Raw genomic sequence first — 141,428 nt, 5'->3', positions numbered from 1 at the left:
GGAATAAAACCGTTATTTATGCAAATGTTTGACTCACTGGCTTTTAGCCGGTAAAGTCCGAGACAACGCCCACTTTATGAAACTTTATATAAGGTTCTCGGTGAGCGTTGTTGTTGTCGGGAGACAGCAGGTTAACCTTTGACTCTTTTACAGTTTGTATTGAACCTTAAACATCGTGAAACAGTAAAAGTTAGATCCGTTTTTATATGCGTGTTTTGGGTGTGCGCGCATGATCGTGAGGCTGGAGAGAAATCTCATTTGGGGAAGTTTGGTGTATGACTCATGTGGGCTCTGCTCCATTCGGGTGGGTCTCCTCTGCGTTTTTCCACCTCTCCCCCTCTTTCTGTGTGTAATGCACACACTTCCACATCTGGTCTGGAGTTTAAAGCCAGCCTCCCCCTCTTAAAGGGGAATTTCTTACTTTTCAGCAGTTGAGTTACTAAAAAAGTGTTGTTGTTTTTTTTAATGTCATCAGCTGTGCTGTTGTTCGTTTCCTGACAGTTTATTCTGAGAGCGTGTTTACTATGAAGGGCTAACAAAACATTTGAATAGGTCTTTCTTAGACAAGCATTTCTACTACGTGTGCATTCAGATCTGATATATGTAATATTATCCCTGTAAACAACAGACCTCTACTATTCTCCCAACACACCTGTTTGCTTTCCTGACGAGCGTGGACTTTATATTGACTCACACACTTGCACACAGTGCTGCTTCTGTAAATACTTAACTACAGCACATAATGTGGATCCCACAACAGATCAACTGTATAATCCTGTTTGCACAAAGAAAATAAAAGGATGTTTCATTTAGTGAGCTTTTTAATTAAAGATGGAATAATAATGATACGTTGCATCTTTATGCAGGATCGGGTATCAGGCTAGAGCTGTAGTCGTGATCACTGGAGCTTAACTCTGTTGACAGCATTTGCACAGGTAACAATAAAATGGTACATAATGGGGGACATCCTTTTGCAAAAGCATTGCTAGGTGGATTGTGTACAGTCTCCATGGCAACAGCAGCCAGTGAAGAAGGATGGTAAGTAATAAGAAGTGCTTTTAAGGAGAGACGCCAGCTGTGATGGCCTGTGGTGTTTACATACATTCCCCCCCACCCTCAGGTCATGCCTGGACCCGCTTAGGGGAATCAGTGCATCACTCGCTACAGACTCCAACCCCTAGCATTCCAGTGTGAGGGACGTGCATTGTGTTACGTTGTTGTTGTCTAAATACCTCCTTGTTCAGCTGTTTGTCCAAGGAGCCACGTTTGGTCACTTTTTGCTTGATTGGATGATTGGATGCGTGTCATTTTGACATTCCTTCGTGCAGAAACAGACAAAATCCTGGTTGTTAACAGCGACTCTTGTGTTCTAGACCTTTGACTTTTTAAAATTTTGAGGGTCAGAATTCCAGAAGAATTCCAGTAGTTTTCCTCTCTACACGTTCCGCTGATTTTTATGAGCGCGGGAGTGTCTGGAATCAGTGCATTGTTGTTACAGAAAGGGTCTGTTTTACTAAAAATCAATGTTAAAGTCAAGCTGTAAATCACTGGGTCATTAATCTGAGTACAAATCAGGAGTAGGTGTACAAAACTATGTGCCTAACAAGGTATACACATCTGACATTGTTCTGTTGTATCGCACAGAGAAATGAATATTTGTGGGATTAAATCCAGTGATTTGAATTTTTTGCAAAGACCCAACGTCCTTGATGATACTGTACACGTTAAGAATGTGCCCATATAATATCAGCAGTACTTGGTGTTAAATACACCGCACTACATTGAGAATGATAACCTTGGATATAAACAGAATACTGTATATACAACTGACAATAACAATATGTGTAATGTAATTATCATAGCTACCACTCTACTGACAAATACTCTGCATGTGTTATTGCAGTTTTCATGGAGGATTTCGTACTTTATCATCTATACATTCACCAACCAGTTTATTAGCTACAGCTGCTTGTTAAAGCAAATATCAGCCAATCATATCAGTGCATGTACGATCCCATAGGTCAAGATGACCTGCTGAAGTTCAAATTGAGCATCAGAATGTGGAAGAAAGGTGATTTTAAAGTGAATTTGAATGTGACGTTGGCTTAGACAACATGAAAGCATGGTCCATCCTGGCTTGTCTCAACAGTTCAGATTGGAGGTGGTGGTGTGAGGATATGGGGAACATATTCAGCAGGATAGCACACCATTAAGCTAATGCACTCTTAGTGAAGAGTTCCTGTTCCTTCAAGACTGTGCGCTACTGCCAAACATGCCAATAAAGTTTAAACTGTGACACTTCAAAAAAAAAAAAAAAAGATGGCACACCATGTCACAGAGCTCAAATCTTCTGAAACCAGTTCCCTTAACATGAGTTCACTGTATTCAAATGGCCTCTGTAGTCACGAGATGTCAAACCAGTAGAGCAAGATAGATGGGAAACCGACAAATGTGCAGCAGCCGTGTGATGCTGTCTGTGAATATAGATCCTCTAAAGAGTGTTTCCACCACCTTGTTGAAACTAAACTAAACTCAATGAAGGCAGTACTAGCAAGGTGTACCAAAGTTGTGTGCATTTACACATATAAAGGTGCAGAAGTTGAGTGTCTCTGTGGAGAGGTAATCGGGTGCAACAGAAAGAAGAATTTTAGTCAAAAAGGCTTTGGCTTTGGAAAAAAAGTGCAAAGAACAACTTTCTCTGTGCACATCTTCCATGTTACAGGCCAACAGAGGAACCGTAAAACCCAGCGCAAATTTCAGCGCGAGTGCGGACGCAGAGGTTCTGCACAAGGCCATGAAAGGCCTGGGTAAGTTGATCATGTTTATTCATACATGCAGTTGGGAGAGCTTGTTTCGGGGAATTTCTTTTCAGTGTAGAAATCCCTGCTGTCTGGGTGGAGCATCGCACAGACAGCAGTGACTCACAACCACGTGAGCAGAGTAACTTGAGATGAGTCACTGTGAGCAAACACATCTGCTGACCTAGACTGCAGGCTGTAATTATGTGGGTTGAATAGATGTAAATATGAATCCACCTAGACAGCGAAGGACCATTGTTATGCAATTTGTGCTGCATGCAGCGTATCCTGTGACATAAAGAGCTTTGCTCATGAACCGTGTTGGTTGTCACTGTAGGGACCGACGAGGATGCCATCTTGCAGCTGGTCACGGCTCGCAGCAACGCCCAGAGGCAGGAGATCAAGGCCAGCTTCAAAACTCTGTATGGCAAGGTCTGAACACCTCTTGGACAGCTGTTACCTCGCTCGAGCACATCTGTCACACCTTCAGTTTAACTGTCCCACTGTTACAGCCGAGCAAATCTGTGGGCCAAAGGCACACTGCCTCGCATTAAGCCACTCCAATCTCACTCAGACTCATCCTGCAGTCTTGGCACTTTATCTATAATTCCAAATCTCTGTAATTCTCTATTACAGAGGTTTGGAATGCTCTAAAATGCAGATGATACTAAACAGAACTGTGCACCAGTAGTAAAAAAAAAAAAAAAAAAAAGTTACAAACTACAAAAAAGCCCCAACTTTCCTATATTTTTATTGTTGAAATATGATTATCTTAAATCGCTAATACCTTCATGTTAATAAATCACAGCTCTGTGTATGTAAATATTTATTTATCCCTCTAATGTTGCTCTGGGTATTTAGTCAGCGGTCTTACTACAATACACAACATCTGTGCCTGCCTGCGATTTCCTCCTACAGGATCAGGAGCAACAAAACCTGGTGCATCTGCGCCCAAGGCTGTTATCTATATCAGATGTTATGATGTAATAGTGTTGCTTAGCAACAATCTACCAACAGGATAAAAATGACCCATTTGTAAAAGTGCAATTTTATCTTCGTGACAAAGACAAAATTTTCAAAATGCATGTGTGACGTCATCGTTTTGCCTAGCAATAGACCAGAAATACTAAACTTGGGGCATGAACTAGTTTAACAAATCTGCCATATTAACTGTAAAGGTGATGATGATGTATCTGACGTGTTTACAACTGGACCCACGCTGCCAAAAACATTGAACAAACAGTCAATGAATTAGTGAAGATTAGTTCCAAAAAAAGAGGTTCACATCTACACCTCTGTTCACCATACAGGTTATACAGTTAGCTGACAGTGCATTAAGACTGCAAAACAATACTTTAATGTGCAATAAACGAAGCTGCTGCTAGCTACTGTCATGTTGGCACAGCTTGACGTAAAAGCTGAAACAACAAGCGTCATTTGGTTTAACATTAGCTTGACGTTAACACAAAGGTTTACTGAACCTTTGAGCAGAGCCAGGCTAGCTGTTCGAGCCCTAATCTGAATCTAAGTGTATTTTGCAATTTTTATTTTTTTATTTTTTTTGGTTAAGTACAATGAGGCTTCAAAGTATTTGACAATACTAGAAAGTTACCCTAGTAAAGTTTTTAAGCCACACAACTGCTTCACACTCTGGGTTTGTGGTGATCCACACCTCGTTAAAGTGCATATTGTGTATCTCCACATCTGTCAGGACCTGATAGATGACCTGAAAGGAGAGCTGGGCGGGAAATTTGAGACGCTGATTGTGGCTCTGATGACTCCACCCATTACTTATGATGTGACATCACTTCGCAATGCAATCAAGGTACGTGTGCCAGTGACAGATATAAACCGATCAGAAGTCTCACGCCATGATCTTCATGTACAGACAGAAATTTTAGCACCGATAGCAGCTGGAAACTCAGGCGGCATCTGTGACATTTCCCACTTTGGCCTGTAGGGGGCAGGGACAGATGAGAAAGTGCTGGTGGAGATCCTTGCCTCCAGAACATCTCAGCAGGTGAAGCAAATCGTCGCTGCCTACAAACAGGGTAACACTTGCACAGACACACACACACAAGTTAGACAATGTTTTTTCACACTGATAATGGTTTCAATATAATTTTAGTGTACTTAAAATGAAGCACATTCAACGTGCTAAGAAGTAAAAGACACCTGTTTTGATTCTTGGAGAAGACACAAATCTTTTTGGGGTCATGTGAGGGCATTGAGTATTGCAGTTTGTTTCCTTCAGAGTATGATGACGACCTGGAGAAAGATATAACGGGTGACACTTCAGGTCACTTCCAGAGACTTCTGGTTATTCTTCTTCAGGTAAATGTAATCCTCTCCTCTCCTCTTTTCTTCTCTCCTCGCCTCTCTTTAATTAAAATGTTCTGTCCCTTCTCAGGCAAACAGGCAGACGGGGATCCAGGCGGAAAGCATCGAGAGTGACACTCAGGTAGGCTTTTTAAATTATTTGATTCCTCATCATCAGTGGCTTTTGTTTTTAGTCTCACGGCATGACCATCACATGCGTTTGGTCAGGTGTTCAGTTAGTCTGTAAAGATGGTTTGACGACCTCTGCTGGACAACATGAGCAAAACTTCCCTTAAAATGTTGTCATGTTTTTGCTTAGAGAAAAGGTCCTGTGAATCTTTACTAGGCTCAGCTCTTTTCCTCTCTGGAGTTTTTACTGCCAAATCTGATCATAGATAGCTTAGTCAAATGTATCTAGGTGTGATTTCTGTTGCAAATCAATTTTGTCACGTGGAAATCACTTCAAAGTGAAGCACAGTGATTTGGATCGGACAACAACATGCTGGGTCTAGTACAAAGACTCAGTATCAGTGCAGCAGGATCTGAGGTATTCAGGCTTGGTAGTCCACAAAAATGGGCATTCTGGACCTGTAAGACTACAAAAGCAGGATAATCTCCTGCAGCGTTTACAGTAAAAATGTGTAGTTTTTTCAAGTTTTCTCCTGTACTCTGCCAGTTCTCCCTGTGATTTAAAAAAAAAAAAAAAAAAAAAAACATGCCTTAAATAATAACATGCTTTTGTGTCATTTTCTGGTTTTAGGCCCTCTTCAAGGCTGGAGAGCAGAAGTTTGGCACTGATGAACAATCTTTTGTTACCATCCTGGGTAACCGGAGTGCAGAACACCTCAGGAAAGGTTTGTGAGTGTGGGGTAAAAACAGTTTGTATGAGTGGGTGAAGACAGAGTGGTCCAGGGTGTGGACAGTGTTTGCACTCTGAAACAAATTACATCTGCAGCCAGTGATGTCAATTATATGTTGGCTAAATGAATATATGACAAGATTCAACAGCTTTGATTTGAAGTTTACTCACCTCCACTTACTGCCACAAGTTCTTATTTGGTCCTACACACTTTCCCTACACACTGTGGGTTGAGCTTTACTGAAACGGGAGATAAGCCGTATAGCTGCACTAATGTCAGGCTCATTCCAAACTTTATTTGCATTCCAGTATTCGACGCTTACATGAAGCTGTCTGGATATGAGATTGAGGAGAGTATCAAGAGAGAAACATCTGGAAACCTGAAGGACCTCCTCCTTGCCGTTGGTATGTGCTCTAGACGACTCCCTGAAGTTATTCTTTTGTCGCTTGCCCCCCAAAAAGGAAGGCTTTATTTCAATCCTGGTAAAAGAACACAACAATAAACTAAAAAAGAAAGCATCAGCAAATGAAAAAATAATATATAGATAGAGAGAGAGAGATCATCAAAGCTTTTTTCCTATTTGGTTCTTGCAAAAACCACATTTCTGTAGCACATTTTAAACTGGGTCATGGCGTCATACTTGGACATTGGTTCAGTTCATCACTCAGTCTTACTACCCATAAGTACACAGTGATGAATTTCCTTTCTGTTGTGTGTTTTTTGTACAGTGAAGTGTGCCAGGAGTGTTCCTGCCTACTTTGCTGAAACCCTGTACTACGCCATGAAGGTAACAGCACAGACAGGTTTGGCAGCTTGAAGTGAGGCTATCTGAGTCGGTGCATGTTTGCCAGTAATGGTTTAACCTGTCAAAATGGGTTTATGACATAATAGAGGCAAAAGGGCTTAATGCTTATCACTATGGAGTTATTCATGTATGTTTTACAGTTGTGCATTGATGTTTGTGAGGTGTTTGGTCACTGCATTTTGTGTTCTCGACTCAGGGTGCAGGCACTGACGATAGCACCCTGATCAGAGTGATGGTGACTCGCAGTGAGGTGGACCTGTTGGACATCAGAGCTCAGTTCAGGAGGCTGTTCGCCTGCTCTCTGCATTCGATGATCAAGGTACACACATAATATTTTTGCCTCCATAGACACCTTGATACTTTTTGCCTTTTCTCCTAAATTGTGCCCGTCTTTGTTTGTTGCAGGGAGACGCCGGCGGTGACTATCGTAAGGCATTACTTGCGCTCTGTGGCGGTGATGATGCATAATCATGGCAATAATCACTAACGGCAACCACACCTGAAGTGCCTTCTCGGCTGTCAGCTCAGTGAAACAACAAGCTAACCACAAGAAACTCAAAGTCTTGGTTCCTCTCAGCAAAGCTGTCTTGTGTTGGAGAGAGAACACATGAGATCTTTTAAAACTATGATTCCAAACAGTGTCTTTGAAAGGTAGCTAACATTTTGTCAACATGAATGGAGCTTTTATCCACTAATATCTTCACTATACAACGAAATATTATGCTGAAGTATCAGACTTCAATTGTCTAGTTTGCACTTTGTATGGGAGAACATATATATATCCAATAATAAATGCTTAATTTGATGAAGTTCAGTGGTGTCTCGTTAATATTGCAGCCAGTATGCTGTTTTTTTTTGTTTTTGTTTTTTACATATGTATTGACCTCTCATGACCACAAGAGGGAGTCAAAGGAGTTTTGTTAGAGATGAGGTGAGCTGCTGAGCTCTGACCCTCTGTAGGCATCTTCTTCAGCTGATAGATGGGGAAGTCACTCACTACTCAGTGTTCATCTTCAACGTCACAGAAGAGCTGCATATTTTTATTCCCCAGGCTGTACTGAAACAGAATTGTAAGTCATGCAAAGCTAAGTAATTAAAATATTAAAATACTTATTTATTTTAAATTGGGCCTTTGTACAGCCGGTTCGTCCTCTCTCATTTACAAAAAAAGACTATTACATATAAGAGGCAAATGTGCATTATAAAGGAGGGATTATTTCAGGTCTTGTTATGATACTCTGTCGTTGTTTTCATGGAAGAGGTTGGCATTTATTGTTGCCACAGAACCCGGCAGCCAATAATGAGGTCCAAACAGCTGGGTGTGGGGTCAGACCACCTCGAGTCACTGGAAGAACAATACCATGGACTCCTCCTACCTGGTTGCCTTGTGTGTCTTTGGGTGTGGGAGACTATGAGCGGGCATGTGAACAGTCAGCTTTTCAGATTTTGTCATGGGCATTTGGTTGAGCGTTGAGCTGTGCTTTGATATTTTTCCCGTCTGACATGCAGCCCCTCCCCCTGCTCCACACACTGACCAAGGCTCTGTGAACTACAAAAGAATCTGATGGGAAGTTTGTTTAAGAAAGAGGATTAGACGCTGGTTAATGTGTCCAGAGAAAGAAGCAAATCAATGAAAGAAAAATGGCTTTGTGACAAACGTTGTGCAGCCTAATTGTGTCTGTGACTGTCTACGCTTCAAGAGGTGAAAGATGGCTCATTTATAATGTAAAATGCTAACAATGTCATACGGTACTGTCTGGTGTAGTTACACTAATGAAAAGCTCATCAACTGGGATAAAGCTGGAATAGGCAGCAAAGGTAACTGGAGAAATGCAATTGTTTCCTCCCTTCAGATGCTTTACTGAAACCTCCCTCAGTTGCTGTTTATTTGTGCATTAGTATTCAGTGTTGTATTTAATAACTGAAAAGCACTGAAGAATATCTCCTTTCTTTGCCTCAAGAAACTCTTGAACTGAGCAGAAGGTATGGACCTGTACATCTCACAAATCATCCCGATACCTTTTTCAGCTGTCACACTATCAAAAAACACTTTGAATGTGTGACCTTTGTGCATACATGTACTGTAATGCACATATATGTATGTATATATATATGTAATATGTATATGTAACAAGACACTTGTACAAAAGGGTTTTGTGTCTTTAGACTCAGATCTGACTGAAGAGGAGATGGGAACACATCAAAGGGGTTTTCTAAAGAAGGTGATGTAATACTTTGAACCAAGGACTCAAAGGCTGCTGCTTTCACAGCTATAGCTTCCTCTATAAGAGGAATAAACAAGACGAGACGTGCCAAGTGTAACCTATACAGGAAGGATAAGGAGATGCACATACCTGAATATGACTCAGATGAGCTGATGATTATTGATAATAATGAGTCTCCCCCCAGGGGCTTCTTCGCCTCATAATTGCTTATAACAATTGCTTATTGTTTGAGATAATCCGTCTTGACAGGGCTCTTCGTGCTGTGAAGAGGCTTTACACAAATACTGTACAACATGAACATGTCAAAGTCAATTCAGGACTACCAGGGGCACCAAATACACAAACAAATCTGTCAAAACTGTCTGACCAGAATTTCATGAATTTTAAAGAAACAAAGAGACTACCATTAATTTTTGTTTGATTTCCTTTCTTTAACAGTGTCTGCAAGTCTCTTTGGCAGAAGCCCAAACTTTCTGTTTAAGGTCGAGAGGGCTCACAAAGTGACACTGGGTTCACAAGAGAAGGACATATTATATTTGAATGCTTTTTTTTTTTTTTTTTTTACGTAATATTAACTGACTAAAGGAAAAATAATTAAATAGATTCAACATCTTTCTTCAACAGAGTTGCAGACTGCACTGATTATATCTTCCCAAAAGTACTATAGCTTACTAGGGTGTACTAGTAAGCTATAGTACTTACTAGTAACCCCCCCCCCCCCCACCCCGATAGACCCTTGCTAGACCCGTCCCTGCACAGTTAGCAGCCGTCAGCTACGTAGAAAAGGATCCCGGTGTAGAAAGTAATATTAAATAAATTCTAACAGCAGCTTATCAAGCTTAAACGTGCTGCTTTAGTTTCCTCTTTCTGGTGCAAAGTGGGCGATAAATAAACAAGAGAGACGGACTAGCAACAGAAAAGCCGATCAGCTGATCATTAATCAGTTTCATGATTTAAGTAGCAGCAGGAGAGGGAGGGAGAGAGAAGAGGCAGTCGCTCCATATATCGGTTGTTAAACGTAACGCTGGAATGCTTTACAAACATTCTGAGATGAACTTACACACTTGCTTTACTTCTCTCTGGGATACCTTTCTCGGAGATGAAATGCCGGGTTGGTAGCAAGGCTCCAAATGCTGAACCAGACCGCCAACAGGTCTTGCACGCCACAGCCGCTCTATCATGTGATGCATACTGCTCCGACGTGCTATGGTTATGAGCCGAGTTACGCCATGTCGCAAGTTTTCTGAGGTGCTTTTGTGATATTTAATGGATTGGATTACATTTTTTATTTCTCTCCGATATCCGACCTAGTAATTTAGGTCAGTATCGGACCGATACGTAATATCGGATCGGTCCATCTCTATCTATTAGGCGTCCATTAATATTCCTGTGTGTGATATTTTTGTAATTCGCAGTAATTTTACAAACACGGCAAAGAAGTCAGTCCTTGAATTTGAGTGGAAGAATCCACTTACAAATGGCTTATAAAGTGAATTGGCTCTGGATACTGGATCAGCTTAAGCAAACATTTAAGGATCTGATCCCTGTATCCTGCTTGTGGATTTTCCTTCTTATCTGCACTCACCCCTGGGTAAAACAAATTAACCCACAAAATGACTAAAAATAGAGGTGGGGAGACATTTTGGTGGTACTATTTCCTACTTCACCCTTAACCTCTGACTGTGTGGTGACACTTGATTGCACTCTTGAGCTGTGATGAAGGATTTGTTCGAACAGTTTGTCTTTGAGCATCTCTTTTATGGCGTCTGAGAGAGAGGACTGATGTGGAAAAGGTGGAAGTCACACTCCAGATAGCTTTTATGTGTCTGTCTGAGGGAGCAAAGAGGTCAGAGGCAACACTCCCTTGTCCAGGGACCACACATATATGCACATGAGTGCACGCATCACACGTCTTTCTCACAGAAATATATATATTTCTGTGAGAACAAGAGTTCGTGACACCGGTTGCTGTCACTGAGAAGATAATTAGAGGCTTCTGCAGGAAACTTCAAGAACAAGCCTCCTGTTTGGATGCCGTGTACAACTGGACCGGTTATGCATTTGAGTCTTTCATGATTTTGTGGAGTGTTAACCTCAGGGCAAGTCATCTGGGTCTCAACTCTGTGTGGTGTAGTTCACAAATCATTTCAACGGCCATACAGAAGTGTGCTCTGATTGTGAGGTGGAAGATGTTTTGTTCAGCACAAATGTCAGATACAAAGTTTAAAATTGTTGGAGGGCTTTAAAACACAAGCTTAAAACACATGTAAGGAGTTTCCATGTTCCCCCTGTCCCTAAGTCTAGTTGGCTGTAGGTGTGAATGTGAGTGTGAAGGGTTATCTGTCTTCTGTGTTAGCCCTGTTGTTAGCCCTGTGAGAGACTAGCAAACTTTACCTACCTCTTGCCCTGCTAGGATAAGGCCCACACCCCAACCTTGGATTGGATAAGCAGAAGAGGATGGATGGATACAATGGATGGATATGTGCGCTGCACAGAGACTGTTTGTGTACATTATCAAATCCACATTGTTTTTATTGCTGTGTGCCCTATGATCATATTAGAAATATCCACTCTCACTGACATCATATGGAGCCAAGAGCAGTAAGAACATTTTTAAAATGTTAAAGCAGTCTGAGCAGTTATTTGTACATGATGAGCAGGGGCGGTCCTAGCCTGTTTGGCGCCCTGGGCGAACACTGCCTCTGACCCCCCGGACACACACACACACACACACACACACACACACACACACACACACATTAAGGATTGTATATTAACATATTTTATTGTGACAATTGTTGTCAAAACCATACTAAATTTGACCTGATAAATCTTTTATAATAGATCATAACATACTTTGTACAGGATCAGTGTGGTATTAAATATTACAAATGGTAGACATATTAAAATACTTCAAAGATTAATTATTTAAAACATATTAAAATACTTGTCTGTATGTAATAAACTAAGTAAATGTACCTTTTCTGCTTACTTTTTTCTTTTCTCTACATTTCAGGGAGAATTAAACTAAAGATTGGTCATTTGTTCTTTAGCTGGTAACAAACCTTTTCACAGCTTGGATCCAGACTCAGATTTGGTGCCTTTCAACATCTGAAGATGTGTTTGAGTCTGAATTATTTAATGAATGGATTTTGACACTCTTGGCATGCCATAGATGTGTAAACTTCAAATATCTGGTCAATTAACAAGACATCACATATTTGCAAAAGTGCTCTAACGTTCTCAGAGATGCCTGTTACCCACCAGCTGACCGCATAGCTGGACTGGCCATTGGGCATACCGGGCATTTGCCCAGTGGGCTGACGGTGATTTTTCATTTTTATGTTTGTTTTTGTAACGGTATAAACAATGAAAGGTGGTGAATTAGCCAATTGGTCATGATCAACTCTGGGCTGGACCAATTACAATATGTATTGAGGTGAAAAGGAACGCGATTAGTCCCGTACTTCAGCTAGAATGAAAAAGACACAAAGCTGGAGTTATTCTGTGTTTTTGCCGCACAACTGCCTGTTCTTCTCTCATTCTCTCCCCCTCCCTCTCCTGTTGCTACTTCAATTGTGAGTCCGATCAATGATCAGCTGATCGGCTTTTCTGCCGCAAGTCCCGTCTCTCTTGTTTGTTTATCGCCCACTTTGCGCCAGAAACAGGAAACCAGCGGATGTTGCGCTAAATAATAGCAGCACGTTTAAGCTTGATCAGCTGTTGTAAGAATTTTTTTAATATGACTTTCTACTATCAGCTGTTTGCTGGAGCCACAGCCGTAAAAGCTGCTGCTCATGATATCAGTTTGGAAACATGAAGTTGATACAAATCATACATATACACCAACAAGACAGTGTACATCACTGTGACAACAGCGTTTGTTTTAGTTCAAAGGCTTTATGGTTTTTCCTATAATACCTGGTGGTGGTTTTGTCAGTTCAGCCTTTTATATTATGTTTAACCCGAGTGACCACCTGGTCAGCTGGTGGGTAACAGGCATCTCCGAAAACGTTAAAGCACTTTTGCAAATATGTGATGTCTTGATAAATCAAGCAGATATTTGAAGTTTACACAGCACCATTCTCGCATGAAAATATCTTAAAAGTTTATTTTGTGACCCAGAAAGAGTAATATTTCAAACTCCGCCACTCTGCGTTCCTCCGCCACTGCCTCATTTGAGTTTTGGACGAAATGGATTCTGGGATATTGCATTTCGTAATTTCGAGCTTATTGGAGACCAGAACAGCCAATCAGATTTTTTTTTCATCCAAGTCTGTGATTGGCTGGTTTTGCGGCACAAATATAACGGTGTACAGAAAGAATTGAGCGCGTGCGGGCAGAAATGTTGAGAGCGCAAGCAACACATTGCGAGCAAGCGCAAATGAAAAAACTGAGCGACAGGGGCTGCTATTGTGTGTGTGTATGGATAATAGCAAACACTGAAATACATTTTCTGCACGCAGGAATGAATTTTGTTCACTCAAATTTAGCTTTTCTTCGCTCAAAATAAATTTCTCCTGAAAATGCAACACTTGCACCTGCAAATCTTTTTTACGTGCGCTCAAATTTTTTTTACGTGTGCTCAGAATAGTGGCACAAAAATAACGGCATAAGAGTCAAAGAACTGGCTACTACAGGTATGATTAAAAAATTTGAAAGCACCGACTTCAACGCGCTGATGCTAAAACAGTGTTGATGTGTCAATGATTTATTAGTGAGGGGCTTCTCATCAAACTGATTCTGATTTGATGCCGTTGCAGCTTTCAAAGCGTTTTCACACAGGCCAGTGCTCTACTGTTTTGATCTTGCAGTATGTGACTTTGATCCGAGGGCATAAATAGAAGTTAAACAAGTAATTGTGAAAGTTCAGAGAAAATGGTTTTTCAAAGTAATCGTAGTGAAACTAAATCATTTGCAATGTCAGTATCCAATGTTAGAACCCATATCCCCATTACTTCAGAGAATATTTTACCTTCTATCAGCAGGTAAAATATCGATTGTCTCTCTGGATTACAGTGGAGCATGATAGAAAATGGGTCCTGTGACTCCAATGTCCAAGCAGCACTTGCTGATATGATTACTGATGTTATACAGTCAGTTAGTGCAAGCATCATAAAAACTTCACTTCTAGCAGTTCAGGACCAATTGACAGATGTATCATCCTAGACACACATTAGCATCGCCGTGGGAAAAATAAGCCCCATATTGGGAGACTCTCTCTCAACCAGCATTGCTGCCGCTCTTAATGTCACCCACGAGGAATGTGAGGAATCTGTGAAACTGACACAAAGGGTTGAGCAGGAGATCTCAAATAAAGTCAACTCGGGTCAGGTTCTAGTCTCAGAAAACCCTGATTCTGTTGATGTCAGCGGAAAAATAACAAACTTTACTCAGCTCCTTTAGTTCAAGTGATGAGAGCCTTGAATCCAAACTCTCTGAGATGGGAACAATTAAAGAAGTAAGTATGGCTCTCATGAGATGGAGTACAGACACAAAACTAAGTAAAGATGACAAGGTCTGTCACATAGAACTGCAACCCATTGTCATGTTCCTGGGTGTGTTGACCCAGCGTTTTAAGTTTTAGTTTATTTGGATGTTGTTTATGTTTAAGTTCATTAGATTAGCGAAGTTCATTTGGTTATTAGACTCCTTGTGTTTTCTTCCCCTGTATTTAAATTTCCCTCACCCTTTGTTTCATGCTGCGTGTCTTATGTTATCGAGTTTGTATTATCATGTCTGTCTCGTGTTTCCTGTTTTATTTTGAAAGAGTCGTGTGTTCTTTGTTCATTGTATTTAGTTTCACTTTCCTTGTCCTGTCATTAGGCTCATGTAAGTCAGCTGTTCCTCCATGTGTTCTCACTTCCCCTAATCACCTCCTGTGTATTTAAGTCCTCTGTTTTCAATGTGTCATTGTCAGGTTGTCTGTTGTCCTTTGTGTCATGTTTCCAGGTTCTGTGCTCTAGGTATTTTTGTGTCCATGTTAGGGTTCATGTTTTGGGTTTCTATGTTATCTTAGCTCTCCCAGTTTAGGGTATTGTTTAGCGTCTCCTCTGCCTTTTGTTTTGTAATGTTTTCACCAGCTTTAATAAACGGCTCGCTTTCTGTTAACATTTAAGTTTTTGTTTCATGGTGTCCGCATTTTGGGTCCTTTTCATAATACATACAGTCTGCCTCTGCCAGACTGCGACACCCATGAAGGGAAAAGAGAGTGATAAATCTGCAGAAGCTGAGGAGAAAGCTGTTAAAGTTAAAGATGATGCGGAAAAAGTGCCAGCTGACATTGTAAATATGATAATTGCTAACATTCAGTATCCTGATGCGGAAGATAATACATTAAGTGAGAAGTGTAGCTCACCCAAACCTGCTTTTAATGGGAACATAATTATCGAAATGGTGAAAGACTTTTTTACATCATGGGCCCTAATTACAAAACCAGATGAAGCAAAACAATACTTCTCCAGGCTTGCCAAAAAGGAATTTGAAAAAATCAGGTGAAGAAAAGCAAAAGGTTTTTCATCTTTCAAAGAGAACAGGCAAACTCCCCTGAGAGAGCTGACGCCAGCGAAAGGTTATACTTAAATCCCACAGGTTCAATCCCAGAAGTTCCCATAAAATCACCAACCTTAGAAACCACAGTTAAAAATGATTCTCCACTCAAATTTAGAACAGTCATGCCAGTTATGAATAAACTGTTTAGTAAATTAACCCACGCAGAACACCTTGATCTGACAAGTAAGGAAATCAAGATGTTTTCAAGGGAGCTGACAGATAAAGCGTACAACCTTGTCCAGTCAACATATCCAGCCCCCACAATGCAAATGGGTAAAGATCTCTCAGAATCTGAGATCTCTAAGACTTCACAGCGCGACTGTAAGGTACCCTCGTCTTCTGACATGCTTGATCTGCTCATAGAAGATTCAGTAGAAAGGTTCTTACAAAAAATGCTTTTCTGGTTGGAGAATGAAACTTTAGCGCAAACTATTACAAATGACAACATTTCTGGTGCCGTGGAAGATGTAGTAAGAGCGCTGACCCCATCGGAGGAAGAAGATATGACTGGATCAGATGCCAGTGAAACAAGCGACAGACTGTCTACATCACAGCCAAGTCCGGTTACTGATCTCACAAATCAAGCAGTCCTCTATGTGAGTGAAGTAGAACTGGAACAGAGTTTCAAAAACAGACAATAAGCAGGCATCTCTCACATTCAACCCACAGAGGGTCAAAGTCAGCTGCCAACCTCTGAAAACCTAGAGGAAGAACTGCCAGAAACGTTAGTGTCACCAGATGCTAAGGAAAACTGAGCTTAAATAAATGATTAGCGGTAATAAAAGCCGAGGGAGGTGAACAGTGATCACTGACTGTTTTAGGAGCTTTTTGAAATTAAATAGAAGAAAATACAAAACAACACAACACAACAAAAGCCATATTAAACGCAGACTACTTTAGGCCCGGAAGTAGGATTCGTCACGTCATCACTTAACGACCGGATAGTGATGTGTCGGTCGCATACAGGCCCATATGACAGAGAATGTGCATCTTCTTTTTGTTTTCATATTTTAATTTATATTTAATTGTGTTGTGGTTTGCAGTGTTTTGTGTTGTTTCACTTGAATTTGTTTAAAAAGAAAAGGCTGAAAATTTAAATAGTTAAAAGTTGAAATGTAAATAGTTGGTTTTCATATTATATGATTTATTTATTACATTTTATGTGGAGTGAATAAATAGAAGTATATTTACGGTGGCCCCTAGAGACAAAGCACGTACAAACTCCGAAGCACGTACAAACTCCAAAACACGTACAAAAGAAGTACGGAAGAACAGAAGTGCTCCAGGATGCTAGGGGCAGTGTTAAGCTTTTGTTACCTTGTGGCTACACAAGCCAGGAAGTACCAACGACCAGATTTGGTGTGTAGTTGTAACAGGTAAATGAACATTTCTTTTTTAATTATATTAATATATATGAATGCTTGTCTATAAATACACAAACAATACACATATGCTTTCAATTGTGTAATTTAAGTGATCTAAGTAGCTCTGTTAAGGAAGTTCAGTTAACGCTAGAAATGTGTTTTGGAGTTTGTACGTGCTTTGGACTTTGTGCATGCTTTGTCTCTAGGGGCCACCGCATATATTTATATATAAACATATATAAATAAAACCACTTTTTTTTTTTACATTAGTAATTCATTTTGTGCTTAATTTTATATTATTGTTAATAATAAATTAATTAAAGCAACAAAACTACCTGAAGAGCCGGTTGGGAGCCGAAAGAGCCGGCTCCAAAGCACTTAAAAACTCCAAAACACGAAAAACTCCAAAACACGTACAAACTCCAAAACATGTAAAAACTCCAAAACACGTACAAACCCCAAAGCACTTAAAAACTCCAAAACACGAAAAAATCCAAAACACGTAAAAACCCCAAAGCACGTACAAACCCCAAAGCACATACAAACTGCGAAGCACTTAAAAACTCCAAACCACGTAAAAACTCCAAAACACGTATATTTGAAAGCACAAGACAAATCACAAACTGTTTTTAATTTAGGTCTTCATTTTTATTTTGTTTATTTTTTAGTTGTTGATTTCATGGCGATATGATGCTATATTGCATATATATTACAGATTCATTTGAATTTCAAATTTTTTAATATAGCATCAAACAGTTTACAGCATCCTGCCATGCGATTGCATTTGTCTCTAACCATGAGCAACCTTCACGTTAACTTTTATAAGTGGAAAAGTGTTAGTCGTCCAGCTTCACTGTTTATGTTATGCTAACATAGCTGTGTCGCTAGCGATCAGTAGCACATCATTATATACCAGCTAGCCCAACTTCAGTAACCCTACAAACGTCACTGCTGTTTAGTTTCCTGTCTTCATTTATGTTGGAAGTGATAGCAGAGCTGTACGTTTGATTTTTTTCAGAAATCTCTCACTCAGAACATGCAATATCATGCTTAGGTAACTAGCGAAACTAGCGAGCTAACTTCCGCTAGCTTCCTGCTAACTTCTAACTCCGTTAAATGTAATACATTTTGTTTTCATGGATGCCTGGAAGTTAAACTTCATAGTTACACCTGTTAAAGCAGCAATGCTGATCGTTTTATTAAAGATGAAAGAATTTAGACAGTTTTTAACTCTCAGTGATGCTGCAGTGTTCGTTTGACCTGAAGAGGGGGGTTTAGGACCCAGATTACTCCCAGATTTAAGAGCATCTTAGTCCGACAAATACGACAATAATGACGGCCGCTTGCATGTTCTGCAAAAAAATGTGCTTTGTCGTGTATCTGACGGACAAACACCAAACCAGTTCCACATCACTGAAGTTGCACCATTTTTACAAACCAATTCTGGTTCATCTGTTTCACTCAACAATCGGCCATGTGCGTATGAAAACAAAGGCACTGCGCATGCGCGTTTTACTCATATTCTATTGCGATATTTCATTTTCTTATCGTTGCCTAACATTATACCGGTATTACCGTGAACGGTATAATATGGCCCAGCCCTAGTTACAATTACATTAGCATGACCAATTTAACTACTTCTAGCGACTTTTAGGACAGCCAATAGCGATTTTCTTTACTGAGGAGTTGGCAACACTGCCTACGATAGCCATAATGCTCCGACAATCCATCAAGCGGTGCGGCTTCGCAGCTTAGCAAAGTTGTACTGAAACATTTGACAGATTTTTGAGCGCCGTGTACCACATAAAATCGTTTCGAGGTCAGTAAACACAACCAGAATTCATACATAAGGCACACAGGATTATAAGGGGCACTGTCGATTTTCAGAAAAATCAAAGGATTTATTTTAAGTGTGGAGTATTTTCCAAAAAACACGGTAATAACGACGGCCCGCTAGCATGCTCTATCATACATAGTGCTTTGTTGTGTATCTAACGGACGAAAGTTAAACCAGTTCCACACCACTGAAGTTGCAGCATTTTTACAAACCAATTGACTGTGTGCACGTTAGCATATGCTACTTCCGGTGCGGAAACTCCTGTGGGGAGCTTTGCTTCCGGTGTCCTATTCGCGCCTGGTTTATGGTCCAAAACAAGTTAAGCAAATGAATGAATCAAGCGGCGATTTACATTTCTATAGATGTCTTGGGCATTTACCCAATATATCTGTAAATGATGTTCATCGACTTGTTGATATTTTTTCCCTGCACCTCAGGGCAAAAGAGGCATGATATATATATAAAACACCCAGCACGCCCCTGCGGGCGGTTTATCCTTCAAGCTCGGGTCCTCTACCAGAGGCCTGGGAGCTTGAGGGTCCTGCGCAGTATCTTAGCTGTTCCCAGGACTGCGCTCTTCTGGACAGAGATCTCCGATGTTATTCCCGGGATCTGCTGGAGCCACTCGCCTAGCTTGGGAGTCACCGCACCTAGTGCTCCGATTACCACGGGGACCACCGTTACCTTCACCCTCCACATCCTCTCGAGCTCTTCTCTGAGCCCTTGGTATTTCTCCAGCTTCTCGTGTTCCTTCTTCCTGATATTGCTGTCATTCGGAACCGCTACATCGATCACTACGGCCGTCTTCTTCTGTTTGTCTACCACCACTATGTCCGGTTGGTTAGCCACCACCATTTTGTCCGTCTGTATCTGGAAGTCCCACAGGATCTTAGCTCGGTCATTCTCCACCACCCTTGGGGGCATCTCCCATTTTGACCTCGGGACTTCCAGGTTATACTCGGCACAGATGTTCCTGTACACTATGCCGGCCACTTGGTTATGGCGTTCCATGTATGCCTTGCCTGCTAGCATCTTGCACCCTGCTGTTATGTGCTGGATTGTCTCTGGGGCATCTTTACACAGCCTGCACCTGGGGTCTTGCCTGGTGTGATAGACCCCAGCCTCTATGGATCTTGTGCTCAGAGCTTGTTCTTGTGCTGCCATGATTAGTGCCTCTGTGCTGTCTTTCAGTCCAGCTTTGTCCAGCCACTGGTAGGATTTCTGGATATCAGCCACCTCCTCTATCTGCCGGTGGTACATACCGTGCAGGGGCCTGTCCTTCCATGATGGTTCCTCGTCTCCCTCCTCTTTCTTGGGTTTCTGCTGCCTGAGGTATTCACTGAGCACTCGGTCAGTTGGGGCCATCTTCCCAATGTATTCTTGGATGTTCCTTGTCTCATCCTGGACTGTGGTGCTGACACTCACCAGTCCCCGGCCCCCTTCCTTCCGCTTAGCGTACAGCCTCAGGGTGCTGGACTTGGGGTGAAACCCTCCATGCATGGTAAGGAGCTTTCTTGTTTTTATGTCAGTGGCTTCTATCCCCTCCTTTGGCCAGCCTATTACCCCAGCAGGGTACCTGATCACGGGCAGGGCGTACGTGTTGATGGCCCGGATCTTGTTCTTACCATTCAGCTGACTCCTCAGGACTTACCTGACCCTCTGCAGGTACTTGGTGGTTGCAGCTTTTCTAGCGGCCTCTTCATGGTTCCCATTCGCCTGCGGGATCCCCAGGTACTTGTAACTGTCCTCTATGTCTGCAATGTTGCCTTCTGGTAGTTCGATCCCCTCAATTCTGACTACCTTCCCTCTCTTTGTTACCATCCGACTACACTTCTCCAGTCCGAATGACATTCCAATGTCATTGCTGTATAGCCTGGCAGTGTGGATCAGTGAATCAATGTCTCGTTCACTCTTGGCATACAGCTTGATGTCATCCATGTACAGGAGGTGGCTGACAACTGCTCCGTTCCGTAGTCGGTATCCGTAGCCAGTCTTGTTAATGATCTCACTGAGGGGGTTCAGGCCTATGTAGAACAGCAGTGGGGACAGAGCATCTCCTTGGTAGATCCCGCACTTGATGGTGACTTGTGCTATGGGCTTGGAGTTGGCCTCTAGTGTTGTACGCCACATCCCCATTGAGTTCCTGATGAAGGCTCTTAGGGTCCCATTCCAGGGAGCATTCCAGGATCGAGTTGTGGGGCATTGAGCCTTCTTGTAATCAATCCAGGCAGTGCACAGGTTGGTCAGTCTGGTCTTGCAGTCTCAGCTGACTGTTCTGTCTCTGCGCCTCTGGTATTCTTGTGTATTCTGTGTCCCGCTCATGTATTGACCCATGTGCCTGTTCATCTTAGCCGATATAATGCCTGACAGGAGCTTCCATGTAGTACTGAGGCAGGTTATTGGTCGGTAGTTGGAAGGGGACCCGTCCCTTCTTGGGGTCCTTGGGGATCAGGACCGTCCGACCTTCGGTTAGCCATTCCGGGTGTCTCTCGTTAACTATCAGCTGGTTCATTTGTGCTGCCAGACGCTCGTGGAGTGCAGTCAGCTTCTTTAGCCAGTAGGCGTGAACCATGTCGGGCCCTGGTGCTGTCCAACTCTTCATACTGGAGACCCTTTCTTGGATATCTGCCACTGTGATAGTTACTGGACCCTGTTCAGGGAGGTCGCTGTGGTCTGCCCTCAGATCCACTAGCCACTGAGCATTGCCGTTATGGGTTGCGTCCTTCTCCCATATGCTCTTCCAGTATTGCTCCATCTCCAGCCTTGGTGGTGCTGTTCTCTTGCCACTGAGAGTACACCTTTGCTGGTGCTGTGGAGAACAGCTGGTTTATTCTCCTGCCTTCTATCTCTCTGGTGTACCTCCTCAAGCGGCTGGCCAAGGCTGTGAGTCTTTGCTTGGCAGTTTCCAAGGCCTCAGGTATGGACAGCTTGCTGTATTTCTTATGCACCTTCTTTGTCGTACCTTTCTGCAACTCCGTTAGTTGGCTAACCTCCCTCCGTGCTACTTTGATCTTGCCCTCTAGCCTCCTTCTCCATGGAGGGTACTGTAGCCAAGCATCTCACTGATGCCGTATTGTAGATCAGCTTGTTAGTGTCGGTAATCGTGGTTGTAGGTATCGTCCGTAGTGCTGCATTAACATCATCTAGCAGACCTTCTGAGGGTACTTCACGTAATCTTGGTAACCGACTACGGGGGATACAGGTTTCAAGCTTGGCCATGATCCTATTTTTCAGGTCAGTTCCTCTCGCACTCAACGATCCTTCTCCTATCGCACTTATGTACCCAATCTCGGGTGGGGGTGATGATATCTCCCCCCTGACCTGGCGTCCTGACTCCTCCTTGCCATTGTATTTGTGTTGTACCTCGTCAATCTCTAGCTGTGAGAGCAGTCCCTTCTTTCGAATGTTGGAACACTGAGCTACTAGTTGTTTCGCCGTCATTGTGGATGTTGGATATCGAAGAATCCATAGGTCCCGCATCCTATTCATGTAGCCCCTTCCGCCGGGGTTACTTGCATAATAGCATTCCAACAACGCCCTGTTTTCGTCTCTTGCCCACCGATGCCTTCTTGTTCCAGTAGCCCACTTTTCGTCAGGGTGCCCTGGTTCCTCAACACCTGACGCGGACCTTGTTGATCCGGGCGACGTCCGAGTCGGCATGCCTTCATATTTATCTGTCTCGCTCACGTCTGCGGTAGGCTTGCTTAGCATAGGGGGTCTAGCCTTAGGACCCTTACTGGATACAGACACCCCAGGCAGGAATCGAACTTGCGATCCTCTGTTCCAAAGGCGTGTAGTCTAACCACTACGCTATCCAGCTGCTATAGGAACAAAAGGAACAAACGCTTTGATGATATATATATATATATATATATATATATCATCAAAGCTTTTGTTCCTATTTGGTTCTTGCAAAAACCACATTTTTGCAGCACATTTTAAACTGGGTCATGGTGTCATACTTGGACATTGGTTCAGTTCATCGCTCAGTCTTACTACTCATAAGTACACAGTGATGAATTTCCTTTCTGTGTGTGTTTTTTGTACTGTGAAGTGTGCCAGGCAGGAGTGTTCCTTCACTATACAACGAAATATTATGCTGAAGTGTCAGACTGCAATTGTCTACTTTGTAAGGGAGAACATATATATCCAATAATAAATGCTTAATTTGATGAAGTTCAGTGGTGTCTCGTTAATAATATTGCAGCCAGTATGCTGTTTTTTTGTTTTTGTTTTTTACATATGTATTGACCTCTCATGACCACAAGAGGGAGTCAAAGGAGTTTTGTTAGAGATGAGGTGAGCTGCTGAGCTCTGACCCTCTGTAGGCATCTTCTTCAGCTGATAGATGGGGAAGTCACTCACTACTCAGTGTTCATCTTCAACATCACAGAAGAGCTGCATGTTTTTATTCCTGGGCTGTACTGAAACAGCTTTGCATGATTTACAATTCTAAGTAATTTAAAATAAAATACTTATTTATTTTAAATTGGGCCTTGGTGCAGCCCTTCTGTTCATCCCTGGTTTGACTCCTCTTCCTTTAAGGCTGTCTTCCCTTTAAGCCAACGGTGTCAAACTCATTTTCCATTGTGTGCATATATATATATTAGGGGTGCAACGATATTCGTATTGATATTGAACCGTTCGATACAGTGCTTTCGGTTCGGTACGCATATGTATCGAACAATACAACATTTGTAATTTATTTTATCAACTTTCCTTCTGACGATGCTGTCTGTGTTGAGCGCTCAGTGAATCTGCGTTCGACTACTCCGCCTAGGCTGCACTGTCGAGCGCAGATCCACTGAGCGCTCAACACAGACAGCATAGTCAGAAGGAAGAGCGCAGGGCAAGCTAGCAAGACAGAAGTTAAGCTCTCTTTGCAACATGGACCTCCCCCACCCTCATTCAGATCTGGCGTTTGGAATTATTTTGGTTTTCATGTGACGTATGACCCTGAAGGTAAGCGCGTCATGGACTAAAGTAAAACAGTATGTTGGATGTGCCATGCAATGCTCAATTACATTGGTGTGAACTAGTGTGTTAGCGCAGTTAGCTCGTTAACGTGTTGGCTGTCTAGCCCCACGCACGGGGCGATCAGCGGTAGCTCGTTAATGGAGATTTGCCGTGTTGTGGCGTTAAGGTCATTTCAACGAGATTAACCTGAAAGCACTAGTGGGAACACAACGAATATGACTGCACATTTACGCCGACATCATCCTAGTGCAAAGACAAAAACAACAAGCATGCTACTAACTTTAGCCGAGTCATTTAGACAGCTGTTAGCACATGATTCTCCTTATGCTGCTGAGAATATGGCCCAGAAGAAGCGGATAGTATAGCTTTTATTTTGGAAAGAGACATTTCTCTGTAATAAACTCTCTTTTCCAAAGATGAGTGATTCCTCAATCAGACACAGGGCTTGCAATATCGCTAGCCCGACGTCCTGGGGCTGGCGATTTTTTTCAGTCGGGCTACCAAAATCTATCTCTTCCCTGCCTGTCGGGCTATTGTAGGAAGGAAAAATATATGTCAATGCTTTTGCATTCTTTCAGAAATGTAGCTGGGTAATTATGTCATTGGCATCGGTGAGCCACTGTCAATATGTGACATATTGAAATCGCGTTTGAATTTGCGCTTGTTTTTTTGCTTTCACTTTGCAATCATGCGAACTGTGTATAGAGAGCGACAGCACTGATCTGTGAGTGATGATAATTTGCGCACCAATTCCTCTGACATCGTCTTATTAATCGTTAGCTTACTATGCAAACATGACAAGTGAAATCTCCCGCAGCAAGCTTAAACATGTGAGAGGTTGATCGCGCAGAGAATTGCTGACCGTTATGTGTGTGTGTGTAAAAGCAGCAGGATATATATTTTAGTTCTGCTGAGCCAAATAAGAGAGGTCAGGGTGAAGAAGTGACAGCCAAAGAAAAGCTTACCACAAAACGGAAACGTTATGACAAATCAGACTATAAGGCAAAAAGAAAGTGCAGCTTTATGGTTTCATGGACAAAAGAATTTCTGTGGCTGCAATATGACAAGCTATATAACCGGGGCTGCACATAAGTGGTCCGCAGATGCGCATTCGCTGTCAAAAAACAAAAAACGCGCACAAGATATGAAGTTGCAACGCGTGTTCGCATACATAAGATTTTCTGGAGGAGGACAGACATTTGTTTAGAACTCTTAAAGATGTCGAAGAAGCAAGCTCCTTTAAGCAATTACTTTGGTGTTCCTACACCTCCAAACAAATGTCAGAAGGAGTCCGAACCACAAAAGAAGCACGTATTCTCGGAAAAGTGGTTGCAGGAGGTGAGCTGGCTTCAAACAAATGATGAACGCACAGAGATGTGGTGCGGAATGTGCCATGAAAATCCCACTCCAGCGGACAAAAACAGTGCTTTTTATATGGACGCAAACGCGCGTTGCAACTTCTTATCTGGTGCGCGTCTTTTATTTTGACAGCGAATGCGCACATGCGGACCACTTATGTGCACTCGTGTAAATAACATAATGTTCTGCCGGGTGTGTTGTTGGTTTTCTCTCGATTTCTGAGTCGACAAGCGCCTTTGTTACTGGGACCAGTCATTTTAAGAAAGGCCCCCATTAGAACCCATGAGAAATGCAAGAAATGCATTATTGCTCAGTCTGCAATATCTTTCCCAGAACAAACACCAATTGCAAATAACATACTAAAAATAAACCTGAAAAATCTGTTTAGAACAGCGTACTATGTTGCAAAGAGTGAACTACCACTGGCAAAATTTAGCAGTCTTTGCAAACTTCAAAAAGCAAATGGCCTAGATCTTGGTTCCACTTGCCTCTTACCCGTGACTTCAGTGGAAATTTCAAACTCAGGATCTGACACAGACTGATTCATGTCCTACACAGTTCTTACAAGTTCATAGAAATTTCTGTTCAATTAGAACCAAGTATTTGAGTTGATGATTGTAATTTTTATACAATGTTGTAATTTGTTTTTCAACAATTTTTTGATTAATGTTTTGTTTCCTTTACAATATTATAATTTAATGTATAATATTGTAAAGGAAACAAAACATCAATCAAAAAATTGCTCTCTTTTTTATTCGGGCTACTTACATTTATTTTGGGCTACCAAAAACTGAAGAGTCCCTGCCCGAAGGGCTACCAGGGATTTTGAAATTTTGAGAGCCCTGAGATATATTTATTTTTTTAATTACTTTTGTTTCAGCAACATTAAATTTCAAAACTGTACTTTTGAGTTAAAATATATATTTATAATTTTAATAAATGACAAATTAAAAAGGCATGAACATTTTTTTTGTATCGAAAAAATATCGAACCGTGACACCAAAGTATCGAACCGAACCGAACCGAACCGTGAATTTTGTGTATCGTTGCACCCCTAGTATATATGTATATATGTATGTATGTATGTGTATGTATATATATATATGTGTGTCATTTACAAAAAAGGCTATTACATATAAGAGCCAAATATGTTCTTTATCTACTCAATTTATCTTAAAATTGAAATTACTTACAGATTCAGATTTTACATATAAAAAAACACTTTAACTCTTACCTGCAATAGAGCGTTTTATGTTATTGCATCATTACTAAAGAAAAAGGTCAGATTAAACCACTACTGCATGTATATCATATATATCATCTACTGGTGATGAGGCATAATGAAAAGCTTTACTGCATTCGTTGTACCAAACGATCTGGATGGATGTTCACTGTAAACTTCACTATGCAGGTATTGACTTCAGCTAAGTCAATACCTGCATACTAACGATAAAAGTGAGAGGAATGTGCTTTTCACGCCTCAGTGTATGTGTTTGATAAAGGAGGGATTATCTCAGGTCTTGTTATGATACTCTGTCGTTGTTTTCATGGAAGAGGTTGGCATTTATTGTTGCCACAGAAACCGGCAGCCAATAATGAGGTCCAAACAGCTGGGTGTGGGGTCAGACCACCTCGAGTCACTGGAAGAACAATACCATGGACTCCTCCTACCTGGTTGCCTTGTGTGTCTTTGGGTGTGGGAGACTATGAGCGGGCATGTGAACAGTCAGCTTTTCAGATTTTGTCATGGGTATTTGGTTGAGCGTTGAGCTGTGCTTTGATATTTTTCCCGTCTGACATGCAGCCCCTCCCCCTGCTCCACACACTGGCCAAGGCTCTGTGAACTACAAAAGAATCTGATGGGAAGTTTGTTTAAGAAAGAGGATTAGACGCTGGTTAATGTGTCCAGAGAAAGAAGCAAATCAATGAAAGAAAAATGGCTTTGTGACAAACGTTGTGCAGCTACGCTTCAAGAGGTGAAAGATGGCTCATTTATAATGTAAAATGCTAACAATGTCATACGGTACTGTCTGGTGTAGTTACACTAATGAAAAGCTCATCAACTGGGATAAAGCTGGAATAGGCAGCAAAGGTAACTGGAGAAATATAAGAAATAAATTAAATGGTTTCCTCCCTTAAAATGCTCTGCCAGGGCTTTACTGAAACCTCCCTCAGTTGCTGTTTATTTGTGCATTAGTATTCAGTGTTGCATTTAATAACTGAAAAGCACTGAAGAATATCTCCTTTCTTTGCCTCAAGAAACTCTTGAACTGAGCAGAAGGTATGGACCTGTACATCTCACAAATCATCCCAATACCTTTTTCAGCTGTCACACTATCAAAAAACACTTTGAATGTGTGACCTTTGTGCATACATGTACTGTAATGTTGCTTGTGCCATGTTTGAAAGATGATGTGGTATTGTTTGTATGATGAGCTGTTCCTTCCCGCTTTTCTCTTCCCGTCACTGTGGTACAAGTTCATCTTGGTTCAATCTATCTATCTATCTATCTATCTATCTATCTATCTATCTATCTATCTATCCATCTCTCTCTCTCTCTCTCTCTCTCTCTCTCTCTCTCTCTCTCTCTCTATCTATCTATTTGCAATTTGATAAGACACAAAACAAAATAGAATTAAAATCTTTTTTTTTTAACTTTTACTTGGATTTAATAAGTCTGATAAAAGGTCACGTGGCTGCTATTCTCATCTGCTTTCATCAAGTCATGCTGAGGGTATGTGTCTGCATCTTTATGCAGAAGCATGGTAATAATGTCCAAAAATTAGGCTAATCTGTTTGTTTTTTTTAACAGTTTTACAAGTCTATGAAAAACCAGCTGTTTTGGCATTAAAGTCTTAAAGTCTAAATGTTTCTGAGCAGGGCTAAAGTGCTGAACTGAAGACTTAGAAACGTGTTTTCACATGTTTTTTTATTATTATTCATCAGGAATACACTTGTACAAAAGGGTTTTGTGTCTTTAGACTGACTGAAGAGGAGATGGGAACACATCAAAGGGGTTTTCTAAAGAAGGTGATGTAATAGTTTGAACCAAGGACTCAAAGGCTGCTGCTTTCACAGCTATAGCTTCCTCTATAAGAGGAATAAACAAGACGAGACGTGCCCAGTGTAACCTATACAGGAAGGATAAGGAGATGCACATACCTGAATATGACTCAGATGAGCTGATGATTATTGATAATAATGAGTCTCCCCCCAGGGGCTTCTTCGCCTCATCAGGGCTTAGAGTAACAGTTTCAGATAATCCGTCTTAACAGGGCTCCTCATGCTGTGAAGAGGCTTTACACAAATACTGTACAACATGTATTTACATTAGTATTTCATGAATTTTAAAGAAACAAAAAGACTACCATTAATTTTTGTTTGATTTCCTTTCTTTAACAGTGTCTGCAAGTCTCTTTGGCAGAAGCCCAAACTTTCTGTTTAAGGTCGAGAGGGCTCACAATGTGACACTGGATTCACAAGAGAAGGACATATTATAATATTTGAATGCTTATTTTTTACGTAATACTAACTGACTAAATGAAAAACTTTGTGTGTGTGCCCGTGTGCTCAAACACCTGTGAGGTGGGACTACAAGCAAATTCCTCTGAATACACCCACCTAATCACACCTCACACCTTACTACAAGCCAATACCTACAAATCTTACAGTCACATATAAATTCATATGTGTGTTTGATATACTTCATCAGTTTGCCGACCATCGAGAGTAACTTCAAGTCATCCGACAACGCCACCAAAGTGCCTGGGATTGAATTTCCTCTGGTATTTGCTCTCATTTGCTTTTCATTTTAACACACTGAAACTCTTGAAAACACAGAAGCAGTCTTTATGAGGTTTTCCATCCATCCCTCCTGCCATCCATCCATTTGTCCTCTTCTGTTTATCCCATCCAAAGCTGGGGTGGGCATTATCCCAGCTGTCAAAGGGTGAGAGTTGGGATACACTGTGGAAAGGTCACCAGACTCTCACAGCGCTAACGCACAGAGAAAGACAACCGTTCATGCCTATGCCAAGTGTAGAATAACTCATTAACCTAACAAACATGTCTTTGGACTGGGAGGAAGCTGGAGTACTGGGAGAGTCCATGCAGGCACAGGGAAAACATGGAAACTCCATACACAAAGGCCCCGGCATGATCACTTATATAAAAGCACAAGCAGAAGATTAAAAAATGACGTATTAAATATCAAGTCAAAATCATGGATTTAAAAAAAATTCTATGTGTAAGAAAGGTTAAAGTATAATAAAGTATAATAATCTATTAGGCGTCCATTAATATTCCTGTGTGTGATATTTTTGTAATTCGCAGTAATTTTACAAACACGGCAAAGAAGTCAGTCCTTGAATTTGAGTGGAAGAATCCACTTGCAAATGGCTTATAAAGTGAATTGGCTCTGGATACTGGATCAGCTTAAGCAAACATTTAAGGATCCGATCCCTGTATCCTTCTTGTGGATTTTCCTTCTTATCTGCACTCACCCCTGGGTAAAACAAATTAACCCACAAAATGACTAAAAATAGAGGTGGGGAGACATTTTGGTGGTACTATTTCCTATTTCACCCTTAACCTCTGACTGTGTGGTGACACTTGATTGCACTCTTGAGCTGTGATGAAGGATTTGTTCGAACAGTTTGTGTTTGAGCATCTCTTTTATGGCGTCTGAGAGAAAGGACTGATGTGGAAAAGGTGGAAGTCACACTCCAGATAGCTTTTGTGTGTCTGTCTGAGGGAGCAAAGAGGTCAGAGGCAACACTCCCTTGTCCAGGGACCACACATATATGCACATGAGTGCACGCATCACACGTCTTACTACTTATATTTCTGTGAGAACAAGCGTTCGTGACACCGGTTGCTGTCACTGAGAAGATAATTAGAGGCTTCTGCAGGAAACTTCAAGAACAAGCCTCCTGTTTGGATGCCGTGTACAACTGGACCGGTTATGCATTTGAGTCTTTCATGATTTTGTGGAGTGTTAACCTCAGGGCAAGTCATCTGGGTCTCAACTCTGTGTGGTGTAGTTCACAAATCATTTCAACGGCCATACTGAAGTGTGCTCTGATTGTGAGGTGGAAGATGTTTTGTTCAGCACAAATGTCAGATACAAAGTTTAAAATTGTTGGAGGGCTTTAAAACACAAGCTTAAAACACATGTAAGGAGTTTCCATGTTCCCCCTGTCCCTAAGTCTAGTCTAAGTTGGCTGTAGGTGTGAATGTGAGTGTGAATGGTTATCTGTCTTCTGTGTTAGCCCTGTGAGAGATTAGCAAACTTTCTGGGGTGTTCCCTACCCCTTGCCCTGCTAGGATAAGGCCCACACCCCAACCTTGGACTGGATAAGCAGAAGAGGATGGATGGATACAATGGATGGATATGTGCGCTGCACAGAGACTGTTTATCAAATCCACATTGTTATTCTTAGACTTGTAGAGCAGCTATGCATAATTTCACAGATCATTCTAGTCCTTATTTATCTCATTCGGGGCTTAGACCAGTCTCTCAGTTTATTTATATTTTTCCCTCTATCTTTATCCCAACTTTCTTCTGATTGGGTGCCCCTCAAAAACAGAAGGTTTAAACAGCAGATGTATTGCTGTGTGCCCTATGATCATATTAGAAATAGCCACGCTCACTGACATCATATGGAGCCAAGAGCAGAAAGAACATTTTTAAAACGTTAAAGCAGTCTGAGCAGTTATTTGTACATGATGAGCAGGGGCCTGTTTGGTGCCCTGGACGAACACTCGCTCCACTCGCAAATTAACATATTTTATTGTGACAACTGTTGTCGGAACCATACTAAATTTGACCTGATAAATATTTTATATAGTGTGTGTGTGTGAGAGAGAGAGAGAGAGAGAGAGAGAGTATGCAAATGGCTAACAAACAGTCATTATAATTCGTCTTACATTGAGAATAGCAGACAAATCAACAACACACCTCTTCCAGTTAATGGCTAATTAACACTATGCTGAACACAGATTAACTAAGCCACATCTGTGTCTACTCTCTGCCTACTGCTTACCATCATAGCCGAGTGGCTGACAAAAGTAAACGTTTTCCCAGTCCCTACTGATGAATGTTATCTTGTTTCAGGATACATAATACATGCCATTATCCAAAGACACATCTGCTTACCTGTATCTTTCGCTCTTTTCTCCTCTTCTTTTCTCTTTTTTTCTAAACTGAGGACCTGATAGCTTTGACCTTTTCTTGTCCATCTTCCATCAGTAATTTTGCACTCCACTATCAACACCCAACCCCACAACAATATCTAACAGACCTACACCTTAGTGGAATCAGTTTTGTATATGTTTTTTTCTTCTTCTGGGATTTCAAAACAACCCAGGAAAGAATAATTAATACATAATGGGCTTGGATTGATAACATTATGAATGAAATCTGCACTATTTGATAGCAGCACACCCCCTCCCCTTTCGACAGGTTGTGTGTGAGCAGCAGCAGCAGCAAGCAGGTGCACCGAGGGCCCTCACGCTCACTTATATGTGAGTGATAGAATTTGGAAAACACATCGGTGCAAATTATAAGTCTATATCATAACGTCTTCTGGTTTTGTGTTTGTTGTAGGTCTGTCAACGCGTTAACGCTGTCATTACGATTAATGCAATAAAATTTTTTAACGCAATCAATCTATCTGGTGAGCAAAATAGACAAACTTTGGACAAACTGCCCAAAATGCGTTGACAGAGACATTTCAGGGATTTTGAGTCATTCTCCAGATGGATTAATTGCATTAATCGTGATGTTAATGTTGGAAGCCCTGGTTTTGTTTGTTTTTATTTGTTTTAGAGAATCCCCCGCTGTCCCGCCCCTCTCCTCCCTGTGCAGCAAGCAGCAGGGGCACCTGGTAAATGGAGGGCGCCCTTACTCCTCGCAAATTGCCAATGCCATTATGCAGCATGGCCCATGTTGCCCATATCAAAAACCGCCACTGATGATGAGTTCCTTGACTATGATTAATGAGACTAGTAAATGGACTTAAATATATAAAACACATGGTTTTACTGCTCTGAGCACTCAGAGCTCATTTAGACTACGAGCCACAGTCACCCAGTGCTTGTTATTCAATGTGTAAGGACATCTCAGAATGTACACTGGTGAACCGGAGAAATAACCACCAATCTTCCAATCAGCAGACACAGTCACTCCAGCCAACAATAATATGCACAAAAAGTATTTGAGTAAAAAGTTTGAACTGTTGGAAACACTGTTTTAATGAAATAAGACTTAGTGAGGACAAGAAAAGACAAAATCTGACACGTTTGCTGTTTATATTGTTTATCAAATTGCTCAAGGACTAAAAAACACAAATGTGGAGGATAAACACAGATTCTTCCATTAGTGGTTGAATGATGACCAGAGGCAGAAGAAAACAGACAACTCATCATAATGAGCACTTCTGTGAGACAAACAGCAGTGGAAGAAGCATTCGGGTCAGTTACATTAAAGTAACAACAGCAGTGCAGTTAATCATACTTGCAAAAGCATTAAAATGTTTCCTGTCTGCAGGTCGGGGACTAGGTTTTAGATCCTAGGATCAGAACAGCGCTTCAATGACACAACATGAGGTGATTATACATAAACACACAGAGAAACTGACACTTTATACACAATCTATCGCTCTGACTATGTCTGATCATGCAATAAACGTGTCTTTTTTGATTATACATGTACAGATTATCACAATGTTATATTTTAATGTATTAACATGAAAGAAAATATTCAAAATTAAAGTCCATGGATGATGAATGTCTGAGCAGCGTTTAACAGTGAAGGTAATTAGAGCATGTCTACTTTATGGGATAAAACACAAGGATAAAAAATAATGCCAGAGTAACACAGAAAATCCTTACTTTTCACAATTGCCCATACATTATGGCATTTCCAAGAAACTAAAATCTTCAGCTCTGATCTGTTGAGTCAAACTCAACTCATAAATAAGATCACCTGAGTAAAATCTGTAGACTCAAGCTGGTGCGCATGCGCACAGAGAACAATCTGATTATTGCTGATTAGAAATAAAAGACACAAAAAAAGCCGCTCATGCGTCCTGGAGCTAGCAGTCCTCCTCGCTTTGCATCATGGACAGGAAGAAAGAGCACACGCTGGCCCAAGAGCTGCCGCAGTACTCTTCAGCCGTTTTGCCGTGGTCCGCGCGCCGCCTCGTGCACGCTGTCGTTGCAGTGGAGGTGGAGTGAGATGATGGGGGCGGTGGGGGAGGCTGAGTCCCCGGGTCTCCGGACTGAGCGGAGACACGGGAGCTCGAGATGTCCAGCTTGAAGTGCGCACTTCGTGGCGCGCGCTTACACATCCCGGCCCTCACCAGCGCGCGCTCGTCCTTGCACACTTTACCTTGGAGCCGTTTAAGCGCGCGTGCCACCTGCTTCCAAAAGTTTAGGGGCTCGGACAGGTAACCCGGGCAACCCCGGGGTTTGGCGTTGTATTCACAGCGCAGGTCGGCGATCCCGCCTGTGACGCGCGCCTCCGGGTTCTCGCATTTGACCAGTAGCTGGACCGCGTCCCTGACTTCGCTGGCGACCCACGTGCACCGCATCCTTTCCTTTGTGGAGAACTTTCCCCGGCCACCCGCTACACCCACCTTGGACACGGCTCTGTCCGATTTTCGGGCACCGCAGGACAGAGAGACCAGCTGTCCGAGGAAAGCCAGCAGCAGCCAGGGAGCTGAAGCCTTTAGTAGCAGCATGATGTGTTTCAGCAGAGTAACTTTCCACCTGAAAGCAAATATATGTCTATAAATGGTGACACTCAAAAAAAGTGCAGCTGAAATGTCTCAACACCGAGGTGCTGTTCCTAACTTACCGACAATGGCTAGTGTTGCTGTGCGTAAAACTTCTTCTTGTGCTGCTACTGGCGTGCCACATGGCTTTCATACATCACGCCCACTGCTTCCGTCCAACACACACACACACACACACACACACACACACACACACACACACACACACACACACACACACACACACACAGACAGAGAGAGAGAGAGAGCACTATAGAAATCTAAATGAGAAAATGTGGCAGCAGTTCCTTATCAGATTATGTTTTGCTATGACATGCCCAAAACGGATTTTTCCACCTCTTACAGTGAGTAGAAGTGAAGATGATCAGTGGGTGATGTGTCAGCATGCCAGTACACGTTCTTGGTTGATCCTAAAGAGCCACCATGAGCCTGATTACCATTACAACTTCCATCCACAGCACATCCTGATGGTCTTCCAACTCCAACCCTCTGCTGTCTTCAGGAGATACGTCCCCAGATTATGTTCGCAGGTTTTGTGTTTCTTCTTCTTTTTTCCCCTGTTTTTATAAAAAGATTCTTGATCATCTAATAATAACCAAGATTAAAAAGAGGACAATAAAAATTAAACATGAGGACAATCCATTCTTATGAAAAAAGACTGTATTCTTTGGATCATAACTTCAATTTTCCATGTTAAACTCAAAATACCATTAGGGATTATAAAGCTGCTGATCATAGTTCCCTATAAAGAACCAAATATCCATCTTCCCTGGAGTTGGTGGAGATCAAACACAGAACTAACGGAGTCTTACAGAGAGACCAGAGGCACAAAGTTGCTGTTCTGGATTTTAAATAAGCAAAAGTCTGGTATGAGTTCTCTTGTGATGCACACGTATGTGTCTAATCCAGACCAATGTTTTATGGTCTTTTTTATTTTATTTTACTGCATATATTCTGATTTCCCATCATAGGAAAAGATTGTTTTACCTACACAAGTGTAAAATTACATAACTCCATGTTACTTGTATCTAGTAACTGACCACTCCTCATAGCTCACACGTGAATTGTTCCTATTTCTTTAGTCGAATCTGTAAAAGAAATACCAGGTAACAGTTTGACAGGCAAAAAATAGTGTTTTTGCACCAACAAGGTGATTCCCAAAGAGCTATTAGCTGAAAATGTGGCACAAGGTGTGCAGTGAGTCCTTAAAAAATATGGGGAAACTGGATAAGAGGAAAAAAGAATCAACAGGCTCAAAAGCAACTGTCCACTGCAGATGAACAGTATCTGAAAGTCACATCCTTAAGAAATGTTGTGCAGTGTCCTCCAAGAGGTTGTACTTTTTTCCCTTTTTTTTAATAATGTAGAGAAGTAAAGGAGGACTCAAGAGTTTTGCACAATACTGTAAATTGTAAATCATTTAAGGTGAGTGGACTGAGATCTGAAGTTTAATAATCAAATCAAGGCAGTGGTAAAATCTAGCTTCTTTCAGCTCAGGCAGCTGCAAAAATAAAGCCAATTCTTTCACGACAGCACTTTGAGACAGTGATCCACGCCTTTGTTAGGACTCGGCTGGATTACTGTGATGCACTCTATATCGGGGTCAGCGCATCATATATTACTCATCTACAGAGGGTGCAAAATGCTGCAGCTCATCTTTTAACTTGCACTCAAAAGTTTGAGCACATTTCCCCTATTTTAGCTTCACTTCACTGGCTGCCCATTTCTATTAGGATTTATTTTAAAATTCTTTTATTTGCTTTTAAAGCTCTCCATGGCCTAGCCCCATCTTATCTCTCTGAGCTGCCACAGCCTTATACACCCACCCGTTCTCTCAGGTCAGCTGATCAGCTGCTCCTGATTGTACCCAGGACTGAGCGTAAACTTAGAGGAGATCGTGCTTTTGCTGTAGCAGCTTCAAAACTGTGGAACGAGCTCCCTTTAGAGATTAGACAGGCCAGTTCTTTACCTGTTTTTAAGTCACTCTTGAAAACCCACCTCTTTACCCTGGCCTTTGACACCACGTGAGATGTTGGTTTTTATTTTTATTTTATTTTTATTTTAGTCGTTTTTAGTTGATTCGATGCTGTTTTATCTTGTTTTTCTTTTTCTTTTAATATAGGGCTGTTTTAATTTTATGCATTATGTTATTTATTTATTTTTGCTCTTTTCTGTTATTCTATTGTTTTTAACTTATTTTCTGTACAGCACTTTGTTCCTGTGCTGGGTATTTGAAAGTGCCTTATAAATAAAATTGGATTCGATTGGTGAGGACTTGGTTTAGAGAGTTATCGTATGCTTTCAGGAAATGATTGAAAGTCAGTGTAAAGTCCTTTGAAGGGATGCAAACTATGACTTTGTGTTTGTCTCCATGTTTGTTTTGGACACATTTCGGGGAAAATCTCACAGCGAGGACACTTCTGCAGCTCTACAACTTTTTGGTTGCTCCTCTTCACACCTTCATGGCACTGCTAGAACAGGGCCCCAATCTGTTTTTGAGCTCCCAGCTCAGCAGCATCATCTTGTGTTCACCACAGGTTAAACAGCCTAAAAACAGATCACAAGTACAGTACTTTCTACTCCACGGTAGTTAAAGGCAAAGATTATACAGAAAGTAAAATGATGAACGATTGACTCCAGCAATAATAGTTGCAGGTTTTTATATTTATATTTGTGTTTCCAATTTCCTCTTTAAATCTGCACACATTCCAGTGTTGTAATTATATTAAATCAGGCCTATAATAAACTATAGTTTGTTTTAGTCTTATATTAATACCTGAAACAAATTCTATAGTTTTCTTATGGTCAGAGAGCACAACACGGAGAACACAGCTCTCACTTTGATTTGGCTCGTTGTCATTCTCACTTTTTTTTTGCTTAGCTTACTCTTTTCCCAAACATTTTTTCTGTTTTTTATTTTTACAACAACACATTTAAATTTCAAAGACTTTTTCCTATACTTATAGAACTTATAGTAAATGATAGAAATTTGCAATATCACACAGGACTTCTACTTCCTCTTTTTTGCTTATTCCGTCTTTGGGACTGAAAAAAAATCAAAGTGCTAAATGTGACGTAACTCTTCCGTCTTTATCAGATTGTGTGTGTGTTTCACGGCCACCACATCCATTTCCACTCGTCTTCGGCATGCGCACAGACCCCCTCTGTTCCTGCACACAGCAGCTCTCAGGACTCAATTTATCAGCTCATACAAAGAAGTTTTTAGCTCTGCTCAGACACCTCCTGCACCTCATGGATTCTTTCAGTCTTCGTGTCGCATGGTAGCAGCTTCCCCAGCTGGACAGCAGTCGCGGTGCTCCAGCCGAAGGGTGGAAAGAAACAAGATCTCCTTTTAATAAATGAGCGTGAAAGCTCTCTGCTTTGTTTCAGCTCAGTAGAAGAAGAAACAGAGGGACACAGAAAAGAGGAGGGCCACCACTCAGATTTTATTCTCTTCTGCAATTAAAGCTGGAGGGAATTTTCCATCATATACAAACAGAAACACATGCCTGCTATATTTTCTCCTTTGTCTTGCTGTCATTTTGACACATTAAAAAAAAATAGACACTACAGGAAAGAAATCATCTGCTAATTGCACACAGGTGTAGGTCAAGGGTTTTGGTCTCAGTCTGTAGGGTGCTGTAACGCGAGGAGTTCGATCAAATGACTCCAGGAGCTTCCACACAGAGGTCAAGGATGGAAGTGCGGATGGGGCACTCCAACTGAAATAAAAATAAAAAAGCACTCAGGAACATATTGTACTAGCATTTTCAAACTTAAATGACAAGAAAAAGTCACATTTTCACATTAAAAATGTAAGTTTATAAGCGTGTTCATTGCTAAGATCACTCCCTCTTTGCCCTTTCTTTTCCTTCATTCGTCACTTACCTGTGGCTGCGGTATCGTCTCAGTTTTGGAACCAGTTGATGACGTAGGTGCAGATGCCTTGGAAGCTCTTCCAGCAGTAATCGGATGCAAGACGGGAAGCTGTGGATTCAGGCAGCTCCGTCGGGTGATCACCGGTTTTCTCAGGCTTAGGAGTAGTCTTCCTGCTCTGACGCCCCTTGCCTGGCTGCTTATTGGGCTTCACAGGTTTAGGAGAAGTAACAGGCTTGGTCTGAGCTGGCAGTGCTGGTTTACGTGGTTCCTGAGCGGGCTTGGAGGGCTTCAAGTTGGCTGTTTTGGGCCAGGAGGCCAGCAAGGTCATCTGAGTCTCATCTGGGTATTTCTTGCACATGTGCGGGCGGTAGATTTTAGTTCCCTGGCAGGCGTGGCTCAGTTTCCTCAACTCCCACATCATCTGCGTGAAGTAGTGGCGAGGGTTCTGGTTGTAGGCCCGGCACAGGGTGGGTTTGCCCTGGAAGTCGCAGTAGTAAGAGCGTCCTGGGGTTTGGCCCTTGCAGGAGACACGAAGGCGGGTGTAGTTCTCTGGTGCAGACACCACCATGGTGCAGGAGTCTTTGGTCTTGGTGCTGAATCTGATGGGTTCATCCCAGATGCGCTGCTGCTGCTTGTCATTGTCGCTGCTGTTGTCGGTTTGAGCATTTGAAACACAAACAGCTGCTGCCGAAACCAGCAGCAACAGTCTCAACCCAGCTCTCATGGTGTTCAGCGTGGACTGATGGACGGGCGAGGGCTCAGGGGTGATGTGTCCGCAAAGAAAGTTAAGGTGTGGAAGGACGGAAAGCATGCGACTGGGAATTTATAAAGCTGAAGCTCACAAAGAAGGCATTATTCAGTTAAGCTGAAAAGTTTTAACCCCTCCCTTATGCTACAGACACACACAGAGCAACCACAAGGTTCGTGTGGTACGCTAAAAAAACACCAAGGAGTAACGTATGGAAGGAAAGGGTGAACATAAACTTAGAGATGAAGACAGGAAAAGGAGGGGGGTTGGCTTGTGGGAGCCGAGGGAGAATTAAGAGGTCTGAAGAACACGCATGAGGCCAAATAGCTGCAAGTCATTATGCAGTGTCACATAAGAGGTTCATTGACCATTGATCAGGAGGGGAGAGCAGTGAGGCTCCAGAGCCACACTGCAGGCTCAGGTTACTTGGTGGAGATTTAAGAGTTGATATGTGACTCAGTAAAACAACAAATCTTTAGATGTTTGATGACTTTTGTTGCAGAATTAATTGAAATGGACTTCTAGGACGTCTCTCAAAGTTTCCAAAGATGGTAAATTATGTTTTACTTGCAGTACATATCTTACACTACAGGAGTGTTTTTGGTTGCACCTGGAGAAAATGTTTTATCCTGATAGTTTGAGAGGGTCTGACTGCAAATCTCACATCCGGGGGCACCTCTAGAGTCTGCGGGCGGAGGTAGAGCAGGTCATCTGCTAAGTGGAAGGTCAGCGGTTTGATCCCTGTGGCTCTTCCAGTTAGAGCCGGGAATCTATCTAAAGATAGTGAACTCAAGAAACAGCAGTCCATTTATCATTTACCACATGCACACAGCGACTCTGTTGGCAGCTCTTGCATACATGAGCTGTTAATGTTGTGAGCTGTTTGGATTGAGCGGGCATGGCGTAGGTCTACTGCCTGGTAGTTTAAATTTAAATATCCCCCTTCCCCCCTACTGCATAAGCACTCCCATTCCTTGGGCACCACCAGTCTGGAGAGCCCGAGTTCAAAGTCAGACCAGACTGAAAATTTCCGCATTAGCTAGCGGGTTTGTTTGCTGAGTGAAAGAGTGTGTAAGTGCACGCACAGCCTCAGTGCATTCTGGGAGTTTTTATTTTTATGGCGGTTAGCCTGGTGAAGCGGGGAAAAGCTCAGCTGGAAGAAATGCTGAGGATGTGTGTGTTTGTGTGTGTGTGTGGGCTGTCTGCACCATGTTTTCCTATATTTAGTTCTCTTAGTTTAAATGTTAAACAAATTTCTTCCAGTCAGAGAATGTTGCATATAATTTAATTTTTGCTTGATGCATGAAGTTAAAAGATTAAAACTAATAAAACAAGTTTTATAAAGAGACTTTTCCATTTGATTACATTTTGTATGATGGATTATGCAGAAAAAATAGAATTGGGCTGAAAGATCTATCACTTTATCACCTCTTCAGGTTGTAAATCGTGTTTTTAAAAAGTAACTAAGTAACTAAGTAATTAATTACTTTTGAAAATAAGTAATCAGTAAAGTAACGGGATTACTTTTTTGGGGAAGTAATCGGTAATTAGTTACTGATTACTTTTTTCAAGTAACTTGACCAACACTGCCTCTAACACCACCAGCACCATCACCACTTCCTGTGAATGTGTCTACCTCCAGCTGCTGTGTGCGCATTGCAGTTATATTTTTGTATTTTCTAATTAGCTTTTATTTATTTATTTTTTTTACTTGTTTTAATTCAGTTTAGTTTTCAGGATGGATTTTCTAATTTTCAGTTTAGTTTCCATTTTTTTTAATTATTACGGAGCACATGTCAGAGGCCAATTTTCAGAAAATCAGGACAGATGTAATAAGAAAAAACACTTTTAAAAAAGTTCATAGTACCATTTCAGTTCATTTTATTTTAGCTAAAATATTTTGTCATCTAGTTAACTATAATTCATCTCTGCATGTGCCACATGAGCATCACGTGTGTTCCTGAGCACGTATCAAACTCCTTTTAAGTCATTTTTTAAAGGTTTTGCACACAATAAAACATTTCCTTTATATTTAGAAACGTGCGATTTATGAACCATGTTTATGCAATAAAAAACAGACGACACTGAATTTGAGTTTTTATTTAGAGATTTGCATCCTCACCACAAGCCCAGTTGTGTTTTTCAGACCTTTAATATTGCAGAGGCTTCTGGGAATTTTATTTGACAACACAAGCAACAGGCCCTCATTAACAGTCTGGTGAAACATGATATTTTGTGTGTCATCGCTCCTTAAATCCTGTTAAAACAGCGCTTACCAAACTTTTGAAGCTGATCAAACAAGTTGACAGCCTACATACAGTTTTTATGAACAAACAACAACATAAACAGGAACTTACTTAAATTTAGTTAAATAAAAGCTGATTCAATAGAATAAGCACATGTGTGTATTTAATAGATTGTAACACTTTGTAGTAAACTGCGCAGTCTTCATGTTTCAAGGATGTACTGAGCCGAGCAGAGCTGCCGCTTTGCTGCTTAAATGAATAATTCAATACCTTTGGTCTCTTTGGTCAAAAACACAGCTGCACAGCTGTTTGGTAGATTCCCATGAGAGATGTGATCTGTGTCAGTTCTGAAAGAAAGCGAGTAGCTACTTTTTTTTTTCTTCAAATTGTCAAACCATTCCTTAAATAAACACCTGCTAAGTGCAACCTGTTTGATGCAAATTATGTAAGCTATATTACAAATATTCACAGAGAAAAAGAAAGCTATTACTACAAACCTACTTACATGTTATAAAACAAAGTTTAACAAAAAATATATAAAACTTTCAAAAGACTTGAAAGTGTAAAAACTGTACACTTGTGTTGCCTTGTTTAAAACTGATCATGTAAGTACAAATTGATTCTCTATGCAGCTAAATATGCAGCTGTTGGTGTACATAATAAAATGGTAAAGGGGTCGAGAAAACACTTCATAGGATTTTGCTGGCATTAGTGGTTTTGTCAAATGGCCTGAAGGACTACTGAAAGACGCCTTCATCCCAGAGTTCACGATTGTTCTTCCCTTTTGTCCTTGGAAGTGTTAAAAGATCTGAATCGGAAGCCTAAACAGCCCAGTGATCCTGGAAACGAAGAAAGCTTTTAGAAAAATAAAGTGCACTAAGAGTCAGGTATGAAATATGTGAAGAGATACAGATGAGCGCTTACCACAAAAGGAAGATCAGTTCCAGTTCTCCTGTCCACTGTGGAGGGAAAAGAAAAGGTAATGTTTTATGTTAATGACTGGAACATCAGTCAAATCATCAGGAAGAGCATCTGGAGCTGTTGCGACACCTTGTGACTGTTACTGTCATTGCTATTATTATAAGTTGCAGGGTGAGGGTGATGGGTTTTTTTAAAACCACATAGTAGATGATTATAAAAAGCAAATGATTTCCTGTGGTCCACACAATGGGAATCACTTCCACAAATCTTTGAAGATTGGAGGGTAAACATGTACACAGGTATACAGGAATTATATTCATATTTCTATAGCTGAAATATGTAAAAGTTACACACAGAATAATATTTATTAATTTATTTTCCTGGGAGGTTTTCACCTGCACACATTCAAAGCCAGGACTTGTGTTTTGGGGCCTTTACTGTTATTTCACAACTGGTGGGGAAAACAGGAGTTTTCCAACATTTTTTTAGTGTTTGAAAATAGTTTTGGGTGCTCTGTTATTCAGAAGGAAACACAAATCAAGCATGCAGAGCTTTCGTTCGTGACTCCTTCCAGGATTAAACCAGGAACCTTTCAGGAATCTAAAAAATGATTTTCTTGTTTGTTTGTTTTTTCCAAATAATAGATTGATTCATTTTTGGTCTTAACACAAGAAAAATGTTTCAGAAAAATAGTGTAGCATTAGGTTTCTTCTGTTTTGTCCTGTTGAGGCTCATTTTCCTTTAACTGGAGAACACAACAGCACTTCAAACACAAAAGCAAAAATTTTTCTCTCTTCCTGTGCAGCTTTCACTGAACACTGCATATATCCAAGGATGAAAACTGATCTAATTGAGGCACAATCTGGATGCCTGACACGTGGCAGCATCATGTGGATATAAGCAGTTACCTCCATCACAGAAAACTTCATTTCAGTGGGCTCTGATGTTTGAATGCAGTGACGGATGAAGAAGATAAGAGGGAAGTCAGGAAAAAGAAGGATGTTTTTGTCAGAATGAAATCAGCGGGGTGATGGTGGGATGCTGGATGGTCTTACATGGCTGGTTGTTAGCGTAGCTGTAAGGGTTAGTGGAGTCATCAGTGATCGTCAATACCTCATCAGCAGGGAGAGAGTTCCAGTGGGTCACCAGACTGAGTAGCTCGGGGGGGCAGAGGCCCGAGGGAACCGAGTCAGAGTGTCAGAATAGGGAGAGCTGAATGCACACACACACACACACACACACACACACACACACACACACACACACAGGGAATTCTTTATATCTCTATATGTGGTAAATAAAAATTTACGCTGACAGGACTCCAAATATCCCTCCACCAATTAACACTCCAGCATGCAAGTCAGATTTAGCTCCACGCGGCTCGTACCTGATGGCAAGGTTTCCATGGATATCACACACCTGTTCACCGTGATTACCTGTATTAGCCATACTGCAAGAGAAGAACGAGGGGAGGGGCAGATGAAAAAGGGGAAGACTCCTGTGAAAGTGACAGGGATGGAGTGATCCACAGAGAGCGACGCTCGCATCGGAAAGAAAGAGAGCGCGAGCAGTGATGGGAAAGTCCATGTTAAGAGCTAAAATGCCGAGCTCGTGATTTCAGAAGAAAGAGTGAAAAAGCTCAAGAGATTCGAAGCTGAACAGTCCCGTTCCAAAAAGCGAGTAAGTGTGTGGGAGAAGATGAGAAAGTGCGTGAATTATCGATGTTAAAGTGCAACAAGCCATGGGTAAGAGGAGCTGGAGTGAGCGGATACAACACAAGGAGAAAATACGAGGAGAATCCATGTCCGTGAAAAGGAATAATGGACAGAGAAAAGGAAAGAAAATTATTAATGAATTTGGCTTTGATTTACATCAGAAAAAAACCCAGGAGGATAACGAGGAAGGTTTGGACTCACTCTTCAAAGACGTCCTCTGTGTCCATCCTTCTGTAATACTTGGCCAGTTTGACAGAGAAGATGATGCTGGGGATGAGCAGGATGCAGCAGCTGCCGAGACCAAACCAGAATGTGTTCTGGAAAATAAAAGTACCAGTAATCACATTTTATGCGATTTCATTCATTGCTGTTACTTTTCACTAAACACTGAACTCTCCGGAGTAGATTTTTAGTGCTAAAACACTGTCAAAAAGATTTCAAATCTTGATATTAATGTGGGTATAATAAGAACTCATATTTGGCACAATGGCTGTACCTGTTTCTCTGTACCTGACAAAAGTTGCAGAGACTGAACATTGTGTGGAGGTTATAATATATTTCTACATAACAACAAGACAACGAAACCACTATTTTATTGATTATTATCATTTATGGTCCACCTGCTTCATATTATTCTAACATTATTGTAACACAATACAGTCCTGTGAAAAACTAAGTACACCCTTTCAGTCCATAACTTGTAGAACCACCTTCAGCATCAATAACTTGATACTTTTCCTGTATGAATTTATTGGGAATTTTGGCCCGATAACACACACTCTGTGTGAGAAGTTTGAGTCCAGCTTTATCTGTCACACAGATGGAGTGGAAGTGGAAGATGCCCAGTTCCCGTGGCTCCAAAACAAACCCAATTCATCATCCATTATGAGGTGTTTGTGCTGCTGTGTTTGGTTTTCATCAAATGTGGTGCTGTGCATTAAATACTTCACTTTGGTCTCTGGTGTCCAGAGGACATTGTTCCAGAAGTCTTGTGGTTTGTTCAGATGTTACTTTGCAAACCTCATCGTGCTGCCATCATCATTTTAGAGGTAAGAGGTTTTGTCCTGCAACCCTTCCTAAAGAAGTCACACTTACTCAGTCTTTTTCTAATCTGAATGTTATGAACTGAGGCCTTTAGAGTCTGAGATGTAGCTCTTGGATTACTTTCAGTCCTTCTGAGCCTGACTTGAGTGTGAGTTTGCTGGGACATCCATTCCTGAGAGATTGTGGCATTGTGTTAACACACATCTGAATATCCAGATGTGTGTTAACACAACACTTGTAACATCCAGACCAACAAACTACCAAAATGTCCGCCTTTGTAATGATCTTCAGACTTGCTGATGATCAGCAAATCAAGTGATTAACAATGAGTAGCAGCATCTGGGTGCAACTGACGACCTTAATTCCTATTGAAGAAGTAAGGGTGTATTTAATTTTTTTAGGGCTGTAGAGAGTCCCATAAAAACATGTTTACCTCAGAAATGTACTGATGTACAAGTTTAAAGTAGACTAAAAGAGTAATTGTAAATGCTTGAGCTAAGGTACTTGTTAATATGCAACAACTCTTAAATCAGGGGACTTTTTATTTGTAATCATCACTGAATGAAATGTCAGGACTGTGACTTTTAAAGACATAATAACATCATGGACCAATGAATTAATAATAAATATACTTGTTGTAGTACTGCTAATGTCACACATTTATGCAGCTGAATTTCACAAACAGAAGCCTAAAAAATGTGTGCACCGTGCACACAGACACACACACATGCACACACAAAGCACATCTAAATGTACAGTAGCTGCAGGCAGTGCATAAATTAAAATCCTGTTTATATTGCTCACAATCTTTGGCCTGTTTGGGCTCATTAAACTCTCAGGAAGTCGCATGCTTGATATACAGCAAGTATAAAAACATAAACCTTTATAACTCCTCAGGGTCAGAAGTGAAAACACTGAAGAATCCATGTGTGTGTGTAAATCCCCGGCCCAGACACAAAACAGGCTTTATTTAATCTCAGTGTTTGGTACATGAAGGTACGTGCACTGTGCAAACAGCTGGGAAAATACTCAGCACACATCCACACATACAGGGAGTGCAGAATTATTAGGCAAGTTGTATTTTTGAGGAATAATTTTATTATTGAACAACAACCATGTTCTCAATGAACCCAAAAAACTCATTAATATCAAAGCTGAATGTTTTTGGAAGTAGTTTTTAGTTTGTTTTTAGTTTTAGCTATTTTAGGGGGATATCTGTGTGTGCAGGTGACTATTACTGTGCATAATTATTAGGCAACTTAACAAAAAACAAATATATACCCATGGTTCCAACACCATCATTAAGTTTGCAGATGACACCACGGTGATTGGCCTCATCAGTGACAACGATGAGGCCGCCTACAGGGAGGAGGTGGATCGTCTGGCTGAGTGGTGCGACAGAAACAACCTGCTGCTTAACACCGAGAAGACCAAGGAGCTCATCGTGGACTACAGGAGGAATGCTGACCCACATCCACCCATCCACATTAAGGGGACGGCTGTGGAGCGCGTGAGCAGCTTCAAGTTCCTGGGAGTCCACATCTCCGAGGATCTCACCTGGACGACCAACTGCTCCAAGCTGGTCAAGAAGGCTCACCAGCGCCTCTTCTTCTTGAGGACTCTGAGGAAGAACCACCTGTCCTCAGACATCCTGGTGAACTTCTATCGCTGCACCATCGAGAGCATCCTGACCAACTGTATAACAGTCTGGTACGGGAACTGCTCTGCCTCGGACCGGAAGGCGTTGCAGAGGGTCGTGAAAACTGCCCAGCGCATCGCCGGAGCACCACTTCCTGCCATAAAAGACATCTACAGGAAGCGGTGTCTGAAAAGGGCTGGGAAAATCATCAAAGACCCCAGTCACCCATCACATGGACTCTTCACCCTCCTGCCCTCTGGGAGGCGCCACAGGAGCCTCCGGACTAAGACCACCAGGTACCGGAACAGCTTCTTCCCCACAGCTGTCAGACTCCTGAACTCTGCCTCCTGACATCTGACCCACGTTAAACTCATGGACTGAACATACACACACCCACAATGGACAACTGTACCCTCAAACACACAATAATAACATGGACTGAACCACCACTCACAACCACTAGCACTTTATATAGCCTCTGTAGAAACTATCTACACCCTCACTTATCTTAACTGCACTACTGTATAGCTCTGTGTAAATAATCATTCTGTACATTCGATAATCTTTAATCCTACAACTGTTTACAACTTGCATAGTTCCCATTTCTGTATAGCTGTATATCTCAGATTCTGTAAAGTTATTTATTTCATATTCTGTATAGTTTTTCATATTTATATCCTGTTCATATCCTGTACATAGCTTGTACTCACTACAGCCTGTACATACTTATAGTTATAGAATATTCACAACATACTTCATACCGTGTACATTATAACATACCATAATAGACCCATTTCTGTAATATACTCACATATCTATATTATTGCTAATATATATTGTAATATATCTATATCACTAAAGCACTTCTGGATGGATGCAAACTGCATTTCGTTGCCCTGTACCTGTGCATGTGCAATGACAATAAAGTTGAATTCTATTCTATTCTATTCTATTCTATTCAATTATTTATTTTTACCAGTGAAACTAATATAACATCTCCACATTCACAAATATACATTTCTGACATTCAAAAACAAAACAAAAACAAATCAGTGACCAATATAGCCACCTTTCTTTGCAAGGACACTCAAAAGCCTGCCATCCATGGATTCTGTCAGTGTTTTGATCTGTCCACCATCAACATTGCGTGCAGCAGCAACCACAGCCTCCCAGACACTGTTCAGAGAGGTGTACTGTTTTCCCTCCTTGTAAATCTCACATTTGATGATGGACCACAGGTTCTCAATGGGGTTCAGATCAGGTGAACAAGGAGGCCATGTCATTAGTTTTTCTTCTTTTATACCCTTTCTTGCCAGCCACGCTGTGGAGTACTTGGACGTGTGTGATGGAGCATTGTCCTGCATGAAAATCATGTTTTTCTTGAAGGATGCAGACTTCTTCCTGTACCACTGCTTGAAGAAGGTGTCTTCCAGAAACTGGCAGTAGGACTGGGAGTTGAGCTTGACTCCATCCTCAACCCGAAAAGGCCCACAAGCTCATCTTTGATGATACCAGCCCAAACCAGTACTCCACCTCCACCTTGCTGGCGTCTGAGTCGGACTGGAGCTCTCTGCCCTTTACCAATCCAGCCACGGGCCCATCCATCTGGCCCATCAAGACTCACTCTCATTTCATCAGTCCATAAAACCTTAGAAAAATCAGTCTTGAGATATTTCTTGGCCCAGTCTTGACGTTTCAGCTTGTGTGTCTTGTTCAGTGGTGGTCGTCTTTCAGCCTTTCTTACCTTGGCCATGTCTCTGAGTATTGCACACCTTGTGCTTTTGGGCACTCCAGTGATGTTGCAGCTCTGAAATATGGCCAAACTGGTGGCAAGTGGCATCTTGGCAGCTGCACGCTTGACTTTTCTCAGTTCATGGGCAGTTATTTTGCGCCTTGGTTTTTCCACACGCTTCTTGCGACCCTGTTGACTATTTTGAATGAAACGCTTGATTGTTCGATGATCACGCTTCAGAAGCTTTGCAATTTTGAGACTGCTGCATCCCTCTGCAAGATATCTCACTATTTTTGACTTTTCTGAGCCTGTCAAGTCCTTCTTTTGACCCATTTTGCCAAAGGAAAGGACGTTGCCTAATAATTATGCACACCTGATATAGGGTGTTGATGTCATTAGACCACACCCCTTCTCATTACAGCGATGCACATCACCTAATATGCTTAATTGGTAGTAGGCTTTCGAGCCTATACAGCTTGGAGTAAGACAACATGCATGAAGAGGATGATGTGGACAAAATACTCATTTGCCTAATAATTCTGCACTCCCTGTACAGGTAACCACAATGACAACTTACCAGTGAGTCGATTATGAAGCTGCATCCTACTATTTCCATACTGTCCACAATGTTGCTGATGGGTTTACACTGGGCCACCTCTGTAGTTAGCTGTAGGATAAAAACACACATGCTGGCTGATCTCTCTTCAGAATCCACATTTATTCATTAACTTCAAGTTAAATCAGCAGGAAGGATTTACTATACTGCAAATTTTGTACAAAGATACTGAAGAAAACAACAGAGAAAAATGGCAGAGAACTCACTGAGTTTTTAACCCATTCTGTGTACTGTTTGAAGTATCCCACCAAGCCCTGCACATACGCCTTTGTTTCCTACAACCAAAAAAATGAAAAACACTCATGAGTACTCACTATGATCACGATTGAGATTTCAAGCTCTAGAGTTCATTTCCCTGTTGGATCAAGATTAGCTCTTTATAAATTTTTCTTTAAAATATAACTTGTTTTGAGCACTATGATAATGAAGTTCTTGGCCAGTGAATTAAGTTTGGATTGCAAACACAAAAAATATTTATAATAATGTAATCAGTCTGCTTACAATGGGACTCTAATAAGCCACAGAAAAACAAGTCGTCTTTATTCTGAGGCAACACTTTTGCTACCAGAGAACAAAATCACAACACCAGTCGCCTCAGAGCCCTTACGATTATAAAGCAAAGACCCTACAATAATAGAGGGAATATCGCAACCCACTGTTGCCAAGCATGCTTGGCAACAGTGGGAAGTAAAAACTCCCTTTTAACAGGAAGAAATCTCCAGCAGAATCAGAGAGGGGGATGAGGGGAAAGAAAAGAGAGAAAAAGGAGACCATAAGGACACAAAGACAAAACGCACACTTTGGGACAATTTAATGATGTGAGTGTTGGTGTAAAAACCCCTGAGAGAAGACAGGAGTGGAGCACAAATGCCCAGTGCATCATGGGAAGTTTGCAGCCTGTTGTGGCATGATTAAAGAGCTTTTTGCTGTGTGTTCAACATTTATCTTTTGATGCTCCATGTCACCATGTTATGTTGAAGCCTTGATCGATGTACCTGCTTCACCACGTGGGAGGCATTATGAGCGATGAGGTACTCTGCTGCATCAATGGCGCTCAGGACATTTGTGACTTTGACCTCAGAGAGAAATAAAAGAGATTTGTTCACGAAATGTGGATAGGTTGCTAAGGAAATAACTGTTTACACTGCTATCTGTGGTCTATAACAATAGTTTTCGTGTTTACTGGCAGGTCGTTGGATGTCTTCTGCAGCTGTTTGACACTCTGGTGCAGCGTACTCTGTGTGAGAAGGTTAAAGCACAAGCAGTCACACGGTGAAACAGACACACGCACAACTCCCTCCTTATTTACAGATACACATCCATCACATCACGCCACCGCTGTCACAACATGAAGGACGTTGCTAAGACAACACACACAAAAAAAGAAAATAAATCACTGTCACAGTGCTGCACATCGACAGCAGCTTACCCGTGCTCTGACATATTTCTGTCACCACATTATGAAAGAAAAGAACAAAAAGAAGGAACACTGAGGAACAGAGCAAAAAACAGACCATGTAGATGTGTTTTGTCCCTGAAGACATTCTCTGTTCATTAAGATTACGTAATTACCACTATTTCCCTATTAAATAATGGTAAAAAAAAAAAAAAAAAGCTTAGGTGTAATGCTACACGTTTGCCTCATTCAGTATGTGCAGATGTGCAAATCCTCCCTGGGCCACTTGCCACCAGCTTTCCTGTGCTAGGCCAACTCACAGGTTCCTCTTCTATGTGGGGTGAGACTCTGCTGAAATATGTGCTGTTGTTTTTTACATGAGAGTCACTGCTTCATACTAACTCAAGTACTATTATCCTCACCTCCTCAACCCTGTAGGTATCTGTTTTAGTAACAGAAACAGCATTTGGCTCAACCACTGACAGTTTGTTTCATTAATGGGGTCAAAATGATTTTCATTTTACCCAAAAATGGGTAAAAAATTAAAGGTTTTTGTTGTGATGCCTGAAATAAAAAAGCCTCAATTCAAAATCCTCTGTTCATCTAGGACACTGCTAAAGAAAAATAAACAGGTGATCTTCATCGTCTTGGTAGCTGAATATATAAAATAAGACCTCTACCTATCTGCTTATCCAAGCTATGAGAAATAAGTGTTGAACTGTTAATAGTGCTGTTTGTATTTGTGCTGTGGTTAGTTGATTACCATTGCTTGCTCCAGTGGCACCACCTGTTCTCGGTGAATGAATCTAATGCTGCTGGCATGGCCTCTCAGTGCGTTCTCCAGAGCACCACGTGGCTGTAAACAAACACAGTTTTAAGGATACAATATGTTATTACAGATGTATATTGTTTAGGTTCCCATGAAAATGTAGAATAGATTTTGAGTCTTTAACGTAACTGAGAACAAATATTTTGTCATTGTTTTATTATAAGTTTCACTACAAGGGCACATGCAAACATCTCCCTGTGTAACAAGCTCCAGAACCCAAACACGTGGCATAAATGTGTGCAACGTGAACATGAACCCTAAGTTTTTTCAACATGGGTGTCTGAATATATGTTTAGAATTGCCGGTCTAACACGTATATATGACATTCCTGCTGTCAAGTATTAAGTCAAGTACTGCCAGAGATGTGCCATCCTTCATGACGATGAAATTAAAAAATCCACTTTTAATCAGATCATTAAGACAGATGTGAAGATTCACTTTAGGTCTGTGGTGAGAACCTGACTAATTCAGCAGCTCAAGTGTTCATAATTTTAACCAACTGTGACATCGTGGCTAATAGTTTTTCACCATATAGGCCTGTTTTGTATCCATAAGAGAGCAATAGTGGGACCTCTGACTGCCACTGCTCTACAAAAGGCTGTAACCGTGCATGCATACAATATGTTGATGCTGATCTACAACACATGTGCAGACATTAATGACTCACCAGCTGGTCAGCCTGACCCTCCAGGTCGCTACAGAAGGACAGCAGATCTATTAGAGTGACTCCTTTATTTACCTAAAAACCAGGAATTTACACATGAAAGATGGTTAGTATAAAAGGTTTTAGTTAAGGTTTGTTTGGGGGTGGGGGGATTTTTATTAGGGATAGCTTTTAAAGTTGCATAATCACTGTTTCAAATTAAATGCATTTTATTTATGCATATTAACAAAACTGGAAGATGTTATGATTGCATTCAAAATATTTTACATTAAACAAGAAAAATAAAATTAGCAGAATAATGGAAATAATTTTTACTGAGTGTATGCGCATGTAAGCGGAGTGAAGGGCTTTTTGTGCACAGGATATAAAGGAAGTAAACAGTGTGCATCGTGCCATTCAACATAATCACAACCACAGATGCACACAGCTCACCTCAGTGAGATAAACCTGAAAGTCAATCTGTCCAATTCCAGAGTTGGCAAAGTTGATGAGGTTGTCTCTGCCAGCCTGCTCCAGCAGCGTGATGCCCTGCAGGTCCACCTGCACACTATCAAACACTTTGGCCAGGTCCCTGTTGTACTGTTGTGAAACACACGTGTAGAGTCAAACTACCATTCACCTTCTGCCATCAATGCACCTGTAATGGTGACATACAGTAACATAGCTCTTACCACTGTTCTGTTGAGGAAGGAGTTAATGTTGAACATGGTCTCCAACTGCAGAGCGTGATACAGACCGTTGTTGTCATAGCACTCCCTGTGAGACAAAACCATGATCATCACAAACACAGTGCTGTGATGTTTTCTGCTTAACTACAGGTAATGAGTTTCTTACAAAAACAACTAGAAAATGGATTCAGTACTTTTTCGTGATAACTTAAATGTTACCTGTACATGCCGCCTAGAGTTAAATCAATATTTGGATTCTGGAAAAGCATCCCAGGAAGGAAGTTCCTCTTTTCAGGATGGACCAGGAACGGCGTATCAATGATCTACACACACACACACACACACACACACACACACACACACACACACACACACACACACACACACACACACACAGTTTAAGAAAGCAGTGTTGTCCATTTTACGGCTCAGATAAAAGGTGAAAATAATAAAATCTCCAGCAGAATAAAAATAAAAGACAAAAGAGAGTTAACACCTTAAACAGCTGTCTGTTAGCCAGAGGTTCACATATCAGCTTTTCCACGTTGCCCCCGACAACAAACAGGGTGGTAACGATGACCATCAGCACCCAGGCAAAGATAAACGAGAAGCCAACACCACTGCAAGAGTAAAAAACAGACTCTGAGAGACAAAAATAATATTTTTGCTGTTATTTCCCACCATATATCACAAGAGATAGTCCCGTAAGAGTCCACTTTTGATAAAACCAGTATTAATGAGAGGAAACTCTCTGAACTTGAGACCTTTCTATAATTATTTCATGCATTTACTGTTAAATTTAATCTTATTTGAAGAACACTATTGTGAGTCTTCATTTTTTGTAAAGTAAACCTGTACTCAGTGCTTATAATGCTTCCTTTGTTATATGACTGTAAGCTAAATGGATCACAGCCACTTTTACAGTTTGAACTCCACCCTCAAAAAAAGATCCCTGAGTGATGCCTTCAGGTGAGTGAGTGTTGTGATGGAAACCTACGCCATCAGCAGGTTTCCCCCAGTGTTCGACAGGCAGCCGCGGGTGGTCGGGCTAGCTTGCTTGTCGTAGCCACAGTTACCACACAGCAGGCCGAGGATGTTAAAGGCCATCACCAAGACGACCATGCAGAGCACCGCCACGCAGGCGATCCACCTGAAGGTTAGACAGAGAGGTTTACCCACTTTAACCTAATTCATTGTAACCTAGAGTGAGATTATTTCTCACAAGCTGTTCAACTAGTTTGGTTCTTTTTATTTATTTATTTTTTAAAAGCAGTGAGAAGGACCATGTGTTATAACTAGAGCTGAACGTTAACAGTCTTGTTTCTATCTATGACGTTTTAACATCCTCACATTTTCTTAATAGATTTTTAAAGAGAAACACACAAACCTGTAAAAATCCATCTGATCGATTTGGGGGTAATAGGACTCAATAGCTTTGTGTCTTTCATTTAGGAAAATGGTGAAATTTGCCAGAGAAGCTTCCACAGGGAACATCTTGGAGAAGCCGGTGATCTCTGCACCGATCTTATCCAGCATCCCCTTTACTCCTACCAACACAATTGTAACAATAAATAATTCAGACAGAAATAAACTGGAAGGCTGGGGGTTTTAAGGTGAAGTGAAAAAGGGATAATGTGTCTGACACAGAAGAGAAAAACTTACGAGGCAGAGCTGCAGTTTCATCATCCACAAGTATGCAGACAGAGATGAAAGAAGAACATGAAACACTTTATACTCACTCTTATCTCATTTACAAAACAGAGCTCTAGCACACACACACACACACACACACACACACACACACACACACACACACACACACACACACACACACACACACAAACACACACACACACACACACACGTACCTGCAACAATATTTTTTGTTTGCTCTTTAACCAGTCTTGGCGTGTCGTTAAAGGATGCGTAACCCTGTAGATGAACAGAATAAGAGAAAAGAAAGATGGCAGGTGAGACAAAAAGTTTTAGCATGGACAAGATGATGATGCTGAGTGAGAGACGGCCACTAACCTTTTGTACAATGTTGCTGAGATCTGTTTTCAGGACAGTATTGACATTGGCCAAGGCATGATTAACATCTGGGATCTGACAGACAGGAAAAAGAAGCAGAGTAAACCTGGAGATATTTCTCACGGTTAAAATGTTCCAGTATTAGATGGCATATTGCTTCTTATCACCTTGGAGAAGTCAGCATTGATTCCCAGCTGGGACAGTGTGGAGCGGATCGTGTTACAGGTATGTGACACAGCTCCGTTCGTGCAGGCGGGGTCGGACAGGGTGTTGGACAGAGAGGCGCGCTCTCCTGACAGGCTGGCCTGAAGCTTCCCCACCCCGTCCTGCAGCACCTCCAAGGACGAGCTGACGTTCTCCAGGGCCTCTTTGGTCTCCCGCATGGCTACAAACAACAAGAAATATGACACACAGTGAAACTACTTTTTCTTGAGACAACAGCATGCTGGGCTTTTTTACACTGACCACAGAGGCACAACCCACAGAGGAAAACTATAACAAAAAACAGTTTCCAACTTAACACAAAGGTTCAGAATCACCATCTGCTTCTAACACTTTTGCAGACACAGCTACGAACACTGCACCACTGAGTCCCACTCAGCTCACTTTACCTTTGATGGCACTCTCAACTTTTGCTTTAGACAAAAGAAAATGTGAGAGAATCACAGAGGGGAAAAAAGAAAGAAAAAGAAATGAAAATTAAATGGTGAGTACTTTTCCATAAAGACTGTCTTTAGTATTAAACCCACAAGAGAAGTTGTGGCATTTAAATGGCAGTCATTAGCTGTAACCGTAGCAACTACTTAAAAAACTCCTGATTTTATTATAAACTTAAATTTGCTACAAAATTTAAAATTTTATGTGTATTACAGTACATCTTTTAAAAAGAACAACTGAGTTTTGTTTAAGAACTTGCACACTGGTTTGTGAGTCCGAGTTGTGTAATCTCAACGGGAGGTTTATACAGAGACGTTACCTCCTGCCATACGCAGGGCGGTGTCCAGCGAAGGAATCACTGATTTCTCCAGCTGAATGTGGATCCTACCCCCCAGCAAAGGGCCAATGTCTGTGAGGAAGCACAGAAAGGTCAGAAAGTTCAGCACAGTTATGTAAAGTGAGAGATATCAGACAAACACTGTGTGCAAACATGCAGGGTCGAGCTTACTGTCGAGGTCTGACAGGACTTTGTTCTTGGCTGTGGTGTACTGGGCTGTCAGGTAATCGACTTGCTGCAGCAGGAGACACACAGTATTAATAGATATTAGTTATATTATATTATATTATTGGCTTTTGTTTTTTCAAAAATAAACGGGTTATTGTGAGGACATACTGCAGGCGTGTTGTTAGCGAACGTCTTCAGGTCTCTCATGTTGGTGTTAATGAGCCGCCGAGTGCTTTTGACCTGTGAGCTGATGTTGTGGTTTGCGGCGAGAGCAATGAGAACACCCACACTGAAAAACACATGCAGGATCAATTAGGAGAAGAGCAGTGCAGTGACCACTCTTTAACAGCAGAGAGCAGCACAGCTACATAATGGGGACTCCTGCATTATGAGTTTTAATTCTTGCTCACTGAAGATTCAACTCTGCCCTCCACAGTTAGTGATGTAAGAAAAACTGTACGGCTGAGTGTACAAGCTAAACATGCAAAGTGAAGCTAAGCATTAGGATTATGTGGTTAAAATTCACTGTGATTCACTGCAAAAACACCTTATTAGTTTTACAGTAGTGATATTTTACACTTTCTGTAACAAACAAAAACAATGTAGAAACAGTAAAAAAAACAAATCAACAAAAGCAACCAACTGGTTATATTGTGCTTTGGATGTGAGCATGCACATTTGTGCTGTGAAAGGACTCATTCGGATAGCGAGGCCTCTCATGGTCAGCCAAGTAATATCGGTAACACATAACTGTCCTCCACATTTAAATCAAATTTCAGTGGGCTTGCCTCTTCCACACAGCAGGTACTCCGCATGCTCTCTGCATATGAGCAAATAAAGTTATTGGACATTTTTTTTTACCCCACATAAAGGCAAGCATTTTTACATATGTGAAAAATTATACGTGTAAATATGTGGCGCCAACATTGACCTGCTGAGATCTGTTCATTATTACAAGGGTTGTTAACTTTTTGGTCAGACTGCTTTCAGGAGCATTTTTGTTCATATTTTAAGTCGTAACTAATTTTAACGAATAGTCTGGCATGACACCTGATAGTCTTTTAGCTTGTAGGTTGTAATCTATTTGAGAAAACAGATAACTTGTGTAAAGTTTTGGGTTCATATGCAGTGAAGAAGGCTATCCAAACCTACCTGGCACCATGTAATTTGACCCCTAAGCCTAATAACTGGTTGTGGCACCTTTGGCAGCAAGAGCTGCAATCAAGTGTTTGTGATAAATGGCAATGGGTCTTTCACATCACTGTGGAGGAATTTGGCCCACCCTTCTTTATTTAATTGCTTTGATTTGGTCACATCTGAGGGTTTTCAAGCATGAATGGCTCCTTGCAAGCACCTGCACAGACAGCATGCTAATGCTAAGCTAGCCAAGAACCCAGAGTGACGCTATAAAGCTGACTGAATGCTGACCTCAGCCCAGCAACCAGACCCTGAACTTCAACAGATAACAAAAGCAGTAATGAGCAATCAGGCTTGTAGATGCAGTTTCCATCTGTTTATTGACTGACATATGTCAATGACTTTGTTTTTCAGCTGTTTTTGAGTTTCTCTAGATCAGGGGTGTCAAACTCAAATACACAGTGGGCCAAAATTCAAAACTGGAACAAAGTCGCGGGCTAACATTAATATTTATTGAAACATATTTATTCCTCCAGATATAAGAATGAATCTTTTCTTATGGACACGTTTTGCTGAAAAACTGAATATGGAACAAGCCAAGCTTAATACTAAACAATATATATATTAGCTGTATAATACCAGCAGGCCAGCTCTAATAGTAATTTGGTATGGCTTCGCCAAATTTGGCCCGCAGCCTAATTACATTTGGCCCGCGGGCCAGAGTTTGACACCTATGCTCTAGATCGTGGTATGATGTGTTGCTTTTTCAGATTTTTTAGTCTACTTCACTTTGTCAGACAGATTCTGTTTATTTCTATTTAACCTCTATTTATGCAGGTAGTCCCCTTGAGACTCAATGTCTCATTTACAAAAGAGACCAGTTTCAGACAAATATATCAAAATTACAACAATAAAATTTAAATTGTCTAATGTTTACACAGTCGTATCAAAAACAGGTGCTTTAAACAAGTGTTTAAATGATTTCATGATTCAGCAGGTCTGGCAATAATCATAGCTGGAAATGACTAATGAAATTATACTCCAATGTGATTCATTGGAGTTAATTCATGATTTAGAAAAGGGGGCAATGATTTATTTGCATAGGGCCAGGTAGGTTTGGATAGCTTTTCCCCTTAAAAATTGAAAGAATCATTTAAAATCTGCATTTTGTGTTTATTCTGGTTACTGTGATAATTTTTAATAATCAAAATGTCTTTGATGATCTGAAGTGTGGATGTGTGACAAATATGCAAAAATAACAAATCACCGCAGAAGGTGAAATCTTACAGGTACTTTGCGATACAGAAATCAAAGTAGAGGAGAACCAGTGTCATTAAAATCATCCTCATTTTGGAGTATAGCAGACTGATGATGATAAAAACTGTGAAGAAGAGGAATGACGACTCACATGATGAAGATGGTTGTAGCAACCAGCGAGGCGGTATAGAAACCTCTGTGACAGTCTGCATTTTTCCTCTGTCTCTGATGCATCTCCCCTCCACAGTTATCACAGCATCGACACATGCAGAAGCACATAGCTATGACGGGGATAAGGACCACAAACACGACGCCGAAGGTTGCACATATGAGAAATCCGGACTCGTACTGGATCCACTGCGGGAGGAGAGCATTCACCCAGTTATCAATCTGCTCTCTGCCCTTTACTTTTGACAGAGATATGCAGTGAAAGCTGTGTTGAGAGGAGTTTACCTGCAGCAACAAGACGACGTTTTCTGGCTGGAGCACCAAACCAGATGTGGAGGTGTGCAGAAATCACACAAGCATGAACAAAAAGAAGACATGCAAACCAGGTCAATGTGACAACAGAGGGATTAAAAAAGGAGAATCCTCATTTCTAAATGAATAAAGTTTTTCATGATGTGACACAGTCACTTTGTGGTTCCTGCTGTGAAGTGATATTTTAATTTCATTAAAATTATCCAAACACATAAAACTAATAAACTTTAAAGTGAGACACAAAACATGTTTTTTTCATACACTGGTCAATTGTTTTGTGTAAGTATAAAATTAGATAGTGCTTCTTTTAAAGATTTAAATTAAATAAATTAAATTTAAATTATACTTCACAGTGACGTGTCATCTACTAGTAATTTGTGAGCAGTGTGCCCCCAATACAATTGCAAAAACCTGCAAGTACACAATTTCGAAACTCAATGGTCTTAACATCCATTCAAAATATGTTACTGTATCAGGGTTCAGATACTGAACCGTGATCCATTCATCAGGGGAAAGTTATAAAGCACTTCAGTGTAAAAAACAAGTGCTTGTAAGAATGAGGCATGTTTTATAAAGTGCTCTCAGTATTCAAGTAGAACAGAAAAGCACTATAAAAGAACCAGTTCATTACCATTTGCCAGTAATTTTAACACTTAACATACCTTTCTCCATTCCTCTATTTTGATTCCACCCATGTTTTGCTGAATGACTTTGACAATGAGATCTGCAAAAAAAAAAAAAAAAAAAAAGAACACACACATACAGACGAGTGCTTGCATACAGAAAAACTGCCGCACAGTGTAGATGCTGTGTTTCAGTGATTTACAGGCAGGTACGTGATGACAAGCAAAGTTGGAGAGGGTAAAAAGAATCCATTTATGTGCTCACAAGCAGACAACGCGGATTACGTGGGATCATTTTTTAATTTCCGAGGAGAGGACGGCACTGAGACCGTGTTTCAGTGTTTTAACGGGAGCTGTTTGAATTGTGTAGTTTGTCACCAGTGACTTCAGTTCAGTCCAGCTGTCTGTGTTTACTGTATATAGGTCAGCCAGCGCTAAGCCTACCTGCACTGTGACTCACAGCAGTGTTACTCAGCATGTAAAAGATGATTACGATATGCTTCTATGGACACAAGCTCACACATACATATTACATGTATGCCTATTTGACAGCATTAAAAGCAGGATATCTGTGCCACGTATAGATACAATCACATCCAAGCGCTCCAACACACTCACATCAAAATACTGTATTTGAAAACTCAGCAGAGGTTATTTGAAGTTGTACAATTAAATGACTTTACAGCGTTTGTTTGCCAGATTTCTCACATTAAATCAGTAGTTCACAATTTATTTTTTCAGGTCTCACTTCAAAAAGATACAAATGTCGTTTACACACATTATTTAACTCAAACGCTCAAACGACTTTATTATAGTTTTGCATTTTTCTTATTAGTTTTTATTTCTGTTTAAAGTTTTTGTTTCCAGACAGTCTCCAGAGTGGGTTTAGTTTGTATTCTTTTCAGTGTAGGGTTTAGTCTTATTCTAATATGACAGGTGATTGTCATGGGCAACCTATTAGACATACAGAGTACAATAGAAAACAAAACAACACTTTATGAAAGCAGCTGACTCTCAGTCGTCTAGAGATCTCAAATCTCGGTAGACATTTGCATCTGGGCCTTGTTCGGCATGCTGTGCTGATACATTTCAATCACATAGTAGCTCATGATCCAGTACAACTCCCAGGCAACCCTAATGTGAAGTACAGAAGGAAAGTTATGTTTTTCAAGTATTGCACAAACTAATGAGAATTAAAATTTACTGAGAAGTGAAGGAGTCCTGTAAACAGTCATATCTTGTTTCACTAAAATCTGACCAGTACTCTAGGAGGAGGAGTGGTTCTTGTGAAAATGGTGAAAAGCTCCTAGGAAACAACAAAAATACGATCTTGAGCATAATTTGGCTGAAGACTCATTATGTGATTAAAAACAATCGGACTAAAAATCAGTCCTTGTGCTGGGTGGGCTGAAACTAAAAGGAGAGCATTTCCACTACTTTTACTTTGTTGTTAGTGCACAACACTGTTTGCTATTTTTACCAGAAAAATCAAGTTTTTATTTTAGTTAACAAAAAGCATTTTTTAAAGAAAACTATAATAAGGTCAACATAATGTTGGCAAAGTTGTTTATTTTCCCAAAAAGAAAAGTATCCAACTTAATTCCCATCATGTTATAGATGTACCTTTTCCCTTTTTTTCTGTCTTTTAACTTAATATTATCTCACAGCAGAGCTTCTCAGATTAGTACCGTGTCATGTGCCACTGCACACAACAAGCAGATGGAGACCAGTTTAGCAAATAGATGTCCCTCACTCACACACACACACACACACACACACACACACACACACACACACACACACACACACACACACACACACACACAGATTCTGGTTCAAGCTTCTGCTTGCACACCTGCTGATCATCAGGTGAGGTGATAAAGTGCACTTCACAGTGTCTACATGGTTTTTAATCTTCTGTTTGTACCGAGCTTACCAAACATTTAATTTCTTTCTTTCCCGTGGAAAGTGTGCAGTAATGTCTGTTTTCATAGCAGATTTAATTGATCATGACAGAAAATTACTTTTGTGAGTCTGAGGCGGTTTCTTTAAATTACATGGAGAATTACACACACACACAAAAAAGCAGCAAATCCATCCAAATCAGAGAATGTTTTACATTTCGTGCTAGAAATTTTTGACAGAGTTAATTATGAATCAACAAATCAATTAGCTACCTTATCCTAGATCTTGTATTGAGTACTATCAAAACAAAGGAACAATCTTCCAGATTACTGAACAGAACATTTTGTTTTTTGTGTTTAAATTAATTTTTTTATGCATTTATTTTCGTTGACTGGCAACAAACTGTCTTTTTCTTCTTGCATTTTCAGACTTCCTGAACATTTCTGCTCAGTCAAACAAAAGTAACAGTGATGTGTGCTTTTCTTTTGTAACCACACAGATAATCCTCTCAGTACCCAATACTGTGTTTCTGCTCGTGGTGGGAGGGGACTCGCATTTCTGTTTCTCTAATCTCTGTGAAAATGCTGCTAACACTGACCGGCCTGTCACAAAGTGTGAAGACATCTTTACTGGTTAACTCTGCAGATGCAGCATATGAGCACCTCACAGTAGAGTCAGTGCCACCTGCTGTTGCTCAGCTACTTAGTTAGCATTAGCCACTGAGGGCAGTTAAGCTTACACAGCTTAGTTCAGTGACCCAGTATAGGAGCTACCTACGGGAAATGAAAGGAAGAGAAGGGATAAACAAGCATCAGACTTATACCTAAAAGGATGAACAGACCACTGCCCAACATGATCTCATACAACCTCAGTAGTCCCCGAGGAAAACAACTTTTTTTTTTTTTTTAAATGAGCAAATATAAATAGAAAAATTACCATTTTCTTGCTTTTAGTGTCTTGTGAGAGAAGCTTTTGATTGGTTTTAGTGTAGTTAGTGAATATTTTGTTTTTAATTGAAATTTTAACATTTCAATAAATCCCAGCCTGGCCTGAGTGTTTTTCTTACACTATAAAGGCAGTTGTGCATCAGAACTGCAAGAAAGACACAGGTAAGATCAAAAATAAATTATAATAAAAATAAAAATCTAAAAATAAACCCTCTAGTTAGCTAATCTGATCTACAAATCAGAATTTACAACCATCTTACTGTAATCTGTAAATGTAGGTAAACACAATCCTCTACACTGACCTGCTCTGAGAGATTACTGGAAGATGTGGGCAAAACCTTATGCAACCCAACCACCACCTCTGATGCTTTTAGGAGACATTTGCATGCATGAATCATACACTTAATGACTATATTAGTCAGTTTCTATTCATAAGTGTTTGCCTTTGTGTTGCAGTTAACAAAATAATAGACTCACGTTCACCATTATGTATGAAAGTTTTTTATTTTTGATCAGAGGGTTTTTAAATTTAGCCATCTAAAGCAATCCAAGCTCGTCAAGCGCTTGTTAGTATTATATACTTTTGCTTTGGTGAATAAGACGACTATAGTGGAAATCTGCAATACGAAATGTAATCAGTCCCAACCATGTTTTCTTGTCTTTTCCCCCAAGATTTATTATCCAACTCCTTCATCCTGACCAACCCCCACTTTAGGAACAGCTGCTTCCAATATTAGCAGCTACCAAGAGCTAACATATAGACAGACGCTGACTTGATTCAATTTCTTTTCCTTTTGAGTCCCTGAAATTCAAAAGCGCTCATTTACTGCATATAAGTCCATCGGTGCCTGGGTTGCAATGGAAAAGGTGTTGCTATCGTGATATAAGATCTTCCAAAAACAGAGAACTTTTGTTACTTTCAATAAATGATGGGTTTTAATGAGTGTTACACAATCCATTAAGCGCTGTACTTCATGTCAGCATGAGACACTAAAGGAAGTCAGAGCCAACTGTTTGCTACAGCAAAACTACTAAGAGGATTATGTGCCATGTCTTTTTATGCTTTTGTACAACACACTCAGACCTGTTTCAGATTCACATTTGAAGAGATGAGAAATGAAGACAAAGAATTTGAATTTCAAATGTATTACTCAACATTTCCTTGATGAATTCAATTATCAAGTGAAATTATGAATAAAAGCTGGTTTCCTCCCACAGATCAAAGACTTGCATTGGTGATTATAAACTGGCCATAGGTGTGAATCAGAATCAGAATCAGAATCAGAAAGGGGTTTATTGCCAAATGTTGAGCAGGTTAACAACATTAGGAAATTGCTGCGGTGCTTCAGTGCAAACATAGTGTCATCACATTAATGGTTGTCAGTCTCTGTGTGTATGCCAGCCCTTCAAAAGGCTTGTTCTAAAGGTTGCTTCTTGTGTTACAGAATTAGATGAGAAGTCAAGAAAATGGATGGCCTTAAAAGAAAAGTTAAAAACAAAGCTAATTTATTTAAATAGCTGTCGATATCCAGCTGCCCAAACATTCAAAGATAAGAACATCAGCTAATATTCACAAACACGGTGCTTGGAAATAATTATTTTTGTTAATATACATAAGAGGCGTACAAAAACTGCAGAAAATGTGTCTACAGTCTCAGATGCTAAAATGCAGGATTTTATATAATTTCATTCTCCAAAATGTGCGAGTTCCTCTTCAGAGTGATCTAATTTAAGACGCTTGGTAAACATTCCCACAACCAATCACAGTAATTAAGGCAAGCAGACAAACACCAGGACTATGACCCACTTTCGGTATTTGTGTGTGCACACGCCTGTGCATGTATTTACCCAAAGTTGTGAGTGTGTGTGTGACAATGCCATCTGCAGCAGTGGTAGCAGGACAGTGTTAGCATTAGCCTGTGGATGCTAATCCTCTAATCCAGCCTGTGTGTATCAGAGGGATAAGACGCTGCCTCCATACTCAGTGAAAGAGCCCAAAATGCTTCTTCACTGTTAGTGGAAAAAGGGATGAGTGAGTCCCAGAGGAAACCCAGTGTCAGGAAATGCTGATATCCCCGCTGAACCTAAGCACACATGTTTTATTCTCTGCTAACACTCATATGCAAACAGTTCTGCTGGAATCGCCAAAAATAAATGAAATTTACAAAGTGAGGGGATTTATGGGGATTTGGACACAGTCTGATAACTGTGCCACATTACACTGATTAACTCTTTACTGATTAATTTTCAATGTTCTGACAGACCTGACAAATCTCATCTTTAACACTGCAGCCGAACACAAACCTGCCACCTCTGCAACAACTAACGATGACCGCATCTAAGCTGAGCACATAAGCATGCACTGCAGCACAACAGAAAACATGGACACATAGAGTTTAGTGCAGGACTCCATGGAACAATGTAAACTTACTCAAAAAGTTGTCAACTGCTCTGAACGGAGGCGAAGAACAAGCAGGCAGCAGGAGGAAGTGAATCAGTGAATCAGATTGCCAATAAATCAAATTAATTCAGCTGTCTCACTCAGTGAACAGACTGATTACCCCACACAGTTGAAAAATACTTTTGGCATTTTAAGAGTTTTTTTTTCTTTTTAGTTGTTATACAGTTAGTTATACAATGTTTACCACACCTCTTACTCTTTGAATTCAGATTTTTCAGTCCCATTGCTGTATCACGATGCATTCATACCCAGACTGATTCCCACCCCTTGCTTTCCTGGCAATTCTCACTTTGGAAAAATATAGGGAAATACTTGGCAGTATTTTATTTTAAAAAATTAAATGTATGAGCTTTACAGATACTACTACTAATAATTCATTTTTTCAAATAACTTTAAACTCAGATCACATGTGGTGTTTCTTTTGACCACACAGCAGATGTGCTACAGTCTTTAAATGTAGCTGTGCAAACATAAAAGGTGTTTGCATGTGGAAAGACCACAAAACACTACACAACAGTATTAATTCAACTGTAACGTCATGACACATCCAAGTATGTGAAAAACACGTTTCTCAGATGAACATAAATTTTTATGTTTATTAGGACTTCATTTTGTTTAAGACAAACTTTTTCAGCCTCTCGGCACATTATTTTTATTACTTCCTTCTATTAGTACATGAAAAAAATTATACAAAAGGCTAATGAAATTAGCCTGGTTCATAACTTATGTTAAAAGCAATTTATCTGAATGTAGGGATCGCTAATACCAAAAATTAGACTACCCTCAACTAACCCACATGGGAGTAAAGCTATCAGTATCTCTCAAGTCCATAGAAATGTAAAAAAAAAAGAAAAATCAATGTTTCAATAAAAATGTATCTTAAAGTTCTTTTATATTTTGTCTCTCTTTTGATTTGTAAAAACTAATATCATTCAAATTTCAGTGAAGGAAGATGGAAGGGATTCTGGAATTCAAGCAACACTACTGGATTATTTATTTATATTATTACAATTAATATAACCATATTAAAAAATTTTCACATTTTTAGGTTTAAATATCAAGGTTATCTGCATATCATGACATCAGTTAATATGTTTTTTTAAGGATAAAGGAAGATGCAATTATTCAATTATCGTTTCTTATGAGAAAATATTTCGTGGAGGTTTAAAAATATGTATTTTATTGAACCTTCTCTTGATTTAGGGATTATGGCAGCTTTGCAACCACCTGAAACAAACACATGCACTGGTCACTACCTCAGAGGATCAGGATGTGTAAAGCATTTACAGTGGGTAAAATTATTGAACACATCGGCAAATTTCTAAGTAAATATATTTCTAAAGGTGATATTGACATGAAATGATCACCTAATGTCGGTAACAACCCATCCAATCCACACATGCAAGGAAATCAAGCTATAGATGTCTATAAATTAAGTTACATGTAATAATGAGAAACGACACAGGAAAAAGTGTTTAATGAAATGTATTTAATACTTCGTACTAAACCCTTTGTTGGTGATCACAGCTTCACGATGTATGGAGAAACTAGCCACATGCATTGCTCGGGTGTGATTCTAGCCAGTTCTTCCTTACAGCCAGTCCTCAAATCCTGGAGGTTTCGTGGACCCATTCTATGAACTCTGAGTTTTACTTGTTTCTATAGATTGGCTGGGTCATTCTAGTAGCTTTGTTTTCTTCCTCTGAAACCAGATGAGAGTTTCATGGCTGTGTTTGTGATCATTGCTTCCTGAAATGTCTTTCAAATGTCCTGAAATGTCATTTCCTGGTAGACGGAAGCAGATTTTTATCAAGAATGTCTCATAACATTTTTCCATTCATCCTTCTTTCAATTAGATGAAGTGTGCTAGTGCCATAGGCTGGAAAACGGCCATACACTGTGATACTCCCACCTCCAAACGTCACTGTTGGTATGGTGTTTCTGGGGTGATATGCACTGCCTTTTGACCTCTGAACATTGTGTATTATGGCCTCCAGTGATATCAATCGTAGTCTAATCTGACCAGACTATACTCTCCCAGTATTTTACAGGCTTGTCTAAATGTTGTTCTGCATACATGCTTCAGCATGCCTTTTCTTTGCGAATGGATTATTGCAAGGTGAGTGTGCATACAGGCCATGGCAGTCAAGTGCATTACTTATTGCTTTCCTTGAAACAATTGTACCTGCTGATTCCAGGTCTTTTTGTAGCTCTCCACAAGTGGTCCTTGGCTCATAGACAACTCTTCTGATATTTGTTTTCACTCTTCTGTCCCAAATCTTGCAGGGAGTAGCTGGTCATGGCAATTTCATAGTGAAATTATGTTCTTTTCACTTCCTGATTACGGCCCCAACAGTGCTCACGGAGAGAGCTCATTAGTTTTACCCATAATGACATATTTCTTGTATGATACCTTAGTAATGAGACAGCTATTTATGGGCCTTCAGATAGGATTGAACCAGGTGGCCAATCAACATCATTTATGTAAGTACTGACAAATTTCAGCTGGTGTCATGACTTTCCATGTCTTCTTCTCTGTCATTTCTCATTATTACACATAATTTATGTACATCTATGGTTTGATTTCATTGCATGTGTGGGCTGGATGGGTTGTTACAGACATCTTGTGAGAATTTCCTTTAGAAATATATTTACGTGTTCAATCATTTTTCCCCTACTGTAAGCTTGAAATTGGAAGCTTTAGAAGCAAATGAACAAAACATATATATGGCACCTTCTTCTGATTTAATGTTCATAACAGTTTTGCTTGACAGTGTTGCATTCACCACAAATGAACACATGCACCTGCCACCGTCTACCAGGCTCAGGTCGTGTAAAGCATTTATACATATACGTACAGGGAGATGATGTGGCATCCAGGTGGGCTACCTGTGTGTGTGTGATAGTGAGTCATACTGGAATGGAATAGCAGCATATGGTGCAGCGGATTAAGGTATTATGCTGTGATGCAGGTGACTGGGAAAGCTTCCCTTAATCGCAGATCTGCTAATTGATTAGCCAGCCAGCGGCCCTAACCCTGGACACCGAAATGGCAGCAACTTAAAACCTTCAATCCAATTGCTGTGTGTCATCCACCAACGTGACCACCCATAGTTGCACATACAACACATAAACAAACTGTTTTTGATGGGATGTGATCACTGGATTACTGGCCTTCATCACAAGGACAACAGAGCAACATACATTGTTTTTATTGATCCTGTGATCACCTATGAATCACCTGGAGCATGGGCTTGCAGGAGATCATTCATGACTTATGACAGCTATGGATCCCTTTAAGCTGCTCAACAATCGCATATCATCACAGCATACCACCCCCTTTGTGCTCTTTGAGTTTGAGGGATTTTAATTTTCTTTTTTTTGGGGGGGGGGGGCAGCAGTGTTAAAATTAGATAATGATGACATGGCACAGGTTTACCTCTGGGTTTAGGGTTACAGACACAGCAGCACAGCACAAATAACTCGCGCCACAGCAGCCTTGTTGAGGTTATTACTGTTTATTTGGACTTTGCCATTTGGTTTATGACGTACAACAGTCCAGTCAGGTCCCCGACCTCTAAGCCAAGTCAGTGATTTGTGAGCTGCCTGACGTTCAATGCCTTAAAACAAATCATGGCATCAACATGGGCAGTGAGGAGAATCAAAGTCTAAATATAAATGTCTTTGTTTAATCAGGATATATATATTTTTAGATTCTCACATTAATTATAGCTTGTGTGGACCCAGACCTTTAAATGGAAAAACAATGGTCCACTTTTTTTCTTTTTTACTTACTTGCTTTAATATTGAATGCATATCAATATTTTTCTTTCCTGTAAAAATATGTTTAATATAGCTGTATCTATTTATAATTAGTGTTTTTTAAATGTGGTTGAATTTACCCAATCAGAAAACATTTTTTTTGATTTTCAAATGGATAAAAATACGAGAAAAATCCACAGACATCTATTAAGTAAGGTTATGCAAACTAATTAGCTTATTCATATGCAGACTAATAGAGTTTCATCCCTGAACGCCTGCTTTCAGCCAAGAGAAACCCTGCATACACACATTCTCAATTGTACACTTTTCCACCACAATTGCACACTTATTGCACACAATAAAGTATCTCTCTGTCTCATGTCCTGTGATTGTGACTGTGATTACACTGACAAGTAATGCACTTCTTACTTAAATGGACTGTGCACTTGTATTTCATATATAGACAGATATGCATAAACATATGTATACTGAGCATCTGTACAGCAGCATCTGGATGACAAGTAAGGTTGAGTCAAGTTTGTGGTCATAACGAGTTCTGCTGCTGTAAATAACAGATTATAAACCGGGTGCTAAAAATACTTGCTGAACTTTCTCCTCAGGTAGCCTAATTAAATGTGATTGGTCGCACCTGTTCGAGCCGCACTAACGTTGAAGTTGAACTAGGCCACGGTGGTGCACCGTAAAGACAACGTCCTGGGAATAGGAAACACGGGTGAGGAGGTGTCGGTAATCTCACCTTTGGGAAAGGGGTTCGGCTGAATGATGTAGAGAAACGCGTGGACCATATGGAAGAGGATCCCCATGCTCCCTGGCTCGTAATAAGCGTGGGTGTCGTAAACCGCCGCGGGTACAAACCCAAAATCCAGCGGCTCCACCGGCGGAGGTGAGCGCTCTCTGCGGGAGTCCGACCGGACCTCAGCCGGTACCGCGCCCCTCTCATCCGCCTGCTGCTCGCTGCCTGTGGCCCCCCAGCAGAGCAACAGCACGAGCCAGCGTGTCCACAGCATGGCACCCCAAGGTCTTACTCGGTTTCCAAAAAAAAAAAAAAGTATGAGGGGGAAAGGAAACACAAAACTGGAGGGAGAAGGGGGGTGACACCTGTCCCTCCGGGTGGTGTTTTTTTTTTTATCCCCACACCGCAAAAACAACCGTCCTAAGGAAAAGTTTTAAAAACAACATCCAATGGTCGCAGGAGTAGCAGCCGTTAGCTACGGGTTTCCCGGTACGGAGTCATCACCGACATCTTCCCGGGGCTCCGGCGGCCGAAGACGAGCGCTCACACACTCTCACCGGCTTCGTCCTGCGAGCAGCCTAATCTCGCGTGCACGTAAAAGGCTCGAGCACGCTCGCGCGCGTTTGAAAGCTGGTCGGGAGCATCTGTGGCGCGCGACACCGCTCTGACCAGCCACCTGTCACCCTCTCTCTCTCTCTCATCCCCAGGTGTACTGTTCAAGCAGAGGTTCACAGAGGGTCAGCTGAGCAGGCCCGCTGACTTCACAACAGGAAACCAAAAGGTGGATTTAAGCAGGCTGTTTGTTTGTCCAGGACAGAGTCAATACAGTAAAATATAACGAGGTGTGGAGATTTTTGTTAACTAAAAATAACAAAATGAGTGAATAAAAACCAAAAATGTTTTTTAAAAAAATCAAATCTTGCCTCTGCTATTCATACTAATGTCTTACTATTTGGCTTTGGTTTGTGTTCTTTTTCTCTCAGGAATTAAAATTAATTCTGCTTCCAACATCTGAGCCAATAACGCAACTGGTATAAATTTTGAGCTTTTACATAACCCTTTTTGACCCTGCAGTTGATCCAACAATCATCATTTTGAAGGGTTTGGTTCATGGGGAGATATTTTTGTTTATGAACGTGTTTCAAGCTTGATACATTTAGTCTGAGCCTGCTAAAGTAGCTTTGCATGATTCAGAAGTTCAGAATAATCTTGTTTTAAATACTGTTTGACTTGGCTACACCTTGGGCCTCTGTGAGTAAAAGTGAGTCTGGACACTTAGCAGTTGTCTGTTAGATAGTTCAGCAACGGGAACATCTGGCAAAAGATGCAAGGTTTGACTTGGCAAGAAAGTGTGGAAACAAAGCATTGAGTTTAACGGAAACAGTATAGTCTGGTTAAGCCTTTAAAAACCGCTTTGATGGCTTCATGAGTCAGTGCTCTCTTTCGTCCTCTCTCATCTCACATGCAGCTTTTATGTGGCACCGGATGGGTTAAATGTGAAAAACCTGAAATATGTCGACACAATCAGGGATGTCGTGTAGCCAGACCATTTATGTGAGCTGGACCTTTGGCAAAAAGCCCCCACCCTACCCCTGTGTGTGATGACATACACCCCCTCTAAATGTCCATTCAAGGGGAACAGTGGGCTGCAGTGTTTGCCTGGTTAACAGGGAGGGCATCGACTCCTTTCACTGAAACGCATGCGCGCACACACAAAATCACACCAGAAACTTACAAAACAAAGTCTTGTTTTATTCTCCTTCTACCACGTAAGGAGATACATTACACGAATGAGCTGTACATGGAAGAGAAAAAAAACAACTCATACACTGTCCATTTTTAGGTAGAGATCCATCCACATGCTGAAAAATACCTCTCACATATGACACACACACTAATGCTGCATTCACACTCCTCCTTCCAGTAGTATACAGCTATTTTTTTCACTGTACGGACCATGACCCTGTAGTGAGACTGGACTTGGCCCCTGGCTGTGCCCCTCATGGACCCTCACTGGTCTCAGTTAAGATAAAAAATCTTGTTCAACAGTTGGGTCTATAATTTGTATAAGTATTGCATAAAAATGTCTCTAATTCCCAAACAGTTAATGGATCATTTTTGTAAATCCCCTTGAACTGAGGTTTGAAGTCTGCACTTCAGTCACATCTTCACTGTTTGATTTAAATCCACTCTAAAACTACAAAAACTGTGTCACTGTCCAGCAAATTAAGGACCGAACTGTGCCTGATCAGTTTTTAGTCCTGCGTTCCTCCTGCTCAGACCTTTCGGAGTCAAAGATGTAGCAAGCCCAAGTTGCAATTCTCTTTCCACGCAGCCAGAACCCATCCTTGTAATAACTCTTTACTTTCTTCCCCAGAAAAATCTTAATCCATCGTTTTGCATAAAAAGATATAAACTAGCTTCAACACAGAAAACCTGCACTTTGTTCATTGACAAGCTAGTTTTGGCCTGGATTATGAAGAAATCAGCATACAATGAAGCATTTCATGTGATTTTCACATCCACTCTCACTCAGATAGCGAGGAATGAGAAAACATGTCAGATCAGTTTCCAACATCAAAAAGCAAACAGAAGAAAATGTTATATGCCTGTGATGTGTCGCCACTATTATCTGTAGGCCACATGCTTCAATGAAAAAGGTACAAATTAAGCACATAATAATTAAAATTAAGTCACACCTGTCAGGCCTGGTAGGCCATCTCAAAATAAATACAAATCTGCACCATCATCTCAGTGCTTTAAGGTAATACCAACACAAATGACATTAAGCCTTCCAACTTTTTATGTCTCTTAAGTTACCAAACCAGTGGTTCTTAACATTGTTGGAGGTACCAAACCCCACCAGTTTCATATGCGCATTCACTGAACCCCTCTTTAGTGAAAAATAAAATGTGATTTTTTTTTTTCAAATTCAAGACAGATGTGTTTTTTATTGGTGCACAAAATGAGCCATGCATGTCACGGTGGAGGCTCTGCTGAACCCCTGAGACCGACTCACCGAACCCCTAGGGTTCGATCGAACCCAGGTTAAGAACCACTGTACCAAACCAAACATTACAACTGAAGCTGATGCAGCCAAGCAAAGCCATTCTTAGTGTCACTGCTGCCATATTTAACCTGCTGGGACTGCAGCTCACCTCATCACCTCAGATCAACCTCTGTGTGTGTGTGTGTGTGTGTGTGTTAGAGCTTCTGTCTGCAGAATAACTTCATGATTTGAATCCTTCCATGTGATTGTGATTCAATTTAGAAAAAAGATTTGAAACCTGTCATAAAAACTTCATTTCAAATATCATCAGCCTTTTTTTTTTTTGGAATAATTAAAAAAAACTAGTAAAAACTTTTGTTCTTTCTAAAAACAGCTTACTGATTGTGCTTCTGAACACACGTGATTTGACATACGCAGATTTCTCTCTGTAGTCTGCTCCTCCCGTGTTTTACATGCTGTCTTCATCAGCGAGTGCGTCACCGCCAGGCCTCTGACCCAGTGCCAGAGCCCGCTTGGCTCATCAGACACACGCAGGACCAGCTGGAAACGTCTGATGCCGCCTCGGATGCTTGTAGTAACAGCTTTATGCCTTTGCTGGTTTTGTCAGTCAATAAATAAATAAATACTTGAGGGGTCAGGTGCACAAAAGTAAGTACGGTCTGAGCATGCTCCATGACCCATGTCTGATCCCTGAACCCTGTAGTGTTGCCAGGATTGCTACACTGGTCCTTCAGTCTATTCGGTTGCCACAGATGGTGAAGCGATCTATCTCCAGCAGGTCTTTCTTGGGTGGTCGGTGTGCAAGTCCGCCTCCTTCCAGTCCCGTGTCAGCGTTGATGATTTTGTCATCGTCCTCCTCGTCAGGAGTCGTCAGGAATGTGTCTGAGTCACTCTTCGGGAAGGAGGGGGCAGCGTTTTCTGCTGTGTTGGTGGGCTGACAGATGTCTGACGGCAGAGAAGTTTCTCCTTTGTCAGCTGTGGATTCTGTTATAAAGCAAGTTAAGAGTTTTTAGCAGCAGTTAAACTCAGGAAAACAGACAGTGAGACAGAGTGACTGAGCTACCTTGCTGCGGTGAAACGTGAACATGTTTTGTCCGGTGAGCTCTAGAGTTTGCACGGCTGGAGGCGACAGAAGGCGGAGGGTCAAAGAGCTTTTCCTCCATATTGGCCTCTTTGACAAACACACAGGAAGTTCCCAGGAGAACGATACTGTTGAGAACCTTCAGAGTGATCATCCTGCTCACAGAGACAGGCAAAAGTCACGTGGACATGAAAACAAGCAGTGTCAAGAAAATAATCAAAAATGATGAAGACATGTTGGCCAATTACCCCAAGTAAAACAGCAGCACACACATAAACGAGAGCGACCCCTGGATCTTCACTGAGCTGGTCACCACTCTGATCAGCTGAAAAAAACATCGTCACATTTATAAGCAAGCAAACGTGGGAGCAAACATCTCAATATCAAAAGCCATCCTGTGAAAGAACGACTGACCAGCAGCGCTAAAGGAAGCGGGATGAAGCCCATTCTCCTGGATACTGAGTCACTGTAGTCTGTGTACGCCTGGAGACACAGTTAACACATTGTTATGTAAAACATCAACAAGCAGCACAGTTTTACTCATGGATAGCTCAGTCCATTCTTTTAATGAAATCATAAGCTAAAAGTCAGGAAAAACTGCTGGATGTGCTTTCAACACGTTCCTCATTCACTGTTTAAACGTTACTCACCGACTGATAGATCAGAATCAATAATTATCAGATGTTATGATCAGAGGTGAATAACAATAACAGAAAAGGACATATGCACAACACAGTCATCAGTATATCATGCTGCAACTGAATCAAGGTGTATGAGGCAGGGCTACTGGCAATGGTGGATGCTGGCACGCGTGTCTGAGCTCTTCTGAGTGTGGTGGAAATGTGACCGGACAGAGGTACCAAGATGAGGCGCCCCAACCTGCACCGGTGCCATTCTTGCAGCAGCAACCCACCCTACAGCTGTTACCGGCGCACAGTGGCCAGTAGATCAGGAGCATGTCCTGACGCCAGTCAGGATTTAGTCCCAAAAGGTCTCCTACTGAGCATGCCGGGGACATGCTGTGTTGAAATTCATGAGAGGCAGCCGCAACAAGTAAGCAGTGCACAGCTGCAGCCTGCACTCAGGAATGGAGAGACATCCCTCAACTTACTCAGGCACTGAATATGCAGTCCAGGCCATACCTTGTATTATAGTGAGGGTTTATGAAATCTATTCAAAACACTAACCTGCCTTTTGTTTTTGGACTAGTATATATAATAAAAAAAGAGGAAATAAGATGATATATAGTGTCATACAGAAGAAAATGTTGTCTTTCATTAGAGAAAACACAAACAGCACCTTGTCCTTTTATTTGTATTTTCCTAAATTACTGTGATTTGAGCCGCTTCACTCACATTTTTCTGTCGACTGCTGACCAGGTCAAAGGCGAGGCTGGCTCTGTATTCCCCGTATACCTGAGACAGAGGCAACGTGTCAACCGATACAAGAGAAACATCAAAATATAAAACAAATAAGCTACTGAGTAGAGCGCCTGCCTTGTCGTGGTGACGTAACAAATGTTAACTTGTTTACTGCAAGTCTCATAATTGGTTTACCTGCTTGTTCTTTACTCTGGTGCATGAATGCAAGGTGAAAGCACAGTAAAGGTAAATTCATGAAGCCGAAAAGAAGCAAAAATGTGTGTGTGCGGATTAAACGTGGATTAGTATGGACTCACAGGTACTTGAACACTTACAATGTGAGTGAGGTTTGTGTGATTAGGTTTGACAGTTTGGGGATAAAGGGGTTAATCCCTTCCTGTGGGGCTGCTTTCTGTTACATAAGCATAGTTACAACTCGTTGGAGGAAAATCAAAGAGAAAGGCGACTCATGAGGGAAGGAAGTGAGAAATTGATAAGGAAAAAATGGGCCTGCTGACGGTTTCTCTTGCAGGTGGATGATTCTCTAACATTATAACAATAGTGCTAAAGAGACCAACAAAGTGAAAATACACAGATTTGTAAATCATGAAATACTACAATATAACATATTTTATATGGGTCAAGTGACCAGAACTCTAATCCTGTTATTGTTCTAGGTCATCTTAATTTGAGGTCCATATCATGGTAAATACTAAATATTTTACCTATTATGTTTTGAAACACAAAACTAGATTTAACATGTATATAACCCTAAACATGACAGAAAAATATACACCATCATTTCAGTTCCTTAAAGTAATTTCTATCACTGCTGTTAGTTTTGCTGTGAGATCACAACATTGTAAAATGGGTTACACTGTTTGAATGGTGAAGTTTGTTTCTTCAATTGAAAACAGTGGAAGCATTTTCACTTGGATCAGTGTGCATTAAACGGTTAAGCTCTTGCCATAGGACCATATATCAAATCTAAAATAGAGCAGATCAAACTTAGTTGCTGCTATGCATGTTAGCCTGTTAGTGTGGCATCATTACATTACTCACTGTAAGCATTTTTCCTGCATATACAACTGAAATTCTGCACATTACTCTCAAATTTGTTTTGTTGACTGCTTAGTTGACTTTCTTTTCTGATGCAACTATTGTCAAAGCACAGATTCTCTCTGATGTTAAGTAATATACAGGTTGTACTGACCATCGTGTCACAGGTCCAACCCCTTCATATCTCCAGTTACTGCCTGGAGAAACCTTGTGTCAGGTTAAACTGGCCATCTGCGAGGCTGTGTCTGTACTCCCCATATACTAAATCTAACCTCACAGGTATGACACGTTTTCCAAATGATCCCTGACGTCCTTTGAAGAGAAATGCCCATACAATAACTGAGAAAAAAGAAGCTCTAAAACTTAATTATCATAGTCCACTGGTTTTTCTCTGTACACTGCAGCAGATGTTTAATGATGCCAAGAATATATAAATAAAACTGCAGCCCATTTCTAAGTTCAGCTGATACATGGTGACACTATACCTACATTTAGATGTGCTTATATGCGCAAAAGCACATCCAAATGTAGAAAGTAATAGATCTATGACATAAATGAGAAAATATCCCATTAAAATGTTTTTTTATACCTAGAATAGTGACACTCCCCACTAATCTTTTCCACACAAATATCTGAACTGTGTTGAAGCTGATAGACAACTGTCAACAATTTTAATTGTATTAATAAGCTTTTAAGCTCATTTCCCATTTTATGGTGATTTATTCCAAGTTTTTCACATCAGAGCTTGCTAAGACTGTCAGATGTTCATTCTAACTAACAGATTTATTTTATCTGATTTAAACTGTGTTTCTCATTGTACTGAATTGCTGTTGGGTGAACATGATAGAATAGTTCAATAGTTCTAACTAATGTGTTTCTCCTCTAGTTGCCAAACACTCAACTGCACTTTAACCAAGTTAATAAACCGTCAGACGTACAGAGAAAGGACTTACATCAGCACTGATGTCATTGAATTTGGTGATAAAGGCGTGCTTGACAACATCCACGGCAACCTCTGAGGCTATCACCATGACTACATCAGGAAACAGCACCCACAAGTGGTCTGACAACAAACACATTGAAATCTAATCAGTATAATTATTTAATCTAGTATTAGTAGTAAAAGAAAACAGTGAGCTACTTAGCAAGAGTGAAAAGACCCGATTATGAACCTAATCAGGGTACTATGATAAAGCACATCTGTATGCAGCTGTATAGCTTTCAGTACTCTTTGCAAGGCTTTGTATTAGGTTACCGGCATTCCATGAAAACTGCTCCATGTTTCTCAGACAGACGATGAGCAGGAGGATGTAGTTGGTGAACCTCTCTTTTATGTCTATGGGAAACAAACAAATCAATCCAGGATTAACCTACTTTGTGCTCACTGCAGTTGAGCTCGATTCCACATATTTACCTTGTATTAAATAATCATACTGAGAGGAGGAGGCACAAAGTATTCAAAAATTTTGATTTTTGTGGAACGTAGCCAGCTGTTTTACCACCACTTACCACTGTTTGACATCTGGAAAAGGTTGTTCTTTTCAAACTTCTTAAATACACTCCCTTTGATCTCAACAAACTGCAGAAAAAAGAAAAACCCAACATAAAAACATCAGGACTGAACTGGAGATGCCGCATGTTTTAAACGGGGTAATATGTCTGTGCATAAAACTCACGTTGTTTGACATCATAATGGTGAGCAGGGACTTGTTGTGGGAGTTGAAAGCTACATTGAGAGTTGTGGCCTGAACCATGATGAGGATGGCATGAAGAACTGGATACATATTGAGGAAAAACACACATTTTCTGCACTGTAATAATACTGACGCAATGACTTTATGTTCCCTACTAGTCTGAAGTACAGCTGTTAGATTTGCTGCTGCTGATTACTTCAACTTTGATTGACTGTTTGGTTTATGAAGAAAGTTGAAGACTGGGAAGATTAAATAGCAGAGTGATGAATAACGCTTGTTTGGGATCACTGGGGGCATTTATTCTTCCAGGTCTTTCCTTTTGCCTCTAATGTGGCCTTTTTCTATCAGTTTCAAAATCTGAATTTAAGCTTTTAATTTCATTTGTTTTAAATACACTTCAGGAAAACATTTTGCTGAACGATAAAACTGATTAATGTTGCAAATCAACTTTAAACTGACTAACTTTTAACCGTTTTAATATCAGTGATGTTTTTGAGGATACAGACGTAGAGAACAGCCATGAGGAAGTGAGGAATCACGCCTATATGTGCTCTCTTCTTCTCCTTGGGTTCTGTGGCGGTCCAGTACAGAGCGTCCAGTATGTCTTGGCCAAATGATGAGAACAGGCGGTCCGCCACCTGACAACACAGGGAAGGGAAGGATGACGGGGGAGAGCTAGTCAATGAGTGGTGCAGTGTCATTAGATACTGAACTGGCCAATGAGGAAGATTACACAGTGTACCTCTAACATGTTGTAGATGATGTATAGTTTGATGACAGACTGTCCTCTGATGAGATGGTACATCATGGCGTAATCCACGTAGCTCATCATTGAGTAACACAGCACCATAATGAAGCCTTTGAGTACGTCGCACACCTGGGCTGGCTGAAGCAAGCGGGAGCCGCTAAATAACACACAAACGTCACAGACAAGGAAAATGTTCACAAGAAAATCACCAGAACAGAACAGCATAGTTGGCTGTTGCCTCAGAGCTCTGCTGCCCCCTGGAGGTCAATAATAACATTGCACTGCTTCAGACAAAGACCTTGCCCAGGGTGACAGAGCCCCCTTTAAAGTGGGACTGCAGAACATATTTATTCCTTGCACCTGTTTTTTTTAATTTATATATATATATATATATATATATATATATATATATATATATATATATATATATATATATATATATATATATATATATATTTATTTTTTTTTTTTTTTTTTTTTTTTTTTTTTTTTTTTTTAAATTTATTTATTCTCAATGAACCACAATTTGATTCTTTAAAGTTTCTAAAAATAATTCTGGATTTGAGGAAAGCAGGGAAGCTCTAAATATGGGTCATGTTGCCTACGCTGTACATATCACAAGATATGCAGATTTTGGAAAAGGTGCTCACATCGCAACACAAAAAATTAAGTGACTGTAATCAAACTGATTAACAGTGTAATATTAGTACTGATCAACAAAGGACTAATAAGGGATGCACCTGCCTAATACATGGAGTGTATATCAGCCCAATCCTGACTCAGAAAGCCAGACTGGGTGTTGGTGACAATGAGCAGATGAATGGGGCCAATCTGTTCAGCATTCTTCTGTTTACTTTGTCACACATCAGCATCAGTGAACCAGCTCCTAATGCAAAAGCAATCATAACTGAGGGAATATAGGGGCAAAGGTTTTGCATTTTATAGGTATGTCAACTTTACCATATCAACAGCTTTAATTTTTATGTTGATAGAAGTTTATTATTAAACTGAAAACTGTGGTCAAGTTAGGTGACATGATTGAAAATCCCAGACGAACACGATGGTTTCCATGTCGGCGTCTCCCTCCCATTTGCTCTCACTCCCATTATGTTCAGTTTACCGATGTAATGCTTGTTGGGACGCTTTTATTGCACAGCAGTAGGGATGGGTACCGGTATCTGGTGCCATGATGGCACCGGTTCTGACATAAACGGTAGTAACCAGACCGAAAAGCAGCGCACATTTCGGTGCTTTTTTTCGGTGCTTTTTTTTCCTGAGCTGTGATACACTTTAGATTCTAGCCAATCATTGTTTCCGAGGATAGTAGGCGGGGCCAGGTACGTACGTTCTTTTAGAGCAGAGCTACAGATTAAAAATGCCCAAGGCAAAGCGGTCAAAAGTCTGGCTGTACTTCACAGCAAAATATGCAAACTCAGCAGCCTGCAACAAGTGCTTTAAGCTGATACTGTGATACTGTCAAAGGAGGTAACACCTCAAATCCGATGAAACACCTGGCGACGCATAGCGTTTTTTTAAAAAGCCGAGAAATGCGCCGTATTTGATAGCTTGCTGCGAGACCTCACACCGAGCGCATCTACTGCGGGTGGGTTGCCTGTTATCGGACCCGGAGTTAGCAACATCCCCCAAAAACCCGAAGAGGAGAGTCCTGGCCCCTAGCCCTGCCAGTGTAGCAGAAATGATGACGGATGATGATGATGATGATGGCAGCAGCCGTTCTTCTCTGCGTGAGTAGCTTAATGTTGTTAGTGTGTAATTCATGTTGAGTAGGCTAACCACGTTATTACATTAATGCATGTAAGGTGAACTAGCAAACATCATCATAGCTACATGGGGCTGTCTTCTTGTTTGATGGCAGATACTCCCTTCACCCTGGCCAAAAAGGCTAAAATGACCAAAGAAAAAGTGGAAAACAGTTAAACATGAGAGGTTTTTGGACAAAGTTTGTGTTTTTTTCCTATTGATTAAGCACTGCTTCCAGCCAAGAGTGATGCCATAAATCCCCTATAGCTGCAGAAAAGGCTAACATTGTTATCTTTTTACAAAAAAAGAAAAACAGCTGAACATGAGAGGTTTTTGGACCAATTTTGTGTTCTCCATTCTTTAAGCACCGGTTTAAGCACCGTTTAAGCACCGGCACTGTTTCAAAAGTACCGGTTTGGCACCAGTATCGGATAAAACCTAAACGATACCCATCCCTACACAGCAGGATTCAGAGTCTATTATTACTCCAGATCTGTGAGAACAGGTGCAATCACAGTGACAACAGGTAAACGAGAAACTAGTGAGACTGTAAATAAAAGCATGCAGTAACCAATGAGTCTCCCTTTGAAATCAAATTAGATTGGTGCAAATAATCAAGGTGAATAAAGTAAACAACTTTTTCTTTATTTTATTCATCTTGCTCAAATTGCCGCAAATCAGTAAATGTAAATAGCCAGAGTTTGCTTCTTTTTTTTTTACAACATTATGACAGCAATGACTAGGTCGAGCCTGACATTTTGACTTTGTTTTGCTCTATTATTCTCTGATTTCTTATGTTTCACTAACCAATTTTGAAGACAGAAAAATCACTGATGAAGAGCTGAGGCTCTACTCCAACATTATACTTCACAGGACCTGATAATCATGATAATCACAACATCTGTACCTCGTACATAAATGACATCTAACACAATCTATGCAAATATACTTTTAATGATGGTGGAGTTGTACTGATGAGAAGCACATGTATCAAAATATTCCCTGTTAATAACAAATGATGGGTTAAGGAAATGTACTTTAATACTTATATATAATAAAATGTACTCTAATACTTATGCTTATACGTTACCTGAGACCACAACATGGCACTGTGAAGAGTCGCAACAGGGCCAGAATCACCCTGAGGGGCAACAGCGTAAACACATAGAGGAAGGCGTCCAGACAGAGGAAGAAGCCGAATGTCATCAGCTGAAAACAGGAAGAGAGGGGAGAAATACATTTATTACAACTGTGTTTATTTCATTTCATTTTTTTTCTTTAAGTGTGGGGGTGTACAGTGTGTTCACCTTCTCCAGTTCTTTGGGGATGCGGAGGCATGTGTAGACCCTCTCTCTGCGCTCGGTGTATTTGGCCTCGTTGTGTTCTAGGAAGTAACCTCTGGTGAGCTCAGTAGTTATGAATCTGACCAGAGACAGGTCTACAGATACAGACAGGAATAAATTATTATTTTTACTGTGTTTTGAATCTATCACAAACAACACTATCAACACAGCACACATAGAGGAGTCCTTACTTAATGGTAAATTCAATCAGATGAGAACTGGCTACACTAAAACCAAAACTACTCGAGCTAATCTGCTGCTGGAACCGTCTAAACTCCTCTGCTGAAGCTTAGAAACATGAACGAAGGGATTTGTTCCCATTTAGCCACAAGAGTATTAGTGAGGTTGGCCACTCGTGGTTCAATCGGGCCTGGTAGGAGCTCCAGTTCATCCCAAAGGTGTTATGGTTTGGAAAGTTAAAGCTGTTCTGGTTACTTGGTTTTATATCAACTTTTTTTATTTCACTTACATGTTTGAAGTGGCTTTAGGCCTTATATGATGTTCTTTTCTTTTTTTAAATACCGTATTAGGCTCCTTTTTTACATTATATAATGACAATGCATACTCAGTATTCTGTTCAGAGTCATCTGGTTTTTTAAGTACTCATAGCATATTTTGTTCCCTTTATTTGGATAAATCCAATAATAAAAAAGAAGTCCTCTTCATTAGTATTAAAATGGACTGTCATTAGCATTCATTAACATCCAGTGCTTTTATTTAGGTATTTAATCTGACTTCTAAATCAGTGCAATTTAACCTATGGTAACGATATTTTATAAGCGTGAACTCAAGAAGAGCTGAGAAACAAAGTCTTCGACATCTAGCAGTCTAGAAAGGGATACAAAGCCATTTCTAAAGCTTTGGGACTCCACAGAGGCACGGTGAGAGCCATTATCCACAAATGGAGAAAACTTGGACCAGTGGTGAACCTTCCCAGGAGTGGGCAGCCAACCAATATTACTCCGAGAGCTGATCGATGGCTCATCTATGAAGTCACAAAAGAACCTGAACAATATCTGAAGAACTGCAAGCCTCACTTGGCTCAATTAAAGTCAGAGTTCATGATTCAACAATAAAAAAAGAAGAGACTGGATAAAACATGGTGGTGGTAGTGCGATGGTCTGGGGTTACTTTGCTCCTTCAGGACCTGGAAGACTTGCTGGGGTAAAAGGAAACACGAATTCTGCTCTTTACCAAAACATCCTGGAGGAGAATGTCTGGCCATCAGTGCCCTGAAACTCAAGAGCACTTGGATTATGCAGCAGGACAATGATAAAATAAACGACACCAGCAAGTTCACCTCTGAATGGCTAAAAAAACAAAATAAAATGAAGGTTTGGGAGTGCCCTGGTCAAAGTCTGGACTTACATCTGATTGAGATATTTCGGCGCGACCATAAACAGGCCATTCACGCCTGATGTGAAAGACTCATTGCCAGCTATCGCAAACGCCTGACTGCAGTTCTTGCAGTGTTATCAAGGGTGACGCAGCCATCAGGTTTAGAGGGGAATTATTTTTTCACACAGGGACACGTAGGTTTGAATAGTGTTTTTCCCTTATTGAATGAAATCATAATTTAAAATGCATGTTGTACTTACTCTCGTGAACTAAGACCAATATTAAAATGTGTTTGATGTGAAGCAAATATGAAAAGGGCTCAAACAATACTGTATTTTTTTCCAGCTCTGGGGGAGCTTTATAGATAAAGTTTATTTTCTGAACAAGAGGAGCAGAGTTCAAAATATGTAGGTGTTTAGCAACCAAGAATGGTCAAAAAAATCTTTATCCAGTTGCATTAAAAATAGCAATATCGAGTATATACATAAGAAGACCGTGAGTGCACCTGCTGAATTCACAGAGAAAGAAAAGTGTATAAAATTTCGAAACAGCTGAGCTTTATGGAGTTGATGTCCACGCTTTCTAATAAACAAATCTTACTAGAATAAACCATTACAATTTATGTTGCCAATCATCTGAAAACACATGGCCTTTTTTTCTTCTTCTTGCAACTGGGTCAAAAATGATTGCCGTAAGCATTACGTTGAGCAATCTTTCAAGTCAACACGGGTGTCTGTGCACCTATGGCTCACACGGTGTCCACCGACTCATCTGAGTGCGCCTGTGCAGAGAACCAAACCGCACGAGAAGCCAACTGGCTGATCTGGACTTTCTGCATGATCACATGCAGTACTGCTGTCTTACTAACAGTCAGAAATCCTCCTGCTAGATTTAATTTGGATGCATATCACACAATTGTGCCATCTGCTCGTTACTTTACTCCAGCTCAGTTTCTCACAAACAGCTGCTGAGGCTTCCTGCAGCTACATCCCCACAACATGTGCAAACTCGGAGCAAGCCCCGATAAGCTGCAGAAGCTCAGTTGACATTTTACATGCCTTCTCGAGAAACTCTACAAAAAACACCCTACAGCCGCCGTAAACAATAATTATCTCAGCTGCTAGCTAGCGCTGTCAAACTGGGAGTCCGCGCCTGTGGAAACGAAGCTAGCTCTCACCTGACAGGTTGCTCTTCTTTCCCCTGCTGGCGCCATTTTTATCGTTAAATCCCAGCGTCTCCGTGACTCCGTCTTTCTCCTTGTTCTTCCCCGCTGGGGCAGCCTTCTTCTCCCTCTCCCTGTCCTCCTTCTCTTCACCCAGACCTGTCGACAGCGCCTCCGCCATCTTCGCCAAACGAAAGTTTCAGGCCGCTGCTGCCTGGGAAACTGACGGTCAGACGTCATCACGCACTGCAGGTTATCCAACTCACCGGCAGATGTCGCAAAAGCCCTGAGATTATTTGCCGCACGTTATTTATTTTTCCCTTTTCTCAGTTTATAATCCCACGAAGCTAAAGACATTAAAAAGACTGTATAAAATGACACAAATATCAGCTTACGTTTCATTATAACCTATTCAACTGAGAAAGACTGTGAATGAACAAAATAAAACATACAAAGCTGATTGAGTTTTTATTACCGTGTATGCAATAGATTCACTATCATTATAACCCTTTTCCAATTGCACCTATAGGCAATTAGTTGTGTGAAAGTAGCAGAAACACACACACAAATGTGTTCAGTATTTAAGGAATTTGCTGATTTGCGTGGTTCTGCTCTTCTTATATATCGCTGCAGCCAACACATCTCAAGAGACACAACTTTTACTTTGAAGGCGGACTCTGGCGGACCATTACACCACTAGCAAGAAGGTGACACAAGGTAGGATGAATTCATGCTTTCATGTCTTTTATGGCCATTTCGGACCCTGCCATCTTGATGTCACAGCAGAAATCAAAACCCATGAAACAAGGCAACCTTTTCTAATCTCCTGTTGTGCAGTTTTGGTGAGCCCATGTGACTTTCCGGACATTAAAGCCCCTGGTGCAGTCTTCTGCTGCTCTAGACCATCTGGTTTGTGTTCAGAGATGCTCTTCTGCGTACCTTGGATGTAACCAGTAGATCAACAGTAGATCTACAATCTTCGGTTTTGAACACATCTCATCTTGAAGAAATTTCTTCAAATTTGCCAAAAGCATACACTTGGACCACAAACAATTTAATATTTGGAGGTCAAAGGTCAAAGTCATCAAGTCTTTATGTCTTCTTAATTTCAGCAATGCCTTGAAGGTAAGAGGTCGAAACACAAAGATGGGGACCAATAAACCCTGGTGGTAGCTAATAGTCCACGCTGACCTTCAGGCTCTGGGACATAATGAACCACATCTGTCATAATTAAGCACTGGTACATGATTTTTAAAGCTGTAACCAGAATTATAGGTCACCGGTTAGATGTCTGCATGCAAAAGCCGAGCAACAAAGGTTAATTAATCCCATGAATAAAGAGGAGAGTGAAAAGAGGGAGAGAGACAGAGAGAGAGCAGAAACCAAGCGCGCAGCACGGATAGAGTTTCTCCCGGCGAGGGATCACTTTGACCTCCATGGATTCAGTTTCCCCTTCCTTGTGACTCACACGTCAAAGCTACACGCTACACGTTGATGCTACACAACGGTGGGAGCAACTATGATGCTTTTTCTTTTCTTTTCTTTTTCTTTCTTTCTTTTTAAATTGTGGGATAAACTTATGGTGATCGCCGAGCGCGCACTGCGGTTCCTGCCTCGGGGCACCATGGGCTCGTAAGATGCCTTCTCTTTGGAAGCGGATAACATTCTCGGTGGCCTCGGCGCTCTGTATCGGCTCGGTGGTCCTCTTGGTGGTGGCTTTATCCACGGAGCGGTGGGTTACCGGGCGGATCCTCTGTAAAACCGGGGTGGAGATAGTGAATGCGTCAAATCCCGAGCTGGACAAGTTCATCGGGAGCATTTATTACGGATTGTTCCAGGGAGGAAAGACCAAGAGGTGCGGGCTCGGGGACAGGCGGTCCAAAATTTACGGTAAGACGATTTCAGACTTTTAAAACTACACAGATGCTCTCTTATTAGAGTAGAACAACACGTGAGCATTAGTTTTGTTTATTTTTACAGGGGGGTTCACCCTGAACTCAAATTTTGTTCTTTTAGTTGTGACATGAGTATAAAACATTTACTAAGATATGATCATAGGCTTTAGAGAGGCACAAAGAAGCTGATGCTGTGAACTCAAACCACTTTCACACTCACAAAAATCAGCGTGTGGCCTTATTTTAATGAATATACCAAAATTTTAGGGTTTGGGTAGCAAACAAAATACTAAAATTATCTAAGTTTGTTTGCTATCCACAAATTTACATAATAATGTAGAGGGTTACAGCTCTACTTTTTATAGAGTCCAACAGAGCTGACAAGATGCAGTATTTGATTCTTTCTGCTCTCTTCAGTTTTCCCAAAGCTTGTGCGGACACTGAACGGGGGCCTCCACATGATGGTGATCCTGTTCCTGCTGGTGGCTGTGGGTTTCGCGCTGGTCAGTCTGTCTTTCTGCATTTACAACGCACGCAAGGTTCCATACCAGAGCATCAAAGGGCACAAGGGACTCTATCTGTGGAACTTCATCGCTGGTATGTCTCAGATGATGCATCATTTTGTTTCGTGTCCTTTCCCTGACTTGCCTGCTCCTCTGTCTGCAGCTCTGTTTGGTGCCCTGGGTGTTCTGTGCTTCCTGGCAGCTGTCAGACACCACAGTCTGACCGAGCGAGTGGCAAACTTTAGGGAGCACCTCTTCGTCCTCGTTGTCTTGGATGACAGTCTGGACTGGTCTTTCTGGCTCGGCGTAGGCAGCATTGCAACTCACTTTGCTGTCTGTGGAGTGGTCGCGATGAGTCGTATCAAGCTGCCCAAACCGGAGATCAAAAAACCTGAAGAACTGACTGTCTCTGCTGTGGACCTGCTGTACTGAAGAATATTGTTTTTTAGCATTTTCATCACTAATGATGGACAAGCGCCAACCGTGAAAACAGAACAGTCCCTGTTCCTTTGAAGCTGTAACTGAGTTTTAGGTTAATTACAGCCAAAATTACGGAGTCATAACTACATAAATTAACAAGTTGGGACTAAAGTGGCGCCTAACTCACATACAAAGCCCAGGCAAATTTGTCCTTACCTTGATGATCATGCAGCTGTTTGAAATGACTAATGTATTAGTATAAATCTGGCTTTGATGCATATGGATTTATACATTGTTATGTTTGATTTTTCAGAGTAAAAGTCAAGCTTAAAAGTAAACATGCCAAATCTCATACTTTGAATGAGTGCTGCAGTGTGCAGCACAGATCCTAAAGTCAGTATGAAAATATATATTTTTTTCTTTTAAATAGTCGTGTAAATAAAGTGTTAATGTGTAATACTATGTTTGTACATCATGAATTTAATTCAGACACTTCAAAGCTCAGCGATACATGTCTGCAAAAGAGCATAGAGGGTTACTTTAGTTATGTCAATCATTCACACTAGAAGAAGATTCACTCTCCTTGGTCAGTCAGTTCATGCAGGAGACAGACATCGAGATAGAAGAGATGGACTGAATGAATGAAAAGGCTGCAGAGCGTCCATCCTGAATTACACCTTTTACCGCATTCATCATCTACATATTGTTTGCAAATACATGATTATTTTCCAATCATATTTATGTGTTGACAAAGACAGAGTAGTGTCTCAAGTACGTGGTCTCTGTCAGGTCCGTTTCTGATGCTTTTTAAAAATTTATTTATTGATATATTTTATTTACTTATTTCATTTTTAAAAAGTTTTAAATGCTGAGCTTGAGAGATTCTTAGCCGATGATGCAATAAATAATTGTATGATGTGTTTAAATAAAGGACAGTGCTTTTAAGTAAAGTCTTCCTATGCAGCTTTCTATGAAGACAAAAAAGTTGTTTGTTAGAAAAAAAATGAAAAAATTATTTTGAAAAGGAGTTCATGTTACATCAGCAGGTCGAACTATTTCAGAGTCTTCAAGATCCATTCTCCCTTCTTCATAGAAACGTGTGTTCAGGCGTCTGTATATAAGATAGCATTAAACATCAAGTGCTTACTTTTTTGTGACTAGTTTATGACTTCCCTTGACACCAAAGCTTTGTTTTTCTTCTTAAGAGACTGTCTACAGCAGGGGTGGACAATCTTCCCAAAGAAGGCCACATGAGAAACTGAGACTGTTTCTTACGCGGCCTGACATTAATTTGAACTTTTTATAATTTACTGGACTGTCCCTCAAGAATAGTTTCTAATGTGACCCCATTGGGAAGATTAACTACCCACCCCTGGTCCACACCCCTTCATTCACACACATATACACATGGTTTAATGATGTTAGAGACTCCCCTAAAAATCATTCCATGTATACAGTTAACTTATATAATGGAGACGTGCTGTACCTACTACTAATATTGATCAGAAGAAGACTGATGATGCTTTTTAATGTCAAGCTTGAAAGAATATTTATTAGTAGATTCATGTTATAGTCAAAAATAAAAATACTGAAGATAATTACTGTGTGTGTTTTTATCTTTTTGCAGTTTATGTCAAGATTGTTTTACTTAGTGAAGTCAAACAAAGGCGATTGTATCAGTTTATATTACAGCCATTTTAACATACAAATAAGGAACCCGTAAAAACAAATATAAAGTGTTCATTAAAAGTATGAAGTTGCTACATGTTTTTCCAGCTTTAGGTCTTCTTAAACTGCTTTGATCGCCAAATAATATCACCAGTATCCGTAATACTGGCTCTTAATCAATTATCCATCCGCCGCTAGGTGGCGACAAAGGCCCCTCTCCGTCGTCTCACTGTGACGTACAAATAAACGCGACCGATCGGCTTCCTCTCGCACATGCTCAGTGTACGACCTTTAAAAGTGATTTATTTGGGCTCTCGGTGTGTGTGTAACAGATGACAATGTTTCTGGTGAGGACAGCTGCTCGGACGGCGGTGCGGACAAACTCCTGCAGGTCGTTTTGTGTCTCACACACTCAGCTGAGCGACAGAAAGGTGAGTTTAGCATCTGGTGACAGTTACATCATCATCATCATCATCACACGAGACTCATTCAGTTTCAGATCAGTTCGGCTCCGTGTGTTGGTTCAGATGCTCTGCAGGTTCATGCGTGAGAATGTGGCCGTCTGCATCTTTTATCATATTAAACGGTGTTTGTGTGTCTACAGGGTCTGGTGCTGGGAGTGTTTGAGAAGGAGGAGGAGGATGAGGGCACTCTTCACCTGACAGAGGCGGCTGCAGGGTTTGACAAGTCTCTCTCCGGAAAGCTCTCTGAGCTGCTCAAACTGTGAGTCTCTGTTACCTGCAGACTGAGAGTGAACAGCATCCTTTGTGTGCGATTAGCCTCATAAACATTTGTATTTCCCAGCTCTGGGCCTGCACTCAAGAACGGCAAAAGCAGAGTATTTTATGGACTTCACAAGGTAACAAGGTGTGACTTTGTTTATAAACCCCCGTCTCCTCAGTCTAAGATCTCCTGATGAATGTTGTTTGTGTGTCTCCTGCAGGACTTCCCATGTGTAGCAGTAGTCGGTTTGGGTAAGAACAACGCAGGTGTTTGTCGCACAGAAAACTGGGACACCAGCAAGGAGAACATCAGGCAGGCTGTGTCAGGTATGCCGTTGGTGTGTATAACAGAAGGAGTAAAGTGTTGTGCAATATGGCTTAAATGTGTTATGGACTGGTTCTTATATAGCGCTTTTCTACTCTATTTGAGCACTCGAAGCTTTATACAACATTCCCCATTAATACAAACATTTTTTTTTTTTAAACTTCAGCGAACACTTCATCAGCCAGGGATCAATCCACCAATCTTCTGATTAGTAGATTATCTTACCCATCTATCCATCCATCCTCTTCCACTTATCCAATGCATGGTTCTGGTGGCATTCCTACATATTTCCAGTTCCTTATGATGGATCTCAAGGTGTGAGATATGTAATCTCTCCAGCGGGTTCTGTGTCCACCACGGGATCTCCTTGCAGTTGGGTGCGACTAGAAAAGCTCCATTTGGAGGCATCCCAACCAGATGCATGAACCACCTCAGCTGGCTCTTTTTTTTTTCTTTTTCTTTTTTCCTTTTTCATCTATGACATATCCCAAAGTCATTGACCTTTAATTGTATCAGCCACAAAGTTAACTCTGCCTTTTCTTATTCCTTCTGTTTGTTAATCAAACAGTCATGCTATAATAATCTGTCAGTGTGGAAACTGCTGTTATGCTTTGACACCCTTAGAAATGTTTGTACAAGTCTAAGGTGCGTTTGCGAATGAGTGCTTGTGTAATCCATGTACTCTGGGTACTGGAGCATAGCACAGCACCTCTGAAATGCTTTGGATCTCAAAGTGAAAGTAAATTTAAAAAAAAAAAAGTGCATCCTCTGATTCGGACACGAATGTTACCTATCTTTAATGCCTCTGGGATGTTTAAAAGGTAAAAATAAATGCATCATATTTGACCTTTAGCTCAGAGGTAATGCAGATTGTCACCTTTAGGTTCTGTTGCACAGCATTGCTTCTGTTGCATGTTACATCTTCATCTGCACTCATTCGGGTTTATGCTGAATTCGTTCCTGGTTTGTTTCTGTCATTCATGCGCGTTCAGCTGGCTGCCGGTTGCTTCAGGACCTGGAGGTGAGCCACGTGGAGGTGGACAGCTGTGGTGATGCCCAGTCAGCAGCAGAAGGCGCCGTTCTGGGATTGTTTCATTATGACCAGCTCAAATCCAAGAAGAAGACCAAAGTAACAACGCAGCTTCACGGCAGGTAGATCCGAGAAACTGAAGCTCGCTGACTGTCAGAGGTTTTTAACGCTTTAAATACAGCGACGTGCTACTTCCTGTGTCTGACTCTTCCTAGCGCTGACGTGGTCGGCTGGGAGAAAGGCATCGTGTATGCAGAGGGCCAAAACCTGGCACGGCTTCTCATGGAAGCGCCGGCCAATCACATCACGCCTACTGCTTTTGCCAAAACCATTGAAGAGAAACTGGCTCCACATGCTGATCAAGTCACCATACACAAGAGGTGAGTGTTTCGTTAATCATCATCATCCCCGGCACCGCTTTCAAAATCAGGAAGAAAAAAACATTGACTTTAAACTGTTGCATGTTTCAGGGGAAACTTTTCCATGTATTGACATAAATGATCAAAAACTAAAACTGTTTTTTTTTTTTTTTAATCTACTTTTGCTCTTTTATTTATTTATTTAGCTCTGAGCACTGATTTGGTTGTTGCAGTCAGTTACTTTATTTGTTTATTTTCATAATTAATTGACTGGGTGAATAAGCATTATAATTATTATTATTATTATTATTATTATTATTATTATTATTATTTAATGAATGAATGTATTTATTTACATTTTTTCATATATATATTTTTTTAAGTCATGGGCTGATCTGTTTTCTGTCATAGGGGAACTGATTTTCTTTGGGCTTACCATGTTTATATTGTGTAATAGACACACAGTGGTTAATTGATATAAAGCAAAAGCTGTGTGTGGCCTTTAGGCATGGCACATACTCTTATAAACAGATAAACAACAGAGCATCTTCAAAATAACTGCGCTTTGGCATCTAAGAATTTCCCCTCCAGGTTTCAGGACCCTTTCAATTCAGTTTCCTATTTCGTTGACCTATTGTACTAGGTATGACTGTGCAATGACAATAAAGATTTATCTCTTATCTCTCAAATTACTTTGCCTCCTCTCATCAGTTTCTAATCAAATACTGTACAAAATGGTCCCATTCCGCCGACTGAAGGCATATAAAAAAATATTTTTTTATGCATCCATTCTTTTCCACTTACCTAATTTAGGATCACAGGGGGGCTGGAGCCTATCCCAGCTGCCACAGGGCGAGAGGCAGGGTACACCCTGCACAGAATAGCTCCAATAAGTGAATTACTGTTGTATATTTACCGATCCTGTTTTTGTTCTGAAGAGTAGATGAAGTAGAAGAGTTTTTGTCTAATAAACTGTGCCATTGTAGACCGCAGGCTTGGATCGAGGAACAACAGATGGGAGCCTTCCTTAGTGTGTCTAAAGGTTCAGAGGAGCCCCCTGTCTTCCTGGAGCTACATTACAACGGTTCTCCTGACAGTAAGCAGCCTCCGCTGCTCCTAGTGGGGAAAGGCATCACGTTTGACAGGTAACACACAGCAACACGGGCTGGGATCAGATACTGTAAATGTCTCACTGAACTTTTTCATTACACCATACAGTGCTGTCTTTACGATTCTCTGTCTGTAGTGGGGGCATTTCTCTGAAGCCCTCTGCCTCTATGGATGCGATGAGGGCCGACATGGGTGGAGCTGCCACGGTGTGCGCCTCCATCGTCACAGCAGCATCTCTGAAACTCCCTGTCAACATTGTCGGTGAGCATCTTGATATTAAATACCCTGTTTGTTTGTTTTTTTTAAATTTATTTTTGTCATACATAATATGTGTAAGTCTGAGCACTTCACTGCCCTGATTCATTCAGGTCTGGCCCCCTTATGTGAGAACATGCCCAGTGGGAAGGCTACTAAACCAGGTGATGTTGTCAAAGCCAAGAATGGAAAAACAATCCAGGTTAGTGGAATCCTGAAATGGGCATCGAATTGCTACCTGAGTGTGCTTGTGCCAACACTGTGGCTCAAGTGTTAGAGCGTGCCATCTACCAGTCAGAAAGCTGATGGATCAATTTGCAAGAACTTGGAATTGCTTCTGAATGTTAGAAGGTGCTTGGACATGGATTAAAGTGCTGTAAGAATGTGCTTGTGGCTGGTGTTTATTATTAAGGGGGAAAAAAAATCCAAACCTACATGGCCCTGTGTGGAAAAAGTGATTTCCCACTAAACCTAATAACTGGTTGACGACCCTTGGCAGCAACAACTGCAATCAAGTGTTTGCGATAACTTGCGATAACTTTTCCAGCACTGCGGAGGAATTTTGGCCCAATGATCATTGCAGATCCCAAAGGGTTGATTCTGTTCGTCTGGACGTAGCGTTTTCAGTGGGAGAAATGATTTGTCACTCATCCAAATGACTTCTTCAGTCTCAGCTGACTGCAGGTTTCCCCAACCTTATAAACAGTATATTTGTACAATGACTGAAACCAGCCCACTGAATGAACAATGGGCTGTGAGGTCAGTTCCTTTATCATTAATATGCAGATTGTAATGACCATTGATCAACAACCAATTAAGCCCAATTATTTGCAAAATTGTTGTAATTCAGCCCCACTGGAGGGTTTTCAAGCATGAGCTGCCTTTTTAAGGTCATGTCACAGCATCTCAATTGGATTCAGGTCAGGACTTTTGACTAGGCCACTCCAGCGTCTTCATTTTGTTGTTTTTAAGTCATTCCAAGGTGGACTTGCTGGTGTGTTTTAGATCCTTGTCCTACTGCAGAACCCAAGTGTGTTTCAGCTTGAGGTCACGACTGGCTGGACAGCCTCCTTCAGGATGTTTTGGTAGACAGCAGAATTCATGGTTCTATTTACCACAGCAGTCCTCTAGGTCCTGAGGCAGCACAACAACCCCAGAACATAACATTACCACCACCCTATTTTACTGATGGCATGACGTTCCCTTTCTGAAATCCTGTGTCGGCTTTATGCAGATGTAATGGAACACATACCTTCTAAAAATTCAACTTATGTCTCATCAGTCCACAGAATGTTTTCCCAAAAGTTTTGGGGATCATCAAGATGTCTTTTGGTAAATGTGAGATGAGCCTTTATGTTCTTTTTGGTCAGCAGTGGTTTTTTCCTTGGATATGCCATGGATGTCATTTTTACCCACTCTCTCTCTTATTGTTGAATCCCGAACTCTGACCTTAACTCAGGCAAGTGAGGCTTGCAGTTCTTTAGATGTTGTTCGGGATCTTCTGTGACCTCCTGGATGATTCATCGACGTACTCTTGGAGTAATGTTTTGAGGCCGGCCATTCCTGGGAAAGTTCGCCAGTGTTCCATGTTTTCTCCATGCCTGTATAATGGTTCTCAACATGGTTCATTGGAGTGCTTAGAAATGATTTTGTAACCCTTTCCAGACTGATAGATCCCAATTACTTTGTTTCAAAAGTGTTTCTTTAGATCATGGTATGATGTGTTGCTTTTTGAGATCTTTTAACCTGTCAGACAGGTTTTATGTAAGTGACCTCTTGATTCAACAGGTCTGCCAGTAATCAGGCCTGAGTGTATTTAGTGAAACTGAACTCAGCTTTCCAAAAAATGTGGTTAATCACAGTTAATTTATGATTTAACAAGAGGCACAACTACTTTTTCACACAGGATCGGGTAGGTTTGGATAACTTTTCTCTTTCACACCACTGTAGGTACCAGGACATTTACTGCATGTGTACAGTTGTACAGTGTTTTTGTTTCTGTGTTCCAGGTTGATAATACAGATGCAGAGGGCAGACTGATCCTCGCTGATGCTCTCTGTTATGGACATGTCTTCAACCCCAGAGCCATTGTCAATGTTGCTACGCTAACAGGTATGATTTCTTTAGCAGTTTGTTTACACAGTGACATCAAATTTTCTTTATGCTGCAAGACATTAATCATAGACAAATGTCAAAATCGTGGCATATTTCGTCTTCAAGGTGCGATGGATGTAGCGCTCGGCTCAGCGGCAGCAGGAGTCTTTACAAATTCTGACTGGCTCTGGGAGCAGCTGCACAGGGTACTGCAGATACACGTTAAAACACGGTGTCTCAGTTCATCAGCTCTTCTGTTAACGTGTGTGTGTCTGTGTTTGTAGGCTAGTGTTGTGACAGGTGACAGGGTGTGGCGGATGCCCCTGTTCCAGCACTACACCAAACAGGTGACTGACAGCCAGCTGGCTGACCTCAACAACATCGGCAAGTACAGCCGGTACGTATCTGTGTCTCATCTCCTGTTAGAGGCATCGCTGCAGCAGAGAGACGTCCAGTCAACGCTCCAGTGTGCAATGAATTGGAATTTTTTTTTTTTCTTCTTCTCATGAGTGATTTCTTTTTAGTTCTGGTGGTGCGTGCACTGCAGCTGCATTCCTGAGGGAGTTCGTCAAAGCTCCTCACTGGGCTCATCTGGACATCGCCGGTGTGATGAGTAACAAAGACGAAGTCCCCTACCTGAGGAAAGGCATGTCTGGAAGACCAACACGTACACTGGTGGAGTTTGCTGCTGGTCTAGCCCACAATGGCTAAAAGGAGATGGACAACAAATATTGATTAGACTCTTTCCCAGTCTTCTAGCAAGACTCAACAGTGTAGGAACAGACCGAGGGCCAAACACGATGGTCAAATGCCACACAGTGTGAAACAGGCCACTGGATAAACTGATATAATTATGCGAAATGGAGATATTTTTGTAAAACATCTGAGCTTCACTGTTTCCATAAACCACATGCATCAGTCTCAGACCAGTCCCTGGTCCTGTTGTCATCCTGAAGCTGTGTAGCATCAACAGTATTTTTTTGTAGTATGAATAAATAAATTCTTACTGGTAAATAAACTGTTTTGTATGACTGTCACTGTTCAAACATGCTCTATTGAGAATGGATGTACACTGTGTACCTCATTATGGTCATGTGATGATTTATTTATTTATTTATTTTTAAGAAAAGAAATGTGGACAGTACCTTGCTAGTTTAGGGGCAAGGCACTGCCCCCAGTTTTTTATTTAAATTATTTATTTTCTTTTATTTGAAGGATTCTGGAAACCTGGCTGTAGATTTGTTTCCACTCAGAGATGGCAAAATGAGTGAGCTGGCCTCTCCTCCTGGATGATACCTGACTCACTCGTCCCACAGGTGTTCGATGAGTTGGAGGTCAGGACTCTGCATCATTTGAGTGCACCCACACTAAAGTGGGAAAACCGTTTCTTTGAGGACAAAGACTTGTACGTAGGGGTGTTTAAACTACGTTTGCATTCCACTACAGTGATGCAGCTGCTGCCAATTTCTGGTACATAACTGTACAAAATATGAGACATTACTCAGAAGCTTTAATGTGTATAAAGATATAGTTTCCTATCATCTCTCAGGAGGACGCTTTGACTAAATTATGTCCCGCCACTGTGTCACAAAAGATGTACAAAAGGTTGTCCACCTAAGTTTGGCTAGAAAGCTCTGTAGACTGTATACGCATGCGCGGACTGTAGAGGGGAAAAACAATCGGATCAAGATGGCTTCGTCCATGAGTGGGATGTTTAGCGGCCAGCAGCCTCCTGGTGCACATCCTGTCGGGGGTCCCGGCGGACCGGGCCAGCCGAGTTTTGCTAGTGCCGCTCCCAGGACGCAAGGAAACAACACGCTGGTGGATGAACTGGAGGCTTCTTTTGAGGTAGGAGTCTTCAGTGCTGGCTTCCTTTAGCTGTGCATGCTAACTGTCGCTAGCAGCTTTAGCCGGTTAGAGTTAGTGTTTGTTTGCTGGTGCTGTTGTACCCATTTTACATTCAAGTCCTGTTCTTAAAATTATTAAAAATAATTATTATTATTATGAGCAAGTATTGTGGCGTGTAACAAAGTCCCAGCCTCGCCCCCTGTCTGTGCCCTGCTAATTAGCAGACACTTGGTAACAAACACACGGGCTGCTGTCTTTTTTTCTAACACCTAAAACACCATAATCCTCCCTCTTTGTCACTTAACTAAATTTAAAAAGAAAAAAAACAATAGACACACACTTCACACATCATGTACACCCGACTCCTTTGTTGGTTTAATGCGCTATGCTTCTAGCATTAAGCTGGACAAACACTGTGCGATTTTTTTTCTTCAGTCGCGTCATTCAGCTCCTGCTCACACTGTACGATTGACTCGCAGGTATTAGAAGTTCGTAGGTCACGATACTATACGGCCCGATGCTCTGATGCGACCTGAGTGCTCATACTGTGTCTCTCGCTCTCCCTCTCTGTCTTTCACTCACACAGCCCCCCCCATCATCAACTTTGCTAAATTGCTAATGGAAAACATTGATCAGGCAGCTGCAATTGAGCAGCAATGTCTATCCAACTCTTTTCACGGTTGTTGCGGTCGTTTTAATTTTGTGACGCCACGTCGAAATGTCTCGGCTGAGCTTGTGTCCAGACCACACGCTGCACTGCCACGCTGAGTTCTCTTTGCACAATATAAATTACACGAAGGATCTTCTCACATGCGTCTAACTGCTTTTGGTTGGGGACCTTAGTTCTTCAAAAATAGCTGTGGTTTTATATTATGAAACCAGTTTCAGCATGCCTTTGGAAAAATTTACAAGATGACAAAGCTTGGAGACAGACCCGTACAAACACTTTCACACAAATGTAATCTCCAAAGAAAAAGGGTACAACCACAGATGTCCCAGTGGATATCCACAGATAAAGAGCTACTATCAAACCTCGCTGCCCGAATGAATGCCATTTATGTGCCAGGTGTTTATCACCTGACATCAGAAACCACTGTGAATAATGCTGCTGTCAGAGTAAATCTCTGCACCCAGTGACAAACACAAGAATGGAGCTCTTTAATGCAGACTGTATTTAAGTTTCACTAAGGCATAAACATAGAAGTAGTTCTAGTTACAGTTTTTTACTAGCATTGATGTCTTTATCGTATTTATCCTCAGTTGCAAATCAACAGCATTGCTAATTTCTTTGTGTAGGTTGGGAGGCAGGTATTATTCACATATTTTAAAGTTTAATTAATCTATTTGGGGACAAGCAGTCTAGAAAACTGCCTGGACTCAAAGCTGGAACATCACTCATTCCACATCAAATCATCACTTTTTTTTAAAAGAACATTTTCTGCTTAAGCACCTTTGATTTGCTTGAAAGTTTCAGGGTTTGAAATTTATGATTGCTGTGAAATTTTAGCTTCATTTGTTAAATACTATTTTAGATATCTAGGCAGTCTGAGGCAGTGTGTGATCAGAAATATCTCAAAAACTTTAAAAAAATAAAAGCATGACAACGTAACAAGTATCAGTTCAACATTTCTGGTACAGCAAAATAATTAAGATCGGGGAAAAGGGGATTAGTAACTCATTTCATGTGAGTAGTTCAGGTTTCCATCTCCACATGCCGTAATTAGCAGTCTAGTGCAACACGCTTACCCAAATACTACGACTGCTACGCGCACTCAGGGATCGGCAATCGGCATGTTGACTACTGCCATGAATGCTGCAAGACTGTGAACTTGTTTGACTCCCCAAGGCAGATTTCAGGGTGAGAAAAAACATGCTTGAAGTGGGTCAACAGATCATTTTTCTAAAAAGTATCTGATATCGAAAGGTAGCATTTCACAGAAATCATCATACATGTCATAATAATAATGGATTGCATTTATATAGCGCTTTTCAAGGCACCCAAAACGCTTTACAATTCCACTATTCATTCACTCTCACACACTGGTGGAGGCAGCTACAGTTGTAGCCACAGCTGCCCTGGGACAGACTGACAGAAGCGAGGCTACCATATCGCACCGTCGGCCCCTCTGGCCAACACCAGTAGGGTAAAGTGTCTTGCCCAAGGACACAACGACCAGGACAGAGAACCCAGGGATCGAACCGGCGACCTTCCGGTTATAGATGCGCTTCCCAACCCCCTGAGCCACGGTCGCCCCAGATTTTGGACCTTTGGACTTTGGACCTTGGACCTTAAAAGTTTTAGCCAAATTTGAGATGGTTGAGCAGAATGTCTGTTATGATTTAAGAATGTTGTCTCTTTTTATTCTTTAGGCATGTTTTGCATCCCTGGTGAGCCAAGATTATGTTAATGGAACAGACCAGGAGGAGATTCGAACAGGTCAGTGAAGCACAGCACTTTTATTTTCCACATTTCACATTTTAGTCCGTATGCTGACATGTGTTGTGCTTATTGTAGGTGTGGACCAGTGCATACAAAAGTTTCTGGATGTGGCTCGGCAGACTGAGTGCTTCTTCTTACAGAAAAGACTTCAGCTGTCTGTGCAGAAACCAGAGCAAGTGGTGAAAGAGGTAAACTATTGCAATGAATTGGGTCCACTTATGTTTCCAATAAATTTCCTTGTTATTTGTGCAAAATAAAATAAACAACTAGTCATGAATGTATGTATTATTCATTTTTCTCAATTTGTCAACTTGTCCTCTCACTTCAGGATGTGTCAGAGTTGCGTAATGAACTACAGAGAAAAGAAATGCTGGTTCAGAAGCACTTGACGAAGCTACACCACTGGCAACAAGTGCTGGAGGATGTGAGCGGCCAGCATCGTAAACCCTCAGACCTTCCCCCTCCTGGACCGCTGGCCTTTCTGGAGCAAGCCTCTGCAAATCTGCCCCCTGCCCCTTTAAAGCAAAACTAACACACCACATGTACAGTCACATCATTTGAAACTGCCCCGCTCTCAAAATGTGCTGTTATGCATCCAGTGTGTGTAATAAACCGCCTGGAAACAGCAAAACAGTCGCTTGCCAAAATAAAGACTCTGCAAGGTTGGGATTGACCTGAGTCCGCCAAGGCTGGCTGGAGATGACACAGAAACAAGATATGTGAGCTTGCATTCATCAGTTGTGCAAATGGGCAAATAAAGTCTGTATTTGAAGGATGGCAGTGTAATGTGACTGTATCTAAAACAAAGAGCACTTTCCTGCAGAAATGTGGGGAGGTTATTACAATATTTCTACAGTTTTTTTCCTCTGTTTTCATTTATGTAAATATTTTCATTGTTGATTTTTTTTTTTATTGTAAAAATAAAATATGATAATTTTTGAAACTATACTGAAGTCTTAGTTATTTTTTTTTTTTTGCAGAGTGCATTTTGTGATATAGATGTTGAAACAGATTTGACCTCGCCCTGTAAAATTTCCAAGGTGTACTCCTCGGGTTTATTGGTGGGTCACAAATGAGTAGTACTCGACCTCTAAAACTAGCTTTGCATCGTCTTCTGATAAAACACTGAACCGAGCCTTTGGTGCAAACCAGAGGGTCAGTGTTTAAATGGCATGAAAGGATAAAAACAATGGGTTGTGGCATTTTGGTTCGGTATTGATACTCCTTTAGAAATCCTTCAGTTTTGTGGAAATTAAGTATTACATCAATAGATGTAATACTTGATATAATAATACTAGACGCACATGAGACTGTTGCTCAAAAAACATAATTTAGAAATAAATTATTTGGAATGTCCTCTGTGTTTACATAAAAACAAAATAACATTGTTATCTTGGCATTTTGGTTTAAACAAATCTACCTGCCAACAGCTTTTATTCCAGGTCACCACTACACTGAGTCAGTAGTGAGTACAGAGCATTATGAAAGCATGTTGTCTCTGATGTAATTGGTGTCTTCACACCACAGCAGATTTGTTCTGCTCATTCTCACAGCTCTTGCATGTTCACAAACAGTACAGTCAGGCAAAATATCCTCACAGATGGTGCTCCGAGGACAAAAATGTCTGCAAATGGGTCTGTGGTCCTGACATGAAGAAACCTGGATTTTAAATGTAATACTAATGTGTTTAATTAGCAGTTATCCACTCTTTTAGTACAGTTTCTGATTGACATGGACTACATTTAACATGTTGTACAGTGTGTGTCTAATGCAGGCAGATATCTAAATTGACAGAAAGACTAATAAAAAACATAAATGCTCATGTATGTCAATTTTTGACTTCCAAAGACATGACTTGGGAGAGAAGAGCAGAACATATTAGTCGCAAGGATGAGATATATGAGTATTTGTGGTCATGTTTGCGAGATACACAAAGAATTATTAGATAATGAAGCAATCAGTCTCAATCAGATCTCATTGTGCAGCATGACAATAGCTCCAGGCATGTACTGCTATATACGGGTTCTGAGTAAATGTCCAAATAATGAAATAAAAGTAAACTGATAAGTGAGAAATATGATGCCAATGAAGAAAATTTTGACTTACAAAGTAAAATGCTAAAATAAAACTTTGTGCTTGATGATAAATCAAAGTTTTGTAATCCTATGTTTAAATTTAATCAAAATTGTGACTTACTAGGAACAGAATAACAAGAATTTAAGCCAGTAGTGTAAGATATAAAGCTAAAAGACATAGAAAAGAATAAAATAGAATAAAACTTGATTGTCATTGTACATGTACAACGAAATCGTGGTGCTCCACATCAGCTGTGTTGGAATAAAATATAAACAGTAGACAGCAGGAATAAATAGCATACAGGAGAAATATATACAAAAACAATAGAAAGATACATCGGAGAACAAATTGCAAAGTGCTTCGAAGTAGTGCAAAGAAAATTTTTGTTAGATATTATAGTATAGTATTATTTTATGTGTTTATTTATTTATCTTACTACAAAACACATTGGTCTTAACTGTGCATATAAGTAAAACTGACTTACTTAATATAATACTACAAATTTAGTAATAAAATTAAAACAGAGAAATGCTAAGGCAGGTTTAGCATGAGGCAAACACTCAGTAATATGATATCTAAAATCTGAATCCATAGTATCTAAATTCTGCCACGAAAATTTAAAATTCCAACTTACTGATTTATAAATTGACCTTATTTAATAAAGTATAACTTAGACTTTAAAAATCTAAAGTTTGAGTCCTTTAATCAAAATCGTGGTAGTATATCAAAATAACTTGTTATAGTTTATGAAAGTAAATCAAACACCTTGAGTCTGTAGCTGAAAATGATACAAACGTAGATCATAAACAGTCAACCAAGTCAAATTTATAACAGGATCAAATTTAGAGTACGAGGTCAAAACTGTGACATTATAAAGCAGTTTCTGATTTACAAAGTCAGATTTAGAGATATAAAAATTTGGGCTTGATGAGAAGCAAAAAACACGTTTCATATTCTTATTTTTAAATTGAATAAAAAATAAAAAGTAATGCAACAAAAATAGGGCCAAAATTGTCCATCATAATAAGACCAAACCTGGAGTAAATGATGAAGTCTAAAGTATTTACAGTGTCACTTTACAGTTTCCCCTTGTGATACTGTAAATGATTTACTTTATAATGTAAGGTCCTCTGTTCGTGTTTATGAGCTGTCTCTTTATGAACAAATTGAACTGAGTGTTTGTTCAGTTTCGTGAGTCTCCCACAGCTAGAGGGAGACAGCGCTTTCTTCTGGGACGCCTTGGCTGCTCAGAGGACCGTCTTTACCGACATGTCCTTGTTTGTGCGTTTTAATCAGCGATTGGAAAATAACAGGTATCCTTGTCCGTCCGCCTCTCGCACCCATAAACACCCAGGAGTAAAAGAGAGGGGACGCTGAGTAAAAACAACCCCCGTCTGACCCGGCGGTGTGCGCCTTTCCTGCGCGTTTTTCGGCCCACATAAGGAGCAGTCCGCTGGGTACAACAGCCGGACTGAATCGCAACGTGTCTGTGGAGAGTGTCACCGCAGCAGTCGGGCTGTGTGTTTCTATGGAACAGGCTGCTTTAATGGGGCTGTCGTCAGCCCGTCTCTCCGCCTCTGGACAGATGATCGCCGTGATTCACGCCTGAATTTAGACCCATCGAAGACGACACTGTGTGGATATGGAATGGTGCATGCCGCTGGGCCAAGTTTTCAGCCTCTGAAAAACACCAGAATCATGGACAGTCATCCGCTGTAAGTGCAAAAAGCTGCTGAATCTCTTCCCCCCCCCCTCCCTCTCTCTCTGTGTGTGTTGACGTTTCCCAGTGGCTGCTTGACGGATGGTGCCGCATTGACAGAGACAGCGGCCAGCCGGTGTGGCTGCTCAATGACCGGGTGGGGAGGACTGATACCCGGGGACTGTGGCTGCAGGATCAGGCTGCAGGCTCTGTGGTGGTGTCATAACGTTGTGCTTGTTGGTCTAACGCCTCTGTTTCTGTTCGTGGCACTGAGGACGTGTGCTTCACAGCCGTGTGTGGGTGTATTTGTGACAGAAAACAGAGGAGCAGCATGTAAATGTACATGTTGAATGTTTGATTTCAGGAGAGGGAGGGCAGAGGTGTGCGCTCAGAGGTGCGAATAACAAAGTAATTGTGCGGATTATATATCATATACTTCTAGTCCAGCACAGTTCAGCCAACTTGATCGATCTGTTTTTAATGAATAGTCAATAATGAAGGTTTAAAGTACACACATGATCTTATCAAACACCTTGGGCAGTCAGAAGGTTTCATCTTAATCAATGTTTTACGACATACCCGAGGAGTCTCAAACATGAATGGAAATCTCTGTAGCAGGACTTTTCCTGTTCTCTCTCACAACCTCTTCAGACTTATCATGAAACCCTCAGGAGAAGGGCCCCTGAGTAGAGCTGCTGGACTATGGTGCCACCTGAAAGTGCTACTTGATTCATCAGTATAATAATATCTTACACACAGGAGTCATTTTTCTTCTAAATTGTAACTCGTATTTTTCTCAGAACATTTTCGCTATTAATATTGAATAAGCACTTTTATTAGTGCTGCAGTGTTCTTACATTGTTTCACTACTTATGTCAGTGACTGGAGAACTTATGCAGGGTGTGTTTGTATTTTAAGATGTGCAGCATCTTCTTCTCACCTCAGCAGATCACCCGCCTCCATCTCTCCTTATCCCCAGCATCCTCATCTGTCACACCAACCCTCTGCATGGCCTCCTTACCTACAACCATGAATCTTCTCTGTGATCGTCCTCTTTTCCTCCTGCGTGGCAGCTCCACCTTCAACATCCTTTGCCTGATATATCCACTCTCCATCCAACCCATCTCAGCCTTGCCTCTCTAACCTTTTCTCCAAACTTCTCAACCTGAACTGTCCCACTGATAAATGAATTTCTAATCCTGCCCATCCTGCTCACTCCCAATGAAAATCTTAACATCTTCATCTCCTTGTCAGTGCCAGCGTCTCCAAACCACACATCACAGCATGTCTCAGTAACGATGTGCAGCATCATACAAATGCTGACTGACTGCATTCTATGTAACTACAAATTATAACAATAAACAAAAACAATATGAATTTGCATGCAAAGCGTATAATTTTGGCAACATTGGCTATGTGCTAAACTGCTCTTTCAAACACAAGTGTATCAGCAGTGTCTCAGGCAGTGGATCCCCTATTCTAATCATAACGCTAGTGCAACAACAACAGTTAATAATATCAACAATAATAATGATAATAGAATTTATAGCAGAACCGTTCAGCTTTTACATGCTACAACTGAGAGTCTGCACCTTGTTGATAAAAACTAATAATTAAGGTCTTTAGATAAGATTTTAAACAAGACAAAGCACTACCTGATACTGCAGCTTTGACTGGACTGCTAAACAGTTTACAAATGAGCGTTTAATCTTAATTGTGGTCTCCTGGGAAGATGCCTTCTTTACGCGTGTGAAAATCAAGCTTGGTCCTGATGCAGCGCCCTCTGAGTGTGTGCGTGTTTTTTGTCAGGAAATCAGGAAATATTACACCGTCAGTTTCCAAATCAACAGTAATTTATCTTCTCTAGGAGATAAACCAGCCGAGTCGGGGTTTAAAGTGATTGCAAAGACACTTTGGAAAACTTAATGAGAAGTTAAACGCAGTGTCTGATTGTGCTTTTGGTTAAAGCTATGGTGTTTAGAAGTGATTCTAAACAAAAAGATGTCCTCACTGTGATTGCCGTGCACCAGGAGACCCGAGTAGCTCTCAAGTTACGCGTTTTGTGTTCCCTGTGTGTTTGCTTCTTGTTTACGTATCTGTACTGTTCCTCTCAGGTGCACTAGACTTTGTCCACACTCTCTGGACAAAGAGGACGGAGTGGAAAGGCACGGTCCCGTCACTCTGAACCCTCGCCACATGAGGAAGGCGTTCAAAGTCATGAACGAGCTGCGCAGGTGTCCCACACTGTCTCTTCAGTTATTTGTTGCCTCGTCCTCACCAAATCCTTTCTGTAAACTGTAACGGTTTCTGTTTCCTACTCGTGCGTGTAGCCAGAGCCTGTTGTGTGATGTGACCATTGTGGCAGAGGACGTCGAGATTGCTGCTCACAGAGTGGTTCTGGCTGCTGGGAGCCCTTACTTTCACGCTATGTTCACAGGTAACGGCCCTCCTCCATTCTCATCTATTCGGTTCCTTTCATTGTTTTTAGTGCCTGACACAGTTGCTACCTTTGTGGTGCTGAAAAGCTAACGTGTGCACATGTACTAACAGGCGAGATGGCAGAAAGTAGGGCAAAACGAGTGAGGATAAAGGAGATGGATGGCTGGACTCTGGGCCTGTTGATTGACTACATCTACACGGCGGAGATACAGGTCACGGAGGATAATGTGCAGGTAAACACACACATGCATTAGCTCAATAACTACGGCCTGGAATCACACTGAGCAGGTTTGCAGCATTTGCAGTGTCACACTGGAAACTCGACAGGAAGTGATTTACCTGTAAGGCAAAAATAACATTTCAGTTCAAGCTTTCTCGATGCATTAAAGCTCATTCACATCAAAGGCTTCGTTAGCTTCACACAAAAACACGGTCTCTTTGGTTATCAGGTTAAGGTGAAGAGTTAAACAAACTATTCTGGGTTTTAACCTGCTGGCCAGCTGTGGGCTTTCTGTGTGGGAACTCTGGTCTCCTCCCATGGTCTAAAGACTCATATGTTAGGTTAGCTGATGATTCTAAGTAGGTCATATACATGATATCTTTCATATTTTCCATATTATGTCTTCACGCTTCTTAAGCTTTTCTTATCTTGGGATGACTGTGGATCAGGAGGTAAAGCAGGGTGACTACTAATCGAAAGGTTGGTGGTTTGATCTTACATTGCTAACACTGGTAGGCTCAGTGTTTTGGTGTTGTGGCTCAAGCAGTCTTTACTAATCGAAGGGCTGGAGGATTGAAATCTTTTAACTCAGTAGGAAGTCGTGTATTATGATCAGGGCTTATGGTTGGGTTAAGGTCTGGAGTCTGGAGCCCAGGGCCAGAAGCTAGAGAGACAAGGTGGTGCAGCGGTTAGTACTGTTGCCTCACAGCAAGAAGATCGTGGCTTCTAATCCAGTCTGGGGCCTTCAGTGTTTGCATGGGTGCTCTCCTGATACTTTAACTTCCTCCCACAGTCCAAAGACATGCAGTTAGTGGGGCTGGCTTAACTGGTAATTCTAAATTGGTGTGAGTGTGATTGGAAAAATCTCCTGGGTTTCAGGAAAAATCTAAAACTTGCATCTGTATTTAAATAAGACTGTATTTAATATTGGGTGTCATTTAAAAAAAAAGATGACACTGACCTGGATGACTAAGTTTTTCTGACGTAAATATTTCTGAAATGCGTTCATGAAACGATGAAATGTGATTTAATCAGGCTTTTTCTCTGGAAGTTTTCTACTTGCTTTAAAACCCACGAAATTAAACCAGAAAAGTAGTTTCCATCTTTGAATAGATTTTTTTTTTTTAAACTTGGGAAGGATCAGATCACCACAGTGCAAATAGAGGCACTATAAAAGATGCACGTACAGCATGTGATCACTTTGATTGGTAGCTGTGCTCTAAGCTCAGCTGAGTTTATTTTTAGGTTTTCACTTCTTTCTTGGTCTAAAAGTTGAAAAAGACTGGAACAGTTTCATTAACGTAAACTGTCAGTGAATCAGAGATTGCTCTTCTGCACACCAGGCCAACCTGTCACCGCTCTAAATGTACTGATCTGTACGCTGTGGCAGTAAAGCCGAAACCTGTGTGCAAACCTCGTGTTCTTGTTTCTCAGGCGCTGTTGCCTGCAGCGGGGCTGCTCCAGCTGAACGAGGTGAAAAAGGCTTGCTGTGAGTTCCTGAGCTCTCAGCTTCATCCGTCCAACTGCCTGGGAATAAGAGCCTTCGCTGACCTACACGCCTGCTCCCAGCTTCTCACGCAGGCTAACAGCTTCGCAGGTTTGTGCGTTCAAAAGTCTGCACGTGTGTGGCAGCACTTCCTGTTCCTTTATTTAAACGAGTCCGCGTGTCCGGGAGGATCTGGGGAGACAGAATGAGAACAGGTGTAATTAATGAAGTTGTGGAGAGAAGCAGCTGTGTTTATCTGCAGTTTGTGCCCACAGAGCAACATTTTACAGAGGTGGTCGGGAGTGAGGAGTTTCTTAATTTGGGCATGGAGCAAGTGTCCAGCCTTATCGCCAGCGACAAGCTCACCATACCCTCAGAGGAGAAGGTACGCTCTGTCGTCGTTCTCATTTTGCACGTGTAGCAGAAGTAGAGTAAAAACTTTACAATGATGTGCGTGTGCCTGTGTGCCCTGGTGTGTAGGTTTTTGAGGCCGTCATAGCTTGGGTCAACCACGATAAAGACGTCCGCCAGGAGCATTTGGCTCACCTGATGGAACATGTCCGCCTGCCGCTCCTCTCCAGAGAATACCTGGTGCAGGTGTGTTTAGCTGCTGTTCTTTAATCTGCTCTTAAATGAAGTAGAGTTAAAGTTTTATGCACTATCAGCTGCCAGTAACCTTTTGTGTGTCATCCTTTTTTTTTTTTTTTTTTTAAAAAAGAAACTGGGCTGGTGTAAAGCCTCCTTAATGTTTTTTTCCCCCCATCTCTTTGAGTGATGTAGAAAAGCACTATATACAGAACATGAACCACATGTAGGTCAGAGAAAGAAAAACGTCAGGAAAGGGTGATTAGAAGTGAATTCAGTAAAAAATGTGGGAAATAAAAGATGAAAGGTGCCACAGTAAATTATGAATGTAGACAATGTACACAATATAATGTAATTTATACTTTTTAAAGACTAGACTCGTGCGAGTGCAAACAGTGCAGCAGAGCAGTGCTTCAACATTCAACGATGGCCTGTTTTATTGTTTCTGGGACGTTCAAACAAGCTCACGCAAGAAAGGAAAGCTTTCTAATTCTGTCATCTTGCTGGTGAGGTTGGTTATGACAGGAAGATGTTGTGTGTGTCTGTGTGTCTCTGTGTGTACACTTCACTGATGTGTTGAAGATATCTATAAAAAAACAAAACTATGATGTAAAGTGAATGTGTGCTTCACTTGTCAAAAAGGGCACTTTTATTGAAAGTGATGAAATTAAAAATATAAATAAATGTTTGTTTTTCTTTGTCACTTCTGTTGCTTTAAAGAAGTGGATTTGATTATTTCTTGGTGCAAAACTGAGTGCAGTGTTTGCTGTGGCTGAATCTTTTTTACAGTAAAGTGGCAGCGGCTGAAGTCCTTTAGCATTTTTTTTTTTTACTGAAAAAACATCATGCCCTTGTACAAATACCAGTCATTTCCTGAATATTAAAAAAAAATTAGTTAACAATGCCTGCTGACAGTATTCAGTATTCAGCTTATATATTTTATAAGCCAAAGATTTATTTTTTTTCACTTTCTTATGGGTTTTTCTTATGCTGACTTTAGCTCAGAAACATCACACTCACTGCGATGTACTGTAACGGTAAATCATGCAAGCTGATTGGTTCCTCCCTCACTGTTCACTTGTGTCAGCGGGTGGAGGAGGAGTCTCTGATTAAGAACAGCAGTGCCTGTAAAGACTACCTGATTGAGGCCATGAAGTACCACCTGCTGCCGGCCGACCAGAGAGCTCTGATGAAGACCGCCCGCACACGCATGAGGACTCCAGCCTGCTGTCCTAAGGTACTAACACACTATGAACACTTACATCCACATCAAAACAGCATGTGCTCTTGTAATGGCATCGCTGTTGTGCGTAGGTGATGGTGGTGGTTGGCGGTCAGGCTCCTAAGGCCATTCGAAGTGTTGAATGTTACGACTTTGAGGAGCAGCGATGGTACCAAGTGGCTGAACTCCCAACTAGGAGGTGCCGAGCAGGTAGGAAACCCTCAGTAATCATAATAAATAAGCCGAAGAATGTCACCATTTTGATTCTCATCCTACCAGGATTTTCCCAAGAAAAAGTGAGAATAAAAAATACATAAAGTTTTATGTCACTCAGCACTGATCAGGAGAATGAAAGATGTTTTTAAACTTTGTGTTCTCTCTCAGGTGTGGTGTATGTGGCTGGGTGCGTGTACGCGGTGGGCGGTTTCAACGGTTCTTTGCGCGTGCGGACAGTCGACTGTTACGACCCGATGATGGACCGCTGGACGAGCGTGAGCAGCATGCAGGACCGTCGATCGACGCTCGGGGCCTCTGTGCTCAACGGACTCCTGTACGCTGTTGGAGGCTTTGACGGCAGCACAGGTCTGCTGCTGCGCTTTTTAATTCGTGTGGTCGTGACATCAGCGTGTGACGCCAAATGTCCTTTAAAAATGTGACAGCAGAGAATTTTCAAAATGTTTGACCGCTGTATTTTTGATTGATGCTCTGCGTGTTTGCAGGTCTGTCTACGGTCGAGGCGTATAACGCTAAGACAGACGAGTGGTTCCATGTGGCGCCCATGAGCACCCGACGCAGCAGTGTAGGAGTCGGCGTTGTCAATGGTGAATATGATTCCCAAACTAAAATCAGCTTTTAGAAATAGAAGGTGAACAAACTAACAGAAATACCTAGTCTGGCAGGAAAAACAGCTTCAGTAGAGCTCATATTTTTCTTTTTTAAAACAAACCACTATTACAAAATACTACAGTACTATGATATATACTATGGCAAGAGCGGTGTGATTAAAAATATCATAGTTCCTCCATCACTTGTGTCTTTTATCCGCCCCTCCACCTCGTTCTAAATTATGGATTGCATGTTTTTCAGGGATCCTTTATGCTGTTGGAGGTTATGACGGAGCCACCAGGCAGTGTTTAAGTACAGTAGAAGCTTACAACACTAAAAGCAACACGTGGAGCTATATAGCAGAGATGGGAACAAGACGCAGTGGAGCAGGTGTGTCAACTTTTGAAGTTATTTGTGTTTTAAAATACTAAATGGAACAACTGATCTGTTTGTCAGTACAAATCTTTACTGAAGCTTACTTATAAAAGAGGACTAAATGAAAAACATTGCACAGTGTGATCTCTAGTAAGTGCATGTCCAATGCCTTCCTCAGGTGTGGGTGTATTAAAAGGTTTACTTTATGCTGTGGGGGGCCACGATGGTCCATTGGTGAGGAAGAGTTGTGAAGTTTATGATCCAGCCACTAACAGCTGGAGACAAGTAGCTGACATGAACATGTGTCGACGTAATGCAGGTAAGCAACACGGCGTGTGTTCACCAAGCAGCCTCGGATGTGTGGTGCTCTTGTGTTAGATGTCTTTTAATCGTTGTGCGTTTGTGTGTGCAGGCGTGTGTGCTGTAAATAATGTACTCTACGTGGTGGGAGGAGATGACGGAAGCTGTAATTTGGCCTCGGTGGAGTTCTACAATCCGATCACTGACAAGTGGACGCTACTGCCGACCTGCATGAGCACAGGTCGCAGTTATGCAGGTCAGCGCTCCACATATGGAGCCACACAGTTTTCAATGCTTTCTTGAAGTTGGCTTTTGTTATTTCTTGTGGTTACTTGAGCCATACTGTGCAGAATGATTTACAAAGGGGCGCTTTATATTGTAAGGTAGAGGCCCTGCAATAACATAGAGAAAACTGCAACAATAAAATTAATCCTCTATGAACAAGCAATTAGCAATAGTGGGAAGAAAAAACTCCCTTTTAACAGGAAGGAAACCTCTGGCAGAACCAGGCTCACAGAGGGGCAGCTATCTGCCGTGACTGGTTGGGGGTGAGGAGAGGAAAACGGGACAAAAGACACACTGTGGATGAGAACCACTTAATAATAACTAAAGATTCAATCCACAGAGAGTGAAGAAGAAACACTCAGTGCATCATGGGAAACCCCCAGCAGCTTAGAGCTATTGCAGTGCAACTAAAAGAGGATTCAGTCACCTGATCCAGGCCATCACTATAAGCTTTACCAAAAATGGAAGCCTGTTGTATAAGAAAACGAGGATATAGTTGTTTGAACTTATTTTATTTCTGTTACTTCAGGTGTGACTGTGATTGACAAGCCCTTATGACTGCTCTAAACACCTGCCGCTGATTGGGAGCTGAACGTATTCTCCTGCTGAATACTGATCTTGGATCTGTCTACGATGCCAATGCTTCAAATGTTGGGCAGCATTAGCACAGGCACTGACGAAGATGAAGGAAATTACAAGAATGTTGTTGAAGATGACGAGGATTTTTGCACTTACCTGAATGGGGGGAGCTGTAACCAACAAGGGGATCAAACCTGTGTTTTAACCCCTCCCATCTCTCGTGGCAGGACTGCAGCAGCGACTGGACAAAGCTGTTTGAAGCATCTGTGTACCACTGCAGTGCCACAGAAACGCTACTGATATGAAGCTACTTTAACTCCAGAGTTATTTTAACATTAGTAATGTTAGCTCAGAGAAAGACCACTGGCCTGCTCCATGGGAGAGGAAGGCAGAGAAGGACCATTTGGGACTGAAATGGGTTTCTCTTTCATTTTTTAAAAATCCTATTGAGAAGTGAGTTGTGTGTGCGTGTGTGTCTGTTTGTGTGAGGGCTCGTGTGTGTGTATGTGTGTGTGTGTGTGTACGCTAGCATTTAAAGGTGCTCTGTTGCTTGCACATGTGAGCATGTGTGTTTGTGTGCATCTGGTGTGGTGACGCCTGGTTCGATGCCGCATGAACGCACTCCGTGTGACCTCCGATCTTTTACAGTGTTGCAGGGTGGCTGCTCAAGAGTGCCTGAATGTCAAAGTACGGTCTGTCTCCCCTTCTCCTCTATTATGCCTTCAGTACTGTTACTGGACAGAGAGTGGCTGCTGGTCTGGGATAGAGAACACACATTTTGACTTCGGGTAGGATGCGATGGCTGTGTTAGCTCGCTTTCAACCAGAACAGCAACGTGAGAAGCAGCTGTAGCAGGTGACGGCGTGCAATTATTCTGGAGGAAGCTGACTTTGATTGCAGCCAGGAGCCTCGTTCACCTTGCCAAAAAAACAAAACGGTGATCGGTAGAGGGGAGAAAAAAAATACAAAAACCAGTTGGATGTGTCACCTGGCAGCCATATTTAGTGTGGTTGTAACCACTCATGACAACAGCAGGCTGAACTCACTGCATGGTTCCTGTCTCTAACCTGCTACCCTCCAAACCGTACCCTCTTCTCGTTCGGTGTAGCAACTGTATTAACTACTGCACACCCTGACATACTATGAATGTGCCAATTTTAATATGTCTCTTCTTTTCTGTCTCTCTTTTATGACTCTTCTTCACTAATCTGTTCTCTCTTTCTGGAAAGTGACCAAACTTACTGTTGAGTTTCTTTTGTTTCTTCAGTCTCTCGCCTCTCCTACTATATTGAGAACTTGCTACAAATAGTAACTGGTATCGCTGTTTCTTGTCAGTGTATTGAGGAATGTCATGTAGGCTAATGACTTTGACAATGTTTCACTACTTGTTTTATATTATCATTAATAAATATGCTTCTTGTATTTAAAGCTGTGAAATGATATAATCCGTTTTTAATATTTTGCCAAATCAGTAAAACCTTGAAATGGAAATTCCTGTGTGTGATGCTTTACTCCTGTTACAAAAACTGATATTTCATTATGAACAGTTTTGTTGTGCAGTAAAACACTTTCCCTCTTTTTTTTAATATCGCAGCAAACACATCTGAAGTTTTAATTCAGGGTGTTGAATTTTTATTCTATAGATTTTCACTGTAATTATCAACATAAGGCCCAAAGAGCTATCGGTGCAAGGTAGGCTGAAAAAACTAAATAAATCTACCACACAGAGAGCATAATGTTTAGTGGTGACATCCTTAATCTGGCACATTGTTATAACAAAACAAATGAATATTAATGTATATAACAGTTAAAAGCAACTTCACAACACCTAACCAAGTCAAGAACTCTCTCCAGGAGGTAAGTGTATCACTGTTAAAGCCTATAGTTAAGAGACCTCTTTATCAATAGAACCACAGAGGGTTTATAACAAGGTGCAAACCACTAATTACACTCAAGAACATAAAGGCCAGATTAGGCTGTTCTGGGGAAACAGTCTGAAGAAAGGAAACCAAGATGAACTTGTACCAAAATGATGGAAAGAGAAAAGTATGGAGGGAAAAAAGGAACGGCTCAGCGTAACACATCGGTCAAACATGGTGGACGCAATAAATTAAGAGTGTTTATTGATGGTATGACTGCTGATTGAAACATCAGGATGAACTGTGATGTGCACAGGACTACAGACTCTGCTCAGATTGAGACAAATGTTGTAAAACTGATCAGACAGTGCTTTACAGTGTAAATGCTGACCCCCAAGCACAATATAAAAGAGTTTCTCAAGGAAAAGAAATGACATACTGTTCTTTTTTTTAAATTTTTTTATCTTTCTTTCTTTCTCTTATTTCAAATGATTAAAATTTCAACAAAACATACACGGGAAACAGAAAACATGATAAAAACATTTTCAACAAAAGGATCTGTAACGCAAAAACAAAGGGTGTTCGAAAGGGAACTGAACCTTGTAATTTAAAAAAAATGTATTTGTGTCTTCACGATACCAAATATTATGAATTATCCTTATTGCTCTGTTTTGCATTGTGCATATGTTTTGTAGAGGACTCTCGTAAGTATTGCCCCAGATTTCAACGCCGTACTTAAATATGGTAGTAGCAATGTGCAGTAAAGTGTGTGCAATCTTGTATTGTTCAGGACGTACCTTGTTTTTCCCAAAATCCCTGTGGTTTTTGAGATCTTGTTTCACAAGTGTTTGATTTATACTTTCCAACAAAGCTTGTAGTCCAAAGTTACACCAAGAAATCTCTTTTCAAATACTCTTTCATTGGATACTTTATCAATTTCCAGTCTCCAGTTGTAAACATTTTTCGATTTCCAAACAACATAAATTTGGTTTTGGATGAATTTAAAGATAACTTTAAGTCTTTAAAGCCTTCCCCAGAAAAAAGAATGGTTGTATCATCTGCAAAAACAACAAACCTTAGTATGTTTGTAACTCTACAGATGTCATTGAGATACATAGTAAACAATTTGGGACCCAGCACTGAACCTTGTGGGACACCACAGGTAATATTCAAGAACACAGATTTTGACTGAGCAGTTTGTATGAATTGAGCCTGGCCCTGGTGACTGAGCCTGCATGGTTTCTGTTCAATGGGCAAGTCAGTCGCCTAATTTCAACCCTACAGACATGCTTTTTAGTTTTTAAAAATTAAATGGAGACAAATCCACAAACAAGCAGAAACTGGTGACATCCATGGTTTCTAGACTTCAGGCAGTCTTTGACTGCAAAGGATTTTCATCCAAGTATTAAAAACAATCCACACTGTAAACGTTTGTTAGTTTGTTCAATTAATTTGGATCCTCTGAAAATGTCTGCAATTCCTTGCAAACAGTTAGCAGAATTTCTTTTTTATGTTGCACGTCTTTGATTTACAATGCACTGTGATGGTCTGCAGAGGTAACATTACAAAACAAATAAATAAAATAAAATAAGTGCATCATTATCCAACAAATGATGGTTCTGTCTGTAGTGTAAAGGGAGTTGCACAGTTGGCAACTAACTACATAGTTTGCTTTGGAACAGAAACGATTATATTTTATGTTAGATAATATGGTAACAAATAGGAAAGCCTAGTTTAATTTGTGTCGAATTAGTTATTTTTAATACAGAAAAACAAACATAACTCATACTACGTGCGTCTCAACGTGTCCACAGTATTTCCACAGTAAACACTGGAGTCAGAATCTGTTATAAAATACAATTAAAAGTGAAGATAACGCATGGCTCAAGTATCTCGGGACGAACCACCCCATCTCTTCCCTCATACGGCCTGTTAAATTCTGCTTCGGTTACGAAAGCAGACCTCACTTCTGATTGGCTGTTGCTGTAGAAACCCCCAGTCTCACTATAGTCGCTCCATTTTGCGGACCAATCAGAGGGGAAGTTCGGCCCCTCGACGTCAATCTCCTTTCCTCTCGGCCAATCGGAGTATCCGATATTACTGTACTTCACCCGCTCGGCCACCTCTAACTCAGGTAGACGGGACATACAGCGGAAAGGTAAGGGTTGAAGCTTGTTGTCGGCACTAAACAGGGCATTTAGCAACATTTTTAGCTTCTATAGAAATACTTGTTTGTTATTTAGGCGTAAAAACAGCAGAATATAGTGCCATAAGTTCGGGCAAAAGCCTGTAGAAGATATTTAGGCCTCTGCTAGCTTGTTTACTGAGACGTAGTTAATGATTCATAAACTAATTTAATAAAGATTTTATTTATGCCACCTGCAGTTGACACATTGGTGCTTTTATGAGGTGTTATGTGTTAAGAGGTAGTAGGGTTTAAAATTGGAGAGCTGTTAGCTTGAATGCGTTTGTGAGATGGGAAAGTGTCAATACTTGTATTATTAGTTTTGTTATGCGTGTTTTTATTGATAAAAATAGTTACTCTCTGGGAGCTTTAAAGAAAACTTTAAAAAAAACGTCCTAAAGTTGAATGTCTGCTTACCGTAGGCAACAACGTCGTCAAAAAATGACAAACAAATAGATGTAGCCCAGTCAAATGACAAAATTTATGGTAAAGTGGCATTATTAAATGACTTAACATTGAAAATTATGTTTTTTTTTAATAGCTGTTCCTACTTTGAATACTTTACTAATACTAATGTATTTGTTTTTTTCAGTTAATAATTATCTTTTACATTGTGTCTGATTTTTGTCTTATATTTTTATTTTAAAACTTACACAGTGGAGTAGCATGACTATAGTGGAAATGTAATTTTGCATCGATTCTACTTATTTTTGTTCCTACAGATATAATTAAGAGCTGTGTTCCTGTCTTTCAGGCCTCTCTCCTGACCTGCAGCCAGCTTGCATTATCTTTCAGCATGGCGGTGAACGGCACTGCAAACATTTTGAGCTCTGCCTATCTTGCAGTCGAGTATGTCGATGCTGTTCTGCCAGAAAACCCATTCCAGCCCTCCCTGAAACACGCCTGGGGCTACATGCTGGACAACTACACCAAATTCCAGATTGCCACCTGGGGCTCGCTCATCGTCCACGAGTTAATCTATTTCCTGTTCTGCCTGCCCGGTTTTCTCTTCCAGTTCCTGCCTTTCATGCAAAAATACAAGATTCAGCAGGTTTGTTTGTTTTTTTAAATTGTTGGATATTGATGTTGTTTTTTATTTGTTTGAAGATGGATGGTTTACGCATTCTCCTGATCCCCGGGAAGAGACACAAATCCCTTTGGATTTTTTTTTTTTTCAGGACAAGCCAGAGACGTGGGAGAAACAGTGGAGGTGTTTCAAGATGCTGCTTTTCAACCATTTCTGCATCCAGCTGCCTTTGATCTTTGGCACTTACTACTTCACCGAGTATTTCAACATTCCTTATGACTGGGACTCCATGCCACGCTGGTCAGTGCAGATCAATAATGCACACCTAAATGGATTAAAGTGACCTAGACATACAGTAGAGCGGTTTCACAACTGTCATATGAATTATGGGTCCTGTAATGCATTGCTATTAACCACAACTATAGGATTAAAAAAAATGTATTGACATCATGTTAACACTGGTATTAACCCAACTTTATTTACCAAAGTGTGACCTTGAAATCAAATGTGGACTCCCTAAATACAATAATTATGGTTACAATGAGACTCTTTAAGACTCAAAGAATTTTTTCGCTCTTGCACAGCAATAATTTATATAAAAATATACTTACATTTTATTATACATGACCTGATATGTTGATCTGCTTCTAAATAGAAAGGGAACATTTGAATATGCTTTATACATGTAACACAGTTGTTCCACATGCTGCTAATTGTCTGTCAGATCTGTCTGTTGGGATAATTTCAGTGTGCTTTTGTAAACCTCTCTTGGCCTTCTTCTCCAGGCCATATCTCCTGGCTCAGTGCTTGGGCTGTGCTGTTGTTGAGGATGCCTGGCACTATTTCCTTCATCGCATACTGCATCACCGCCGGATCTACAAGTACATCCACAAAGTCCACCATGATTTCACTGTGAGTAAAACAGATGAGTGATAAGATCAATAAACAAAGCTTTCTGCTGAGTCTGTTTATGGAAGAGTTACTTATTAAGCGTGTTTTAGCAGCTGTTTACAATTAAAAAACAAACAAACAAAAAAACCACTATGTGTACGTACAGTCAGCATGTCTCTCCTCTGCCTCAGGCTCCGTTTGGCATGCAGGCAGAATACGCTCACCCCGCTGAGACGATCATCCTCGGGGCTGGCTTCTTCATTGGCATCATGATCTTCTGCAACCACGTGTTATTGCTCTGGGCCTGGGTCGCCTTCCGTCTGATGGAGACCATCGATGTTCACAGGTAGGACACAGTGGGTGCTTTCCTTTTCACTAAATAACTCCTCGCTCTCCTGAAAATCATTCCACAATCAAAGATGATCTTTCATTCTCTTAAATGCAGCTCAAGGAAGCACATGAACCTTGCATCTCTCTCCTTCTCTCATTCTCTCCCTTCAACCCAATGAGATTTGTGGGAAAGATACAGGTGGGGGGAGTGAGGAGAGAAGTTGGAGGTTTTAATTCCTCTTTAAGCTGAACCTCTTGTCCAGAAACAGCCTTGTGCCAGATGGTTTATTATGGTGGCTGTAAATAGGACAATGTAGTTTGTTTTCACTCATTTTTATTTTACAGCTTCATCACTGAGCCCAATCAAACTGATTAAGCATACATCTTAACTTTAGTTTGTGGTGTGTCGAGGTCGTCCTCTAGAGGGCCACAGAGCTCATCAGATGTTCTGTTAAACAGTCTTGATGAACTCCTTTGTTAATACAGGACACATTATCACACATTTGTAGTGTAGAAATAGTACTTTTGACTATAATATTATTTAATTAACTTTTTCTATGAAAACAATGTTTACTGTATAATAATAATAATAATAATCAAAATTACACATTTATTTGTATAGCGTCTTTTTACGAAAAGGCTCAGGTCAAGATATTCAGAAAACTCAGGAAAAACAGTTTAATAGGTTTGATAACAATCAACATTAAACATTATAAATAATGAAGCAAATTAACAGTCAAAGTAAAGCAGATCATAAACATTTGCATCGTTACTGAACACTGTAAAGTTCTGGGAAGACACAAAGCTCACAGTCTGCCGGTACATCACACATACATATAGACACACACACGCGCACACACACACACAAAGGAAATATACACTTGACCACCTGCAGATATAGATTACACATTAGAAATTTAGAAATATGTAAAGGTTGTGAGTTTTACAAAGACCTATGGTTAGGGCCAATGTGAAGTGTTGAAATTTGACAAAATTAAAATGTGTAAAATGTACAGCATACTAAAACGGTTTAAAAGGAACATAACTAACATCATTATTCAGTATTGTGATGAATGTTTTGTGTGAAATTTAGATACAAAGTTCCCATATGTCTGGGACTGACATCAATTGGTTTAATCTTTCTTGCTTCTTCTTTTGTCATGATTCTATCAGAGGTTGCTGATGTTGTTGATTTAATTTGTTCATTTAAAGTGTCAATTATTTTAAAATCAGGGTTGGGTTCATAAGCTGAAGCTACGACATGCGCCCTTTCCACCTGTCAATTGATTTCTTCTTTTTATTATTTAATTTCTTGTGATATAAGTAAAATGATTCAAACTAATTAACCGATTAACCAAGTTTAAGTAGTCTCGTACAAATATTCTGTGCACTTTTCTAAAACTGAAAACATCAGCCTGAGGACAGAGCCAAGTTAAACCCATCTTTTCTTCAGTAACAGACTTTAAGAACCATTCTGCTTTCTGAAAAAGACAAATGTTTTTGTTTTAGAAGGATAGTTATCATCAAAGATTTTTACTCATTTGTGAAAGTTGGTCACTTTTTGGGTGACATTATGACATATCTTTTTTCCTCTTCTTATTTCTATTAGCGGTTACGACATTCCTTTGAACCCGCTCCACCTGATCCCATTCTACGCCGGCGCTCGTTTCCACGACTTCCACCACATGAACTTTGTCGGGAACTACGCCTCCACCTTCACGTGGTGGGACAAACTGCTGAAGACAGACAGCCAGTACAACAGCTACATGCAGAAGCAGACAGATAAGAAGACGCAGTAAACTGCTCAAGCCTCCCTTCATGGACACATGCCTGTCCTGTCAGGTGGAGAAGAGGCAGTGAGCCGTACAGACAAAACCACGCAATTACTGCTGATTTTCATCTCTGTACACTTAATAAAACACATGCAAAAGGTGTTTTTAAAAAACGAGTCAGCACAGCTGTGGTTTGATTATGAATCAGACTGCGTGTTGATTCGGTCTGCCTTCTGTGCCTTCTTAGAAAAGAAGAAATGTCTGCTTTTTTTATTCCAACAGCTGGCTGAATAAAAACCATCAAGTCCTCATTTCGATTTTGCTTTGTTATCAAAAGGCTTAAACTTAAATGCTTCTTTAACCGTCTGAATGTCTCAGCACTTTAGCACTTCCTCTAATTGATCTGATGCGGTCTTTCCTTCCTGTAGTTGAATCTGCACTTCGGTGGAAACTGTATAAACTCAATGCAGACTTTTGAAAACAAACCAGTCAGGCGTGTTTGATGCAAACTGTAAATTATTGATGAAAAGGGGATGTGTTCTAGGTCATTCAAGCCTGTAAAAATAATTAAATGCTGCTCTAATTTTATATAAAATAAAAAAATCTTTGGTGTTTTGTTTTTCTGTTTTTGTCAGAATAAAATATGTGAACAAATTTAAACAGGAGTTGTTGCTGTAGCAGTTTTGTTTTTCTGAATTTAGTCAGAGAAGAACATGTGTGCCAGCGAGCTATAAATTTATCCATTACTGCTAAGTTGACATTTTTTTAATATAGTGAGTGGAATCACTGACTAAGTGCTGCCATGCTTAGGCCCATTGTATGTGTCAAAGTAGCATTCCAGAGGCTTGCTGGGTGAAGATAGCATCTTCTCAAAAATGATAAGTGTTTTTCATTTTATCTGTCAGTGGTTTTAATGTTGTGGCCTTTCGGTATACATGGAGTTGGTTCTCTGCTGCACTGTGGACACACCCCCGCAGCTCCGTCCAGCGCACACAGGCAGCTGCATCAAGTGAGCCAACAGCAGCCAGGACCAAAGAGGAAGTGAGGCATTTTATGTGACCCGGGAAAAACTCAATACATAAAACTGGCAAATTCTAATTGTTTAAGGCACACAAATAAATAAAAACACCTTTTCTTTTTACATTAATACCACAGCTTTGGTGAACTGTGCTGCTCAACAGCCTAAGACCATGTCTGCATGTTTTGAAAAGTTGTTTTGAAAAATTAATAGATTACTTAAGTGTATAAAAAAAGTTTAAATGGGTGAAAGCTCAGTTAAATTTTATTTATATAACTCCAAATCACAACAACAGTCACCTCAAGGTGCTTTATACTGTAAGGTAAAAAACCCTGTATGAGCCAGCACTTGACAACAGTGAGAAGGAAAAACTCCCTTTTAACGGGAAGAAACCTCTGGCTGAACCAGGCTCAGGCAGGGGCAGCGATCCTTGCCATGCCTCGTTGGGGGTGAGGTTTAGGATTGTAGTCCTTAATTTTGCAATATTGTATATTATTGTGTAAAATATCTTCTACAAAAGAAAAAAAATGATACAAAAACAAAGCAAAAATGAGCAGGAAATGACAACAGAAGCATCTCAAGCTGTAGCAGCATGCATTCTCTAAACTGAATGTGCGTGTTTTAACATAAGTAATGCCCTGAAAGAGTTGCTGTAAGGGCCATAATACAAACTTTTTTGTAATATTTTGTCATTTGTGCTTATTCATACTCTTCTACTGACTTATTACGTCCATGCTGCAACCTGCGGGTTGTCTTGCTTACTTTTCGTGCATCCTCCCTTTTTATTTCTTGCATTATCAATAATGAGTTTTCCTTGTGTATAAGCAATTCAAATAAATCTTGGCTTTTTCAGTTTATTTTGAAAATTATGACCGGATGTGGGTTTGGTTGTGGCTGGCTTTACGCAGTATGTTGACGGGGAGCCTGAGCTCAGGTACAGCGCATCACACTCAGAGGGAAGAGAGAGAGAGGCAGAGGGAAGGATATTTATAGCCTAAAGCGAGGCTGCAGCGCAGAGATAAGGCTCGGAGCCAAGCCGCCGGCAGGCAGGGAGACAGGCTTAGGAAAACGAGGACGCGTCAAAATGAAACACTTCCTTACGGTTGTTATACTCGGGGCTGCGGTAGTCACCCTGGTCAGCGCGGCCGGTACCGACGGGGCGATCTCCTTCGAGTACCACCGCTATGAGGAGCTGCGGAAAGCGCTGGTGTCGGTGTGGCTGCAGTGTCCGACCATCACCCGCATCTATACCATCGGGGAGAGCTTCGAAGGCCGCGAGCTGCTGGTGCTAGAGATGTCCGACAATCCGGGGACGCACGAACCTGGTCAGTTTTACGCACACACAAAGTCTGTTTCACACCGAACACGCGGGACCATCACCATCCCCACTCCCTTTGTCCCCGCTTTCTGTCGCGGTATGAACTAATAGAAATCCATTACCACCCGCTGGGATAACACAAACACATTATGCACTATTGCGCATAGCAGCAGTTTGGCTGTGCCCTCATTTGTGTCTGTGTGTAAAGGGTATAGAAAAATGACTTGTGTCCCCGAGATAACAGCAGAGGAGGAGCGCAGGTGGGTCGTGCTGTGCGTAAAGGGGCGAGCGAGGGCCCCGCTGCATCAGTTCTGATGAATCTAGATGGTAGATAGTGGGATCAGCCGTGCAAAGCCGCCATTTTGCTGGTTGATAATGATCTCTTTGCGCTTATCCCGATTCGTGATTCTTAGAAAACACCACAGATCGTGTCGTGACCCATTTGGAGGTGTTTCGAATTAGCCTTTCCAGCTTAAAAAGGAAGTTCAATTCAAAGGAAGGAGGCTTTGACTTAAATGGACCCATTAGTCATTAGCAGGGCTCTACGGTCATTATCATTACATCCCTATCTGCTTCAGTGCTCTGTACTATTTACTGGATGAAACAACAGATGATGAGTTTTACTGATGCGGTGCATTAGGCAAAACAACTACAGATGTGGTTAACCGCGTTTTAGATGCAATCCACCTTCTCCTTTTGCCAAATTTTCCTCTCCTAGATGGGAAACTTCCATTTTGGGAGGAAAGCTGCATCTTCAGACTCATCAGATGGCTTTCCAAAATATTTTAAACACAGAGGGTGTTTGTTCCAGGGCCCCAAATGATCATAAGCTTCGTGGAAAAACGACCGTGGTTAAATTTCCCCGGAATATGAGCCTTTATGCTTTCTTGGAAGGATGTCACTGAAACAATCTATGGTTTCTTTATTTATTTTTAATCTTTTAGCTCTCTTTTTAAAATGCCAGACTTGGAATCCATGTCTTCATTTGTATATATGATGGTAAACATTAAAAACACCAAAATTTTAGTGTCCAATCCCTAACTGAGCATTGGCTTGTTTTTCACATACATTAGTAATAAAGTCCTTTTATCATTTTGACCTCTTAATCCAAACCTCACTGCTGACCCGCTCAGACTCATTGGCGTGCTTTAAGTATGGAAACAGTGAGAGGTACACTGCTGGTCCAACCCTAGCCTGTAGTTTATTTAACCTTTAATGAACATTTGGGAATGGTTTAGTGATTCCTAGCCAGCTCTCTCCAAATGGGAGCTTTAGCCATGATCTACTGCAGGAAATAATTAATTTCATCTCAGTAATCCTGAGCTAGAGTTTTCAAAGGAAAGCGGAAACCCTTTATATTGTAGCACAAAGGTAATATTTTGTGGGATTTTTTTGTGTGGAGAGGTGTATCTTTTTCTATGGGTGTATTTTTGCGTCGTTAATGGTGCACCACAGGTTTGGTGTGCCACTCCGCTCACATGGTCACAGAGTCTAATGACCATACATACTAAATAAGTCTGTAATAGTCCGGTGGGCGTACGCAGGCATGAGTCACAGTAGCGAGCCGTTATTACTACCAGATGAGTTTCCAAGCCGCTACTTCGCTAAGCAGGGCTGGGGCCTCCCCTCCTCCTTCAGCCTTTTCCTTTTCCTCCCTTTCCTCCTCTCCCTCTGCATCTCTGCCGAGCAAAACATCCACAGAGGGCAGGAGCACGATGAAACAGAGAAGCGCAGAGGGAGAGGAGCTCCAGATGGGGCAGAGCAGAGTAAGAGGAGGGAACTGCGGATGTGTGACGAGAAGGATAAAACTCAAGCTTCCTTTAAGGCGTCCTGCTCATATTTTATCTGAGCCTGCAGTGTGTTCGAGCTAAGGTGGAGCCAAAATAGCTGTTGCCGGGGCAACAGATCGGCTTAGTGCACTGAGCCGACTAGCGGCTCGTGGTTGGCTGGCTGACTGTCTGGCTCAGGGAAGACCATGGTGATGGTTCTGAGCGGATGCATCTGTCAGTAAGCAGCCATCTGTCATGCGGTGCGGCACTGGACCTGCCTGTAGTCATAAATACTTGTAACACATTAGTATACATTCAGTGCCCATAGTGTGGATGGAGACTGGATCAGCAGGTCTTTCTATATTTTCAATGGGTCACATTCTCACTCACCAAAACAGACCCCCGAACCCAAATTAGTGCCTGGTTTGTTCTCATTGATTTTGTTTCTCGCCTTTATGTTTGGTTATGTTGCTGGTGAAAAAAAATCTGTAGCTGACAGCAATGCCTTCCCAGGAAACTAATGAACTCAGCAGAACACGAGGCAGCTAAGACCCACATATTTTCCTGCAGCAGTTTGTTGTCAACAAATCTTTTTAAAAAAAGGAGAGTGAGCAATGGACTGGGGTGTGCCAGGTGGACAGACACATGATTCAAACAAACAAGACTGCACTGATTCCGCTGGATGTGTAGGTCTGCCTAGACACTTGTTATCTGACAAGCTTACCATTAAAAAGGGGTAAATGTTGCGTTTCCTGATTCTTTCTGCTGTCCACGGTGATACGACATCACAGGGCAGCGCTTCAGACCTGTTTCGAGTGTCATATATATGCGTTTTCAGCTTGGCATTTCCTTTAACATTGTGTGATGGCATGAAAAGTTCAGGACTAGGCTTTTCATGGCTGAAACTACTTGGCATGATATGATACTTGAAAAGGAAATAGTAAGAGTGAAATGATTTGAGGAAAATGGCGTGTTATTCATTTACCGTTTCATGACACCAGCCTGCCAGAAAGTGATCACATGTAGGCTTTTTTTAAAAAAAGTCAAGTATTTTCATTTTTATGTAATCGGGTAGATTCACCATATGCCACTTCTCCACCATCCACCTTTTAAAAGGGAAACTGCTGCATTAAATCTGTCTGAATATAGTTAGGCTACTACCACCGCTTAAACTGTACATAAGAAACACGTGAATGTCCCTCAAAGTGCACATTATGTACTTTTGATACTCAAGGAGCCATTTGAGGATTGTTATTCAAACTAAAGGATTTGAATGCTTCCATCATTTGAAGGAGTCTGAATCTCACAGCTGGCTTATATTTAAGCTAAAAGCTTCTTTTCATCAGGGGAAATGAGGCTCTGGTTAAACTCTTTTGGCTCTCATGTCTGGAACCATTTACAATGTTTCTAACACCAGGAGGAGAAACCCTATATTGTAATATGCTTGGCTTTGTCTGAAGGCGAAAAAAACATGTCAGTATGAGGTACTGCTTGATCCAATCTGCTGTAGACCATCTCACGAGGTGGAAGATGTCATAAGACTCCACGGCCGTCTGTTTTATGATACGACAGAGAAAGTGTGAAATCCCCAGTGAGCACACACTCAGATGCCCGGTTAAAGCATATAACAGCCAGACACACCGCTGAATATAACATATCAGATGACACTGGGTGTGTTGACTATAACCTGTCCTTTTCAATGCTACACGCTCCTGTTAGAAGACATTACGGTGGAGGGGATGGGGGTGTAAAATGAGGACATTTTGCTTCGTGTAGAGATGGTGAAAACAGACAAGAGGTGCTGATGGGAAAAGGAGCTAAAAATGACAGGAATGATAATTGAAAAAACAGGAGCGTCACAGGAGTGCAAGTGTGATGAGGGTGAAGAAGAACACGGGGAGAATAAGGGAGCAGCAGAAATGGAAAAAAATGAAAGAAAGGCCAAGGCATCAGCCAGAGGTCATTCATTATACATCAGACACCCACAGCCATCTACCACCTCCTCCTCATTCTTCGCCTTCACTCTGCACTGACATGTTTTTCCTCCTTCTTCCACTGTCAGCTTTGCTTTTATTCTCACCCTTTCCTACACTTTTTTGTTCTTTGTTCCTTTTTTTTCCTCTCTTGATATTTTATTTATTTTTTGTTTCTTCATTTGCAGTTTATTTTTGTTATTATTTTTATTTTTATTTATTTTAATTTTTTTTATTTTCTTCACAGCCGACATGTAGGCACTTCTCTCCCATGTCTTCAATCGTGGAATCCTGAAAGATTTTGATGATGTCCATGTCCTAAAAAAACAAAAATCAAAAAACCCAGTCTGCTTCTAACACTTGTCAGTTTCTGAGGTATGTACAGAAGAGCAGATCTTTTTTTCCCCCTTTTGGCAGGCATCGGTTATAAGCAACTATAGCTCCCACAGGCTGTGAGAGTGCTCTTTCAGGAGAGCACAGCCATTAATGTGTAAATGAGAGGCAAAAATTGCACAAGTTCTATGTTAGCGACTACAAATGTAGAGGCTTTCAGATCTTGGACGTGAGTTGTTGAGTTCTGAAAACAGTTTCACAGGTTTTTAGAAAGGTGTTTAGACACCAGCAGAAACTGGTGCATTCACGGGGGATAGGGGAAATCAAGCATTTACAGACTACAGCAGCGAATGAGCATCCGCATACCAAGAAATGTTTTATCGATGCCCATCCAAAAGAATCTAAAGCAAAGACTATAGATTAAAGATAATTGTCAGAATAAAAAATGACTTCATGTGGTAGAAATAAACTGAGCACTGGTGAGCTTTCTCTTGTCTTTGTCCATGTGTCTGTAATGTGAGCGTGTATATGAGTGTGTTTGTGTACCCAGGCACGAGACAGACAGACAGATGCGGAGTGAGAGTCCGTTTACTCGCTCTCCCAGTTCATTTATCTCCCTTAGAACCTGCCCCTGGCAGGGTTGCCACGACGACTGAGAGCGTGCTTAATGTGGTCATTCCCAAATGACGTTTGTAGCTGCAGCCATAATTACTCGGTCGCCTAGGAGACTTTAGTGCTGCTGATCATTTGTGACAAAGGTCGGAGGATGCATTGGATTTTGGCAGCGTCACATGTGTCATATTAACCTTTAGCAGCAGGGAGTGATTTAAAGTTAAAGAGCATTTGGAAACTCAGGTTTTTACTGAAGTTAAGTTGTGATATGTAAAATCTATGAAAACAGAGAAAGATGATGTGATGTTCTTCTTAATCAATTAGTTAGACTACATTTTTAATGGTTTCATCCTCACCTCATTTCTGTTTGAATCACTGTAAAGTGAATCTGTTTTGGCTTTGGGATGTTTTCCACATGAAGGATGTGGCTGATCTGGACCTTTGTCATATTTTACATACTAGTAAAACCTGTTCAGCCTTACAAATTAAATATTAACTGCTTTTGTGAGTATCATATGTGGACTACTTAAAACATGTATGTGCAAAAGTCTTGCACCAACCCTTGTTTCTTCTTTTCAGTTCAGCTGAATTGAATTTATATAGCACCAGTTCAAAACAACAGGAGTCCAACTTTCTTTTAATAGTTCTTTTAATTTGTAATAGTTCTCCAGACTTTCTGAAAGTCTTTTAAAGTTCTTCTTTTGACATTAGCTGCTTTTTCACTCATTTTTAGTCCAGTCCTTGTACCTGGCTATTTTCAGATGGATGAAGAATCAGATACATCTTTTGTTTGCTAAGCAACTTAACACTGATCTATGAATCACTGAAGCACAAAAAGGCACCTTAGTCAAGAGGTGAACCGGTGTTTACATGAACCAGATGACTTAGCAAACATCCAGTTTAAAATTGTATCCGAATGCACTTTGTTACTAGCAACCTATCAAAAAACCTCATCATCTGTTCTAATTTCAAAGATAACAGATGGAATTATGATTTTGATCCACTATATAATACAATCAGGAAGGCATCTGAAGGTTAACAGCGTCATGACAATGATCCCAAAAACTCTGCCAGTACATAAAAACCATACCTGGATAGAAAAAAAACACAGTCAAGCATTGGCCTCCCAGAGCCTGGTGCATTGTGGGATCATCTTGACAGAGAACAGAACAAAAGGCACCAAACATCCAAAGAAGAGCATCGAGTGTCCTTGAAGAAGCCTGGAAACTGTTCCTGAAGATTACTTAAAGAAGTTAGAAGAAAACTGCCAACGAGAGTTCAGGCTGTGTTGAGGAACAAATGTGGTCACACCACATATTCACTTTCAAGCTTTAAAATAAAAAGAAACAACGGATGAATTCACATAGGAATGTTTCCTGTTATGAACTAATGCTATCACAGGTGACGTCTTACATTTCAGAAGTGAAGGGTCTCAGCTACATCAGTTTCATATGTTGAAAAATCCACATTTGCAGTTTCATGTGTGAGCAGTTTTTTTATGCGGGTGTCAGAGTTAAAGCTCATTCTGACCTTAACAGAAAAGAGGAATAGATTGAGAAATAAGGGGGAGGGTTTGCATGTGTAAAAACAGAACAGATGGAGCTGTTATGAAGTGTTAATGAGTGTGAATCTGCAAAAAAACATATGAAAACAAATGACAGGCGTACTCCTCATGTCACCTCATAACTAGCTACATGAGTCTGCACATATGTGGGTTCTAAATAAACATGCACAGCTCTGTAGTCTGCATGCTAACATGGAGTTCAACAGCATAAAAGCATGTTTCGTAAGGGAGACGGGAAATGTCTCACGATACTGAGCATCTGTTTAATAGCTTGAAACACAGTAACTCATTTTTTGGCTGAATGCAACATCAAAGTGTGTGTGTTTGAGTGTGTGTGCGCATGCATATGGCAGCTCTGTCGGGCTTCTGAAGGCTGTAAAAACAAAAACATCCAGCAACGCCAGGACAGAAAGAGTTAATTGCAGGCTTGAAATCATTAGTAGCAACTGTGAGGAGATTCAAACATTTAAAAATAACCTGACTACCAGATGTGGCTGGGTGGTGTGTGTGTGTATTACTCACGCATGAAGCTGCTGGCGTTACTCTACAAATACATGAAGAGACCAGCCAAAATGGATTTAAAAAGTCTTGAAAGCATTTTATACAATAATTTAGTTGTAGAAGAATATATATAAGATACACAGAATAATAATAGTCATTATTCTTTAGGGGAAAAATAAGGACAACGAAATGACCCAATCAGGGTAGAAGCAAGAACAATAAAAACACAGTTCTCAGTAAAACCAGCACCCCTGCAGCGATTTGGCTTCAGCACACTTGGATACTCGCTTGCTTTTCAACATCTGCCATTCTCAAACTACATTTTATAACTTGTAACCGATCTGAACAAAAGACTTTGTTCTCGTACAGCCGCAGAAAGCCATTAATCTTCGATTCATAGCCAATCAAAGAATGTTTACAGCTCGCTGCAGCTCATACGTCTTCTTCTTTGTCATTTTGTTAAAGGGCTTTAAATAGGTCCAATTTCAAACTTGTCCATGTTTTGTATATATTTGTATAGATGAAGAGCCTAATTAGTATCTAAAACAGATGGTGGGATCATGGGGGTTTATTACAAGGCAAATTCACTGGGCTCAAGACAGAAATAGCTTTTAGATATGAAAGCAAGATCACCTTTGATAAAGAAAAGCAGATGCAGTTTTTCTACCCACGCACTGACGTGGCCAATAACAGTAAATCTACCAAATGGTACAGTGTGTATTTTTAGATAAATACAAAGAAAGGAACCAAATTTAGAATCAACTCAGATCCAAGGTTCTCAAAAACAGGACAGGATGTTGAAATGTGCAAAACATAATCAGGATATCAGACTACGACCCTGGCGCAATGCAGTAATATGTGTATTAAACACAGACGTTCAGTGAGCAAGGATAAAAGTACATTTCTTAAAGATTTGTCATCCAGTCACACAGGTCTAGATGCTGACTGGTAACTGTTCACTGAGGACAAATGTGTATCCCCTGATCATTTGGTGAGGGGTGAAATTGCTCTACCAAAAATCATCTTGTGTTGAGGCAATGTTGCCTGCAAACACTCAGCATTTACTTTTCGAGCTGTAGGGAAAAATTAGAAAAACTGACACAAAGCAGAAACATAAGCCGTCCACCTTCACAGTTAAAGTTGCATCTTTTTGGTCTCAGTGGTAAGCACAACTTTTACTTTTTCTTTCTTTTTTTTAAATACTGCTTAATGAGTTGTTGGTGAGTGTTTGCAGACAAGGTGGCAAGTTTCCATGACAACTACAAGTGACCAGTAAACAGTTTTTTACTGTTGACAAATCCATTATTTGCAAAACATAAATGTTTTAAAAATCTGAAATGTAACTGATAACAAATGGGTGGCTGCGGCTCTGGAGTTAAGCAGGTCATCTAATAATCGCCAGGGTTGGTGGTTTGATCCTTGGCTGTTACAGTCTGCATGCCAAACTGTCCTCATCAGATTGTGAATGCGTGTGAATGTTACAAAGAAGGAAAAAAGTGCTCGTATGATTGTGTGTGTGTGTGAACGAGACTTGTTGTTTGAAGTGCTTTGAGTGGAAAAGTGGAAATAAGAAGCAGTCCATTTGCCATTTACCCACTTTTCTAGTGATCTGAAGAGCTCACTGTGGTGAAGATTGGCTTGTAAACCTTTAAAAGCTTTTGAAAAAATCCAAAATTAGAACCTGCCATGTACGGCCTCCTGCCTCATTTCAGACAAACACCTTCATATTTAATTGACGTAAAAGACGTAATAATAAAATACTATCCCCAAGTGTAAAATACACTGATAATTTGGGAACTGGAATGACTTTAAGTGACTTTGTCAATTAGTAGGTTTTAATCAATCATCAGTAATCATAGTTGGTGATTGTTAATCAGTGATTTGGGGAATTAATTTTGGTGTTTTGAGTTAAATTCTCTCTCAAACCCATCATCAGCAGGCTCCTCGGTGCCACGTGTCTGACAGAACAGTGTGTGACACAGTCGCTGCTTAATCCACTGTGTCTCTCTCATTATTGTCCAGAGGAGCACTGGGCTCGACGTTTGATACGATGTAACCTTTCTGTTGATGAGTCAGTGTGTTCGTCACTCCTCGAGCGTGGACGTCCTCTGTGTCCACGATAACTTCCATAACAAATCATAATGCGACCTGTTTGGTCCCGAGGAGATAACAGATTGTTTCCATGATGGTTTCCCGCTTTAGTGTCGATGTGGCCAGCTGTATGTGTGCATTTTTTTTCTTTTTGTGAGATTACGTGAGAGTGGTTTATGCTGATTCATTGTCAGCTTTGTCAAATCCTCCTCCTTTGTGAGATGTGTGTTCAGTTCTGCCTCTCGGCCAAAAACCTGCTCTTCACAACAGGGATGGTTACATTATGTCCAGTCACAGTTACGTCTGTGTGACAGTGACTCAACAGGAGCCTTCTGGTTTCTTGCAGGTGAGCCTGAGTTTAAATACATCGCCAACATGCATGGCAACGAGGCGGTGGGCAGAGAGCTGCTCATCTACCTGGCTCAGTACCTGTGCAACCAGTACCAGCAGGGCAACGAGACCATCATCGATCTCATCCACAACACCCGCATCCACCTCATGCCGTCAATGAACCCCGACGGCTTTGAGAAGGCCGCCTCACAGGTGAAGAAACAGCACGTAAAAATCACTTTTTGAACTTTACGTCTGGACAGTTTAAGCTTGCAGCCCTGCAAACAGTCATTTAGGAACCACAAGTCTTTAAATTACACCTACACAGCAAGAGCAGCATCTATTAAAGCTCCAGACACTGTCTTTTAATCTGTCCCCATCTCATTTCTGTTTACTGTGCAGCCCGGAGAGATTAAGGACTGGTTTGTGGGCCGCAGTAATGCGCAGGGGGTGGATCTAAATCGTAACTTCCCTGATCTGGACCGCATCATCTACATCAATGAGCGGGAAGGCGGAGCCAACAACCACCTGCTGCAGAACATGAAGAAGGCTGTGGATGAAAACACCAAGGTAAAACAAACTGACTTACTGATTACAGGATAAGGTGGCCGTTATTTCTTACTTACCACGAAAAGACTGAAGTAGCAATAATAATGCTAAGACTCAAATCTTTGAGTCTTATTCACCCTTTCTGTGTCACTCAGAAACAAGCTAATTCAAACTATGTATTAAATATGCTTATATAAGTTCATTAATAAATGATATTAACATTGAGAACTTTATTTTAAATATTTTTAAGAAATGTTGCACAGAAAGGAATAAATAGTCCATTTGCTCTGGTCTGTTTTCATGTGTGGATTGCTGAACATCTTTGGGTATCTACGGGACATTTACAGTAGAAGGATGGAAAATGTGAGGTTGAACCAAAGCTGCTATAATCAAAAGTGTATATTATAACAAAGCTAGTAAATGAATGGCTAAATGAAGGGTTGCCAGCTCAGTGGGGAATCAAAATACCCCCAAAATTGACCCTTGGTATTGTGGGGTGTCCACTGTGTGTGTGTGTGTGTGTGTGTATGTGGGTGGCATTTTTTGTGTGTGCATGCGCAGAAATGATGAATTGATAACTAGCAATTCAAAAATGGCATTTTCATTTATTATTAGCCCTTTCATGTTCATTCATCAAAAGTAACCAAATCTGATGGGAAATCCTTTGAATATTAAGTAATTTGATTACTTGTAAATTTTCTAATTTTGTGACATACGTACATGAAATTTAATGGAATCTAATCAAATCAAATTGACTTGACTGGCATGCATTCAGTTTATACCAAGCATATTTTCCTTAATGATTAATCAGTTGAATAAATACAACTTTGATTTGATATATTTCAACTGCATTTTATTCAAAATTATTGTACCATGTTTATTGAGGGTCAAGAATCCTTTTTTTGAGTTTGTGTAGGTCGAAGGTGATATTGCTTTAGACATTTATTATCTAAACATTATTGTAATTGTAATTTTTTAATGTTTCACATTTGCAGCTGGCTCCAGAGACCAAGGCTGTGATCCACTGGATCATGGACATCCCCTTCGTCCTCTCGGCAAACCTGCATGGAGGAGACGTTGTGGCCAACTATCCATATGATGAAACCCGCACTGGTACACACACACACACACACACACACACACACACACACACACAGTATAAGAACATTTATATCACATGTTAGAGTCCATTTGAGTTTTATTGAAGCCTATTCCCTCCACTGAAAAGAAAAAAACATTATAAAACACTGGCGCTGCTCTTCATCATCATCATCGCAGATATGATTCCTGATGATGCGACCCAAATATCCACATTTAAAACTTCCCAAACAGAGCAAGTGAAGTTTTTGCTTCTCCTTTAGTAGAAGAGATCACTCCCACACCTGTTTTTCCTGTTTGGGTTGTTAAACTGTATGTAAACTGTTCCTTTCTTTCATGTGAGGATGTTTATCAAGATAAATATTTGAACCGTTTATGCAACAGCAAACATTTTAGTCCCTTTTCTTTAGAATGCCGTAAATTTGATTTAAATCAGATGGAAAATCTTTCCACCGGCCGGTTCCTCTGCGTCATCGCTCAAAGCAAACAAAATGTGTTGAGCAGGCACACGTTTTCTGCTAACACTTCATCATAGCCGCTCTCTAAATGGCGAGCGCTTGTTTGTTCTCTTTCCTCTCATTAAGGATCCACCCATGAGTACAGCGCCAGTCCAGATGATGTGATGTTCAAGTCTTTGGCTAGAGCCTACTCCATGTATAACCCCGTCATGTCCGATCCTCACCGAGCCCCGTGTCGCAAGAACGATGACGACTCCAGCTTCAAAGACGGCATCACTAACGGCGGGGCCTGGTACAGTGTGCCTGGAGGTAAGAGGCAACTAAAGCATACCTCTCAATAAGGACTTTCTCCCTTGATTGCTCAGTATGGCCGAGCCACCAGCTCTCAGAAGAGTCCTGGTTGCGCCAAACCTCTTCCATCTGAGGTGTCTGTGCTCATGGGAACTCTGATGCAGCAGAAAAGTTTTCGTAGGCTTCCCCAGATCTGGGCTTTGCAACAACCCTGTCTCTGAGTTCTCTAGGCTGTTAATTTGAGCTCACAGTTTTTGCTGTGATATGCATTGTCAGCCACGAGGCCTTCTATAGAGAGGCAATTAAATTTACCACAGGTGGACTTCAGTCAAGGCGTAGAAATGTCTCAGCAACGGTCAAGAGAAACTGGAGGGATTGAGCTAAAATGTTTTTTTGCAATAGGCTTGAATTCTTATGTAGATGTTACCAAAAGCGGGCAGTGTGGTGGCACAGTGGTTAGCACAGTTGACTCACAGCAAGAAGGTCCTGAGTTCAATTGCACCATCAGGTCTTTCTTTCTTTCTTTCTTTCTTTCTTTCTGTGTGCAGTTTCCATGTTCTCCCTGTGCTTGCGTGGGTTCTCTTGAGGTACTCTGCCTTCCTCCCGCAGTCCAAAGACATGCAGTTATTGGGGTTAGGTTAACTGGTTATTCTAAATTGCCCATAGGTGTGAATGTCTGTCTGTATGAGTTAGCCCTGCGACAGACTGGTGACCTGCCCAGGGTGTACCCTGGCTCTCAACCTAAGACTGCTGGGATAGGCTCCAGCGCGCCCGCAACTCTGAAAAGCCAAAGAGAATGGATGGATGTTACAAAAATTCTGTTTTCAGTTTGTCCGTATGGGGTAGTGTGTGTAGATTAAAGAGAAAAAAAGAATTGATGGCATCATGCTGCAACATAACAAAATTGAACAAGGTGACGTGGGTGTGAAGACTTTCTCAAGTCACTGTATGTAACTATGTATATTGTTTTCAGGTAAATGGTTAACCCATTTTCAAATATATAATCCTGAATTCTGTTGACTTTTTCGGTTTTGCTTTCTTTCTCTCTGCGGTTTACAGGAATGCAGGATTTCAATTATCTCAGCAGCAACAGTTTCGAGATCACTCTGGAGCTCAGCTGCGACAAGTTCCCCAATGAGGAAACGCTGAAGAGCTACTGGGAGCAGAACCGCAACTCGCTCGTCAATTACATCGAGCAGGTAGGCAGGACTCTAAATACAGATGCCATAAATCACGGTTTGCAGTCTCTTCCATTTGCACAGCTGACCCAGAGACAATACCAATGCTTGCAATCTCAAGTCTATAAGTGCTAATGCTTGAAATAAACTGCAAAATGTGTCATCTATAAGAGCAAAATTGACCTTCAGTCACAACATATTTTCAGATCATAGGTTGGATCTGGCAGGATTTATGTGACTAATTCTGCTAATGGAGGTGAAAGAATCGTAACTTTGATGGTAAAAAGGAACCACATAATCGGACACGTAATGCAGCCTCACGCCGTCACAGTTGCAACTGCCCATCCAGACGTCAGACACTAATTTGTGGTGATGCCACTTCTTCCTTTGTTTGCTCACAAGAGGTTGCTCAACCAGAAAAAGCTCTATATTTATTAAATGCTCCATGCTCTGCTGAGGACACTGTTACAGTACATCTTCTCCACCAAAAACTAACAAATCTTTTACACCTGAAAAAATGCTGCCATCAGTCCTAGAGGGAACATGTTCTTCACGTGTCAATGTGCGCATTGTGTGCAGGTTCACCGTGGCGTTAAGGGCTTTATCCGTGACCTTCAGGGCAACCCCATTTCCAATGCCACTGTGTCTGTGGAGGGTATTGACCATGACATCACCACAGGTAAATTCACACAATTCACAAAGCACAAGTGCTATCACAGCTTTTGCTTGCTCCATGTGAGAAATATAATGGAGAGATGGTGCAATGCCTCCATCTCGTGGATAGTCTGGGTACTGCAGTTGTTGCTCGGTGCTGCTCTGAGCATCAGTGTGTTGGTTAAACACATTTTAATAAGACAATCTGTATTTTATAGCCAAAGATGGAGACTATTGGCGCCTACTGGCTCCAGGAAACTACAAAGTGGCAGCCTCTGCCCCTGGATACCTGACTGTCATCAAGAAGGTGGCTGTACCCTACAGCCCTGCAACCAGGGTAAGACACACAAACAAATGACCCATCACATTCCCTGTGGGGTCTTTTATCTTTCCAGAAGGTAACCTGAGTGGAAGCTTCCCAGCCATATTTTCTGGATCTCTAAGCCCTACACCTATATGAAAATATACAATCTAGAATAAGTCACTGAACCTTGGTCCCTCCAGCAGACACCACAAACACATCAGATGCTGGATGTCTGACTAATGTTGGCACCGCCTACGTAATAATGTAAGGTCTCGGTTGAAGTGTCTGTTCACAATAAGCCACTAAACGTTTAACAGCTGTTAAGTGCTTAGTATGAGTAACAAAGGGAGGAGAGTTTGTTCACTCAGAAGACCTCATGTCAAGCTGCATAGGACGGAATTTGTAGGGCAGAATTTTTAAAGTCTGCAAGCTACCAAGTAAGTCTGCAGCAGAAAAATGATTATGACTATTTAAACTGAATTCTATTCAAAATCAGTCTGGATTGCATATTCTTGATAAAAGATTTCAGAGTCTCTATTTTTTTTCTTCTTACCAGCCCTGTTAACAATCTTAAGATTGCCCAGATTAATTTCTAGAGAACCAGTTGTTTTTCTGTCATGGAGGATGCTTTAGTTTATCAACTAATAGCTAAAAAATCTTTTCAAAGCTTCCAGTTGCATCACAGAGTCTTTATTATCAGATGGAATCAGTTCTGATATTTTTGAACTTCTGCCCAGACTTTTCAGGACGTTAAAAACAAGGACAAACAGATGAAAAAGCTGAAGTAATAACTGCACTAAACACTGCTGGAACTGTGCAAATTTTAAAAGAGAATGAATCGCGCACTGAAGGCACAGGAAAATGGCTACTTTTAGAGACCTTCATAGATTTCTTTTTGACATATATATATATTTTACAAGACATTTTTATCCTTTTTTCAGATGTCTGCGCTTATAGATTGCATTCGATTTTATTGCATATGTGCAATGACAGTAAAGATATTATTATTATGTTGATATGGTCTCATATGGGGGGTCATGATAACCTTGTTAGTGTTTTAAGATAAGATCTGGTGTCAGTTGTAGTTTAATAGAATTGTCTTCCAACCGGCCCTGTCCTGGTCGATGGTGCTGCTACATCGCTGTTCGATGCTGCGATCTGTTCTGAGTCAGTAAAAGTCTGGAGAGAGATCAAAGAAAGGAGTGATATTCATCTACATGTGGCCAGCTGTAACTGTGAATTAAGTGCGATGACACCAACTGAGCTCAAGAAGTGCAGAACACCTATCATATAGACCAAATACACCTATCATAGTTTATATGTTAAACTTCAACATATAAACGACTCGTGTGTCACACTGAAACGTTTGGTGTGATTCCAGTAAATACAGCTCCAGTATTCCTTTTAACCTAGAGGTATGAGCAGGAGAGCAATGTGTCATGACTTAGCAAATTCTGAACATTTTAGTGATCAATAAATCACTGTGATTTTTACTTTCCACAATAATAAGTTTCCACAATAAAACACACCTTTCAGCTTTTCATGTATTTTGAAATTGGTTTTTTTTTTTGGAGACCTGGAGTGTAAATGTGCCTGTTTCTAAAACCCTTTAGATCATCTTCTGTTCCGTCTGTAGATGTGACAATAAACACAAAAAGGTTCTGCTATTTTTTGGAATTGAAAAAAATATATCTCAAAAAACTAATACATATTTTACATATTGGAATTAAAGAGTAGCAACAAAATATCCATCCTATTGAGCCAGTATTGATTCCATCCTAATGCCTGCCTATCGATACTATCAATATTTGGATAGAGAAAATAGGAAAAAAAGCAACATTTGAATGAATGAATAGAAAAGTTTCTAGTTAAAGAACAACTTACAAAACCAACACATTATCTCCAAAGTCCGTTGGATCCTCCTTGGTTCTCAGCTGCTGTATCTTGTGTGTCTCAGGTGGATTTTGAGCTGGAGTCCCTGATGGAGAGGAAGGAGGAGGAGCGGGAGGAGCTGATGGATTGGTGGAAGATGATGTCAGAGACACTGAACTTCTAACGATTTTGTCTCGCTGACGATCGGAGCATCCACAATTCGATGTAATATAGTCAACGTTCTGTGTGCCCGTCCGCTCTGAAAAAGAATATATTGTCTCTTCTTCTACTTCTTTCTTTTGATTGTGTTCTCTCCATTCTTACTTTAATTAATTTTGTTGTTTATTAATGTAAGAGTTTGCCTCACACTCCTGTAGATTGTTTGAATATCCTGCGCACGCAGTGAAAGACAAAAGGAGGAATTTGCAGGCAGCTTGCTGGCAGTGAGATTGGTCTTGACTTCCGTGGTATTGTGTTCTTTATCGTACACGTGATTGGTAACCATGGCACTCACCTATATATCCAATGAATGACTGACTGAGTAATAATGTATGTAAAAGATCTGTTTACATGATTGCCACATGGCTCTGTCTATAAGTATTCATTTCCCCCCCTGTTTTAAATGTCTCTGTTTCTCCAGGCTTTAGTACCAATACATACACAACGCTACTACACACGAAACCTTCCAAGTCTGAGTAGCTGTAAACACACACTCTGATACTCGTGCTGTTTTTTTCCTGTAAAATAAAGCCGATGTCGCACTACGGTACTGAGATAATCAGGGACATTGAAAACACTGTAAAATCACTGTAAACATCATATTGTAAACAATCTATACAGGCAAGCTAGTTTCCATATATGTTATTGATGTTACGATTTTTTTAAACTGCAGCACAGCTTTGATTCCAGCACAAGATGAATGGTTATAATATTATAATATATACTGTATTTATGAACTAGGTATAGCAAGAAAAGTTTTTTTTGTAACTAAAAAAATATGAAGAACCACGATCATGACACTAATAAATCAGTCAACCCAAAGCCATTCCTTTGTATGTGCACTACACAGGAAATACTGTAAAACATAAGGAAGGAAGATTCATGTTTACTGCAACATGAATCTTTTGAGTGGACAGTTGGCTGACTTACATGGATGCAGTTCACTTCATTTTAGAGCTCAGAAAGGATTTATTGAATGTATGGCTATGGAAATGGTTTAAACAATGTAAAGAATAAACAAATCAATAAAACTCCCCTCTTTATGTTGTCGAACTGCCGTCTGGTCTCTTTTGTTTCAGCTCTTTTTGGGTGACAGCATCTGCAGTTGTTCACTTCTTAATGAGGCTGATGATGGATGGGAGCAAATGGGTTAAAATCGGCTAAAGCCTTTATTAGGTTTTCATTAAAAGCTGAAAATAGCCCCTCTATTTTGAGCTTTTTACATTTTTACAGGGATAATTTGGAAAGCATTTGCTGTTTGCAAGGAAATGGAGAAACAGTCCCTAAAAATAGGCCCGATGGCGAGATGCCACAGTGGATTAGAGGGGAAACATTCAGCAGAAGTTTTGCATTAATGCCTCAGATCTGTTAACAAAGTCATTTTATTTATGGTTTCTTTATTTCCTCATGAGCAAAAGAATTTCGCTTTATGATGTCAGCTCATCTAACAGCATACAGTTTTAGGTTTTCAGTGCTCACAGCTGTTGCCATAAGGTGTTGCTTACGGATGGTTGGAGAAGTTACCGCCTATAATTATAGCAAACACCCATCCGTGAAATGGTCATATAACAATCACTACTGCAAATTCTGACTTACCAAACCGAGTTTGATGTTCTGGTACAAGCACGTGCCTGTTTGATTATTGTATAAGAAGATGATGTTTGCATTTTAAACATTTTACAGCTCAAGTTAGATGAGAATATAAAATTCTGATGTAGATTTCTATTCTGTTTGAGTGCAGCAACGCTGTGCATCTCTCTGACTTGGTAACATTTTAGCCTTCTCTTTTTTTATAGAAACAGCTAATTTCTGCATAAACTTAAACTTATGTTATAGTTTATGAATTTATTGGTAAAAAGCAAAAACAATTTAAAAAAAATGGGAAGTAAGATCATTGCAGGAGCTTCTCGATCTTGTATACCAGCAGTATAGCAACGTTCAAACGAGTAAGAAAAAAGAAGTTTTATAAATCAGGATAATAAATAAAAGTTTAATTCAAAAGAAAATGATGTTGTTACATTCAGAATTTCCGTTAAACACTGAATGTAATTATTTTGTTTTTGTAAATATTTTATTAATATTAAGGTTGGTTACAGTGGACATCATCTCTAAATTGTGTTGGCATGGACTCAATTTCTGATGTCAGTTTGACTCTTCTAATCACTTTACATATATCGTTTTTTCCCCCTTGCACATTAATGCATAGTGCAGTGGATTCATGCAATTTTAGCAGCTCCAAACTGAGGTCTAATCAGGCAGAATAAGTGAAAACAGATGTGTGGGTGTGACTGACCTTTAACAAACAGCAATGAGAACTCACAAGTAAGAAACAGTGAGCTTGTGTTTTCATGGATTTGTTCACTTAACCACTTCACTTTGACTGCGCATCTGGTGAGGAGTGACGTTTAACTAATGCTCAGTGTGCCCATATAATGCCTGGCAGATCAGTAATTTCTAAAATACTCATTAACTGAAACCGGCACAAATGACTACGTCACATTCATCTTTATTCCCCATCCTGAAGCTCAGATTGAAAGATCTGTTTGTCTCTCCCTCTCCTCTGTGTGTGTGTACGGAGGTGGGTGTGGTCCAGTGAGGACACACCTGTTGTTGGCATGGCAGCTTTTTGTCTTTCAGTGACAGCACTTAAACCTGATTCTTGTCTGCACTCACTTTTAGATTGTGGCTCTACTCACATTCAGCCTGTATAGCTCAGGCATCTTTGAACTGCTTTCCTGACCCCTTTGTCAGCTCACAGTGCTTCTTGAATATATGAGATATATGAGCCAGCCTTGTACTTACCTGTAAATCTGACTGAACCACTCTCACACCAACACTCCCAGAAACGTGCCTGTTCTGTAGCTAAAGGAGGTTGGGATGTTGGCCCTGTGGTAAAAGCCTTTTTGAAACTTACCTGAACGCCTGTCTGGAGATACTTAGCTCAGTGTAACTTTACTTTGATATTGCAGCTTATTTATTCTATACCATATATTTACCTCCACAAAGGGCAGATCCGATTTGATTTAAAGCAGCCTGTGTTCACTGACTCAGAAGTCTGTTTTCACAGAAGGACATCTGATATCACACAGCAGGAAAAACGCTGTCCAGTGCTAAAATTACAGATGGATGAATTCCACCAAGTTTCACGGTTCTGGTTTCTGCTGGCTCGCTTTCCTTCTTTCCTAACTTACAAGGATTTCTGAAAAGATCAGAGCCATCAATAATGTCATTAAAAGCATCTGTGCTTCATATTAGGACTAAAACCTGATGTCAAAAGACCCCTTCACTTCCAAGTTCTTGGATTGAAATTGCTTGCCTAGTCTAATAAGTTATGAATCTTGAATAAGGGAGGACATAATTTATGTGAGATAGACAAACCAGTGCCAGTGTTTGACTTCAGCTTTGTGTTTAGATATCTTATCTTAGAAATCTTACTGCATGCTTGTACATATTGGGCCTTCATATTGGTAGAAAAAAATGGCCTTAAGCATTGTTATCTAACTTTTACTCCCTGCAGTCACACACACACACACACACACACACACACACACACACCTAGCAAGGGTGGCACTTTTAGTCCAACTATGCGGTTGAATCAGCTGTTTTAGCATTAGATGCTAACTCTGCAGATCAATGGCAACCTCGGTCTATTACTCATACCGACCCTATTAGCATCTGCTATTAGCATCTTGTCATCAATACCATTGATCAAGCTGCTCTGACTTCAGGGCAGAGCGGGACACAGAGGGGACCTGCTGAGAGAGAGAGAGGGAAGAGGACATTAATCTGATCAGTCAAACGTGATATTAGACAGCTCCTCCCTCATCAATAATGCAGGAAGACCTATTTGTTTTGGCACTGGGGCCAGTAAAAATGTGATGACACTGTGCTGGTAATTAGTTAATTATTGGACTTAAGTAATCAGCAAATATTTTGACAAGTGTTGGAGCGATTTATAACAAAAAATAGGGGGTCGGCTTCTTATTTATCATTTATGAGGTTCCAATGTTGACGTTTGACTAGAGAAAACAGCATGGAGGTGTTTATCGTGACTTTTACTGATTTATTTGAAAACAGATTCAGTTTTACTGCATTTCAGGATGAAATGTTCTTTCTGTACACACACACACACTTAGAAAACCAGGACTTTTACGAATGCGTTTGTTTGGTTGCATGTGTAATTTTACACTCCTGCAGCCACAGCACATCTTTGTCATTACTTCTTAAATCCTGCAGATGACAGTAGTGTGCTGACGACCTGACAAATCACAGAGAGAAGAAGTGTTTGCACATGAAGACTACAATCTTCTAAAGCAGGGGTGCCCAATCCCAGTCCTCGAGAGCTACTGTCCTGCAGTTTTTAGATGCATCCCTACTCCCAACACAGCTGAATCAAATAGTTGGATTACCTCTTCGGCATGCCATTAAGTCTGGCAAAGGCCTGATAACGAAGCATTCATTTGATTCAGGTGTGCTGGAACAAGGACACATCTAAAAGCTGCAGAGCAGTAGCTCTCGAGGACTGGGATTGGGCACCCCTGTTCTAAAGGTTTCTGCACCCTCTGTAAAGGTTCGCCATCAAACTCTCAGTCATTAAACCATTAAGTCACAAATATAATAGCTAGAACATGTTTTGCAGGTGCAGCCTGATTGCATTTGTTGTTAAAATGTTTGGCTTATTTAACAAAGTTAGACTGTTTGTTTTAAAAATGACCCAAGAATGATTTGGTAAGTAAAAACTAAAAAATATAGCCCTGTTTTATTCTCAGGTTCACTGAAAGTATGCAATGCAGCCTTGTGTTCATACAAATGGTGGAGGAGTAATTGATCTGTCTCTGCTCCTTCTTTTGTGATACATGTGTAAGGAGTGGTAACGATAAATCACACCTCAGAACCTGTATATATGTAATCTATAATAATGCTAAAACTCCTTGATTACTAGAGTTGCAATGATCTATATCGACTTGTTGATTTATATCAGCCTACAGGTGAATAAGATGGTAAATAAGCTGTGAGAGAAGGAGAGCGGGCTCAGAGGTTCAGTACATACATTTCTTTCACACTCCCAATTTTTTTTTATTCGGTAACTTATTTTTTTGTCAAAATTTTAAAACTTGTCTTCAGCTGAGTTCATGCTGACTCAGTTAAAATTATTTGAGACGCAACAACAACATTTTCTGAACTTTAAAAGCTCCCCTCAACAAGAACTGTGGGCACATTTTGATATCTCAAACTGGTGGTATTAACTCTGAGCTGAAACTGGGTTTGATCTTTGATATGAGGATTTCTCCCTTCTGTTCTCTGTCAGGATGATCCCACACTGCTTCAGTAATGTTGAGGTGCGTGCTCTGGTGAGGCCGATCCGTGACTGATAGTGTTATATTGTGTGTTTTTCTATCCATCTT

At 40.8% G+C, this 141,428-nt stretch overlaps 11 protein-coding genes across 18 annotated transcripts in view; 7 read left to right on the top strand and 4 right to left on the bottom strand.

The window, feature by feature from the left end:
* Nucleotides 1–7,592, top strand: part of anxa5b (annexin A5b) — an 8,589-nt gene extending 997 nt beyond the window's left edge. Inside the window, exons 3-13 of one of the 2 annotated variants that reach the window (XM_040023803.1) lie at nt 2,723–2,807; nt 3,136–3,230; nt 4,510–4,623; nt 4,759–4,849; nt 5,053–5,132; nt 5,209–5,259; nt 5,878–5,971; nt 6,286–6,381; nt 6,706–6,764; nt 6,979–7,101; nt 7,188–7,592. In XM_040023803.1, coding sequence (XP_039879737.1) covers nt 2,723–2,807; nt 3,136–3,230; nt 4,510–4,623; nt 4,759–4,849; nt 5,053–5,132; nt 5,209–5,259; nt 5,878–5,971; nt 6,286–6,381; nt 6,706–6,764; nt 6,979–7,101; nt 7,188–7,250 — 951 coding nt within the window. In that variant the 3' untranslated portion in view covers nt 7,251–7,592. Of the gene's footprint in view, nt 1–2,698; nt 2,808–3,135; nt 3,231–4,509; nt 4,624–4,758; nt 4,850–5,052; nt 5,133–5,208; nt 5,260–5,877; nt 5,972–6,285; nt 6,382–6,705; nt 6,765–6,978; nt 7,102–7,187 lie in introns of those variants that run through there. The other variant, XM_040023804.1, reaches the window with a different exon arrangement.
* Nucleotides 7,593–31,915: 24,323 nt separating this feature from the next.
* Nucleotides 31,916–34,079, bottom strand: LOC120728723 (fibroblast growth factor-binding protein 1-like). Its single transcript, XM_040023802.1, has 2 exons — nt 33,957–34,079; nt 31,916–33,868 (listed from the first exon to the last, which is right to left on the bottom strand). Exons 1-2 carry the CDS (start codon nt 34,025–34,027, stop codon nt 33,193–33,195), a joined length of 747 nt encoding a protein of 248 aa, XP_039879736.1. The 5' UTR covers nt 34,028–34,079; the 3' UTR covers nt 31,916–33,192.
* A 3,239-nt stretch (nt 34,080–37,318) lies between these two features.
* On the bottom strand, nt 37,319–38,583 carry fgfbp2b (fibroblast growth factor binding protein 2b). Its single transcript, XM_040023801.1, has 2 exons — nt 37,783–38,583; nt 37,319–37,616 (listed from the first exon to the last, which is right to left on the bottom strand). The coding sequence occupies exon 1, from the start codon at nt 38,495–38,497 to the stop codon at nt 37,802–37,804; it is 696 nt and encodes a 231-aa protein (XP_039879735.1). The 5' UTR covers nt 38,498–38,583; the 3' UTR covers nt 37,319–37,616; nt 37,783–37,801.
* Nucleotides 38,584–40,316: 1,733 nt separating this feature from the next.
* Nucleotides 40,317–70,116, bottom strand: prom1b (prominin 1 b). Of its 6 annotated transcripts, none has more exons than XR_005694774.1 (29): nt 68,514–70,116; nt 58,721–58,782; nt 58,032–58,058; nt 57,730–57,935; nt 55,353–55,473; nt 55,188–55,251; nt 54,999–55,088; nt 54,634–54,657; nt 54,190–54,407; nt 54,023–54,097; nt 53,860–53,923; nt 53,654–53,662; nt 53,379–53,538; nt 52,989–53,141; nt 52,488–52,611; nt 52,211–52,314; nt 51,995–52,079; nt 51,756–51,902; nt 51,327–51,398; nt 50,594–50,686; nt 49,864–49,881; nt 49,618–49,671; nt 49,430–49,510; nt 48,641–48,709; nt 48,396–48,485; nt 43,605–43,720; nt 42,744–42,900; nt 41,692–41,726; nt 40,317–41,606 (listed from the first exon to the last, which is right to left on the bottom strand). XR_005694774.1 is itself a non-coding variant. In XM_040023789.1 (28 exons), exons 1-27 carry the CDS (start codon nt 68,782–68,784, stop codon nt 41,705–41,707), a joined length of 2,619 nt encoding a protein of 872 aa, XP_039879723.1. In that variant the 5' UTR covers nt 68,785–70,116; the 3' UTR covers nt 40,319–41,606; nt 41,692–41,704. The 6 variants fall into 6 exon arrangements, 3 of the variants coding, with proteins under 3 accessions (XP_039879723.1, XP_039879725.1, XP_039879726.1); XR_005694773.1 differs by having other exon boundaries at nt 40,318–41,606; nt 42,802–42,900; XM_040023789.1 differs by lacking the exon at nt 42,744–42,900 and having other exon boundaries at nt 40,319–41,606.
* A 125-nt stretch (nt 70,117–70,241) lies between these two features.
* On the bottom strand, nt 70,242–83,304 carry tapt1b (transmembrane anterior posterior transformation 1b). The gene is made up of 14 exons (XM_040023794.1): nt 83,083–83,304; nt 80,532–80,662; nt 80,315–80,433; nt 77,458–77,620; nt 77,218–77,353; nt 76,698–76,795; nt 76,531–76,600; nt 76,277–76,357; nt 75,975–76,084; nt 73,957–74,016; nt 73,016–73,084; nt 72,850–72,926; nt 72,584–72,756; nt 70,242–72,504 (listed from the first exon to the last, which is right to left on the bottom strand). Exons 1-14 carry the CDS (start codon nt 83,246–83,248, stop codon nt 72,251–72,253), a joined length of 1,707 nt encoding a protein of 568 aa, XP_039879728.1. The 5' UTR covers nt 83,249–83,304; the 3' UTR covers nt 70,242–72,250.
* A 416-nt stretch (nt 83,305–83,720) lies between these two features.
* clrn2 (clarin 2) lies at nt 83,721–87,791 on the top strand. The gene is made up of 3 exons (XM_040023800.1): nt 83,721–84,957; nt 85,380–85,559; nt 85,629–87,791. Exons 1-3 carry the CDS (start codon nt 84,705–84,707, stop codon nt 85,895–85,897), a joined length of 702 nt encoding a protein of 233 aa, XP_039879734.1. The 5' UTR covers nt 83,721–84,704; the 3' UTR covers nt 85,898–87,791.
* Nucleotides 87,792–87,810: 19 nt separating this feature from the next.
* On the top strand, nt 87,811–94,485 carry lap3 (leucine aminopeptidase 3). The gene is made up of 13 exons (XM_040023795.1): nt 87,811–87,984; nt 88,158–88,276; nt 88,358–88,412; nt 88,497–88,602; nt 89,593–89,752; nt 89,846–90,010; nt 90,976–91,134; nt 91,236–91,360; nt 91,468–91,556; nt 93,364–93,466; nt 93,575–93,654; nt 93,733–93,845; nt 93,973–94,485. The coding sequence occupies exons 1-13, from the start codon at nt 87,886–87,888 to the stop codon at nt 94,157–94,159; spliced, it is 1,560 nt and encodes a 519-aa protein (XP_039879729.1). The 5' UTR covers nt 87,811–87,885; the 3' UTR covers nt 94,160–94,485.
* A 614-nt stretch (nt 94,486–95,099) lies between these two features.
* med28 (mediator complex subunit 28) lies at nt 95,100–98,511 on the top strand. Its single transcript, XM_040023799.1, has 4 exons — nt 95,100–95,296; nt 97,667–97,733; nt 97,812–97,924; nt 98,065–98,511. Exons 1-4 carry the CDS (start codon nt 95,138–95,140, stop codon nt 98,266–98,268), a joined length of 543 nt encoding a protein of 180 aa, XP_039879733.1. The 5' UTR covers nt 95,100–95,137; the 3' UTR covers nt 98,269–98,511.
* Nucleotides 98,512–101,056: 2,545 nt separating this feature from the next.
* On the top strand, nt 101,057–111,318 carry klhl2 (kelch-like family member 2). The gene is made up of 15 exons (XM_040023793.1): nt 101,057–101,527; nt 103,626–103,745; nt 103,842–103,948; nt 104,062–104,183; nt 105,605–105,767; nt 105,932–106,041; nt 106,137–106,253; nt 107,329–107,478; nt 107,556–107,673; nt 107,848–108,045; nt 108,183–108,284; nt 108,550–108,678; nt 108,842–108,982; nt 109,076–109,219; nt 109,778–111,318. Exons 1-15 carry the CDS (start codon nt 101,460–101,462, stop codon nt 109,804–109,806), a joined length of 1,818 nt encoding a protein of 605 aa, XP_039879727.1. The 5' UTR covers nt 101,057–101,459; the 3' UTR covers nt 109,807–111,318.
* A 2,415-nt stretch (nt 111,319–113,733) lies between these two features.
* On the top strand, nt 113,734–118,503 carry msmo1 (methylsterol monooxygenase 1). The gene is made up of 6 exons (XM_040023798.1): nt 113,734–113,844; nt 114,626–114,922; nt 115,050–115,198; nt 115,684–115,810; nt 115,981–116,135; nt 117,729–118,503. Exons 2-6 carry the CDS (start codon nt 114,668–114,670, stop codon nt 117,916–117,918), a joined length of 876 nt encoding a protein of 291 aa, XP_039879732.1. The 5' UTR covers nt 113,734–113,844; nt 114,626–114,667; the 3' UTR covers nt 117,919–118,503.
* Nucleotides 118,504–119,839: 1,336 nt separating this feature from the next.
* Nucleotides 119,840–137,076, top strand: cpe (carboxypeptidase E). 2 transcript variants are annotated; one of them, XM_040023796.1, is made up of 9 exons: nt 119,840–120,234; nt 129,417–129,628; nt 129,803–129,970; nt 130,945–131,062; nt 131,632–131,814; nt 132,856–132,995; nt 133,554–133,653; nt 133,847–133,965; nt 135,890–137,076. In XM_040023796.1, the coding sequence occupies exons 1-9, from the start codon at nt 119,994–119,996 to the stop codon at nt 135,986–135,988; spliced, it is 1,380 nt and encodes a 459-aa protein (XP_039879730.1). In that variant the 5' UTR covers nt 119,840–119,993; the 3' UTR covers nt 135,989–137,076. The 2 variants fall into 2 exon arrangements, with proteins under 2 accessions (XP_039879730.1, XP_039879731.1); XM_040023797.1 differs by having other exon boundaries at nt 119,842–120,234; nt 129,417–129,613.
* Nucleotides 137,077–141,428: the final 4,352 nt, after the last annotated feature.

This window comes from Simochromis diagramma, unplaced genomic scaffold (genome assembly GCF_900408965.1).
Source record: "Simochromis diagramma unplaced genomic scaffold, fSimDia1.1 OVJJ01000302.1, whole genome shotgun sequence".
Taxonomy (NCBI): Eukaryota; Metazoa; Chordata; class Actinopteri; order Cichliformes; family Cichlidae; genus Simochromis; species Simochromis diagramma.
This window is presented reverse-complemented; position numbering and strand designations above follow the sequence as displayed.

Bases quoted from the DNA above. Each gene is read 5' to 3' on its own strand.
- lap3 (XM_040023795.1), top strand. From the start codon at position 87,886: ATGACAATGTTTCTGGTGAGGACAGCTGCTCGGACGGCGGTGCGGACA. The intron at 88,413-88,496 runs GTAACAAGGTGT...TGTCTCCTGCAG, and splicing joins TATTTTATGGACTTCACAAG to GACTTCCCATGTGTAGCAGT. The intron at 90,011-90,975 runs GTGAGTGTTTCG...GTGCCATTGTAG, and splicing joins CAAGTCACCATACACAAGAG to ACCGCAGGCTTGGATCGAGG.
- fgfbp2b (XM_040023801.1), bottom strand. From the start codon at position 38,497: ATGAGAGCTGGGTTGAGACTGTTGCTGCTGGTTTCGGCAGCAGCTGTT.
- cpe (XM_040023796.1), top strand. From the start codon at position 119,994: ATGAAACACTTCCTTACGGTTGTTATACTCGGGGCTGCGGTAGTCACC. The intron at 129,971-130,944 runs GTAAAACAAACT...TCACATTTGCAG, and splicing joins CTGTGGATGAAAACACCAAG to CTGGCTCCAGAGACCAAGGC. The intron at 131,063-131,631 runs GTACACACACAC...CCTCTCATTAAG, and splicing joins ATATGATGAAACCCGCACTG to GATCCACCCATGAGTACAGC.
- LOC120728723 (XM_040023802.1), bottom strand. From the start codon at position 34,027: ATGAAAGCCATGTGGCACGCCAGTAGCAGCACAAGAAGAAGTTTTACG. The intron at 33,869-33,956 runs GTAAGTTAGGAA...ATTTGCTTTCAG, and splicing joins AGCAACACTAGCCATTGTCG to GTGGAAAGTTACTCTGCTGA.
- med28 (XM_040023799.1), top strand. From the start codon at position 95,138: ATGGCTTCGTCCATGAGTGGGATGTTTAGCGGCCAGCAGCCTCCTGGT. The intron at 95,297-97,666 runs GTAGGAGTCTTC...TTTATTCTTTAG, and splicing joins AACTGGAGGCTTCTTTTGAG to GCATGTTTTGCATCCCTGGT. The intron at 97,734-97,811 runs GTCAGTGAAGCA...TGCTTATTGTAG, and splicing joins CCAGGAGGAGATTCGAACAG to GTGTGGACCAGTGCATACAA.
- prom1b (XM_040023789.1), bottom strand. From the start codon at position 68,784: ATGCTGTGGACACGCTGGCTCGTGCTGTTGCTCTGCTGGGGGGCCACA. The intron at 55,089-55,187 runs GTAAGCTCGACC...GCTTCCTCACAG, and splicing joins AGTCCTGTCAGACCTCGACA to ACATTGGCCCTTTGCTGGGG. The intron at 50,687-51,326 runs GTGAGTCATTAA...GTTTGTTTACAG, and splicing joins AGGGTCAGGCTGACCAGCTG to CCACGTGGTGCTCTGGAGAA.
- msmo1 (XM_040023798.1), top strand. From the start codon at position 114,668: ATGGCGGTGAACGGCACTGCAAACATTTTGAGCTCTGCCTATCTTGCA. The intron at 115,199-115,683 runs GTCAGTGCAGAT...CTTCTTCTCCAG, and splicing joins TGGGACTCCATGCCACGCTG to GCCATATCTCCTGGCTCAGT. The intron at 116,136-117,728 runs GTAGGACACAGT...TATTTCTATTAG, and splicing joins GAGACCATCGATGTTCACAG to CGGTTACGACATTCCTTTGA.
- clrn2 (XM_040023800.1), top strand. From the start codon at position 84,705: ATGCCTTCTCTTTGGAAGCGGATAACATTCTCGGTGGCCTCGGCGCTC. The intron at 84,958-85,379 runs GTAAGACGATTT...TGCTCTCTTCAG, and splicing joins CAGGCGGTCCAAAATTTACG to TTTTCCCAAAGCTTGTGCGG. The intron at 85,560-85,628 runs GTATGTCTCAGA...CTCTGTCTGCAG, and splicing joins TCTGTGGAACTTCATCGCTG to CTCTGTTTGGTGCCCTGGGT.
- tapt1b (XM_040023794.1), bottom strand. From the start codon at position 83,248: ATGGCGGAGGCGCTGTCGACAGGTCTGGGTGAAGAGAAGGAGGACAGG. The intron at 74,017-75,974 runs GTAAGTCCTTTC...CCTCTGTCTCAG, and splicing joins TCAATGACATCAGTGCTGAT to GTATACGGGGAATACAGAGC. The intron at 72,927-73,015 runs GTCAGTCGTTCT...TGTTTTTTTCAG, and splicing joins CGCTTCCTTTAGCGCTGCTG to CTGATCAGAGTGGTGACCAG.
- klhl2 (XM_040023793.1), top strand. From the start codon at position 101,460: ATGGTGCATGCCGCTGGGCCAAGTTTTCAGCCTCTGAAAAACACCAGA. The intron at 107,674-107,847 runs GTAGGAAACCCT...GTTCTCTCTCAG, and splicing joins AACTAGGAGGTGCCGAGCAG to GTGTGGTGTATGTGGCTGGG. The intron at 109,220-109,777 runs GTCAGCGCTCCA...CTGTTACTTCAG, and splicing joins CACAGGTCGCAGTTATGCAG to GTGTGACTGTGATTGACAAG.